The sequence below is a fragment of the Oryctolagus cuniculus genome, chromosome X (genome assembly GCF_964237555.1).
Source record: "Oryctolagus cuniculus chromosome X, mOryCun1.1, whole genome shotgun sequence".
Lineage (NCBI taxonomy): Eukaryota > Metazoa > Chordata > Mammalia > Lagomorpha > Leporidae > Oryctolagus > Oryctolagus cuniculus.
The window spans coordinates 73,155,014-73,287,282 of NC_091453.1; the positions used below are offsets into that span (position 1 = coordinate 73,155,014).

At 44.6% G+C, this 132,269-nt stretch overlaps 5 protein-coding genes, 1 long non-coding RNA gene and 2 other non-coding genes across 9 annotated transcripts; 6 read left to right on the forward strand and 2 right to left on the reverse strand.

Annotated features, from left to right (window-relative positions):
- Positions 1-14,035: 14,035 nt before the first annotated feature.
- On the forward strand, positions 14,036-34,549 carry NKAP (NFKB activating protein). Its single transcript, XM_002720129.5, has 9 exons — positions 14,036-15,039; positions 17,225-17,305; positions 20,157-20,227; positions 20,411-20,551; positions 23,875-23,938; positions 26,957-27,066; positions 27,160-27,235; positions 29,229-29,378; positions 33,146-34,549. The coding sequence occupies exons 1-9, from the start codon at positions 14,660-14,662 to the stop codon at positions 33,318-33,320; spliced, it is 1,248 nt and encodes a 415-aa protein (XP_002720175.2). The 5' UTR covers positions 14,036-14,659; the 3' UTR covers positions 33,321-34,549.
- LOC127485039 (small nucleolar RNA SNORA31) lies at positions 31,918-32,045 on the forward strand. The gene has a single exon (XR_007912241.1). It is a non-coding gene; the product is annotated as a small nucleolar RNA SNORA31 (small nucleolar RNA).
- Positions 34,550-39,008: 4,459 nt separating the features above from the next.
- AKAP14 (A-kinase anchoring protein 14) lies at positions 39,009-57,286 on the reverse strand. The gene is made up of 6 exons (XM_070067093.1): positions 57,182-57,286; positions 49,803-49,969; positions 49,624-49,715; positions 42,341-42,520; positions 40,015-40,067; positions 39,009-39,217 (listed from the first exon to the last, which is right to left on the reverse strand). Exons 2-6 carry the CDS (start codon positions 49,957-49,959, stop codon positions 39,133-39,135), a joined length of 567 nt encoding a protein of 188 aa, XP_069923194.1. The 5' UTR covers positions 49,960-49,969; positions 57,182-57,286; the 3' UTR covers positions 39,009-39,132.
- Positions 57,287-70,825: 13,539 nt separating this feature from the next.
- Positions 70,826-76,630, reverse strand: NDUFA1 (NADH:ubiquinone oxidoreductase subunit A1). Its single transcript, XR_519529.4, has 3 exons — positions 76,322-76,630; positions 75,035-75,124; positions 70,826-70,981 (listed from the first exon to the last, which is right to left on the reverse strand). It is a non-coding gene; the product is annotated as an NADH:ubiquinone oxidoreductase subunit A1 (long non-coding RNA).
- RNF113A (ring finger protein 113A) lies at positions 76,631-77,813 on the forward strand. The gene has a single exon (XM_002720127.5). The coding sequence runs from the start codon at positions 76,720-76,722 to the stop codon at positions 77,752-77,754; it is 1,035 nt and encodes a 344-aa protein (XP_002720173.1). The 5' UTR covers positions 76,631-76,719; the 3' UTR covers positions 77,755-77,813.
- An 11,397-nt stretch (positions 77,814-89,210) lies between these two features.
- Positions 89,211-105,789, forward strand: UPF3B (UPF3B regulator of nonsense mediated mRNA decay). 2 transcript variants are annotated; one of them, XM_002720125.5, is made up of 11 exons: positions 89,211-89,618; positions 90,481-90,587; positions 90,750-90,856; positions 92,763-92,861; positions 97,138-97,248; positions 98,304-98,347; positions 98,780-98,962; positions 99,357-99,395; positions 101,284-101,444; positions 101,721-102,015; positions 104,772-105,789. In XM_002720125.5, exons 1-11 carry the CDS (start codon positions 89,463-89,465, stop codon positions 104,919-104,921), a joined length of 1,452 nt encoding a protein of 483 aa, XP_002720171.1. In that variant the 5' UTR covers positions 89,211-89,462; the 3' UTR covers positions 104,922-105,789. The 2 variants fall into 2 exon arrangements, with proteins under 2 accessions (XP_002720171.1, XP_002720172.1); XM_002720126.5 differs by lacking the exon at positions 99,357-99,395.
- A 15,909-nt stretch (positions 105,790-121,698) lies between these two features.
- RPL39 (ribosomal protein L39) lies at positions 121,699-124,575 on the forward strand. Its single transcript, XM_017349944.3, has 3 exons — positions 121,699-122,051; positions 123,171-123,274; positions 124,362-124,575. Exons 1-3 carry the CDS (start codon positions 122,049-122,051, stop codon positions 124,408-124,410), a joined length of 156 nt encoding a protein of 51 aa, XP_017205433.1. The 5' UTR covers positions 121,699-122,048; the 3' UTR covers positions 124,411-124,575.
- LOC127485036 (small nucleolar RNA SNORA69) lies at positions 123,716-123,847 on the forward strand. Its single transcript, XR_007912237.1, has one exon. It is a non-coding gene; the product is annotated as a small nucleolar RNA SNORA69 (small nucleolar RNA).
- Positions 124,576-132,269: the final 7,694 nt, after the last annotated feature.

Genomic DNA, 132,269 nt, shown 5'->3' on the forward strand with positions numbered 1-132,269 from the left:
AACGACTATACCAGAGTCTAACCAAGTTGGGTTTCACCAAAGCCCAAACAACCAGAGAGAAAGAAAATACCCAACTCCAGTCCCATCTAGTCTTCCCATCTAACCTAGGGGGGTGAGATGAGGGGAATGTGAGGAAGCTGAGAAGCACTTGTCAAAGTCATGGCCCAGGGACTCACTAAAAGACACAGACTCACAGAACTATATAGAACAAGTCTGCTCCCCTTTAACTTACCACCACATCACTGAATAACAGTGCATTACATATGAAATGGCTGTAAGCCTCAGATTCTATTTAAGAAGAGATATCTAGGGACAGGCATTTGACCTCACAGTTGAGACACTTGTTAAGACACCCATGTCTCACATCTGGTTAACTATATTCAATTCCTGGCTCCAGCTCTTGATTCCAGCATTCTGCTAATGTGAGCCCTGGGAGTCAGTAGTTATGGCTCATGTAGTTGTGTTCCTGCCACTCATCTGGAAGTCCTGGGTTGAATTCCCAGATCCCAGTTTCTCATACACATTTGAGGAGTGAATGGCCTATTGCAGGCATTTAGGGGAGTGAATCAAAGGGGGCGGGATCAATTTCTCAGAAAGAAAGAAAGAAAGAAAGAAAGAAAGAAAGAAAGAAAGAAAGAAAGAAAGAAAGAAAGAAAGGAAGGAAGGAAGGAAGGAAGGAAGGAGGAAGGGAAAGAAAGAAAGAAAGAAAGAAAGAGAGAGAGAGAGAGAAGGAGGGAGGGAGGGAGGGAGGGAGGGAGAGAGAGAGAGAGAGAAAGAAAGAAAGAAAGAAAGAAAGAAAGAAAGGAAGAAAGAAAGAAAGAAAGAAAGAAAGGGAAAGAAAACTTAAGTAGAAGGAACCTGTAGAAAAACTTAAACACAACAGAAAACAGAAAAGTAAGGACAGGAGAGAAAATTTTAATTTCTATTACCTAAAGCCACAGCAAACAATCAACTCAGCTTAATTCTTAGCCGGATAATTATAAAGTCTCACAATAACAAACAATCCACCTCCATGATTTTTACCCAGTACATTGTGTTTGGTTTTTGACAAAAAAAAAGTATAAGGAATGTTAAATTCTAAAAACTATATTGTTAAATGCAAATGTCAGAACCAGACACAAGGGGCCGGCGCTGTGGCGTAGTGAGTAAAGCTGCCGCCTGCAGTGCTGGCATCCCACATGGGCACCAGTTCAAGTCTTAGCTGCTCCACTTCCGATCCAGCTCTCTGCTATGGCCTGGAAAAGCAGTAGAAGATGGCCCAAGTTGACTTGGGCCCCTACACCCGTGAGGGAGACCCAGAAGAAGCTCCTGGCTCCTGGCTTTGGATTGGTGCATCTCCAGCAATTGCGGCCAATTGGGGAGTGAACCAGCAAATTGGAAAACTAACTCTTTCTCTCTCTCTCTCTCTCTCTCTCTCTCTCTCTCTCTCTCTCTCTCTCTATTAACTTTGACTGTCAAATAAATAAATAAATCTTTTTAAAAATGCAGACAACATGCAAGAACAGATGATTAATGTATAAACAGATATAAGAAAAAAGGCAATAGGAAATTATAGACATTAAAAACATTGAGAAATGAAGAATACTTTTAATGGGTACGTCAATAGACTGGACAAAGCAAGTAAGAATCCGTAAACTAGAATAAATTAGAGTATATGACAAACTTCCCAATATGGCAATAGGAATTTCACAAACTGAAAAACAAAGAGAAAAAAAAATGATAAAAAAAACTCAGAATATCCAATGTGCATAATTGAAATACCAAATGGAGAAGAAAGGAATGGGAGAAATAGTTGAAGTAATATAGCAGAGAATTTCCCAAAATTAATGACAGACCCTAAACCAAAGGTCCAGGCAGGTCAAAGAACTGGATACTTTAAAAAAAAAAAAAAAACTACATTGAAGCTTATCAAATTCAAATTGTGAAAGATCAAAGAAGAGAAAACCTCAAAAGAAGCCAAATCACACCATCTTACATATTGGGGAACAAGAGGAGAATAAAATATTTAAAGTGTTCAAAGAAAAGTACCATCAACCTAGAATGCTCTATCAGGTGAAATTATCCTTCAAAAGAGAAGGAGACGGGGCTCACATTGTAGCACAGCAAGTTAAACTACTGTGTACACTGCTGGAATCCCACATCAGAGCATTTGTGTGAGTCCAGGCTGCTCCACTTCTATCCAGCTCCTTGATAATGCACCTAGGAAGGCCATGGAAGATGACCCAAGTGCGTGGGTCCCTGCACCCACGTGAGAGACCTGGATGGAGTTCTGGGCTCCTGGCTTCAGCCTGGCCCAGTCCTGGCCATTGTAACCACTTGGGGAATGAATCAGCAGATGAAAGATCTGTGTGTGTGTGTGTGTGTGTGTGTCCTTCTCTCTCTGTAACTCTGCCTTCCAAATAAATAAATAAATCTTTTTTAAAAAAGAATCAATAAAATTTATATATTTTTTAAATTTTTTATTTATCTTTTGGGAGGCAGAGAGACAGTTACCATTTGCTAGGTCACTCCCCAAATGCCTGCAATGGCTGAATTTGGAGAAAATAATAGCATTCTAACCATGAAAAAAAAGAAGACACAAATTTCTAATATCAGAAATGATATTAGATCAGTCATCATTACTGATCCCATGGACATAAAAAGATAGCAAAGGGGTCTGGCACTGTGGCACAGTGGGTTAAAGCCCTGGCAGGAAGCACTGGCATCCCATATGGCCGCCGGTTCTAGTCCCGGCTACTCCTCTTCCGATCCAGCTCTCTGCTATGGCCTGGGAAAGCAGCAGAAGATGGCCCAAGTCCTTGGGCACCTGCACCCACGTGGGAAACCTGGAGGAAGCTCTTGGCCCCTGGCTTCGGATCAGCGCAGCTCCAGCCATTGCGGCCATCTGGGGAGTGAACCAGCAGATGGAAGACCTCTCTCTGTCTCTACCTCTCTCTGTAACTCTGTCTTTCAAATAAATAAAATAAATCTTTTTTTAAAAAAGATAACAAAGGAGTAATATGAATAACTCTATGACCAAAAATTTTATAATCTAGATTCAATGAGCCAATTTCAATTTCATGAAAGATATAATCTTTTCTTTAAACATTTATTTATTTAATTAATTAATTAATTAATTAATTTGAAAGACAGGGTTGCAGACAGAGGGAGACACACACATACACACACGCACACACACACAGAAAGAGAGAGAGAGAGAGAGAGGGATCTTCCATCCACTGGTTCACTCCCCAAATGGCCACAATGATCAGGGCTGGGCCAAGCCAAAGCCTGGAGCCAGGAGTTTCATCTGGGTCTCCCACATGGGTAGCAGGGGCCCAAGTACTTAGGACCATCTTCTACTTCCTTCTCAGGTACATTATCATGGAGCTGGATTTCAAGTGGAGCAGCTGGGACTCAGCCAGTGCCCATAAAGGATGCTGATGTCACAGGTGGCGGCTTAACCCACTACGCCACACCACCAGCCCCAAAAGATATAATCTACTAAAACTCACACAAGAAGAAAATCTACATAGGACTATATGTTTTTTTAAATAAATTAATAATTAATAACCTTTCCAAACAGAAAACACACGGCCCATATCGTTTCACTAGGGAATTCTACCAAACAATTAAAGAAGAAATGATAACAATTCTCTACAATCTGTTCTAAAAATAAAAGCAGAGGGAAATAGATAAATTGACTATTGTCCTTGGAGACTTCAACACCCCTGTATCAGTACAAATCCAGCAGGCAAGAAATCAATAAGGATAGAGTTGAACTAACAGTATCATAAGAACTTAACTCCTTCTATGAGGTCAAATAGCAAAAGCAGACAAATACACTATAAGCAAGGAAAACTACAGATCAATAGCTCTCACGAGCACGCACACAAAATTCCCCAATAAAATATTAGTACGTCAAACCCAACAATGTGTTAAAAATTACTCACCACAACTAAGTGAGGTTTATCCCAGGTATGCAAACTGGTTGACTATTGATTAATAGGAGGAGGTCAGCATTATGGCACAGCCGATTAAGAAGCCACTTGCAACATGGGCATCCCATAACTGAAAGCCAGTTGGAGTCCCAGCTCCCTGCTAATGCACCTGGGAAAGCAGTGGAAGATAGCCCAAGTGCTTCAGAGACATGGATGGAATTCCTGACTCCTGGCTTTGGTCTGGGTCAGCCTGGCTGTGGTGGGCATTTGGGGAATAAACCAGAAGATGGAAGCTATTCTCTCCTCTCCTCTCCTCCCCTCCCCTCCCCTCCCCTCCCTTCTTCTCCCCTCTCTCTCCCACCTTTTCAAATAAATAAAAATAAATAAACTTTAAGGGCCAGCATTATGGAGTAGTGGGTAAAGCTGTGGCACCAGCATACAATATGGGCACCAGTTGGTATTCTAGCTGCTCCATGTCCAATTCAGCTCCCTGTTAATGCCCTGGGAAAAGCAGCGGAAGATGTTCCAGGTGTTTGGGTCCCTGTCACCTATGTGGGAGACCCGAATGGAACCCCTGGCTCCTGACTTCAGCCTGGTCCAACTCATGGCCATTGTGGCCATCTGGGGAGTTAACCAGCAGATGGAAGCTCTCTCTGTGTCTCTTCCTCTCTCTCTAACTCTGACTTTCAAATAAATAAAGCCTTAAAATAAATAAATAAGCCTTAAAATTAAAATAACAAGATGCCACCACATACCTATTAGAATGGCCAAAATCCATAATACTGACAACACTAAATGTCGATAATGATGTGGGGTCACAGAACCCTCTGATGGTGAGAATGCAAAATGGTTCAGCCACATTGGAAGTTTCTTACAAAGCTAAACACAGTCTAGTAGTACTGTATGATCCAGTAGTCACATCCCTAGATATTTCCTCAAGTGAGTTTGAAACTTATATCTGCAAAATGCTGAATATTAATGTTTCTAACAACTTTATTAAATAATTGCCAAAACTTTGGAAGCAACCAAGATGTGGCTGGGTGAATAAATAAATAAGCTGTGTTTCTATCCCCACAATGGATTATTATTCGGTAGCAAAAAGAAATTAGCTACCAAGCCACAAAAAGACATGGACGAATGTTGAATGCATATTGCTAAGTGGAAGAAACTAGTCTGACTGCAACTATCTGATGTTTTATCAAAAGGGTAACTGTAAAGATAGAAAAAAAGATCGCCAGTTGCCAGAAGTTTTGTGGAGGAATGAGAAAGTATAAGACTAAAGATAAATAGACAGAATACAAGGTATTTTTAGGGCAGTGCCAGCATCCCATATTGGCGCTGGTTCTAGTCCCAGCTGCTTCTCTTCCGATCCAGCCCTCTGCTATGGCAATAGAGGGTGGCCCAAATCCTTGGGCCTCTGCACCTGCGTGGGAGACCTGGAAAAGGCTCCTGGCTCCTAGCTTCGGATCAGCGCAGCTCCGGCTGTTGTCATTTGGAGAGTGAACCAGAGGATGGAAGTCCTTTGTCTCTGTCTCTCCCTCTCACTGTCTGTAACTCCACCTCTCAAATAAATAAATAAAATCTCTGTCCTTAATGTGCTGTACATTGTGATTTAATGCTATAACTAGTACTCAAACAGTATTTTTCACTTTGTATTTCTATGTGGGTGCAAACTGTTGAAATCTTTACTTAATATATGCTAAACTGATCTTCTGTATATAAAGAGAATTGAAAATGAATCTTGATGTGAATGGAAGGGGGGAGGGAGAGGGAAAGGGGAGGGTTGCGGGTGGGAGGGAAGTTATGGGGGGGGGAAGCCATTATAATCCATAAGCTGTACTTTGGAAATTTATATTCATTAAATAAAAGTTAAAAAAACTAATCTGTATTATACAGCAATGGTTGATACATGACATTATGCATTTGGCAAAAATCCAAAAACTAAAACACTAGGCAAAGAACGACCCTTAATGCAAACTATAGACTTTAGTTCATTATACCATATCAATATTGGTTCATCAGTTGTAACAAATGTACTACACCAATTCAGGATGTTAATAGGGGAAACTTTGAGGGAGGTCGGAGGGTGAACTATATGAGAACTCTCTGTACTTTCTGCTCAATTTTTCCCTAAATCTAAAACTGCTCTTAAAAATAGTCTATTAATTTTTTTTAAAAGCAAGACAAGATCAAAGCATGAATATGCCTAGCATCTCTGCTCATTGAATCCAATCTTTCCAAGGTGTGCCTATTTTGGGTTTTCGGTTTATTGGTGTGGTTTATCTGATAGTAGATATAAAGGCACTTCATGTAATCTTTAGTTAAATTTTGCAAAACCACATTGTGAGGTAATTTTTTTAAAGTTAAAGAAGGAGAGAGGAGAAAGAAAAGGAAGAGGAGGAGGAGGAGGAGGAAGGAGAGAAAGGCCACAATCTGAGGGAATCAAATGCCACAGTTATTTTTTTAAATATTTATTTATTTACTTACTTACTTATTTGTTTATTTATTTGAAAGTCAGAGTTACACAGAGCGAGAAGAGGCAGAAAGAGAGACTCAGGTCCTCCACCCTCTAGCTCACTCCCCAATTGGCCGCAACATCCAGAGCTGCACCAATCCAAAGCCAGGAGCCAGGAGCTTCCTCTGGGACTTTCCACGCGGGTGCAGGGGCCCAAGGACCTGGGCCATCCTCCACTGCTTTCCCAGGCCACACCTGAGAGCCGGATCAGAAGTGGAGCAGCCGGGACTCAAACCGGCGCCCATATGGGATGCCGGCACTGCAGGCAGTGGCTTTACCTGCTATACCACAGTGCCGGCCCCCGCAAATTTATTTTCTAATATCAGTACAACAAAAGTCTTATATTCCATACACTTAAAATAAGGACTGTCAGTAAATTGGAGTTAAGCGATGAAGAAACAGAGGCTTGCATCATACTTATCTCTGTCTCCAACCCTCTTTCCCTTTTCCACTCTTTCACGCACAGATGCTAATTGATAGTTGCTCAAATTTATTTGGAATCTGTGAGGCAGTAGCCATTGCCTATGCTTCAGAATAAGGGCTGTTGGACAAGTTTTGGAGCTGCCTTATTCTAGACTCCTTCAGATAATATCCTATTCCCTCAGGAGCCTGGTGGGCAGTAAGCATTCAAATTATCCATCCAAGTCAACTGTTGGGGATTACTTTATTTAGCCTTGCTTCTCTGTAGCTCTTGTGCATGTGTACATGCATGCATACAATCTTCAGCTCAGATCTCTCCTGGAATGAAAACATAACAGCGTTTCATCCTCTACTTCTTTGGATCTTTTTAAAAAAAAAAAAATTCTTTCTTTTACTTGAAAGTCAGAGTTACACAGAGAAGGAGAGGCAGAGAGAAGGAAAGGTCTTCCATCTGCTAGCTCACTCCCCAAAGGGCTGCAATGGCTGGAGCTGGGCTGATCTGAAGCCAGGAGCCAGGAGCTTCTTCCGGGTCTCCCAGGTGGGTGCAGGGGCCCAAGGACTTGGGCCATCTTCTACTGCTTTCCCAGGCCATAGCAGAGAGCTGGATCGGAAGTGGACCCACCGGGACTCGAACCGGTGCCTATATGTGATGCTGGAACTGCAGGCGGTGGCTTTACCTGCTGCAGCACTAGCCCCACTTATTTGGATCTTCAGAAGACTCCCATTAGCTCCAGCCACATTTCTACCTGTTGGCAGACACAAGTCTTCACAGTGCAAATTAGGAACAATTGTCCATTTAGGACAGTCGCTACAATGTGAAATTCAAACAGACTGACTTGACCCAAGAGTTTGCAAAATTTTCCATACATCTAAAGGCCTAATATCATCAAACTCCTTCTAATGAAAGTAACATTGATTCATCCTTAGAGAAGAAATCCTGATACGTTAGTTAAAGCCAGCATTCAAGTACAGTTATGAGGGATCATAAGTCTTAACTGACTAATAAATATGCCAGAAGTGTTCTTAAAAAACACATAGGGGCAGGCATTTGGCATAGCAATTAAGACAACAGTTAGGATATCCATGTCCCATGTCAGAGTGCCTGGGTTTGATTCTCAGCTCCGACTCCTGAATCCAGTTTCTTGCTAATGCACACCCTGGGAGATAGTGATGATGTACTAAGTAGTTGGGCTCCTGCCAACCACATGGGATACCTGGATTGGGTTACCATCTGCTGGCTTTGGGCCCAGCCCTGGAGCCATTGTAGGTATTTGGTAAGTAAGGCAGCAGGAGGGGAGTTCTATCTCTTTCTCACACAAATACAATAATTTTTTTTAAAAAAACGAGTGGGTCTGTATAAATGTAAATGATTTCCTTCACTGGACTGGGCTGGATTTTCACATCACCCAAACTTTGCAGGCCCAACCCCACTTGCTGCCTCCACCTGCCTATGTGCTCTTGCTTCCCCTCACTTGCAATTTAAGAAATATTGGCTGTTTCCAGGAAACTGGGCAGGGAGAGCATTACAAGCACAAATCAGAGATAAGAGTTTTTGGGGCCAGCACTGTGGTATAGCAGGTAAAGCTGCTGCCGGCAGTGCCAGCATCCCATATGGGCACCGGTTCGAGTCCCGGCTGCTTCACTTCCGATCCAGCTCTCTGCTATAGCCTGGGAAAGCAGTGGAGGATGACCCAAGTCCTTGGGCCCCTGCACCCACATGGGAGACTCAGAAGAAGCTCCTGGCTCCTGGCTTCGATCAGCTCATCTCTGGCCCTTGTGGCCATGTGGGAAGTGAACCAGCAGATGAAAGCTCTCGCTCTCTCTCTCCCTCTCTCCCTGTCTCCCTCTCTCTGTCCCTCTCTCCCTCTCTCCTTCTCTCCCTCTCTCCCTCTTGCTCTAACTCTGCCCCTAAAATAAATAAATAAACTTTTTATAAAAAATAATTTTTCTTTTGGAAATAAAGAAGGTGCTCACCAATCATAAAGCAGGTAGACTAATCACTGTTCCAAAGTTGACTTTGATAGGTAATTGATAGGAAAGTTTACATCCTGGTATCACAAAAGTTAGGCAATAGTTTTTCCATTGAAACTTTTCTTATTAGAAATTTCCCTAAACCCCCATCCAAAATCATGCAATTTCTCTTACTCAATTCAGTTCTTGGGCCTTTCCCTTGTGCAATTAGTTCTGTATAGAAGACATCAACTACTGTGGTCCACTTTTTTTTATGCATGCTTGAGTCGAGTCCCGGGTGCAAGTCCCACAGCTCAGGAAAGCGTACCATGCTCTGGGACCTGCTCCTAGGGTCCACTTTTTAAATTTAATATCATTCCTTAAATTCCCAAAAAAGGAGGTGTTCCATAATCAGTTGGAATCAGTTCTCATGGTTTGATAAACTACTTCTTAGCAAAATCCCTAGAGGCTATCAAGTTACTGGTAGACTGGATTCAGAATTTCCTCAGCAAATCTACGTTTCTTCTAAACTCTAAATCAGTAAAATTAGTGTTATAATGTTCTTTCACTTAAAAACAACCTCTCTCTCTCTCCCTCTCCCTCTCCCTCTCCCTCTCCCTCTCCCTCTCCCTCTCCCTCTCCCCCTTTCCTGGTTATTCACATAACCCTTCCTCCACATGTATTCTGCCTTTACCATTGTCTGCCCTCACTGAGGCTAAACCAGTGGGGCTTACCCAATCTTGAACTTGAACCTCCAAAACTCTACAACAGAAAGAACACCCAAATTGAAACACTGCTGATAAGAAAGGAAACACATCTTAGGAAAGGGAAAATTAGCTGTTGACCAGGACTGACCTAGTGTTTACTCTGTTGCAGCATCATTTGTTATTTTTTTAAGATTTATTTTATTTATTTGAAAGACAGAGTTACAGAGAGAGGTCGAGCCAGAGAGAGAGAGGTCTTCCATCTGCTGGTTCACTCCCCAAATGGTCACAATGGCCAGAGATGAGCTGGTCTGAAGCCAAGAGCCAGGAGCGTCTTCTGGGTCGCCCATGCAGGGAGGAGGAACAAGAGTGGGAGTGCAGATGAGAGGGCGGGTTCGGGTGGGAAGAATCACTATGTTCCTAAAGTTGTATTTATGAAATGCATGAAGTTTGTATACCTTAAATAAAAGGTTTCTGGGGAAAAAAACAAGAGGGAAAATGAAAAACCCTTTCTCAGTACAAAAATCAGAGAAGAAACTATTAAATTTGACATGAATTATGAAGTTTAAAATCTGCTTGATTGATTAATTTTATTATATATAATTAATATCTCATTGGATATAAAATTGCAAATGTTTAAAAATTACATTAGGGTTAAAATTATTCCATTAACTAATGCACAATGGCAATGAGTATCCTGATGTTTTATTATTTATACACTGGAGCAATTACACTAATAATTAGAAAATCCCTGGTTTCTTCTAGTTATAAAGTGTTCTGATTTTATTTCTACATAACAATTTAATATCAAGGTCTATGTTGCGGCATAGCAGGTTAAGACACCACTTGCGAGGTGGGCATCCATATCAGAATGTAGGTTCAAGTCCCGGCTGCTCCACTTCCAACCCCGCTCCCTGTTAATGTGCCTGGGAAGCCAGAAAATGATGGTTCAAGTACTTGGGCCCTTGCCACCCATGTGAGGGATCCAGATGGAGTTTCTGGCTCCTGGCTTCAGTCTAGCCCAGACTTTGCTGTTGCAGCCATTTGAGGAGCAAACCAGCGGATGGAAGTTTTCTCTCTCTCTCTCTCTCTCTCTCTCTCTCTCTCTCTCTCTCTCTCTCTCTCCCCGTGTCTCTCTCTCCTCTGTCACCCTACTTTTCAAATAAAAAATGAAAAAAACTTTCTAAAATCACTTGGTATTCATATATTTATGTGGTTTTTTTTTTACATTTTTATTTATTTATTTGAAAGTCAGAGTTACAGAGGGAGCCCGAGAAACAGAGAGAGACCTTCCAACCCCTGGTTCACTCTCCAGATGGCTGCAACTGCCAGGGCTGAGCCAAGCCAAAGCCAGGAGCCAGGAGTCTCATCTGGGTCTCCCACGTGGGTGACAGAAGCCCAATTACTTGGATCATTCTCGCTGCTTTTCCCAGGCCATCAGCAGGGAGCTGGATTGGAAGTAGAGCAGCTAGGATACGAACTGGTGCCCATGTGGGATGCCAGCATCCCAGGCAGCAGCTTTACTCCATACACCACAACTGTGGCCCCCTATTTACATATATTTAATTGATATTTTGTAACTTGCCACACTTCTTCCAAATTGGCATTTAGTGGTGACTCTTGAATTATTATTTTGGTTATTTAAGAAGCTAGGCCCAGAGATCTATCCTCTTACTTGTAGTTCAGTACTCTGTTCACATGACTTCCATCAGTTCAGTCTATCATGGTTGTTAATTTCAGTTAGAAACAGATCCTCAGAAATATGTTTTAATCTAAAATTTGTTCCGTTCCTCCCCTTTGCTTTTTAGGTTGAATCAACTCTGTTTGGCAAGATAATTAAGATATTTAGGGGTTCATTTTGCCAACCTTAAGCTTACAGAAAAGTAGAAGTGAAGATTATCTGGCATTATCCCTCAGGATGTCCCAATTATAGCTGCCACAGATATAAGATAAGGTATAAGGACCTTAAATTTAATTGAAGGAAATGACAAAATGAGAACTGCCCTAAAAAAGTTCCACTCAATTCAGCTGTCAGTTCGGCCTATTTAAGTATGAGGGTACTTCAGGAATTTGTTGGGGGAAATAGGATTAAAAGATGGGTTTGCACGTGGGAGACCCAGAGGAAACTCCTGGCCATTGCAGCCATTTGGGGAACCAGTGGATGGGATGGAAGACCTCTCTCTATGCCTCTCTCTCTCTCTCTCTCTCTCTCTGCCTCTACCTCTTTCTAACTTTGCCTTTCAAATACATAAATCTTTAATAAAAAAAAAAAAAGATGGGTTTGTTTCAGTACAGAAAAATTTGGGGACTCATGCATTTTTCCATAATACAATTTTCCATGAACTTTTTAACACCCCTTGTCAGCATGGATTTCAAATTTTTATTGTACCACGGTGAACTTATCTGTTGGTTCCAGTTTTCATGAACTTTTTTAAGTACCCTCATATTGAGCTATGCCTGACCTAAGTCTATTTTGTCTCCGGATGATCTCTAATCACTCCTTTTTTTTTTTTTTTTTTTTTTTGACAGGTAGAGTTAGACAATGAGAGAGAGAGACAGACAGAGAGAAAGGTCTTCCTTTTTCTGTTGGTTCACCCCCCAAGTGGCCGCTACGGCCGGAGCGTTGCAGCCAGCACGCTGCACCAATCCGAAGCCAGGAGCCAGGTGCTTCTCCTGGTCTCCCATGCGGGTGCAGGGCCCAAGCACTCCGGCCATCCTCCACTGCACTCCCTGGCCACAGCAGAGAGCTGGACAGGAAGAGGAGCGACCGGGACTAGAACCCAGTGTGCCAGTACCGCAGGCGGAGGATTAGCCTAGTGAGCCGCAGCGCCGGCCCTAGTCACTCCATTTGTCCTCTATTTTTTCTAACCAGTTACATTAAGTGCTGGGAAAATGCGTCAGTGCCCAGCCCCCCACCCCACAATAAGTGTAACCTTGCTTGTTCTAGCTTCTGTAACAAATACTTGGCTTTGTAATTAACTCCCAACCAGATGTGGTTTTTGTCTTTATAAGCTTACCCTTGAACTCAATCCGGGCTGCATGATTTGGAAAACACATGCCCCTGTGCAGCCACTGGCTTTCAAAATAAAAACTCCATAATTTGGCCATGAGACTTCAGCCTCTTCTGTAAAAGTCTCGCTGTGTTTTAATCGGTGCACCCCACAACAATACATCCGTAAGTAATTTCTTACCACTTCCAAAGTTGTTGAGGAGTAGGCATTTGATTTGGGGCCGGTGTTGTGGCACAGCAGGTTAAACCACCCTCTGTGACGCCAGCATCCCATATTGGAGTGCTGGTTGGAGACCCAGCTGCTCCGTTTCTGATACGTCTCCCTGCTAATGCACCTGAGAAGACAGTGGAAAATGGCCCAAGTACTTAAGCCCCTGTGACCCACTTGGAAGACCCAGATGGAATTCTGGGCTCCTTCAGCCTGGACAGGCCTCAGCCACTGCAGTCATCTGGGAAGTGAACCAGCATATGGAAGATTCTTTCTTTCTTTCTTTCTTTCTTTCTTTCTTTCTTTCTTTCTTTCTTTCTCTCTCTCTCTCTCTCTCTCTCTCTTTCTCTCTTTCTCTCTTTCTCTCTTTCTCTCTTTCTCTCTTTCTCTCTTTTTCTTTCTTTCTTTCTTTCTCTCTCTCTCTCTTTCTCTCTCTCTTTCCCTTCCTTCCCTTCCCTTCCTTTCCTTTCCTTTTCCTGCCTTCTTTCCTTCCTTTCCTTACTTCCTCCCTCCCTTCCTTCTCTCTCTCTCTCTCTCTCTCTCTCTCTCTCTCTCTCTGTCACTCTGCCCTTGAAAAAAAAAATAAATCTTTAAAGCAGAAGAAGAAACAGGAAAAGAAATAAAGAGAGGAAGGGTGGGAGGAAGGAAGGAAGGAGCCCATACCCTGGGCTGCTGGTGTGGTACAGCAAATTATGCTGCCGGTTGCAACAGCAGCATCCCATATCGCAGTGCCTCTTTCAATCCAGCTCCCTGCAAATGTGCCTGGAAAAGCTGCCAAAGGACTGGCTGGGGCCATTTGAGAAGTGAACCAGCAGATAGAAGACCTCCATATCTCTCTCACATTCGCTCTCACTCTTGCTCTACCTTTCAAATAAGTAAATAAATATTTTAAAAGCAGCAGCAGCAGCCAGCATCCCATATCAGAATGCCAGAATTCCTGACTTCAGCTCCTAATTCCAGCTTCCAGCCAATGCAGACCCTTGAGGCAACAGGTGATGTCTCAAGTAATTGGGTCCCTGCCACCCACGTGTGACACCTGTATTGGTTCCTGGTTTCAGCTTGGCCCAATCCTGGCTGTTGCATGCATTTGAGGAGTGAATTGGTGGATAGGAACTCTGTCTCTCTTTCTGTCTCTACCTCCCAAATTTAAAAACAGTAGAAAATGAACAGAAATACTGATCATAAACCACATATTGCTAGGCTAGCAGATGACTAGTTTAAGGGGCTGGATAAAGAGAGGGTTACATATTCCTTTTGCTGAAGCACACGGGTGGAGATAGTTACTGTAAGAAAAGTATGCAATTTTTCTCTGGGCTGCAAACTTATTTGGAGTGTATCAGGCTCAAGACGTTAACACAGACTTTGTGCCTTCTATGCTACCTGGGCAATACGGAGCTTAGATATCATAGCTCACCCCAATCGCGATAAACTTTCCTAATTTTTCTTGGGATTAGGAAAAAAAACCAAATTATATGCAATATATATTCTCAATCATACATAAATGCATAATTATACACAGAAGGCACACGAAACACATACAGAATTGGATGTGTTGTTCATACGACCACTCTGTGAAATGTATCTTATATTCCGCCATCCTTCTCTTCAGGTACCACAAAGTTCGAAGCTGAGAAAGGACTTTATCTCCTCTCCCCGTTAGTTTAGCTTTGAGAAGCCACTCGGAACTAGAGGAGAGCGTAGACCCAGTTGCCCTACCGGCTTGTTTATACCGATACACACGTCCGTTCAAGTCTGCAGAACCGCCTACGTCCGGGGAAGGGGTTTACCGACGTACTCGAAACGATTCCCAAGGTTCCCCTCAGGTTTGGGTGGTTGTAAGGTGGCGGGATCTGAAAGCCAAGGCAACCGGGATCTTCCTAGACTGGTGAGAGCGCCCCCTTCTTCAGCGACTTCTGGGATCCTGCAGCAGCAATGGCTCGGGTATCCGGCTCACGGAGCCCGGAAACTTCGGGCTCCGGGGGAAAACGTCGCAGTTCGTCGAAGAGCCCCAAGCCCAGCAAATCTGCTCGGTCCCCGCGGGGCCGCCGCTCTCGCTCGCACTCTTGCTCTCGATCCGGGGAACGGAATGGCCTCAGTCACCATGTAGGTGGCCTCAGTCACAGCTCAAGAAACCAGTCCTACCGCTCCCGCTCGCGGTCACGTTCTCGAGAGCGGCCCTCTGCGCCTCGGAGCACACCTTTCGCTTCTGTCTCCTCGTCCACCTATTATGGCGGCTACTCGCGCCCCTATGGGAGCGACAAGCCGTGGCCTAGCCTCCTGGACAAGGAGAGGGAGGAAAGCCTGCGGCAGAAGTGAGTGACCCCCCTCCCCCACTTTTCCTTTTACGAACCCACCTCCCTTTGGAGTCCGATTTATCATTCATTCCTCTTGTGGCCGTTTGTGTTCGCTCATACTTGCCTTGTATCCGTTTTCACCCCGTTATCCAGTCCACCCATGGCGACCCTTTTATACGTCCTTTTATTCCCTTACATTTTCATTCATTATACATTGCCATGGTTTCGTGCTACCCTCTTCCCTCTTCGGGGTTGTTAGCAAACGCGGTCAAGAGCCTCACATCTACCAGATTTATAGCATTTACTTGGTTGTGCCATTATCATTTGAGAGCCCTTTTATTGATTATAGAATTCCCAGTGCCTAGCACTTTGCAAACATGCAACCATTGCTTATTGAAGAAATAGGCTTGATTTAACAGAACACGTAAGTGGTAATGTTTTGTGGGGAATTGGGAAGGTTGAAATCAAGGGTTTAAATTGGAGAGAAGGAAAATCTTCCCCTCAGACAAGGCGATGAATGTAGGAAAAGTGACCTGCTAGGCTGTAGATGAGGCTACCTTGAGAAAGGACTTGCAGAGTGGTCTCGATCTTGTTTGATCATGAAAAATGATATTGGGGTGAGATCAAATTTCTAGTAAGAGTGAGTATGGAGTGGAAAAATGCATGGTTTAAGGGGAAAGGAAAAGGTTTATAATTATTGCTGTGGAAGCCTTTGTCTCTAATGTTTATTAAAGGTTAGATTTATGTATCCAGTACTGTGCTGAGGACTAGACATGCTGTATGTGTCAGAAAATGAGAAATGTAAAAGTATTTCAGGCATTGAGGAGCAAGTTAAAGTTTCAGCAGTTGAGAGGTGTCTTTGTGATTCTTTTGCTAACTGCAGTTTCATCCAGGAATCAGACTGTCTGAAATTGATGTGCTTATTTGGTATTTAACAACAGTGTGAACTTGAGCGAGTTGCTTAACCTCTCTGAGTTTTACTTCTTCACTATTAAAAAAAAGATAAAATTAGTATGAAGGATTTTAGGGTTGTAATAATTTAGTGTTTGGAACATAATAAATACTCCACAAGTGTTAGATGTTAGTTCAGCATGCATGGAAGAAGAAACAGTGAAAACAGTCCTGAGTTAGGTTACTTCCAAGTTAAATTTTTCAGAAAAGTACCCAGAGGCTTTATCAATCAAAAAGCAAATGGTTTCTTAGTGGAAAATCTCCACCAAAATATGTCAGAACTACTTGAATGAAATTTGCATTTGTACATTTAAGGAGATAAGTAATTTATCTTAACAGTACAGATGAAGCCAGGTGACAGCAGGTATGAGAACAGGACTCCAAGCACTGTAGAATTTGGCTGATACTCTTCTCCCTATATGTAAATATTCCAAGTATGTCCCCTTTTAGATTGTATGTTTCTTAAAGTGGGAAATGCTGAGTCTGACTCTGCATAATGATGATATAATTTCCCCCTGAAGAAATAATATAATTTATTCAAACAAACCAGCTATATTTATTTTGTAAGGATGTTTAAAAAGAAATCAAATCACAAACAGCCAAACTTTTAGGAAGTGGGCCTTTTTTTTTTAACTTTAAGAGTAATAGCAAAAATTAAAACAAACCACATTATAAAACAAAAGAAGAAAATTTTAATGTCCTCCAAAGAATAGAGAATGTACTACTTTTCCAAAAAGAAACTAAAGGGAAAACAGAGAGAGAACAAACCCTGTGTCTCACTGAGTACAAGTTTTGTCAAATAAGACTTTTTTTCATTTTTAGAACTTTTGTTTTCTGCTTTTATCAATTCCTGGGCTTCTGAAAGCTGAAGATTTGAGCAAATCAAGAGACTCCTCTTTACTTTCATAAACATCTGAACAAATGAAGTTATTTCCAAATGTAAAACTCTGTCACAAATTGCAGACAATAAAATGAATAATGAATAGTTATATCATGAATTAGGCAGAAGGGAAATACCTTCCAGTCTCCCAGGCTGTCGTTTCTGACCCAGCCACCCAAGCTATTTGTAGTTGCTACCGTTTGATAGTACTATCAGAACACCAAAAATCCCAAGTGATGAATTTAAACCAAGTTTTTATCAACATTTAAAAATAAAGAGAAATTAGACTTAACTGGGATCTTGTTGGATTTGATTATATATTTAAGAACAATTCAACCATTGAGTTATAATTTGTATACCTATACCTTCTAGGAGATTAAGTGAGAGAGAGAGGATTGGAGAATTGGGAGCTCCTGAAGTATGGGGACTTTCTCCAAAGAATCCTGAACCAGAGTAAGTGGTTTCAAAATATTGTATTGTATTCTACTGTTTAAATTCTAAGTCTGTTGCCAAAATTTTTAAGTGAAGAACTTTAAGTACATTTCACGTTTTTCTTCTTTCTTGTCATTTATGCGGTTCTACCCTTCAAGTTTTACTTTTAAAGATAGATTGATTGATTGATTGATTGATTTGAAAGGCAGAGTGACAGAAAAAGAGAGAGACAAAGAGAAAGAGAAAGAGATCATCCATCTGCTGGTTCACTCCCCAAACGAATACAACAGCCAAGGCTGGGCCATCACAAAGCCAGGAGTCAGAAACTCCATTCTAGTCTCCCACATCGTTGCAGGAGCCCAAATATTTGGGCCATCTTCTGCTGTCTCCCCAGGCATTTTAGCAGGAAGCTGGATTGGAAGCAGAGCAACTGAAATTCCAATATGGGATCCCGATGTTGTAACCAGCAGCTTAAACCATTATACCACAACAGCAGTCCCTACCCATTAAGTTTTAAAAACATGGAACTGTGGCATAGCAGGTAAAGCATCCCATATGGGTGCTGGTTCAAGTCCTGGCTGCTCCATTTCCAATCCAGCTCTCTGCTGTGGCCTGGGAAAGCAGTGGAAGATGGCCCAAGTCCTTGGGCCCCTGCACCCGCATGAGAGACCCGAAAGAAGCTCCTGGCTCCTGGCTTCGGATCGGCCCAGCTCCAGCCATTGGGACCATCTATGGAGTAAGCTAGCAGATGGAAGACCTCTCTCTCTCTCTCTTTCTCTCTCTCTCTCTCTCTCTGCCTCTGCCTCGTGTAACTCTGCCTTTTAAATAAATAAATAAATCTTAAAAATATAAAAACATGGAACTTATATAAAGATTAAGACATGTTGTTAGTAGATCTTAGTCTGCTAATTGTTCGCTTTCAGTTGTAAGTCATGGGGTGCTACTGTTCTATTCATAGAATGGTTCAGTGTTAAATAATAGTGGTGGGCATTTCAGAGTGCCTGCATTGGAGTCCCAGCTCTGCTTCCAATTGCAGCTTCCTGCTGATGCACACCTTGTGAGGCAGCAGGTGATAGCTCAGTACCTGAGTTCCTACTACCCATATGGGAGACTCAAATGGCGTTCTGGGCTTGACTTCAGCCTGGCCCAGCTCCAGCTGTTGTGGGCATCTGGGGAATGAGCCAGTGAATGGAAGATCTCTGTCTCTCTGCCTTGCGACTAAAAATAAATAAATATTTTAAAAAACAAATAATACTTATATTATTTTGAATTGTTTTTTCTCAACCTAGTAGCAGATTGCGTGTCAGATTAATGCAATTAGCATTACAAAGGTATTTTTAAATGAATATACTAGTATGTTTTGCGTAGTTATTGTTCCTGTATATAGTACTATCTGAAGGCTGCTTTTCCTTTTTTCTCTTTGATGTTATTGGTAAGTCTCTTCTTCCCTCTCGGTATGCTTTAAGGTGAGTTAAGACAGTATGCTTGGCCGGTGCCGCGGCTCACTAGGCTGATCCTCCACCTAGCGGCGCCGGCACACCGGGTTCTAGTCCCGGTTGGGGCGCCGGATTCTGTCCCGGTTGCCCCTCTTCCAGGCCAGCTCTCTGCTGTGGCCAGGGAGTGCAGTGGAGGATGGCCCAGGTGCTTGGGCCCTGCACCCCATGGGAGACCAGGAGAAGCACCTGGCTCCTAGCTCCTGCCATCGGATCAGCGCGGCGCACCGGCCGCGGCGGCCATTGGAGGGTGAACCAACGGCAAAGGAAGACCTTTCTTTCTGTCTCTCTCTCTCTCACTGTCCACTCTGCCTGTCAAAAAATTAAAAAAAAAAAAAAAGTATGCTTGACAGGTAAATCTGTAATTTTGTGAAATCATGGGAAAATATTATTACCTGAAATTTTTCTCATAGATAGCTTTGGAAAATGCTTCATGAACTAATTGATAGAATTAAAGTTGGAAAGAACCCTGAACATTGTTTTCTGGACAATGCCTAAATTATTTCAAGTGTTATCTTCAGGGGAAATGATTATAGAATGTCGGAACTCCCTTTCTGAACTGTTATAGAATTTTAGTAATACTCCCTTTCAGAATTCTCTGCAACAAAATGAAATCTCTTTAGATTATTGTTCGTCAGGTTCTTTTTGCTCTGGGGAGACAGAACAGTTGCTGCTACTCTATGTTTTCTACACACAATTAAATTATGCAACCTTCTTAATCTCCAGCATCTTTTATCTTTCTTTATGGCTCCCATTTCTCTACTTTTTTTAAAGATTTATTTATTTATTTGAAAGAGTTACAGAGAGAGGTAGAGACAGAGAGAGAGGTCTTCCATCCGCTGATTCACTCCCCAGATTGCTGCAATGGCCAGAGCTGAGCCAATCCAAAGTCAGGAACCAGGAGCTTCTTCTGGATCTCTCACATGGGTGCAGGGACCCAAGGACTTGGGCCATCTTTTACTGCTTCCCCAGGCCATAGCAGAGAGCTGGATCAGAAGAGGAACAGCCAGGACTTGAACCAGCTCCCATGTGGGATGCTGGCGCTTCAGGCCAAGGGTTTAACCCACTGTGCCACAGTACTGGCTCCACCCATTTCTCTACTTTTGCCCTGTAGGTTTTTCTGAAAATACTAATCCTCCATGCTGTTTTGTTTGAGTAGCATTTTATAATCTCCAAACAATTTTGCAAATCTAAGTTAGTTTATTATTACATAGGTAGTAGACCCTTGAATTGCACTCTTACAACACTAGTCCAAGACTTGCTTTAAGTGGTTTTTAGACAGTCATTGTAACTGAAAAATTTTAGGTCTATATTTTTATACTCCACGGTCCATGTTTCATCACTTTTCTGATTCTTGCAACCATTTTCTTGAAATTCAGCTCTGATGAACATACACCAGTAGAGGATGAAGAGCCAAAGAAAAGCACCACGTCGGCTTCTTCTTCAGAAGGTATTTTTAAGATACAGGGCTTTCTTGAGAAGTTAAAAACTAAGTTTATAAATAGTTGAACATTATACTTTGCTTTTAATTGAATTGCCCATCATCTGTTCCTTGTCAGTATTTTAAATGCAGCCAATTCGATATTCAGAAATACTCTTTTGGAAATGAGATTTTTGCTTGTATCCTCTATAGATGAAAAAAAGAAGAAGAAGAAGTCCAATCATTCAAAAGAAAGGTCCAAGAAGAGGAGAAAGAAAAAATCATCTAAAAGAAAACACAGGAAGTATTCTGAAGATAGTGACAGTGACTCTGATTCTGAAACAGACTCTAGTGGTAAGAAAACCAACATCATTCTGCAAGCTTTGCTTCAAAACTAGTTTTACTTCTTAAAACTTATTTTAGAAGGAGCTTCTAAAAAGCAATAATAATAGCCAAGAGTTTGTGAATGCTTGCTGACTTTGTGTCAGGCACCCTGCTAAGTGCTTTATGTTTGGTATCGATATTTAATCTAAACAACAACTTTAGGGTACACCTTATAGATTAAGAAATGGAGGGTCCTCCGCCTAGCGGCGCCGGCACACCGGGTTCTAGTCCCGGTTGGGGCGCCGGATTCTGTCCCGGTTGCCCCTCTTCCAGGCCAGCCCTCTGCTGTGGCCAGAGAGTGCAGTGGAGGATGGCCCAGGTGCTTGGGCCCTGCACCCCATGGGAGACCAGGATAAGCACCTGGCTCCTGGCTCCTGCCATCGGATCAGCGCGGTGCGCCGGCCACAGCGGCCATTGGAGGGTGAACCAACGGCAAAAGGAAGACCTTTCTCTCTGTCTCTCTCTCTCACTGTCCACTCTGCCTGTTAAAAAAAAAAAAAAAAAAAAAAAGAAATGGAGGGACTGGCCCTATGACGTAGCCACCTCCTGCAGTGCTGGCATCCCATATGGGCGCTGGTTTGAGTCCCAGCTGCTCCACTTAGATCCAGCTCTGTTATGGCCTGGGAAAGCAGTAGAAGATGGCCCAAGTCCTTGGGCCCCTGCACCTATGTGGGAGACCTGGAGGAAGCTCCTGGCTCCTGGCTTTGAATTGGCTTAGCTCTGGCCATTGGGGAGTCAGCAGGTGGAAGACCTCTCCCTCTCTCTGCCTCTGCCTCTCTCTGGCTCTGCCATTCAAGGAAAAAAAATAAATCTTTAAAAAAAAGAAAGAAAGAAATGGAGGCACAGGGCATGTTATAAGTATCATACCCAAAGTCACACAGATGGGATTCAGACCTAAGAAGATTGACTCCAGATTGGTTGTACAAAGTTGTACAAGGCATGTGGCACAGACCAGGTGAGGAGATTGGGCTACAGTACACGTGGCACCAAAGAGAACCTTAGAAAGCTACATCCATTCAATGGAAGGGTTATTTTATGTAAATAATTCTCACGCACAGTGGACAATTCTGTACATTTTTTTTTCTTTAAGTACATCATAAAGGGGCTGACGTTGTGGTATAGCACCCATATGGGCACCACTGGCTGCTCCACTTCTGATCCAACTCCCTGCTAATAGCCTGGGAAAAGTAGTGGAAGATGGCCCAAGTGCTAGAGCCCCTGCCACCAACGTGGGAGACCTGGATAAAGCTCCTGGCTCCTGGCTTCAGCCTGGCCTAACCCTGGCCATTGCAGCCATTTGGAGGGTGAACCAGCAGAGGGAAGACTTCTTTCTCTCTCTCTGTCTCTATATCTCTCTCTAACTCTGCCATTCAAATAAAAAAAATAAAAATCTCTTCAAAAAAGGTGCGCTGGCTTCAAGCTGGCTGCTGATTGATTCAAAGCACCCCCTTTGGAGTAGTACATCACCAAAAAAACACTTTTTTGTGCCCTTTCCTGGCTAATGATCGAGTAGAAGGCACCTCCTCTGGGACTGACACACTGCAAAAAGGCTCCCTTTCCACTGATGCTCCCTGGCTTGCCTGACCACTGTTGTCTCTTTTCTTCCTCACTGCTGAAAGACCCGACTTTCTTTCTTTTTAAGTTTCTAAATATTTATTTTCATTTTATTTTTTGAAAGGCAGAGAGACAGAGAAAGAGATAGAGAGATAGAGATCTTCTGTCAGCTGGCTCACTCCCAAAATGCCCACAACAAGGCTGGGCCAGCTTAAGTCAAGAGCCCAGAACTCAATCCAGATCTTCCGCGTGCATAGCAGAGACCCAAATACTTGAGCCATCATCTGCTGCCTCACAAGGTGTGCATTAGCAGTAAGTTGAATCAGAAGCAGAGGAGCCAGGACTCAAACCAGGCACTCCAGTAGGGGATGCAGCCATCCCAAGCAGCAATTTAATTGCTGTACCAAACACTCACTCCTGGACTTTGCTAAAATATACACCTTAGCATGTCAGTCCCCTACGTAAAATCCTTTGATGGCTTTCCATAGGCTTCATGGTAAAGTTCAGACCCTATAATTACACATACCCTGCCACTCTCTTACACCATCCTCTATAGCCTGAGAACTACTGTGTATCTGCTAGGCATCCCATGCTGTTTCTCTGTACTCTGTTACTTGGTATGAAGAATTCCTGTACCTGTACAGTCTCCTCCTCCACCCAGCTTGGCTTATTCATTGCAACAATTGGCGTGTGTTGCTTTTGTAATAAACTGGTTTTAAAAAAAACTGGTTTAAGAGTTACCTTTTCCTGGTCAACCATTCTTCAACAACTCTCCCCAAATCAGTATGATTTTGAGATTCCTCTGTGTGCCCACTGCACCACATGCTTCCCCGTGTCACTCAGATTATTGTTATCACTTCACCTGTCTGTCTCCTCTATTAGACTTAACTCCTAGAAAGCATTCTGTCTCCCTCTCAAACACATAGGTTTTATCCCCCTTTTTGTCATGAAAATCTTCAAGTATTTAGAAAAATAAAGAAGACAGTATAATCAGTAGTATAATTAATACCATGAATTTTACCACCCAGATTTAATACTAATGCATATTTTTGACCTACATTTGATTCAAATATGGTTCTTTTGCTAAGACAGTCAAAGTAAATTACATTGTCATACTTCTACCCTAAATATTTCAGTATGCATCTAAAAAATGGGCTGGCGCCGCGGCTCACTAGGCTAATCCTCCGCCTAGCGGCGCCGGCACACCGGGTTCTAGTCCCGGTTGGGGCGCCGGATTCTGTCCCGGTTGCCCCTCTTCCAGGCCAGCCCTCTGCTGTGGCCAGGGAGTGCAGTGGAGGATGGCCCAGGTGCTTGGGCCCTGCACCCCATGGGAGACCAGGAAAAGCACCTGGCTCCTGGCTCCTGCCATCGGATCAGCGCAGCGCGCCGGCCGCAGCAGCCATTGGAGGGTGAACCAACGGCAAAAGGAAGACCTTTCTCTCTGTCTCTCTCTCTCACTGTCCACTCTGCCTTTCAAAAAAAAATGACATTTTTCTACTTACCAACAATACTGTTAACTCGCTAACTAAATTAATAATAATACCCAATATCACCTAATACCTAGTATGACCTTAAGTTCTATATCCCCAGTGCCTAGCACAGTTCCTGACAAGTAGCAATAAATGTTTGAATGAATGAATTTCTCTGTGATAACAATTGAGACAGCAATAGGATGTTTACTCAAGAGACTTGGGGCTTTAGAGAATTTTTTTTTAATTATAATGTGCTTTACTTTGCAGATGAAGATACAAAAAGGAAAGCAAAGAAAGCCAAGAAAAAGGAAAAGAAGAAGAAACACAGATCGTCAGTTTTTTTCTTTAATTTTTATTATGAAAGAGTTCCAGTGAATATAAAATTACATAAAATAGTGTAATGAATCCCCAATTTGCCCATCCCCCAGGGATTTTTTCATTTAAGTATTTAGTAAGTGTTTATGTTTCAAGTACCATTCAAGGTGCTGGGATACAAAACAGAAGTTCCTGCCCTTTTGGAGTAGCAATTTAAGGGAAGATGCACAATGTATAGAAGTGAATTCCATATATTATTTATTGAGTTTGTTAGAAGAGCTATAGAAAAATAATGTAGAATAAGGACAATAAGGTAGTTGGGGATGGGGGCAGACTGTGGTTTCAAATACAGTGATTAGAATAGGTTTCACCTAGAAGGTAACATATTTTAAAACAAGGATAAATTTGGCAAAACTAAAAATTCTCTCAGCATTTGTTCAGTATATGTACAAATTCTCCAACTGCATCCACTACTAGAACATAAATTTCAGAACTCAAAGAACATTTCAAATGACACCAAGCTAGGCCAGTACCAGTATTACAATTTTACCTGGACCTAACATTTTAGCGTACATGGTTAAACTTTGATGCCTAGGTAAAGGAAACTACTTAAAAATGGTAATTAAAATAATAAGTATACAGATACTTGTATAATATAGTACCACTATATCAAAAGTCCATGTTTGTTTAAAAATATTTTATTTGAAAGGCAGAGTTATAGAGAAAGAGAGAGAGAGAGAGTGAGAGAAATACTCTGCTCCACTGGTTCGCTCCCCAAATGGCTGCAATGGCATGAAGCCAGGAGTTTCATGCATGTCTCCCACATGGGTGCAGGGAGTCCTTAGGCCATCTTTCCCAGGTACATATGTTAGCAGGAAGCTGGATCAGAAGAGCAGCTGGGACTCACCAGCCCATATGGGATGCTGGCCTTGCAGGTGGCAGCTTAACCCATTGTGCCACAACACGAGCCCCAAAAAGTACAGTCTTAAGTGCTCAATGTACTTTCACCTCATTTTTAAAAACTTTTTAGGGGCCAGTGCTGTGGTGTTGCAGGTAAAGTTGCTGCCTGCAGTGCCGGCATCCCATAGGGTTGCCGGTTCAAGTCCTAGTTGCTCCACTTCCGATCCAGCTCTCTGCTATAGCCTGGGAAAGCAGTGGAAGATGGCCCAAGTCCTTGAACCTCTGCACCCACTTGGGAGACCCAGAAGAAGCTCCAGGTTCCTGGCTTCTGGTTGGCACAGCTCTGGCCTCTGGCCATTTTGGGAGTGAACCAGCAGATAGAAGACACCTCTCTCCCTCTCTCTCCCTCCCCCTCCCTCTCCCTCCTTCTCCCTCTCTCTCCCTCTCTCTTTCTTTGCCTCTGCCTCTGCAACTCTGCCTTTCAAATAAATAAATCTTTTAAAAAACGTTTTAATAAAAATCTTTATACACAAAATACTGAGAATAGTATGAATCCCAGATACCCTGTTCATGACTGTATACTCTGAGGGAACACAATTTTTTAAACATAATACCATAATATCACTATGATATCCAATACAATGAACAATTCCTTTCTACCATCAAATATCTATTCCACTTTTAGTTTTCCTGTATTAAAAACACCCCAGGTTTTTCCACTTGATTTCGTCTAATCTGGATCAACCGTTAATCAGTTTGAACAGTTATCAACTCATGGACATTTTCTACCACCCATTGATTATTTTGGAACCAATCCTAGATATATTCCATCCATAAATAATTCAGTACCTTTCTGTAAAAGGCAGTCATTCTTTATTAAAAGGAAAAATAATAACCACACTGCTATTATGCTTAAAATATTTAACAGTAATTGCTCGATTATCAACAATTTCTCTGCAGTTTATTCAAATCAACATTCAAATAATATCCATAAATTAAAATTATTGCATTCTTACAGTGTTCCAGAGAACGTTCTCTGTCCTCAATATTTCCTGTAGATAGATAAAGGTTTACCAAGGTTCAGATTGGTGTTTTGGGGAGGATACTTCATAGGTGGGCTGTGTACTTCTGTCAGGAAGCAAACAACGTCTGGTTTTCTATTTTTGTCATAATGATGAACATTGTCTAGATCTGTTACTTCATTAGGGATTGCAAAATGGTGATACTCTAATTATAACTTTCCTTCTTTATTTACTAGATAGGATAATTCAGTAAGAGAAATTTACTCATTGAACATATAGTATAGTTTGTATAGAAAAGGTAGGATAATTGCTTAATTCTTTTTAAGAATTTTCAAAATAATGAGTTGGAATTTTTTATACCATAATGAATCTAAGGATTTAGACATTTAATGTATTTAACCCATTACACTTAAAATTATTAATGCTCAAATTGGCAAGTCATTTTTCTGTTGTCTTTCTACAATATGAGAACTGTGTTTCACTATTCTTTTAGAGATTTTATTTTTTATTATGAGAGAGCGAGCTCCCATCCATTGGTTTGTTTTTGTTTTTTTTGACAGGCAGAGTGGACAGTGAGAGAGACAGAGAGAAAGGTCTTCCTTTTGCCGTTGGTTCACCCTCCAATGGCCGGTGCGCTGCGGCTGGCGCCCCGCGCTGATCCGAAGGCAGGAGCCAGGTGCTTCTGGTCTCCCATGGGGTGCAGGGCCCAAGCACTTGGGCCATCCTCCACTGCCTTCCCGGGCCACAGCAGAGAGCTGGCCTGGAAGAGGGGCAACCGGGACAGAATCCGGCGCCCCGACCAGGACTAGAACCCAGTGTGCCAGCGCCGCAAGGCGGAGGATTAGCCCAGTGAGCCACGGCGCCGGCGGAACTGTGGCTTTTTAAGCAGCATCTTAACTGCTAGGTGAAAATGCCTACCTCCAAGGATCCCTTTTTATAATGAAAAATGATTTAGTTAAATAAGTTATAAGTCTTTTAATTAAAATTATTCTCTAGCAACTTTGATAGGTCTAGATCATTTTAATCAGTCTTACCTTTCATTGCCTTGAAAAACTGATGCCTTTTAACATGGGAATATTAAGTGAATTTGTATCAAATTATAATCCCTACAGGAAGAAATATAAGAAAAAGAAATCCAAAAAGAACAGAAAAGAATCCAGTGATTCAAGCTCTAAAGAGTCCCAAGAAGAGTTTCTGGAGAATCCCTGGAAGGATCGATCAAGTAGGTTGTTCTGATAGACTAACTCAGAACAGATGAAACATCAAAGTAACCAATTAGTCAAAATGTGAATGTGTTTTTGAACATCTTTCATAGAGGCTGAAGAACCTTCAGATTTAATTGGCCCAGAGGCTCCGAAAACACTTGCCTCTCAAGATGATAAACCTTTGAAGTAAGTAGCAGTGTATGTATATTATCTAAAGTACTTCCAAAAACTATAGCCCTAACTTGCCTTGCCAAACTTATCTCCCTCAAATCCTTTATTTATATCTGCTCAGGTTTCAGCTGAGCTGGTTTGCTAAGTTTGCTGAATTTACTGTTTCCTTTCTCACCTTTGTCTCATTTAGCTTCTTTCCTCCCCCTAATATGCCTTCCCTTCTTTTCCTTGCCCTGTATTTTCTTCCCTACCCAGCCCCCCATTTCTCCCTGTTAATATCCTTGCCATCCATCAAAGCTCTGTTTGAAAGGAGGGAGCATATACCAATCCTAATACTTCCCCTCCACAAGTATAGCTATCCCTCTTTAATCCTCACAGCATTTTCTATTTCTTTCATGCCATGTATTAGATATTTTCCTTATATTGTAGTTATAGCCTTATTAATAAGTGAATTCCACAACGGCAGAAATTATTTTTTTAAAGATGTACTTTGTTTATTTAAAAGACAGAGTTACATAGATAGGTAGAGTCAGAGAGAGAGAGAGAGAGAGAGAGAGAGAGAGATCTTCCATCCATTGCTTCACTCCCCATATGGCCACAACGGCTGGAGCTGTGCCGATCCAAAGCCAGGAGCTGGGAGCTTCCTATAGGTCTCCCACACAGGTGCAGGGGCCCAAGGACTTGCTTTTCCAGGCCATAGTAGAGAGCTGGATTGGAAATGGAGCAGCCAGGACTTGAACCAGTGCTCATATAGGATGCTGGTGCCACAGGCCAGGGCTTTAATCCACTGTGCCACAGCGCCAGCCCTGGAATTATTTTTATATTAAAAGCTTTGAGGGGCCAGCACTGTGGCACTGTGGCATAGCAGGTAAAGCCGCCACCTGCAGTGCCGGCATCCCATATGGGCACCGGTTCAAGACCCAGCTGCCCCACTTCTGATCCAGCTCTCTGCTGTGGCCTGGGAAAGCAGTGGAAGATGACCCATATCCTTGGGCCCCTGCACCTGCATGGGAAGACCTGGAGGAAGCTCCTGGCTCCTGGCTTTGGATTGGCGCAGCTCTAACCATTGAGGCCAATTGGGGAGAGAACCAGTGGATGGAAGACCTCTCTCTCTCTCTCTCTCTCTCTGCCTCTCCTCCTCTATGTAACTCTTTCAAATAAATAAATAAATCATTTTAAAAGCTTTGAGTTTAATAAGTATACAAGAAATAGTCACTGAACTGAATAGTAGCATTTGGAATTGCTTTGAATCAAAATTAGTAGATAATTATTACTGTATAGCATTATTAGTGGTTGTAAGTCTTAAACATACATTAATTTGTAATGTATTATTTTGTTATTGTGGAGTTTTTTTAAGGGCAAAGGGAATCAGATTGAGCCAGGGCAGTAATGTCAATACCTATTAGGGATAAATTAATCTATAGCTATAAACATAAATGTATACTAATACATTTTTTTAAAAAAAAGATTTACTTTATTTGACAGGTAGAGTTACAGAGAAAAGGAGAAAGAGAGAGGAAAAAAAAATTGATTGATTTCCTATCTGCTTGTTCACTCCCCAAATAGCCACAAGGGTTGAACCAGGTTGAAGCCAGGACCCTGGAACTCCATCCAAATCTCCCAAGTGGGTGGCTATTGGGCCACCTTCAGCTGCTTTCCCAGGCACGTTAGCAAGTAGCCAGATCGGAAATGGAGCAGCTAGGACTCAAACTGTTGCTCATATGGGATGTCAGCATTGCAGAAGGTGGCTTAATCTTCTGAACCACAATGCTAGCCCCACGTTCTTCATTTCCAATGCATCTCTGCATTTCTTTGTTAGTTATATAGGTCGTAGAGCAATGTTCACTAATTAAAGTAATTCATATTAAGCTTCCCAGTACACTACTGCTTAGTGCTCTTATTTCCCCCTATTATCTAAGAGAAACAAATTTTGTGCTGTCTTTAGAGATGAGCTTTTTGTATTGAGATGGTTTAATAGAGCTTTTCTGAACTCTGAATTACTTTTTAGCTATGGCCATGCTCTGTTACCTGGGGAAGGTGCAGCTATGGCTGAATATGTAAAAGCTGGAAAACGTATTCCACGAAGAGGAGAAATTGGCTTGACAAGTGAAGAAATTGCATCATTTGAATGTTCAGGTTATGTAATGAGTGGTAGCAGGTATGTTGGCATTCAGTTTAATTTCCACGATTACATCTTTCTTTCTTACTACCAGAATTATATCTTGGTAATTAATTTTCATTAAGTGACTATTCCTGATATAAAGTAGAATGTAACTATTGTTTTGATGTTGTTTTATTGTTCTAAACATGGTTGTCTAAAATTTCAGGTATATATATATATATGCAACTCTACTATATCTCCAACTACAAAGAATCAAGCTTTTCCATGTCTTGTCCTAGTTTATGTTTTAGTACAGATATTTTATCTACTGGAGGATATAGTTAAATTCAGCTATTTATCACAGACACATAAGAAGTGTGGCATTTTGAAAGTTAGGAAGACATTTTCCCAAGACAGTGTTTCCTGGTTTCCAAATTGGCCTCCGGTTCTCTATGCACCCAAGTTTCTGAGAATCAATAGCAGAAAAGAATTATGAAAGATGTTACATGCAGCATGGAGAAATGAATGGAAAGAAGGGGGAGAGAAAGCAAAGTACCAGAAAGAAACAGGAGAGTGAGCTGAGAGGACAACTATAATAAATTCAAATTGAATTTTGGATTCTTTAACTTTTAAACTTTTTAAGTAGATAACTACTTTTAAATGTCATGAGAAGCAAACATTTGCAGAACTCCTGCAGTACCTCTATAACCTTGGAATTCTGGGGGCAATATTTATTTTTATTAAAGATTTATTTATTTCACATGAGAGTCAGAGTTACACAGAGAGAGGAGAGGCAGAGAGAGAAAGGTCCTCCTTCTGATGGTTCACTCCCCAATTGGCCGCAACGGCTGGAACTGCGCCAATCCAAAGCCAGGAGCCAGGAGCTTCCTCCAGGTCTCCTACGTGGGTGCAGGGGCCCAGGGACTTGGGCCATCTTCTACTGCTATCCCAGGCCATAGCAGAAAGCTGGATTGGAAGTGGAGCAGCTGGGACTAGAACCGGCACCCACATGGGATGCTGGCGCTTCAGGCCAGGGCGTTAACCTGCTTCACCATAGCACCAGCCCTGGGGACAATATTTGAAACATTGTATTTGAGGACTAACAGTAAGAAAAAGAAATCAGGCCGGCGCCACAGCTCACTGAGCTAATCCTCCGCCTGTGGCACCGGCATCCCAGGTTCTAGTGCCGGTTGGGGCGCCAGATTCTGTCCTGGTTGCTCCTCTTCCAGTCCAGCTCTCTGCTGTGGCCCGGGAGTACAGTGGAGGATGGCCCAAGTGCTTGGGCCCTGCTCCCACATGGGAGACCCGGGGGAAGCGCCTGGCTTCTGGCTTCGGATCAGCACAGTGCGCCAGCCGTAGCGGCCATTTGGGGGGTGAACCAATAGAGGAAAGACCTTTCTCTCTGTCTCTCTCACTAACTGCCTGTCCAAAAAAAGAAAAAAAAAGAAAAGAAAAAGAAATCAAAGGCTTAAGGATTGGAAAGAAGGATGTGACACCATCATTTTTTGTGAATTGTTTACGTAGAAAATTCCAGAACTACTTCAGATGAATTATAAATAATAAGGCTTAACAAATTGTTGTATATAAAGTTAATACACGAAAATCAATTGTGTTTTTATATACCAGCAACAGACAATCCAAAAATGCCATGAAATAAAAAGAAATCAGCAGTTAAAATAGTATTAGAAAAATATATAGGACTTAGGAAAGTCCTTATATCTTATATCATCTTAATGAAAGATGTCCAAGACCTCTGCAGAGAAGCTGTAAAACATTTTTAAGAGACATGAAAGAAGACCTAAAAATAAGTGGAGAGAGAACCATGTTCATGGATAGGAATGTAGTATTGTAAATCATTTCTCCCCAAATTGATCTATAGACTCAACATAGTTTGAATCAAAATCACAAAAGCAGAATTTTTCATGAAATTTAATAAAGTGGTTCCAAAATGTATATATTAGACTGACAGGCCAAGAATAGAGGTTAATTTCTGAAAAAGAAGAGCAGGAGGGTGAAATACCTGCTATGAGGACTTATTTTGAAGCTTATAGCATTTTAGAAAGCATAAAACAACCAAATTGTTCAATGGAGTAAAATACAGAGTCCAAGGACAGAGCTATGCATGCATAGAACTTTTGCTTATGAAAGAGATGGCTTGTCAGATGAGTATGGAAAGAAGGAACAGACACAGAAAATCCATATGGTAAAAGATGAAAGTAGGACCCTATATAGCCACATACAAAAAGCAATGCAGCCAGACTGAGGACATTAAGAGCAGATATCTTTTAGACCTCAGGGTAGAGAAGCAGTTTTTAAAGACAAAAAGAAAGTACTAACAATAAAATAAAATATTAGTAAGTTCACCTAGGTTAAACATAAGGACTTTTGTTCTTTAGAACATACCTTAAAATAAATAAAAAAGACAAGTTCCAAGCTGGGATAAAATCTTGGTATATATTACAACTGATAAAGAGTTGATGTTGATAACATTTAAAGAATATGTGTAAAGAACTCAGTAGAAAAATGGGAAAATGACAACAATGGGTATTTGTCAGAAGAAATACATATGGTCTACACATACATTAAAAGGTGTTCATTGCATCCACTGATAGACCTTGAACAATTTGCTGTTGTTCTTTTGGTTTGCACTAGGATGCCAAAGAAACATCCCTGCGCTTTCTGTCTGTCTTTGTGGCAGCCCAGATTGAATTGGGGAATACATTTGTAGGGAAAAAAAGAGGTGTTCATTATCATTGAAAATGGAAATCAAGAACATAGTGAAATGCCATTGTACACCCATTTGATAGAAGATTAAAGTTCTAACAATACACTTGAGAGGATGCGGATCTACACAGGATTCCTTAAGTACTGCTAGTGGGTATAAACATTTTGCAAAACAGTCTGGCATTACCTTGGCGATTGAGCTTTCATATACTATATGATCCAGCAACTTCATACCTGCATACCCAAGAGAAAATAATTCCCATGTACTAGAAAACATGTACATGGATGTTTTTTACAGCATCATTCATGTAGCACTTCTATTCCAGATAAACTACCATACTCACTGTACCCTGAGCAACCTGCATGTATTGTCATCATCTTCATTCTCCTCTCTTATCTTCATACTAACCTGAAATGTTTCCTCCCTCTTCTCCTTACCAAGTTTTTCTCCATTTTTCTAGATATAGCTCAAGCTTCTTGAACTTATTTTGTAGGATTGGATACACACATATGATAGAGGTGGATTTTCATGAAGTTCTCCCTGTAAATAAACTGACCTTTTGAAGATGATGGCATTGCTTCCCTCCGCCTCTACCCTTATTCTTCACTGGTTTGGCTCTTGTGCTAAATCTTTTCTTTGGGCCACTAATGGAGTCAAAGGAAATTAAATCAAACTCCTCTTCGATTACAGATTTTAACTTGGTTCTTTTGGTTGTATTTCAAATTAGAATATTGAAGTTGCACCTCAGTTATGAAAACTAAAATCTTTTATCTATCCTACTACCAATTGCACTAAGACAAAAAGATATATCACCTAAGAAGTGTAATTATTTGCCCATTTATGGTTGTTTTACTGAAGACAACTAGAATAGACTTATTCCTTTAGTATTTGAAATGAATACTATTCACTGTGTTGACAGAACATCAGCAATCCTTAAATGAGTATGAGAAACAAATCAAAGGACATGTGAGGCAGATAAAATGAATGATCTTTTAAAACTTTAACCCATTTCAAAGTTTCTCTTCTGTATTAACATTAATGAAAATATGCTATAAAAATAATTACTGAGAAATTAAACCAAAAATAAAATTATCTCCAGGCATCGCCGAATGGAGGCTGTGCGACTGCGAAAAGAGAACCAGATCTATAGTGCTGATGAGAAAAGAGCCCTTGCATCCTTTAATCAAGAAGAGAGACGGAAAAGAGAGAACAAGATTCTGGCCAGTTTCCGAGAGATGGTATACCGAAAGACCAAAGGGAAGGATGATAAATAAGGATTTTCTGATTATTCAGCAGACATTTTTAGTGACAAAAACAGAAGTCTGGGTTCCACACATGCACACAAAAAGATGATTATGCCCTGAACAAGCTTTACAGTGTTACTGTGCCTTCCATTTAATTCTTTCTGTCCTTCAATAAAAAGCTGCTTATTGATACAACTTCAGCAAGTACTTTTGGACCATAATTCCTCTCTGATTTAAAAATCCAAATTAGGAATGAGATCCTACTATATTGGGAGAGGTGGCATGAAGAGACAGTGTGTGATGAGAAAAACTTAAATCTCATGCCATTGCACAGTGCTACCTCTAGCTCTACATGATGCCTGCCCTCCCCACCCACCCCCAACTGAACTTATGAGAAATTATCATTCCTCTGTGTTGAATGTGATATGAATGGACTTGGTAGAAACATAGGAGGACACTTTTGTTTTAAAAAAGATGAAGGCATTGCTGAAAAAAAGAAAATCTACTATTTGAAGACTTACACAATATGATATATAATCTACCCTGGAAATAAAGTATTTTGGCTTAAGTCCCTGCCTCCCCTCCAAAACCAAAAGCAAACCAAAAACAAAACTAACCCACAGACTTACTGAATTGAAAAATGTGGACATTAGGTTTTTAAATTTTTTAATAAATTATTTTAAAATTATTCTTTCAAATATATAATATTAGGACATTACTGTTGTGCCAATGTTTTGATCTAAGCTGTACTTTGATGCTAAGATAACAACTAAACAAATGGGACTCAAGTATGGTCAAGAGTTGTGATAGGAAACATAATGAACCAGTATTTTAGTTGTTTCATAGGATAAAATGATATTAAACCTTTGTAATGCTGTCCTTTATGTAATGAGATTTTATTTTTAAACATTGTTAAATCTTTCAGTTTATGTTGTAAGCTGTCATTCATTTTAATTGTTAACCTTGTACAGAAGTTCCTCACTTTATCATTTTTTATGCTATTATTTATTTCTAAGTTTGGGGAAAATGAAACATTGTAGGATTGTGAGACCACTATCCTTCCCTTATTTTGGTCAATTTTGATTAAGTCACAAGAGGGAGGGGACAGTGGAAGTTTTGACTGTTTTTGTTAAAGTGATTTTGATCTTCATTATTATTATATGCCTAAGATAAATTTAAATTACCTGGTGGGAAAGTATGACTATGCTGTTATAAAATGTCCTCTCCTTATAATAAAGTGCTTTTTTAAAGTCTTTAAATAAGGCTATCATATTTCAAAGTACAAGGCAAAAGTTTTACCATTTAACATAGTTCTAGGAAAATGTCTACCTTTTGTTATTAAGAGGCAGATAGAGACAGACAGAGAGCTGCCATCTGTCAGTTAACTCCCCAAATGCAAGCAACAGCACAGGCTGGACCTGGGTAAAGCCAGGAACTCAGAACTCAATCTGGGTCTCCCACAAGGGTGACAGGAACCCAGTTTCTTAAGCCATCATCTGCTACCTCCCGGGGTTTACAATGGCAGAAAGCAGGAATCGGGTCAGAGCTGGAACTCAAACCCACGTACTCTGATATGGGGTGCAGGTATCCTAACCAATGTCTTAATCACTAGGCCAAATGCCTGCCCCTATCTACTTTTTTTTTTAGATTTATTTATTTGAAAGGCAGAGTTAGAGACATCTTTCATCCTCTGGTTTATTCCCCAAATGCCTCCAATGCCCTGGGCTGGGTCAGAGCAGAGCTAGGAGCCTGGTAGTCCATCCAGGTCTCCCACGTGGATGGTAGGAGCAAAAACACTTCAGCTACCTTACGCTGTTTTACAGGCACATTAACAGGGATCTGGATCAGAAGTGGAGCTTCCGGGCCTCATACTGGCATTTATCATGCTGGCATCACAGGCAGCAGTTTAATCTGTCTCACAATGCTGGCCCCTGCCTCTGTCTACTTTTTTACAAAAATATTTTTTATTTATTTATTTTGAAAGTTAGACTTGGGGCCGGCGCTGTGGTGTAGTGGGTAAGGCCACTGCCTGCAGTGCCGACATACCATATGAGTGCCAATTCAAGTCCCAGCTGTTCCACTTCCAATCCAACTCTCTGCTATGGCCTGGGAAAGCAGTAGAAGATGGCCCAAGTCCTTGGGCCCCTGCACCCATATGGGAGACCCAGAAGAAGCTCCAGGCTCCTGGCTTCAGATTGGCCCAGCTCCAGCCACTGTGGCCATCTGGGGAGTGAACCAGCGGATGGAAGACCCCCCCCCCCCCGCCGCCGCCGCCTTTCAAATAAATTAAATCTTTTAAAAAAACTAAGTTAGACTTACAGAGAGGCAGACACAGGAACTTCTTCCATGTCTCCCACATGGGTGGCAGGGGTCCAAACACTTGGGCCACCTTCTGCTGCTAGGGAGCTAAATTGGAAGCAGAGCAACTGGAACGTGAACCGGCACCCACGTGGGATGCCAGCATCACAGGCAGAGGTTTTACCCACTACACCACAACTCTGGCTTCCCTTGTCTACTTTTAACCCACAACTACTGAATTAAACAGCAACCAGCATGTAACAACATTTGTGACCCCTGAACTTGAAGTTACTTCTATTTATCTACACCTCATCATAGTTGCTGTGTAGCCTAATAAATCTATTGTTCCCAAAAGTTAGAAGAAAATTAGGCCCCAAACTTCTAAATATTTAATTATTTATTTATTTGAAAGCGTGAGAGAGAAAGATCCTCCATCTATTGGTTCACTCCCCAGATGGCCACAAAAGCCAGGAATGGGCCAGATCCTAAGCTAGTAACCAGGGAGTCCATCCTGGTCTCCCACATGGGTGGCAGGGTCTCAAATAGTTGGGCCATCTTCTGCTTTACCAGGCACATTAGCTTGGTTGGAAGTAGAGCTACTGGTACTCAAACTGGCATGTGTTGCAAGCAGCAGCCTAATCCTTTGTACCAAACACCACCACCCCCTAAAAAATTTTTCCCTCAAAAAAACTTCTAAATCTTAATCTATCTACTTCCCTGTATAATAAACCTAAATTTCCTCACTTAAAAATTTTATTCTCGCTGTCTTTCTGCAGACATAGAAGAACAAGGTACACCTCTCTCATCTTTCCCCCTCCCAACCAACCCTGTTCCCAAACAATGCCCTTGTGTGTGTGATGTCTTCACCTTTTAAATAAACTTCTTCACTTTATATGTCATATTCTTGCTGCACTTAGAACGTTTCTCTGGGGAAGAGGGGAGAGCCTGGAATACGGATTTTTAGACCCCATCTAGCCCACAAGGTGTCGGCAGAGCCAGCCCAGAGAAAATCCACTCCAGAAACGGCAGTGTGCTTGGTGCTGTGACTGATTCAACTGGAATCTAACTCAGATCAGCTGAGGATCACCCCGCTGGACTGGATTAAATAATTAGTAGCCATCAAACTCCAGGTGGCATTCCAGATGAAGCAAGCCCCCAAGGAAATTTGCATTCTACCAGGGACCCTTAGATCAACCCTCAGAGGAATGCTCTGCTGCCATCCCCCCAACACCCACCCTTCAGCATGAAGCAGCCAGAATGGTCATCGTCCCATACTGCTAACCACACTTAGGTCCCATTATTCTGAGGGGGGAATGAAAGAGGTGGGTGTGTTGGACAGGCTAGTGGGCAGTTAGGTCAGTAAACTGAATCTAGCTTTTATCAGAGCTAGACAGGACCTGCCTTCTAATTAGCTGTTATTCTGCTCTTCCCTGATTAGTTAAATCTAGGTTTGATTTTCAGAAAGGGGCCAGATAGAGTCACTTCATGTATAAAAAGGGTATACACTGGCAAGCTTCTTTGGCCCTCCCTTGGAGGCCCCTCCTGACTGCTATGGCAGGAGGTTTCTTAGTTTCAACAGACCTTGCTTTGTTCACTGTCCAAAAACAATTATTCTCTACAAACATTATTTTGTTACTGGTTCCAAGAGACTGAATAGCCATGTTCTCTTATTTTCAATCGGCAAGGTTGTTTAAAAGCGGTAATTTTGTGACACATGAATATTGTGATTTTTCATTTCTGTCTCCTCCACAGAGTAGAGGTTGAGTAAATGAAAAAAAAAAGATATTAGTTTACTTCATAACTTTACCATTTCTTTCATCAAGGTTTGTTGGGGGAAAGATCTACCAAAGAACAGCTTCAGAAGCATATTCTTTGGGAAAGACAAGGGGAAAATAAAAGGACTGAAAGCATTTTATTTTTAGCTTATGAGAGTTACTGCTTCAAACTGTGTCTGGTCACCTGAGCCATATGTCAATTAATAGAGTTATTATATTTTAAATATATTTTGTGTTCTCCAAGGAGACTTACCTGCTTCTCGATTCCTCGCCTATTGCTCTGATAGGATTTCCTCTTATTTACTGTATGAATACATAAAATTTTTAAAAAGAAAAATTATGCAGTATTATCACATAGTTTTCATTAGTACCACGTTCCTTTCCAGTGCTTGTGTATGTAAATGCATATTCTAACATATTTGTAAGTAATCACTCAGAGTATAATGTAATTGTGTCTTTAGTGTCTTAAAAGTGTGCAGCCACAGAAAACCAGAAATAAGTAACGGTGGTGATAGAAGCCAAACCAACTCACTGCTATTCATTGCGAGTGTGATTGTGTGCTCTGTGCTGTGAAGGCAGCATGCCTCTTTCCGAGTTTCAAATGTATGGTTTTACAGTGATGCTTAACTCAGCAGTAAATGAAGGAGTCTGTGGATATGAAAACTGTTCAGGCCAGTTATGACCTGTAGAACTATTGTCATTTTGTTCACCCAGTTGTGCCCATAAAGAGGTGAGTCTGAGATGGAGACTTGGACTCAGATCAGGGAATAAACAGCTAACAAAATATCAATCTTAGGGGCCAGCGCTGTGGCACAGAGGGTTAAAATGCCAGCATCCTGTATGGGCATGGGTTCGAGTCCTGGCTGCTCCACTTCTGATCTAGCTCTCTGCTGTGGCCTGGGAAAGCTTTAGAAGATGGTCCAAGTCCTTGGGCCCCTGCACCCACATGGGATTCCTGGAAGAAGCTCCTGGCCACTGGTTTCAGCTCAGCTCTGGCCATTACAGTCATTTGGGGAGTGAACCAGCGGCTGGAAGACTCTCTCTCTCTCTCTCTCTCTGGCTCTACCTCTCTCTGTAACTCTTTCAAATAAATAAAATACATCTTTAAATAAATAAATATAAATGTTAGTTTGATCTGACATGGATTTTAGCAACTCTCTAAAGTCACCTCTCTATCTGTAAGAATCTGAAGTGATGAATATAGGGATGGGAAAAATATATTAGAAAATAACCAAGGTGAGTATTTGTTGTAGCAGTTAAGATGCTGCTTGGAATGCTGGCATCCTATATCAGAGTGCCTGGGTTCAAATCCCACCTCTACCTCTGATCCAGTTTCCTCCTGTGTGTGCACCCTGAGAGGCATCAGGTGATAGCCAAAGTACTTGGGTCCTTCCCACCCACATGGGAGACCCAAATGAATTCTAGGCTCCTGGCTTCAACATGGCCCAGCCCTGGCTGTTACGGGCATTTGGGGAGTGAACTAGCAAATGGGAGATGGGTCTATCTCTGTATCTGTCTCTGTCTCTGTCTCTCTGCCACCGATAAATAACATTTTATGAAATAAAATAGAAAACAGCTTACTTGTTATTCTGCTAATATGATGGAAGTTGCAGAATGGAAAATGAATGAATGTCCAAAAAACAGCTGGATTGTATACCACACGTTTATTCAATAAATATTCTGTGGCTTGATACATGGTATTTTATTTTTAATATAGTCTGATTGTGAGACAATCCTCAAACATTCTGTAAGAATCAGACACAATTGAATTAAAAGTGGATCATCTTCAGTAAAACATGTTTGGCCTCAATAATGTCATCCAGCCATTGTTCTCGAAATTGACTCATTCCTGGTCTAGAGGAAAAAAAAACAAAAAGCTTTCAAAATCAAGCAAACCCTTGGGCTATGGCTTCCCCATTTTCTGTGTTATACTCCTGGTGAACAAGAAGTCTCTTGGAGTGATAGCAGGGAGGAGTAGAAGTAAGGAGGATTCACTTTTACTGCTATACAAATTAAAAGGATTATATGGGGGCCCAGCGCTGTGGCGCAGTGGGTTAACGCCCTAGCCTGAAGCGCCGGCTCTCCTCTTCCGATCCATTTCTCTGCTGTGGCTTGGGAAGGCAGTAGGGGATGGCCCAAGTCCTTGGGCCCCTGCACCCGCGTGGGAGACCCGGAGGAAGCTCCTGGCTCCTGGCTTCGGACTGGCGCAGTTCCGGCCATTGCAGCCATTTCGGGAGTGACCCAGTGGATGGAAGGCCTCTCTCTCTCTCTATCTCTCTCTCTCTCTCTCTCTTTCTGCCTCTCCTCTCTCTGTGTAACTATGACTTTCAAATAAATCAATCTTTAAAAAAAGGATTATATGTGAGTTAATTCCATATGATTTTGAAGTTCTCTATAGAGACAAGAGGCATGACCCAGTTTGTCTCCACCATACTGATCCTTAAGTTCGTGATCACTGAAAAACCAGAAGCTAAGAAAAACAAATTTCCAGAACAATGGCACAATCCTACTTTCTGCCCATTTTAATGGGGTAGGTGGTCCAAAAAAGAAAACACTGTTACTCTAATTATCTGTGGTTGTGACCCTACTGGATTCATGGAGTGCGATGACCTTACCCTTAGCCCTAAAAAATGTCTCCAAATATTCATTACCTGTGTATTAATGAACTGCCCTCAAAGAAATACAAGACATCAACAGGCATATCCTAAGAGAGAGAACAGCTGTCAGCAACCATACCAACCCTTAATTCCTCCCATCCCTACCTTTGTCCGTATGTATACTCCTGAATTTCCAGTTTATCTTCCTTATGAATTGGGAATCTGTGGGTGATAGTTCTTCATCATTCAAACCTCTGTTCCTCAAAAGATCCTTTTGGCAGCCAATAAGAATCTCCATAAAACTTAAAACAAGTCACAACAGGCCTGTACTCATTAATATTATGAATAAAGCATTTACCTGCTTTACATGTTCCAGTTTACTCAACTGACGATCTGTATCTCTTAGAAGAGGCATATGGATGAAACAGATAAACAGATAAACAAGCTTTGAAAGTAGTTTAAAGCAGGGTCAGCATTGTGGTGTAGTGGGTAAAGCCACTGCCTGTGACACTGGCATCCAATATGGGTGCTAGTTCGTGTCCCCGCTGCTCCACTTCCCACCCAGCTCCCTGCTAAAAGCCTGGAAAAGCAGCAGAAGATGGCCCAAGTGTTTGGGCCTCTGCCATGCACTTGGGAGACCCAAATGAAGCTCCTGGCTCCTGGTTTCAGCCTGGCCCAGCCTGGCCATTATGGCTATCTGGGGAGTAAACCAGTGGATGGAAGATTTTTCTCTCTGTGTCTCTCCCTCTCTGTAACTCTATCAAATAAATAAATCTTTAAAACATATTTTAAAGCATTATAAAGTGTAAGCTGTAATATTGTCTCAGTGGTCCCCAATCATTCTTTCTTCCAAAATTATGAGCAAGAGCCATTCTCCTAAGTTCTCTATACATCTCTGATATAGTCTTGTTCACCTCCACCAGACTTACTTCCCAGTCTCTGACCTTGCCTGTTAGTTAGACAGCTGACAGAGGGATATATAACCAGAAGTGAGACTATACCTGGCTTATTTAAAGGAGTAGCAAGATTAGTGTCTGGGGGCTGATATTCTGGCACAGTGGGTTAAGCCACTCCCTGAAATGCTGGCATCCCACATGGAGCACTGGTTCAAGTCCCAGCTACTGATCCAGCTCCCTGGCAATGCAACTGGGAAAGCAGCAGAAAGTGCTTGGGCCCAGCCCGCCACACTGGAGACCTGGACGAGGTTCTGGAGTTCTTGGTTCCTGGCTTTGGCTTGACCCAGCCCCAGCTGTTTCAGCCATTTGCAGAGTGATCCCGCAGATGGAAGACTTCTCAATCCCTCTTCCTTCACCCCCAACTCCATAACTGCCTTTCAAGTACATAAGTAAATATTTTTAAAAATTTTTTTTTAAAAGATCAGAGTGTCTGGAGCAGAGTAAGTGAGGGGAAGGATGGCGGGAAAGCAGAAATAGCAAGGGTCATGAGATGATATAAGGTCTTCCTTGTGGTCTGGACTGCAGTGTCAGCATTGCCCGGGAGCTTGTTAGCAGCACAGAATCTCAGGCCCCTGCCAGACTTGCTGAATCAAAATCTTCATTTTAAGAAGATCTCTAAGTAATTTATGTGCACTTTAACGTTTGAGAAGCACTTTTAGAAAGTTTTAAACCAAGGAGTGACAGACATTCATTTTACAAGTCTCACTCTGGCTGGCTGCTATACTGAAAAAAAAAAAAAGTCATGCTGATGGCAAAGGGAGAAGCAGAGAAACCATTTAGGAAGCTATGGAAATAATCTTGGTGAAGAGAGGATGGTGTCTTGGACTAGGGTGGTCGAAGGGGAATGGTAAGAAATTGTTGGATTCTGGTTGTATTTTAGAGCCAACAGGATTTCCTAATGGATTGGATGAAGAATGTGAGCGGAAAACGGAGACAAGAATGACACCAAGAATTTGGCCTTCTGCTAAGATGAGGAAACTGGAAGTAGGTCAAGTTTAGAAAGAACAAATCACAGGCTAATATTTAGATACTAAAAGTGAGATGTTTATTAAGCATGCAAGTGGGAGTGATGTAAATCTGGGGTAAACAGGAAGAGAAGAGGTTCAAAGTCTGAATTTTGGAACATCCCAATGCAGAGAGGCCGGTAGGAGGCAGAAAAATAGTAGAGACTGTATGCAAAGGCATGGTGAGTGATGCAAGAGGAAAACCAAGATAAGATACCGTGTAGTTCTAGAAGCTGAATGTTAAGTTTCCTAGAGGGAGTGATCAGCAATGGCCAGTGCTACAGAAAAACAAAGTAAGATAGGGACAGAAATATAACTACTAAATTTTACAAAGAGGGGGTCATAAATGACCTTGACAACACATCTCCATTCTCATTGAATCTTCACTAAACTGAACAGAACAAAAGAGGACGAGCTTACCGGAGGTTTGCTTTTGTTGAACTTGATGGTGAAGTAGGCCAAAGCACTGACTTTTGCTACGGGTCTCAGAGCAGTTGGGACACTCCAGTATACATGGTAGATGTAGTGGAAGGAGTGGATTAAATCTTTCTTCTCTACAAACTTTGTGTAGTGCACCCAGTAGTTGTTAAACTCCCAAGTCTGTTTTCATAGGAAAAGAAAAAAGAAAAAGCACACAGAGAAAAGAAAAGCAGGCTTATGTTCACATCCTCTAGATAAAAGCAGCATGTAACAGTCAGAGTTACAGCCCTATCTGGAGTCCACTCCTCACATTTTTTTTTTAATCAGAATCTACAGTCAGTTCCCAGTTATCTCCATGGGTGGAGGAGAGAAAAGTGGAGCTGAAATGAAACAAAGGCAGAATTCAAACATCAACTGAGATTGGGCCTTAGTTGCAGGGGCACACCCTCAGATGTGTATATCCACATACACACCACGCACAGACACACCTTGCTCCAGACCCTTACTTGGGAGGCAAATTGGTTAATTAGAAAATAATTAGAATGGGTTTAGAACATCAGTTCTGCTCACCCCACCTCAGGAGACCTAAATACATGACTACAAAGTAATGAGGCTGGTTTCAGCCATTTGTAAAAATCCGAGTCACTTAATTGCAACCATCAGTGATATATAAAATAAGGCCAGAAGAAGAATGAGTCAGGCAATATGATAAAGCACATCCCTCAAAAAGGAATGATTCCTTGTTTGCACGCTTGAAAAATAGATCCCCTTCTTGGAGGCCACATTGTGATATGGAAGGTTAAGCTGCTGCCTGCAATGCTGGCATCCACTGTGGGCACCAGTTCAAGTCCTGGCTGCTGTACTTCCAATTCAGCTCTCTGCTAATGCACCTGGGAAAGCAGTGAAGGATGGCTCAAGTCCTTGGGTCCCTGTACCCATGCGGGAGACCAGGATGGAGTTCCAGGCTCCAGTCTTGAGTCTGGCCCAGCCCTGGTCATTGCAGCCATGTGGAGAGTGACCCAGCAGATGGAAGATCTCTGTCTCTCCCTTTCTCTGTATAACACTGCCTTTCAAATAAATACATCTTTTAAAAAAAAAATCATCCAGGGCCAGCGCTGTGTCGAAGTGGGTTAACGCCCTGGCCTGAAGCGCCGGCATCCCATATTGGCGCCGGTTCGAGACCCGGCTGCTCCACTTCCGATCCAGCTCTCCGCTGTGGCCTGGGAAAACAGTAGAAAATGGCTCAAGTCCTTGGTCCCCTGCACCCGAGTGGAAAACCCAGAAGAAGCTCCTGGCTCCTGGCTTCGGATCAGCACAGTTGCAGCCGTTGCAGCCAATCGGGGAGTGAACCATCAGATGGAAGACCTCTCTCTCTCTCTCTCTCTCTCTCTCTCCCCCCCCTCTGCCTCTCCTCCCTCTGTGTAACTCTGATTTTCAAATAAATAAATAAATCTTTTTAAGAAAAATCCCCCCCCCCACCTTCTCAAATACAATCTTACTAATGAGGAGAATTGAGAAACAGAAAACCTTCCTTGGAATATTCCTTTCGTCTGGGCCTACCCTTGGAGTTGAGATGGGAATTACATAACTCAGGTCAACTGTATTATTCAAAGTGCCAGCATTCAGTCCTTCATACCTTCCTCCCTTAATTAATTCATATGCAGTTTAGTAACTTTCAGTCATGTCTCTGCTATCTCCAAATATGTGTCACATCTACCCATTCTTGTCCAGGCTCAATGCCAGTACTCTAATTCAGCTCTCATTGTTGCTCACTCGGGCTCAAGCAATAGCCTCCCATCAAGTCTCCATTGTCCTCAGCTTTTCCAAACCACTACCCTCACTGATGCCAGAGTTACTTGCCTTAAATACGTCTTCAACCATATCAGGTCAGCTCAAAAACCTACAGTAATTCCCCATTGCCTGCCACGCAAAGTGAAAATGTTTCATTGTGTCATTGAAGACCTCTCACAATCTGGAAGCAGTAATATGACTTTCCACCCTCAAGGCATACTTCCTGACAAAACAGTCTAACTCCCGTCAAACTAGAACTAGTCTCAGCTCCCCATCATTGCACCACGGTTCTGGCCAGGCTGCTGCCATTTCTGGGGAAGCATCTCCCTGCTACCTCTACTTGGTAAAGTCCTTTGTCCTAAAACTACCACACCTCGGTCCCTCCTCGGACCAGATATGCTTTTATACCCTCCCCCCTCTGAACACTCACGGGACTTGTTTTTTGCCTCTCTAATGGCACTTGACGACCTGACACTCCCCCTCGATACTACAGCCATGAAAAACAACCTTCATCATAATCTCCATATTAAAACATTCCTGGGAACCAACGCTGTGCCATAGTTAGTTAAGCCACTGCTTGTGATACCGGCAACCCTTATGGGCACCGGTTCTAGTCCCAGCTGCTCCACTTCCAATACAGCTGCTCCACTTCCCTGCCAATGCACCTGGGAAAGCAGCGGATGACAGCCTACGTGCTTGCGCCCCTGCATCCACATGGGAGACCCAGAAGAAGCTCCATGTTCCCAGCTTCGGATGGGCTCAGCTCCGGCCATTGCGGCCATTTGGGGAGTGAACCAGCTGATGGAAGACGTCTCTCTTTGTCTCTCCCTCTCTCTCTCTCTCTGTAACTATACCTCTCAGATAAATAAAATCTAAAAAAAAATTTTAAATTTGAAAAAACAAAATCAGAAGAAGAAAAAAAATAAGCTTTTAGGACCAATGATTATATTTATCTTTATTCCAATTCTGTCTTAAAAGAAAGCTTTTCATATTTTTAAGGAGGAAGGGACACACAAAGGGAAGATTGCCTGGGGCCCACAGAAGCCATAACGCAGCCCTGATCCTTAGCACAGGGCCTTGAATATAATGGATCGTCAACAAATCCAATTCAGCTGAACCCCCTTGGACTGGCTATTGGGGTGCAGAAACCTTCCGAATCAAACAACAGCCTGAATTAAGATGGAGGTTCACAGAGGCAGGAAATGGAATTGTCTAACCCAGTGACATGGGGAAGGAGCATGGGAGGAGATGGCAAAATGATTTCAAGCCCTTCCTTAAAAAAATACATAGGCCTTCTGCATCGGCTTGCTTCAAATTTATCCCTAGTTGATTCTTTCATTCAGCCAGAGAGGAGCACTGGACTCTAGACTCTTTGAGATAAGATATGGTGCTCTCGTCCATGTATCGTTAGTCCTTTTAATGAAGGAGCCCAGCAGTTACCCCGTTGTGGCCCACGGGAACGTGCCTTTTTTCTTTCAGCCTTTCCATAAATACGATTTTCCAGTCCTGATGGCTTAGTCTGTCACATAATCACAGACTGTAGCATTGGAATGATCCTTAGCGATAACTTAATAAAGCCCCTTAACTTTGCAGATGAGGATATCAAGACCGAGAAATGGGTAGGGAGAGTCTAACATGATGCCTGGGGCTGGTACCAAAGGCTCCTGAGCAGCCAGCCCAGTGCTCTCTCCACCCAGCCAGATGCCTCAGCTCCAAAACGTTCCTCCTTTCAACGTGGCTCACAATGGACTTCTTTTTCCCTTTGTGAACTAAGACAGCCTTAGATACGCCATTAAATTGAACCCTTTAATCAGGGCATTCTCTTCCCACGTTTATCTACAGTAGACTTTTTAAAAATAAGATTTATTTATTTGAAAGGCAGAAATACAGAGAGAATGGGGTTGGGGGGAGAGAATCTTCCATCCACTGGTTCACTCCCCAGATGGTTGCAACAGCCAGGGCTGGGCCAGGCTGAAGCCAGGAACCAGGAGCTTCTTCCAGGTCTCCCATATGGGTGCAAGGGCCCAAGGACTTGGGTCATTTCCACTGCTTTCCCAGGCCATTATCAGGGAGCTGGATCAGGAGGGAGCAGCTGGGATTTGAACAAAGTGCCAATATGGGATGCCGGCACTGCAGGTGGAGGCTTAAACTTCTATGCTCCAGCACCGATCCCCAACAGTAGACTTCTATGTAGCTACTGTGAGTGTATATTATCCTGTGTTTTGTAATTTTTACATAACATTACTTCATATATTCACTTCCAGGAAACAGTATATCACTGTGCTGCTCTACCAAGGATGGCTTAGCCAATTGCATATTATGGACTATTGAAATCATCAGGCACCTGGAAGTATACGCACAAAACTTGTCCATGGTAAGTAACCTGTGGGAAACAGATTGGGTATTGGTGGGTGAAGATGGAACTTTTATTTCCTACTTTGTATCTTTTTGCCTCCTGGTTTTTTTAATAATATGTCTTATTATAAAAATAATTTAAACTGTGTGTTAGGCAGTGAAGATTCTCCAATTTTTCTCTTAAAGAGAATACATTTGTATATTCTTGTTGTCAGAGTGTATTCCCAAGAACAACAGACTAATTATTGTACCCATTGGCAATCAGTGTACCCATTCCCACCACAAAAATGCACAAGCCTTCTAACACCAGGGTTAATCATTCTTCTTCACATTGCAATACTTTTATATCTATTGTATTTGCATTTTTTTCATTGATAATGAAAGTCTACCTTATCATTGTCATCAAAATTATTTTTCCTACTATGGTGAAAATATATTAAACCTTCATTTTGCTGCTCAGAAACTCTGGACAAATTGCCCAACCCCTCTGAGCTTCAAGATTTCTCACATATAAAATGGTTACACTGATGTACCCACACACAGATTCGTTGTGAGGATTAAATGAGCTAAGTATGGTGAAGTGCTTAGCAGTGCATGCCACATAGCAATGCTCAGTAAGTGGGAACCTCTAATTTATGATTACTTGATGTGTGGTGGACTCTGGGAAACTGGCAATAACTTTGAGAAAGCTCTCTGTCAGAAATGCTTGACATACAGAGAGTAGACCCTACTTCTAGGGCTCTCTGCATTAATGGGGCTGAAAACAGGGTCAGTTTATGGCCTGCATTGTCTAGGGCTTTTAGCCATCTACTTTCTAATTGTCTCCATCCTCACAAGTGCCCTGCCAAGTAGATAAAACAAATGCTTTCACCTGGATCTTCATCTGTGATGAAATAATGGTAATGAGATAAATCCATTCATGTATTCACAGATTTATTGAGTACCTACTGTGAACCTGACATTGCTAAGTGGTTAGGACAAAAAAGTGATCAAAAGACTGCCATGGTGCCAGTGTTGTGGCACAGTGGGTTAAGCCACCACCTGCAACGTGGGCATTCCATAAGAGTTCCAGTTCAAGTCCCAGTTGTTCCACTTCTGATCCAGCATCCCAGATGTGCCTGGGAAAGTAGCAGAAAAGGGCCCACGCACTTGGACCCCTGACAGCCATGTAGGGGACCAGGATGCAGTTCCTGGCTCCTGGCTTCAGCCTGGCCCATTCCTAGCCTTTGCAGCCATTTGGGAAATGAACCAGTAGATGGCAGTTCTCCTTCTCTCTCTTTCTCTCTCTCTATACATAACTCTGCCTTTCAAATAAATAAATACATCTTTTTAAAAAAAAATTCTCTGCCCTCATGGGCCAAATTATGTGGTAGTGGATGAAAAGCAATAGTATAAATAAGTGGACTCTAGTATTGGGCAGCAATACTCTAGTACTAGGTAGAGATGAGTGCTAACGGAACAATAAACCCGAGAAAGGAGGGTTGCGATTTTAGATGAGGTGGTCAGGAAGGCCTCGGTGAGCAGGTGATTGAGCCTTGATCTTAACAAAGATCAATGAGCCAGGGGAGAGGGTTGCAGGCAGATGGAACAGCGACTGCAAACGTCCTGAGGTAGCAACATGCCTGATAGTTTAGGAACAGCAAGGAGGCAAGTGTGGGTGGCTGAGTGAGGAAGGTGAAAGGGAACAAGACAGTAAGTGATGGGGTCTGAACCGTAAGCTGGGAGACAGGGAGGGAACTCTCACCACATGGTGACTCCTAGGTCATTGTCAAGACTTGACTTCTGCCTTGTACCCATAATGACCTGTGGGATTTGCAAGGGCAATTTTCCTGCTTTCTTTGTGTCCCATTGCTGCCTGATTCAGGAGCCCTGAATACAGCAGGCAGGTTCCCTTGCACAACGTGTTCCAGAGCAGGAAGGCCCAAGAGTAACTTGCACATTTTCGCTTTGCTCTGGAAACTCTCCTCATGGAATTGCTGAGTGGTGGCTGCTGAAGCATGGGTAGAGGGAGTATAGCCCTCTATAGAAACCCCTGACTGTGCCTCCTTCCTACCCGACCCGGCCTTCCTAGGAAACTGCCCTGAGGGCTGTAGGTTGTGATGGACAGGCCAGAGGAACACAGCGCTCTGGAACTTTTCCCAGAGGTGTGGGAGTTTGCCTCCACTCATTTCAACTGGTTTGTTCCATGGAAGTGTGGAGGATAGCCCCAGCGCATTGGTGGAGTCGCTTAGGGTAAAGGGGATATAGGCTCCCTAGCTCCACCCAAAGATGCAAATCACCTACCTGGGAAAACTTCTTGAACCACAGAAAACTCACTCTAACTGAGGAAATACTGCAGTTACAAGTATGCTTCTTGGATTGCAATCCATATTGCATTGAACAGCCTCTGGCTGTCCTGCCTGCTCCTCCCTTGCAAGCATCTGGCAACAGTCACGTTAGCTAAGAAGGGACTGCAGTGACCACATGCCTCTCATTACAAGGTGTATTGTGCCAGTTCTCAGTTGCTACCTCACCTGCTTGTCTGCTCCTTCCACGTAGTATGTTCAGTGACTCTAACTTCGTTCTCTATGTACCTCGGCCACTTCCCAAGACAGGAAGTACAGTAAAAAGGAATTGCAAGCCATTCTTCTTTATCTACCTGCCAGTTAATAAGCTTCTCCCCAAAGCCTTGGGAATAATCTACACACAGGAGTCAGACCCAGACATTGGTAGGAAAAAAAAGGGGGGGGGACCATCCATATGCATTTCCATCCAGGTAATATGTTCCCAAGTGAAATCAAAGACTCGATCCATCTATATCCCCTCTGTTAATATGAGCATTCTAAAGTTGATGGTGGAGAACACCCATTTTGGAAGTGCATCTCCCTCCTTAGGCACCAGACCTCCACTTAATGCACCAGTACAGACAAATTGCTTAACTGAAAAATACTGGCTTAGGATGCTGTAAGCACAGGGAAATACAATTGTGCTTTTCATCTTCAAAGACTAACCGACCTTGACTGGGGAGATGATGTTTATTTATTCTAATCACTTTTCATATCTCCTAGATTTTCTGGGCTTCAAACTTTTGATCAAACAACAGCCTTTTTGTTGTCCCTCACCCTCGTGTACCACACTGGAGTGGTCAACCAACTTACCGCAACGAACTGGTCAATTTGTTTGTGGCCTTCTTCCACTGTGAATTCACCATGAGTGATCCACTTGATGTTTCTGATGGGGTTTGCAGCCTCTGCAAACAAGGCATGAACTCATTAGCTGTCTGGCAGTAGCAGTATCTCACAAGACCATTCTTTGGTCACCCAGACAGGAGTACTACCTTCCACAGACCGAGCAGCAGCTTTGATGACATTGTCAACTACACGTAGAGCCACTTCAGTCAAATTCTGCTTGGCTTCATTCATTTTATTCTGCCTTTCAGAATCCATATTCACAGCCACTGTCCTTTGACTTTTGTCCCTTTTAATCATATCCATTTTCTCTTGCCTGAAAAAAGAAACTCAAGCAATTACTCTTTGTGCATGTGCAAGTGAATGCACTCACATAAGTACAGACTGTCTCATGAAGAACCGCAAGATACAGGAAACAGTTGCTTCTAGACAGGGGTTTGGGGGCTGGGGGGTGGGTAGGAGTGAGACTTAGTGTATACCCTTTGTACCTGGCTAATGAGGTTTACTTTTCCTGAAAACCAAGGATTTTCAGTTTCAAAACCATAAAGTCTTAAATCAAATAATCAAATGCAGTAGAATGATTCTTAACTTTTTAGGAGTTCTAAAAATATTGATTTTTTTTTTTTGACAGGCAGAGTGGATAGTGAGAGAGAGACAGAGAGAAAGGTCTTCCTTTGCCCTTGGTTCACCCTCCAATGGCCACCACGGCTGGCGTGCTGCGGCCTGCGCACCGCGCTGATCCGAAGGCAGGAGCCAGGTGCTTCTCCTGGTCTCCCATGGGGTGCAGGGCCCAAGCACCTGGGCCATCCTCCACTGCCTTCCCGGGCCACAGCAGAGAGCTGGACTGGAAGAGGGGCAACCGGGACAGAATCCGGCGCCCCGACCGGGACTAGAACCTGGTGTGCCGGCACCGCTAGGTGGAGGATTAGCCTATTGAGCCGCGGCGCCAGCCAAAAATATTGATTTCTAATTGAGCCTTTTTTTAGAGATTTATTTATTCATTTGAAAGAGTTACACAGAGGGAGCAGAGAGAGAGAGAGAGAAAGAGAGAGAGAGAGAGTCTTCCATCAGATGCTTCACTCCCCAATTGGCTGCAACGGCTGGAGCTGCACCAATATGAAGCCAGGAGCCAGGAGCTTCTTCCAGGTCTCCCATGCTGGTGCAGGGGCCAAAGGACTTAGGCCATCTTCTACTGCTTTCTCAGGCCATAGCAGAGAGCTGGATCAGAAGTGAAGCAGCCAGGTCTCGAACCAACGCCCATATGGGATGCCGGCGCTTCAGGCCAGGGCATTAACACAATGCGCCACAACGTCAGCCCCCTAATTGAGTCTTTAATGGAACCCAAGTACCTAAGAAACTAAGGTTGGGTGGCTCTTTTAAAAAAATTTATTTATTTATTTGAGAGGTAAAGTTACAGACAGAGAGAGGGGAAGAGAGAGAGAAATGTCTTCCATCCACTGGTTCACTCCCAAAATGACCACAACAGCCACAGCTGGGCCAATCTGAAGCCAGGAGCTTCTTCCAGGTCTCCAACACGGGTGCAGAGGGCCAAGCACTTGGGCCATCTTCTACAGCTTTCCCAGGCCATTAGCAGGAAGCTGAATTAGAAGTGGAGCAGCTGGGACACAAATCCCATATGGAACGCCAGTGCCATAGGTGGAGGCAGATGGCCTATTACAACACAATGCTGGCCCTGTTTTTTTTTTTTTTAAGATTTATTTATTTATTTGAAAGACAGATATAGAGAGCAAAGGAGACAAACAGAGAGAGAAAAAGAGAGATCTTCCATCCACTGGTTCACTCCCCAAATGGCCACAACAGCCAGGATGGGCCAGGCCAAAACCAGGAGCCAGGAGCTTCTTCCAGGTCTCCCACATGGGTGCAGGGACCCAAGCATTTGGGCCATCCTTTGCGGCCTTCCCTGGCACAATTAGTAGGGAGCTGGATCAGAAGTGGAACAGCTGAGACTTGAACCAGCTCCCATATGGGATGCCTGCACTGCAGGTGGAGACTTAAAAACTACAACACCACAGCACCAGCCCCAGTTGTATGGCTCATAAAAGATAGTGAATTGGGGTGGGGGGGGGCTGTGGCATAGCGGGTGAAGCTGCCACCTGCAGTGCCAGCATCCCATATGGACGAGTTCGAGTCCTGGCTGCTCCACTTCCGATCCAGCTCTCTGCTATGGCCTGGGAAATCACTGGAAGATGGCCTAAGTCCTTGGGCCCCTGCACCTGCGTGGGAGACCTGGAAGAAGCTCATGGCTCCTGGCTTTAGATCAGTGCAGCTCTGGCTGTTGTGGCCAACTGGGGAGTGAAACAGCAGATGCCAAACTCTCTCTCTCTCTCTCTCTCTCTCTCTCTCTCTCTTCCTGCCTCTGCCTCTGCCTCTGCCTCTCTTCTGTAACTCTTCCTTTCAAATAAATAAATAAATCTTTTTAAAAATGCTGAATTGGGCCAGCATCATGGCATAGCTGGTAAAGCCACCGCCTATGACACTGGCATCCTATATGGGCACTGGTTAGTATCCCAGCTACTCCACTTCCATTCCAGCTCTCTGCTAGAGGCAATACAGCAGGGAAGAGGTGATTTCTTAGTTTTTTTCTCTTTTCTTTTCCAGGTATACAAATATATATACATATATATATATATATAAGAAACTATCATTTTTGTCCTCTCTTTTTCTTTTCTTTTTTTTTTTTTTGGAAATTCTTTTAGATTTATTTTATTGGGGCTGGCATTAGTGTCATAGCTGGTTAAGCTGCCACACTGGCATCTCACATGGGCACTAATTCATGTCCCAGCTACTCCACTTGCATTCTAGCCCTCTGCTAATATGCCTGGGAAAGCAGCAGAGGATGGCTCAAGTACTTGGGCCCCTGCCACACATGTGGGAGACCTGGAGGAAGCTCCTGGCTCTTGGCTTCAGCCTAAGCCATCCCTGGTCATTAGTGGCCATTTGAGGAGTAAACTAGCAGATGGAAGGCCTCTCTCTCCCTCTCTCTCTGTGCCAGTGCCACAGGCAGCTGTTTAACCTACTGTGCCACAATGCTGGCCCCTACCCTCTCTTTTTCTGACATACATTCATACATCCTTGTTTTGTGTCTGATTTTTAGCAGGTATGCGATCTGGTGTTACACCATTAAGTGTGGTTTGAGATTTATCACATTAAGAAAATATTTGCTCTTTTTCTAGTAAGATTGTTATCATAAATGATATCTAAAACATTTCCGATGTCTTTAGTAACATATACTGAGAATGAAAACTAGGAGTTGGCATTGCGGTACAGTACATTATGTGACTTCTTGCAACACCTGCATCCCATATTGGAGCACCAGTTCAGCTCCCAGCTATTCTACTTCTGATCCAGCTTCCTGCTAACGCACTTGAGAAGGCAGCAGTTAATGATCCAAGTACTTGGATCCCTGCCACCCACATGAGAGGCCCAGATGGAGTAGTAGGCTCCTGGCTTTGGCCTAGTCCAGCCCTGGCTGTTGCAGCTATTTGGGGAATGAGCCAGTGGATGGAAGATCTCGATCTCTCTCTCTCTCTCTGCCTTTCAAATAAATAAAGAAAGAAAGAATCATTTTAAAAATCAGAGCTATCAGGGCTGTGAACTTGATCCTATCACAGAGCTAGGAGTCTGCACATTTTCCATCTTTTTGAAGTCTTTTCCCTTGGATCTTCGATTATCTTTCTTTTCATGCTTCTGCACAAGTCTCTTTACTTGGGAGAAATCACTGACTTCTAGCACAGTCTTACATTCCTTGCAGGAAATCCTTGCTTATCTCTCCAAAGGGAGCTATTTATTTCTCTACAAATAACAGCTCCCAATTGGAGGGTGTTTAAGGTGCCACATTTCAGTTAACTCTTACCACAACTCTATGAGATCGCACACTGGGTACCTTCCATCTGTCCTTCTAGATCCACTCTCCCCATCGTCCCCTGCCAGCAGCCCTGGAGAACTGACCTGACTGGACCATGTGAACAGTCTGTCTGGTGCTCACTGACTTCTAGGAGGTTCCACAAAATAAGGAGATGAAGCTAAAGGGAGGAGAGTAAGGCTGAAGTATATGCCCCTACTCCCCTCCACCCACCCCACCCCCGTGGTGGTCTCCTACAGGGTTGCCTGTGGCTGGCTGCTTGGAGGAGGCCCCAGATTGTCTCGAAGCTCTCATTGAACTCAGTGTGGTGAGAATAACCATTCTTTCCCCCTCAGTCCTTTAGGCCCCACCGTTACTAGCTCCAGGGAGCTACACTTTCCTTTGTTTCCTTGCACTCTGGCCACATCGTTGTAAATATTCCCTCTCCTCCAAGTATCCTAAATTTAATACACCAACAAGTACCCTGAGTCATAAACAGAAGGACTCTTGTTACTATGTGAAAATGAGGAGACCAGCCTACACACCTAGACTGTCTGACTCCATAGCCCATGCTCTTTTTTTTAAAGATTTATTTATTTTTATTTGAAAGGCACAGTGACAGAGAGATCTTCCACCCACTGGTTCATTCCCCAAATGTCCACAACAATCAGGGATAGGCCAGGCTGAAGCCAGGAGCCAAGGCAGGGGCCCAAGCAGCCAGGACTTGAGTCAGTGCTCTGACGTGGGATGCCTGGTGTGCCAGGCTGCAGCATGACTCTCTGTGCTGTGTATGCCGGCCCCAAACCCCATACTCTCTTTCTTTTCTTTTTTTATATAAATAGAACAGATTTTATATGTATAATTTTAAGCCCAGGATGATACTTCCCAACCACCCTCCCTCTTCCTCCTCCATTCCTTTTTTTTTTTTTTTTAAAGATTTATTTATTTGAAAGAGTTACAGAGAGAGGTAGAGACAGAAAGAGAGAGAGAAAGTGAGAGAGAGAGAGGTCTCCTATCTGCCAGTTCACTCCCTAAATGACCACAATGGCCAGAGCTGTGCCCATCTGAAGCCAGGAGCCAGGAGCTTCTTCCAGGTCTCCCACATGGGTGCAGAGGCCCAAGGACTAGGGCCATCCACAGTGCTTTCCCAGGCCATAGCAGAGAGCTGTATTGGAAGTGGAGCAGCCAGGACTCGAACCAGCTCCCATATGGGATGCCAGTGCTGCAGGCCAGCTCCCATATGGGATGCCAGTGCTGCAGGCCAGGTCTTTAACCCACTACGCCACAGCACCACCCCCTCTTTTTAAAATAATTTTAAATGATTTTATTTATTTATTATTTTAAATATTTATTTATTTATTTGAAAGGCAGAGTTACAGAGAGGCAGAGGCAGAGAGAGAAAGAGGTCTTCCGTCTGCTAGTTCACTCCCCCAGATGACCGCAATGGCCAGAGCTGGGCCAATCTTAAGTCAGGAGCCAGGAGCTTCTTCCAGGTCTCCCACGTGGGTACAAGGGCCCAAGGACTTGGTCCATCTTCCACTGCTTTCCCAGGCTATAAGCAGAGGGCTGGATTGGAAGAGGAGCAGCCGGGACATGAACCAGCACTCATATGGGATGCCAGCACTGCAGACTGAGGCTTAGCCTGCTACACCACAGTGCAGGCCCCTTTTAATTTTTCCAATAACATACTTTAAATGTACTTTGTAGTCATAGGCTTATTCCTCCACTAAATACAGAATTCAACAAGTAGAAAGTAGAAAGACCACTGTTCCACAGGAGCATAGACAAAAGCTATATACAATAATCATATCTCAAGATGTCTGGGGGCTGGCGCTGTGGCATAGCAGATTAAAGCCCCAGCTTGCAGTGCTGGCATCCCACATGGGCGCCGTTTTGAGTCCTGGCTGCTCCACTTCCCATCCAGCTCTCTGCTGTGGCCTGGGAAAGCAGTAGAAGATGGCCCAACTCCTTGGGCCCCTGCACCCACATGGGAGACCTGAAGAAGCTCCTGGCTCCTGGCTTCAGATCATCTCAGCTCTGGCTGTTGTGGTCATTTGGGGAGTGAACTAGCGGAATGGAAGACCGATCTCTCTCTCTCTCTCTCTCTCTCTAACTCTGTCTTTCAAATACTAAAATAAATCTTAAAAAAAAAAATCTCCTGCACCCGCATGGGAGACCAGGAGGAAGCACCTGGCTCCTGGCTTCGGATCAGCGCAGCGCCAGCCATAGCGGCCATTTGTGGGGTGAACCAACGGAAGGAAGAGCTTTCTCTTTGTCTCTCTCTCTCACTGTCTAATTCTATCTGTAAAAAAAAAAAAAATCTCAAGATGTCAATTTCAGGACCCATAGAACACCGGCTCATGTCCCTGCTGCTCCACTTCCAATCCAGCTCCCTGCCAATGTGCTGGGAAAGCTGCGGAAGATGGCCCAAGCACTTAGGCCCCTGCACCCACTTGGGAGATCCAGATGAAGCTCCTGGCTCCTGGCCTTGGCTTGTCCTAGCCCTGGTCGTTGAGGTCATTTCGGGAATGAACCAGCTGATGGAAGCTTGCTCTCCTCTCTCTCTGTCTCTCCCTCTCTCTCTGTCTCTCTCTCTAACTCTTTCAGTAAATGAATAAATCTTTAAAAAAAAGATGTTAATTTCACTCATATACATTACTTTTTTGTGCCCTATATATTAGATACCTCAGCCCACACTCTTGATTATGCTGCTCTTCTCCCTCCAAGATTCAGAAAGGGCAGTGAGTGCCATTTTCACGTCTACATGTGGAGTCCTAAATGTGTCCACTCTGTCTGTGAGCCTCTTTCATGAATGGCAACGCTTTGTTTCCTTCCTCGGGTCCCAGGGGCTTGCAGATACTGCAGAAAGCAATCTTGTTCTCATGGCCATTATCTGAACATTCCTGCGATAATATTCACTGGGTTCATTTAGGCCTTGATGCTAGCATTTTAAGTTCCCTGTTTCTACAGCCAAGAGGCAGACAGAATCATCTGTGTGCGGCAGGAAAGGGAGTCTTTCCAGGCTGACCATTCCAAAGCAGGAAGAGGCCAAAGGGTTGAGGATGGTGTGGCCTGATGGCCTTTAACACTAAAGGACTCTCCTTAGCCCTTAGGCCATGCCAATTTAGCCAAAGCAATTTCCTGTAAACTCCGTAGTTAAAGACAACCACCCGAAAGTTATTTTTTCAGTTGGTCAGTTAAATAGGACTTATAAGTTACCCATACAGCAACTTCATCCTTCAGAGAACTGCCCATTTGGTGACCTGGTCACTCAGTGACCTGGCTTTTAGCAAACTGCCTATTGATGCATTGACTAGAATCCAAGTCTGTGGCCTCTAACAGCAAGCAAATGAAGTGGGGGCTTTATGTACGGAAGAACTCCTTAAGACCTTCCCTGGGGAGCCCTTTACCCCACCAAGAGAGGGGAGGTGAGGAGCAGTGCCCAGGATGAAGCTCACTTTTTATCCTCACACATCATTCTGAAGCCTCCCTCCATCTGGCCTCTCTTGGTTCTTTTTCTTCTCTTCCCTTCCTAATAAGAAGCCAGGTGGCAGAATGGATGGTAAGAGATGGGGGCATGGTCAAGGTTAGAATGTGGGTGATAACAGGGAGAACCACTGCAGGTCCTTTTTGTGAACTCCCCCACCCCCTAACAACCCCTGATACCTGATACCCTGATATCTGGGCGAGCAGGTCCTTTTGGAAGCAGTATCTGGGAAGCCTCAGCAGGAGCCTCTCCACAGCTTCGCCCAGGATTTTCTGTTGGAATATTTACAAGTGCTGCCAGGGCAACACCAGTTTCAACCAATGAGAAGCAAAGCCCATGGAGGGGGGGGCAGTCACAACCAATGAGAAGCAAAGCCCACGGTGTGGGGGGGGGGGGGTGGGCAGTCACAGCAACTGTTTGACCCTCAATACCAGGGCCAGTCTGTGTGTAGCCATACCTAGCTTCTGCCCAGCAGGAGATGAGCATGCGGGACTGCGCCAGGAGGAACAACTGTGCCCAGTTCCCCAGCTGGTACCTACGGAGCCCCTTTGCATGTGCCAGTCACTGTGCTTAGTACATGCTCAGTCATCTACAGGCTACAGTAGCCCAGGAGGGAAACATTAGTGTGTTCATACCACACTTGAACAAACTCAAGTGCAGGCAGTGCTCAGTAATCTGCCCAAAACTCAGAGCCAGGGCTGTTAGACTTCACTGCATCACAATGCCAGCTCCCCCTAGTACGATTATTAATAGTACTGTTATTATAAATGGTGTTCTTTTTGTAAAAAAAGATTTATTTTATACATGTTCTTTTAAATGGTCTTAACTGGTAAAATGAAAAGTTAATGACCCTATGTTGAAACCCAGCTTTATTTTATTAGTCCATAAAATTCCCAAGTTTCATGGGAATTCCTTAACCATGGAGTAGCCATGTAGTAGGATTCGTGACAGAGATGAGACACCAAGGCCAAGAAGCAGTGTTTTATTTTTATTATTATTATTATTATTATTATTATGTCAGCAAAAGGCCCAGTTGGATTTTTATACAAAAGCCTGAGCCCTGAACAGAGGGGTATTTCCATATGTATGGCTTTAGCTTCTTTGTCTCCCTTCTATGGTTACATGCATACATTTCATCGGATATTCTAATGTCAACATGGTGGCTAGAGGAATTGATACACTACTGTACATGGGCACATATTCATCCATAATGTTTCTTTTGCACACATACTGAGCTGTGTGCTGTCTAGCAAGTGTTAAGATCATCGCTTGGAACTAACAAGCAGGAACCCAAGCAAATAATAACTTCACAGGCAAGCAGGTAATAACTGCATTTCATTCCCAGGACAGGTTCATCTCCCCCAGCTTTTTGTTGTTGTTGTTGTTGTTGTTCTGACTTTGGGAGGCTTCTTCCCATGTTAGTTAGAAACAAGTTTAATCAAAAGACAGGTGCTCACAGTGATGACAGTCGATCTCAATCCCCACAAAGGAAGGAGGGTACTCTGCTAAGTGTCCTCTTCATCCGGGAGCAATGCTGAGCTCACTGCCTGGAAGATGTCACACGCTTGAGATCCCATGCACAGAGATCCTGCAGCTGAGATGGAGCTGCGAGGCAGGCAAATGGGGGTAGGGATGGAGAGGGTGGGAGACAATGTGGCTTAACAGGAAGATCATGCACTCTGAACACAGAAGGAATTCCCATCCCAGTTCTTTTATTTATTTTTATGTTTCTTAGAGACTTATTTATTTGAAAGGCAGAGTAAGAGAGAGGGGGAGAGAGAGAGAGAGAGAGAGAAAGAAAGAGATCTATCCACTGATTCATTCCCCGCATGCCCACAACAACCAGGGCTGGGCCAGGCTGAAGCCAGGAGCTAGGAGCTAGGCACTCCATTTGGATCTCCCACAGGGGTGGCAGGGGCCCAAGTACTTGGGCCATCCTCTGCTGCTTTCCCAAGCAGCCAGAACTCAAACCGGTACTCTGATATGGGATGCCAGCATCACAGGCCACAGCTTAAATTGGTATGCCACAACGCTGACCTTCCCCTATCCCAGTTCTGCCACAAACTGGCAGTGTGGCTTTAGTTAGGATGTTTCACCTCTCTGAGTCTCATGTATACAAGGGGGGATCTTCACAGTCACTTCATAAGGCTGATGAGAAGCTAAAATAAGGCTATTCATACAGAGCACCCAGAAAAGGACAGGCATACTGTGAGTGCTCAAAAAACTTCAGTTATCTCACTCACGGTGAGCAAGAGACTAACCACAACAGACAGAATCAAAAAGCACAGGGACCCAGAGAGGGCCTGCCACTTTCCTGAAGCTGGGAGAAAAAATTTCCCAGGGCCAGGTGAGTCCTGAGCTTTCACTGATTAGGGTCATGTCCAGCATCTCAGCCAGGAAGAGGAGAGGATTTGTGGGGTTACTGTCATTGTCGGAACACAAGTTCCACAGCATTCTAAAGGCACAGGTCTCCGTGCTTTCCTTTGTTGTCAAGCTTTGATGGGCAAGTGCAGCAAGACCGCTCCTAGGAAGCCCTGGGGCCACGATGAGAGGCACTCGGTGAGGACCTGGTGTGGGAGGTGGGATTCTTAATTGCCCGGAAAAGAGAGACATGCATGCAAGCAATGAGAAACTCCTTGCAGGCAAAATGCTTTCCTGGAGAAGCCAGGAGAGATTGCCCAGCAGATTAGAAAGGCTCCTTCTTTGAAGCCAGAGTTTAAACTTTACCCCCAGCCAAGATGTAGATAAATTCTGGCCTCCAGGGCTCTCCAAATTGAGAGGCCTTTTGAACTCAGAGGACAGGTTCTTCCAAACACCACCCTCCTCGGATGCTAGTACAGGTAAATGTGAAGTGCCATAGACACCCAAGATGGAGGGCAGAGACCAGAGGAGTGGGTGGGCCAGATGCAACGGCTAGAGGCCCCCTCCTTCCTCAGCCCCTCCTTCCTCAGCTGGTTGGGAAGCCCCAAGCCCAAGCCCCCATCCTACCACCCCTGCCATGTGCCTCTTGCAGCACCAGGGTGCCCAGCGTCCCCAGAGCCACAGGCCTCCTCCCTGAGGCCGGCCTGGATGATGCCAGGGGAAGGCAGCATGCTAGTGTGTGTGGTTCAGAGATGCACCTGTGTTCACTTGGGAGCGCTTTAGCCTGTGCACAGATGTGCCACCCCTGAATTCTACCAGGCCCTGAGAGTCCCTTCTGAGGACAACCATCTTCGCTAATGGCAGGTGAGTGATCCTGCACAACCCTGGGAGACAGAAAGCACATTGTCCTGCCCTGCTCACCTGCAGCTGGGCAGACTGCCAGGGGAGAGAGAGGGCCAGCACCTCACTTGTCCGCATGTGGAAGGTGGGAGCAATCTGTATCAAATATATTGTACTCACTCCAAGGAACTGCGTTGGAGACCTTGGCAACTCCCCATACTCTTAACTTCTTGCTAAATTGAGGGGAATCTGGGGAGAGGTCCCTAGGCAGGATGGTGTCCATCAGAGCACAGGAAGAGGGGTCCTCTCTTCAGGACTCCACCCTCTGGCCTTGAATTATATTCATTTCCATGTGTGTCCCTTCATCACTCTCATTCCTTCCCAGGTTCTTCCATCCCCAACTCTTCTACTCCAGGCTCACCCTAACACTCCCTTCCCCGATTTATCTTCTTTTATTTTATTTATGTTTTATTTTTTTTGACAGGCAGAGTGGACAGTGAGAGGGAGAGACAGAGAGAAAGGTCTTCCTTTGCCGTTGGTTCACCCTCCAATGGCCGCCGCGGCCGGCGCACCGCACTGATCCGATGGCAGGAGCCAGGTACTTCTCCTGGTCTCCCATGGGGTGCAGGGCCCAAGCACTTGGGCCATCCTCCACTGCACTCCCTGGCCACAGCAGAGAGCTGGCCTGGAAGAGGGGCAACCGGGACAGAATCTGGCGCCCCGACCGGGACTAGAACCCGGTGTGCGGGCGCCGCAAGGCGGAGGGTTAGCCTAGTGAGCCACGGTGCTGGCCTGATTTATCTTCTTAAGCTTTGCCCTTCCCCCTGCTCTTTCCTCCTCTCCCACACACGCCTAGCACAGCTAAAGCTCAGGTTGGAAGCTGACATTCTCTTCTTGTCAAGTTGTCCCAGTCAGCTGGTACACATCTTTTAAGTGCCTGGAAACTACACAGGTGGCAGGAATTGTGGAGACAGCAAGCTAAGACAAGGGAAGATAAAGTGTGCCCACATGCACAAATACTTTAGTAAGTCAAAGCAGGGGACGGTGAAATGCTTGAGTCAAAACAGAAGGGAGGCCGGCGCCGCGGCTCACTAGGCTAAACCTCCACCTAGCGGCGCCGGCACACCGGGTTCTAGTCCCGGTTGGGGCGCCGGATTCTGTCCCGGTTGCCCCTCTTCCAGGCCAGCTCTCTGCTGTGGCCAGGGAGTGCAGTGGAGGATGGCCCAAGTGCTTGGGCCCTGCACCCCATGGGAGACCAGGAGAAGTACCTGGCTCCTGCCATCGGATCAGTGCGGTGCGCCGGCCGCGGCGGCCATTGGAGGGTGAACCAACGGCAAAGGAAGACCTTTCTCTCTGTCTCTCCCTCTCACTGTCCACTCTGCCTGCCAAAAAAAAAAACAAACAAACAAACAAACAAAAAACACAGAAGGGAAGTTGGATGTGGGCAAATGTGGCTGAGTGACATTGTTTCAAGTCTAAAAGACCATCAGAGCACCCTACAAAGGTGGGGAGGTGATATTGTTAGGTAGGAAGTTAGAAAGTAGCCCCTGCGCATGAGAGGGGCCCGAGGAAAACAAAGCATCTGCAGAAGCTCACCTTGGCAGCAGCCCAGGATTTTATACAACAAAGTCCTGCCCAGACCCTGGTAACTTTACAGGTGGTCTCAGCCTTCCCCCCTAGGAAAGCTCCCCAGGAGAATCCCCTCTCCTCAGCACTAAATGGGTTACCTGGCCTGATAACATTGATAAAACATTTTTTTAATTTATTAATTTATTTAAAAGGCAGAGTTACAGAGAGGCAGAGGCAGAGACAGAGAGAGAGGTCTTCCATCTGCTGGTTCACTCCCCAGATGGCTGCAACTGCTGGAGCTGAGCCAATCCAAAGCCAGGAGCTTCTTCCAGTCTCCCACACAGGTGCAGGGGCCCAAGTGCTTGGGCCATCTTCCACTGCGTTCCCAGACCATAGCAGAGAGCTGGATAGAAGTGGAGCAGCCAGGTCTCAAGCTGGTGCACATATGGGATGCCTGCACTGAAGGCAGCAGCTGTACCCGCTACGCCACAGCACTAGCCCCTAGAGATTAAAACTTTACATCCTTCCTCCAAGGCAGGCACCCTAGGGGAAGCTCCTCTGCCAGAGCCAGGTGGGCTCCCTGGTCTGACAGCACTGAGTAGTGAACCCTTGGGAGGAATTTCACCTAATGCACATTCAGCAAACCCTTTGTCCTGGTGGATTGGAAGGAGAAACGGGGGGAAGAACTGGACCCCTTTCCCTTGTAAGCCCCAGTCTGAATACAGACTGCACGCTCCACCTCTCAGCTCTCTCCTGTGCCATCTGCCTGGCTTGTAGGGTGTATTCTCTCCATTAGACCTTGCTTTCCCTAGTCTGAGTGACTGGGTACTCTCAGATTCTGTCTGGAGAGATGCCCATCTGTTCTGACGGATGCCCTACCCCATTCAACCTTGCTACCTTGCTTACCACTATTCTCTGACTCATGTCTGAATTCTTTCTTGTGTGAAGACAAGAACCTATCCCACCCATCTCTGCTAACAATATGAGCCGAGGGTCTTTTTCAAGATGAGTCTCATCTTCTCCAACAGTAAAGGCCACAGACCCAAATACTGTGCTGCTAAGCTCCAGGCAGATGGATCCCTGAGAGTCATGGTCATCACAAAGACCTCTCAGAACACTGCAGCCATCCTTGAGCCTGAGTGCCTCATTCAATAGTGCCTGGCCCAGAACTAAAATACAATGGCAAAGCTCTTCCTGGATGGTTGCATTTCTGATGATGATGAGTTGATATTCAGTCCATAATCATAACTACAATGGGCTCTTTTTATAGGCATTGGATGCAAAATCCAAGGTCATCTTAGAGGCCTAACTGAACCCCAAATACTAAGTTCTTAGAGGTAAGAGAGAACAGCAAGTTTCGGGGTAGGAGAGGGGCTGGGCTGTTCTCAGGCCTCTAGAAAAAAAGAGTATAGTGTGTGGTGGAATGAGAAGGCCATGCCAAGATGGCTGCTGGCAACAGAAACTGCCTGGCAACAGGGTGTGATTGGTTACCTTGACCAGATTGGCTGCCAGATAAGCTGCTGTAGCAACTGAAATAAACGAGTCTGCAGCTTGCTTACCTCAGGCCTGCTTTCACCCGACTCCGCGACTCCTGCCCCCACCATGTTCTTCCTCTCAGAAACGAATCCACAATAGTGGGCTTAGAAGGAAATCTATCTGCTGAGTGACACTCTCCAGCCATATGGCAGGTGCTTACAGAAGGACAGGCATGGTTTACCAAAGAAACTCATAAGTGCATGGAAAATACTTTTGCTTTCTTAGTGCAGTAATGCCCAGTGTTACCAGTGTCTTCCCTACCTTCTTTCTATTGCCTTTGAGATTATAGCTGTTTGGGTCATAATCAAAATTGCATACTTATTTGTAGATTTGATTAACTGTCCACTGGGTAGCTCAAATATAATTAGTCTCCATGTTTTCTGGAACTGAGGAAGGTACCTACCAAGAACTAAATCAACAGCTGATACAAAATGTGTTCAAAATAATAAGGCAACAGTCACATGGGTTTACACAAGATCTACTGAGCCATCTTTCCAGTGATTCTCCAAAAATAACAATTATGTCTCTAATCCTGAACCAAGATTTGTAGAAATCCCAAAAGCAGCTATTTGGATCTTCATTGCAGAAAAGTCTTTGGGGAGGGGGACAGATGTTTTACAGATAACAGCATAGAACTCAGAGGGTACACAAATATGCCAAAGAAATCCTTTAAAATTAAAGATTATATAAACATAGCACAGGATTTATTCCTCATGGAATTTCCTTCTTTTATCAAAAGTGCATCAAAAAGTGAAGTTCATAAGAACATTCTCAACTCCAGGTCCAGGGTTCTGTAGGCCACAAAAACCTGCTCCATTTTCCTGTGGAAAGCAAAGAAAGAACACATCCCCCCAAAGAATACTCCAGAGCATGCAAACCTCCAACACCAATATTTGGTCAGGAGTATGCGGAGGTTTCATTGTACAAACACAGAGAGACTCAAACCAATAAGCTGAGTGCTAGTCTCTTTAGATACCTAAAATCTGCATATACATTAACATGGAGTACAAAAAACCCATAATTGTTCATGTGTCTTGTTTCTCACAAAAGTACTGCAGAATAATTTGAGTCCTAGGTCACAGAAGTATCCAATATGGGGGCCAGCGCTGTGGCCCAGTAAGGTTAAACATCAGCCCAAGGCGCCGGCATCCCATATGGGTGCCGATTTGTGTCCCGGCTGTTCCTCTTCCGATCCAGCTCTCTGCTAATGGCCTGGGAAATCAGTGGAAGATGCCCCAAGTCCTTGGGCCCCTGCACCAGCATGGGAGACCAGGAAGAGTCTCCTGGCTCCTGGCTTCAGATCAGCCCAGCTCTGGCCATTGCAGCCAGCTGGGGAGTGAACCAGCGGATGGAAGATCTTTTTCTCTGTCTCCACTGTCTGTAACTCTGCCTTTCAAATAAATAATAAATCTTTAAAAAAATTGAAAAAAGTATCCAATATAGAATCTTGAAAACAAAGGATGTTTAACTCTCATTCCCCGCCCCTTATCTTCATCTAGAAGAAAAGCAGCAGCAAGAGTTGAGGGGGTAACCAGACACTGGAGTCTCACAATGGCATGAATCTGCATTTTTATTTCTGCTTTCAGAAAAACTGATCTCTTCATTGAAGTTCATGCTGTCTGTTATGTTCATTTGCAGAGCTGAGACTCCCTCACTATGACCACTGTAACAGGGAATCAAAAACTAAGGTCAAGGGTCATTCCAGGACCAGTACTGTGGCGTAGTGGGCTAAGCCTCCACCTATGGTGCTGAAATCCTATATGGGCACCAGTTCAAGTCCAGGCTGCTCCTCTTCTAATCCAGCTCTCTGCTATGGCCTGGGGAAGCAGAAGAAGATGGCCCAAGTCCTTGGGGCCCTGCACCCACATGGGAGACCCAGAGGAAGTTCCTGGCTCCTGGCTTCAGATTGGCTCAGCTCCAGCCGTTGCGGCCATCTGGGAAGTGAACCAGCAGATGGAAGACCTCTCTCTCTTTCTTTCTGTAAGTCTACTTCTCAAATAAATAAATAAAATCATTTTTAAAAAGGGGGAAGGAGTGCCTTTGGGAGATCCAGGAGTGGGCTGCAGAGCTGAGAAAAGGGTGCTCACAATGCAGCAGTGGCCCCTTCCATGTGTGCAGGGCTGGTCACTTATAAACTACTGAAGTACTTTATCTATGATTTCATGATACCCAAGGATGCAAGTATAGCATATACTACCTTCACTTGCAACATGGAAGAAGTGAGGCTCAAATCCGTGTTGTGATACACTGAAGGTCCCACAGTCCACAGGTAATGGAGCCTCCTGACATGAAGTTGCTCCTAACATTATGTGTCTCCACAACTCACTTGATCTGTTTGGGACAAAAACAGTTTGTTCCGTGCCTTCTCAACCTGAAGCACATCACTCTCCTGGAGAGCTCTCCAGTGCATGACGTTTAGAAGCATTGCCAGCTTCTGTCCACTAGATGGCAGCAACACCTCCCTCTCCAGTGACAGGAGAATGTCTTCAGACATTCCAATGTGTCCTGGGGTGGGGGTAAGGAGTGGCAAACTGGTCCATTGAGAAAACCTCTGCTTTAAACCCACCAGTGCAGAGCAGCCTGGCAGATGTATGCAAGCTACATCATTTGTCTGCTTCCCGCCCTGCACAGGCTCCCAATTGCCTTCAGGAGAAATTCCAACACTTGGTGAAACCATACAGTGCCCTTCAATGTTCAGGGTCCTGGTCGCTCCCTTTACTCCCTGCCTTTGCACTCTTCGCTCTGGTTCTGCTCCTTTGTATCCCCACCCTCGTGCTCCCTACTTGCAACATTCTCCCCCAAGTTGTCTTATAAACTACCCAAACTTCAAGACTTGGCTTAGCGAAGACTTCATCCAGAAACTTACCTAAGCCTTTCCTTCCTGCCCACCCCCAACTCAGTGCTGAGTCAAGGCCCACCTCTGTGCTCCTTCTGCAGACTCATTGCTCCCTCTGACTGTGACATCCTGCAGGGTAGGGCCTGGTATGTAGCATTTACTCAAACAAAAACTGCTCTTCCAAACAAGTGGCATAAAGGTGGACGCTATGTGTCAGATGCTACTGTTGCATACAAAAGGAAGACAGAAAACATGTTTGTACATGTATGTGCATAAGATGGTGGCGCAGGTGCAGGGCTGGGGATTGGAGCAAGTCTTTTTACCACATCCCTTACATTGTTGGATTTCTGAGCTATGTGACGATGGCATTCATTTTTAAACCTTAAAAATAATAAAACCAAACGAGGGGATGGAATTGTGATGCAGCAAGTTAAACAGCTGCTTGCAAAACCGGCATCCCACACTGGGGCACCAGTTCAAGTCTCAACAGCTCTGCTTCCGATCCAACTCTCTGCTAATGTGCCTGAGAAGACTGCAGAAGATGGCCCAAGTACTTGGGTCTCTGCCACCCATGTGGGAGACCCCGATGGAGTTTCAGGCTCCTAGCTTAGCCTGGCCTAGCCCTAACCACTAGCCTGGCTCAGCCCTAGCCACTGGGCACTTGGGGAGTAAATCAGCAGATGGAAGAGTTCGCTCTGCCTCTCCCTAACTCTACCTTTAAAATAAAAATAAATCTTTTTAAAAAAGCAATCAGTACCATTTGCAACAGCTAGAGAAAAAAAAATTAAATACCTTGGAATAAATTTAACCAAGGATGTGAAAGATCTCTACAATGAAAATTATAAAACCTTAAAGTAATAGAAGATACAAAAAATGGAAAAATCTTCCATGTTCATAGAATTGAAGAATTAGTATCATCAAATGTCCATATTTGCCAAAGCAATTTGCAATGCAATCCCAATAAAAATACCAAGGACATTCTTCTCAGATCTAGAAAAACCAATGCTAAAATTTATATGGAAACATAAGAAACCCTGAATAGCTAATTTTTTTCTTTTTAAATTTCTATTAATATAAAGAGAACAGATTTCATGCATTTCATAGGTACAGCTCTAAGATAACCATACTTCCCTCCCAACCCCTTGCTCTTCCTATCCACCTCCTTCCTTCCCTTTTCATTAATTTTTGCAAAGGTATAATTTAATTGTGGTTCTTAGCCCTTGTTTATACTCCTGTAGAACTGTGGTATTTCTATTTTATACTTGTTGAATATTATGGTTAGTGATGCATTAATCCTGTGATTATAGAGTGGATTGAAACTATGTTTTTGCAAAAATTGAAGAAAAAAAGAAAGGAAAGGGGGGATTGAGGGAAGGAAAGAGTGAGGGAGCGAAGTATAGTTACCTTCTTAGAATAGTACCTATGGAGGCTGGTGCTGTGGCGCAACAGGTTAATGCCCTGGCCTGAAGTGCCGGTATCCCATGTGGGCGCCTGTTCGCGACCTGGCTGCTCCTGTTCTGATCCAGCTCTCTGCTATGGCCTGGGAAAGCAGTAGAAGATGGTCCAACTCCTCGGGCCCCTGCACCCACATGGGAGACCTGGAAGAAGCTCCTGGCTCCTGGCTTCAGATCGGCGCAGCTCTGGCTGTTGCGGCCAATTGGGGAGTGAACCATTAGATGGAAGACCTCTCTCTCTGCCTCACCTCCCTGTGTAACTCTTTCAAATAAATAAATCTTTAAAGAAAAAGTACCTATGAATACATGAGATTGGTTCTTTATATTAATTAAAAATTTTTAAAAAGTGGCATTGTTTTCCTTAACAGGTGATAGAAGGATGTGAGGTCAGTGGCTTAACCACATCTATTAGAATTGCCGTAAGAAAACACTTGTAGAGGCAGGTGTTTGGACTAGCAGCTAAGCTACCACTTGGGCCACCACCGTATCAGAGTGCCTGGGTTCAAGTCCTGGCCACACTCTCAATTCCAACTCCCTGATAATGCTCACCCTAGGAGGCAGCAGGTGATGCTTCTAGTGGGGGCGCTGCCACTCACCTAGGAGACCCAGCCCCAGCCACTGCAGGCATTTGGTGAGTGAACCAGCAGACAGAAGCATTCTCTCTGCCTCAAAAAAAAAAACAAAAAAAAAAAACTCATAATTGTTTTCACAATCAAGAGAAACCCAGGCCACATACCACACAATCATCATCTTGCATCTGAATGTTTTAATCTGGTCACTCCATGGCAGTAAAGTACAAAAACAAAGCTCAATTTCACAGCATTCTCATATAAAAAGGAGAGGTGAAAAAATTTGAATCCTGTCACATTATAGCCCCCAGCTATACAGACCTGACATTTGTCTAAGAAGTTCAACTCATTGGATAATCCCCACCTACAGGCAAAGTGAACAAGTGACAGAAACTAAAACAATAGATTCAGTAATAGATTTATTAATATTGTCAGTCTATATCCAAAACTCCCTACCTGTACTACTCACCCTCTTTTGTCCTTTCCAGGAATAATTCTCCTAACTATTAATTAAATAAATGAGGGCTGTAAAGCAATGACTACAGGCTGTAATCCTAGTGATAGCTTTGGCATACTCTCATAGGGTGGCACAACACAGACTATTACTCTAAGTGGGAATACCACCAACTTCCTTCTGTGAGCCCTATTCTGCAAAATGAGATCAGTGGAAATCACACACAGTATAGTTAAAATCATCATTAGATCAGATATTAAACTGGATACAAGATTGAGATGAAAAAGTTTAGTGTTCTCATCTGGAGGCCCCGATGCCATCTATGATGCGACTGTACACACACGGCATATCACTGCCTAGACAGTAGTTACACCTTTCAGATCTTCCTATTATTTGGTTACCATTTAAAAAAAAAAAAGATTTATTTGAAAGGTAGACTCAGGACAAACAGACAGAATGAGACCTTCCATCCACTGGTTCACTCCCCATATGCCCACAACAGGCAGGTCTGGTCAAGGCTGCAGACAGGAGCAAGGAACTCCATCTGGGTATTAAACAAGGGAGGCAGGCACCCAAACACTTGCACCATCCTCCACTGCTTTCCTAGGCACATTAGCAGGAAGCTGGATCACAAGTGGAGCAGCTGGGACTTGAACCAGTGCTCATATGTGATGCCTTCATCACAGGCGGCAGCCTAACCTGCTGCACTAGCCCCAATTTGGTAATTTTTTTTTTTCAGTATATCTGCTGACAAAGCAAGCACTATTTAGTTACCTTTAATACTAAATGTGCAGCTCTAAGCGGTCAACGCATATTCACTCATTTTAATAAAGCACTTGATTGCTGATGTGCTCTATATTGAGACAAAAATCAATGCTTAGGTGCATATTATGTTAGATACCACACAGAATGCATAAAATTTGAAGATGCAGTGTCAGTTGTAAAAGTGTCCTAACTAGAATTTTAAATACTATAGGATCCATTCCAGAAAGGAAATAGGAAAAAATACTACTTTTCCTGTATTTTCTTAGTTATCTCTAAAGAAACAATGTTTTTGTGATATATTAATATCTATTACAATGGTAGCAACTACCATCTTTGAAGTATTACATGTCAGGCACAGAGATAGATGCTTGGTGTACATTATGTCTAATTTTGCAAACCTCAGCTGCCTTTTCTTTTTTAAAGATTTATTCATTTACTTCAGAGGTAGAGCTACAGACAGGGTCTTCCATCCGCTAGTTCACTCCCCAAACAGTTGCAATAGCTGGAGCTGGACCTATCCAAAGCCAGGAGCCAGGAGCTTCTTCCGGGTCTCCCACTTAGGTTCAGGGGCCCAAGCACTTGTGCGATGTTCCATTGCTTTCCCAGGCCGCAACAGAGAGCTGGATCAGAAGGGGAGCAGCCAGGATACGAACCAGTGCCCATATGGGATGCTGGTGCTGTAGGTGGAGGCTTTAGCCCACTATGCCACAGCGCTGGCCCCAGTTGCCTCCCTTTTTAAGTGACAAAACTAGATTGGGTAAACCACTTCATCTTCTGAAGCACACTTTTGTTTTGTTTTGAAGTACACTTTTTTTAAGATTTATTTATTTGAAAGGCAGAGTTATAGAGAAAGAGGGAGAAATCTTCCATCTGCTTGTTCAAACCTCAAATGGCCCCAACAGCCAGGGCTGGGCCAGGCCGAAGCCAGGAGCTTCATGCAGGTCTCCCACACTGGTGCAGGGGCCCAATACTTGGGCCATCTTCCACTGCTTTCCCAAGTGCAGCAGCAGGAAGCTGAACTGGAAGTGGAACAGCCAGAACATCACAGGCAGTGGCTTAACCAGCTGTACCATGATGCTGGACCTTGTAGTAAACTTCAAAAAAGAAATGCTTTAAGACTAGCATTGTGGTATAGTGGGTAAAGCCAACACCTGCAATGCCAGCATCCCATATGGGCAGCAGCTCAAGTCTCGGTTGCTCCACTTCCCATCCAGCTCTCTGCTAATGTACCTGGGAAAGCAAAGGAAGATGGCCCAAATACCTGGGCCCCTGCTACCCACATGGGAGATCCTGATGAAGCTCCTGGCTCCAGGCTTTGGCCTGGTTCATCCCTGGTCATTGCAGCCACCTAGGAGTGAACCAGTGGATGGAAGATCTCTCTGTCTCTCCTCTCTAACTTTCAAATAAATAAATAAATACTCTAAAAAAATAAAGAAATGTTTTTGATTTTTTTCAATTAACTTTTATTAAGTACTATATAACACATTGCATGTTACATAATACATTACACAACCTTCTAACAGGGGTAGATGACCATAAATGAGTTATTTTTCATCAATCAGGAAAATGCTTCTTTAATCAATGTTCTCCAAACCCTGAAAAAAAGTTTAAAAAAAGAACATGAGAATTTGCCATTCAAGATGTTTTCATTTCCAAATAGCACTCTGTTACTAAAGGAAGTGTGTTTATATCCCACATTTCTTTCAAATATATAACTGTTTATAAAAAGGCCCTTCCCCCACCCAGTCAGAACAACTATTTTCCACCAGAATCCTCCTTATATATAGCACCTTCAATGAGAGAATAAAGCGGAATCTATTCTATAAGATAACAGCCCACATGTGGTAGATACTATTATCCCCATCCCATATTTTGTAAGATTGAGGACATGGGCTCAGAGAGGTCACTTGCTTAAGTCAGCAAGGAAGTAACAGAATTCTAGTCTAGGGTTCCAAACTCCAGAACACTTGCCCTATAAACAGTACACTATTTATTTAAAAGACTCAGTTCACAACCAAATACTGTCAACTAAAATATTAATCAGTGATGACATTTCCTCTAGGTATTAAAATAACAGTTTAGCTATTTCATTTACTACTGCAAGATAATCATCTTGAGAGAAGTTACAATTACATATTCCTAGGAGTTACCTCTTAAAAACCCTCATTTTATTTCACATGTCTGGTAATTCTCATAGCTATCCTTGAACCATACTTGGACAAACACAACTCTAGGTAACCAGATAAAAGAGTCCCCCTCTCATTCAGGAAGGATCTGTTCTAAGACCCTCAGTGAATACCTGAAACCACAGACAGCACCATGCTGTATATACAGTATTTTTCCCTATACATAACATACCTATGATGAAGCTTAATTCATAAATTAGGCACAGTAAGAGATTAACAGTAATAATAAAATAGAGCAACCTATAATGTACTGTAAAAGAAAACGCCTAAGTTTTAAATAACTTATTTCTGGAACTTTCCATTAATATTTTCAGATTGCAGCTGATAGCGGGCAACTGAAACTGTGCAAAGTGAAACCACAGACAAGGGAGGACTACTGTCTACCACCACAGCCATTAGGTTAGATTCACAAACAGCACTGAGAGGGAGATAACTTAGGATGAATCCTTATAATGTTATTTAATCACTCGGAACCTCTGCTTTCTCATCTATAAAATGGAGACAATATTTACCTATTTGCAGTGAAGAATAAATGAGCAATAAGATATGAAAACATAACTGGGATGGGCATTTGGCACATCAATTAAGACTAAACTCAGAATGCCCACATCTTCTATCAGAGTGTCTGGGTGGAGTCTCAGCTCTGCTCCTGATTCCAGCTTCCTGCTAACATGGACCATGGGCTGCAAGAGGCAACAGCTCAAGTACTTGGGTCCCTGCCATCCATGCAGAACTGGATCGAGTTCTTGCCTCCCAGGCTTTTGGGGAACAAACCAGTGGCTGGGGGGTTTCCATCTCTCTTTCTGCTTCTCAAAATAAATTTTTTAATAAGATTTTTTTATTGTTCTAGTTTTTTTTTTTTTTTTTTGAAAGGCAGTTACAGAGAGGCTGAGGCAGACGTGAGTGCAGGGGCCCAAGGACTTGGGCCATCTTCTACTGCTTTCCCAGGCCATAGCAGAGAGCAGGATCAGAAGTGGAGCAGCCAAGACTTGAACCAGCACCTGCCCATATGGGACGCTAGCACTGCAGGCAGAGGCTTTACCTACTACGCCACAGTGTTGGCCCCAAAAGATTTTTTTTAAAGTAAACATTTTTTGAGGGGCAAATGTTTTGTCTACTAAGATTCTAGTTGAGTGGGGCCAGCATTGTGGCAAAGCAGGTTAAACTGCCACCTATGAAGCTGGCATCCCATACGGGTGCCAGTTCAAGCCCTGGCTGCTCCACTTCTGATCCAGCTCCCTGCTAATGCACCTGGGAAAGCAGAAGATTGCCCAAGTACTTGAGCCTCTGCACCCACTTGGGAAATCAATATGAAGCTCCTGAATTCTGACTCCTGGCTTCAGTTCAGCATAGCTCTGGCCACTGTGGCCATTTGGGGAGTGAGGAACCAGATAGAAGATCTCTCTCTGTGTCTCCCTCTCTCTCTGTAACCCGACCTTTCAAATAAATAAACAAACCTTATTTTAAAAAAAATGCCAATGAAGACCTTAGGAGGGAGCAGTGATGGCTCAAGTGACTGGGTTCCTGTCAGCCACATGGGAGACCAGGATTCAGTTCCCATTTCCCGGCCTCAGCCCAGCACAGTCCAGCCAAACCATTGCAAGCATTGTAAGGGTGAACCAGCAGATGGAAGCACTGTCTCTCTGTCTCTCAAATAATTTTTTTTCAAAAAATTATGAAAATGAATTACAAGATATAAAAATGTACCATTAGATTGAGCCATATGAAAATGCTACTACTAGGGCTGCCACTGTGGCATAATGGACTAAGTAGCCACCTGTGATGCTGGCATCCCGTATGGCAACTGGTTCAAGTCCTGGCTGCTCCACTTCCGATCCAGCTCCCTGCTAATACCCTTGGGAAAGCAGCACAAGATGACCCAAATGCTTGAGTCCCTACACCCACGTGGCAGACCTGAATGAAGCTCCTGGCTCCTGGCTTGGGCTTGGCCCAGCCCCAGCCACTACAGTCATTTGGGGAGTGAACCAGTGGATGGAAGATCTCTCTCTCTACCTCTCTCTAGGTAACTCTTTAAAGTAAATAAAATAAATCTTTAAAAAAAATGCTACTTGGCCATATTTGATCTACATAAACTATAATTTCATATGAACCAATTACATGTAAAATTATAATTCTTGGGGCTGGCGCTGTGACAAAGCAGTAAAGCCAATACCTGCAGTGCCAGCATCCCGTACAGGCACCAGTTCGAGTCCCGGCTGCTTCACTTCCAATCTAGCTTTCTGCTATGGCCTGGGAAAGCCACAGAAGATGGCCCAAGTCCTTGGGCCCCTATACCCGAATGGGAGACCCAGAAGAAGCTCCTGGCTTCAGATCAGTGCAGCTCTGGCCGTTGCTGCCAATCAGGGAGTGAACCAGCAGATGGAAGACCTCTCTCTGTCTCTCCTTCTCTCTCTGTGTAACTCTGCCTTTCAAATAAATAAATCTTTAAAAAAAGTTATAATTCTCTAAATGTGGTACTGGTGCAGACTAACGGAGTACAGAAGAGTACATCTGTGACACACACCATGAATATATGGAAATTTAGTTGACTAGTGTTTCAAAAAAAAAAAAAAACGATTGTTCTATAATTAGGTAATTGTGACAACTGGCTACCACTTGGAAAATATTAAAGTTAAATCTTTGCCCCACATTATATCCCAAACTGACTTGTGGATAGACCAAAGAACTAAATGCTAAAAAAAAAAAAAAAAAAAAAAAAAAAAAAAAAAAAACAAACAAACAAACAAAAAAAACAGTGTTTGGAGAAATTGAACAATATATTTATAGTCTTGAGCAGGAATGGACTTTGTAAAGAAAACATAAAACCCAGAATCTAGAAAGATAAAACATGATAAACTAAACATCAAAATGAAAAACAATTTTCTGATGAAAAACAGCATAAAGTAAAGGCAAACAGCAGACTAGGAAAAATATTTACCACATTAAATAGCTAAAATCCAAAACACATGAAGAACTACAAATCAAAAGGGCAAGAGAGGGACCAGCATATATGTTGTGCAGCAAGTTAACTTGCCATATGAGTATGGGTTTGACTCCCTGCTGCTCTTCTTCCCACCTAACACAGCTGGAAAAGAAGCAGAGGGTGGCTCAAGTGGTTGGGCTCCTGTCACCTGTGGGAGAACCGGATGGAGTGCTGGGCTCCTGGCTTCAGCCTGCCAGGCCACTGTGGCCATTTGGGGAGAGAACCAGCTGACAAAAGATCTGTCTTTCCTTCTAACTCAGACTTTCAAATAAATCTTTAAATAAAAAGGGAGGGGGTGGTGCAAGAGAATAAAGGAGATAAACAGACTATAGAACAGGAAATACAAACGATCACTAAATACAAAAAGTTATTCAACCTCATTAGAAGAAAACACAAATTAAATTAGCACTCTATGACCTTAACAAGGAATTACCAGAACCCACAACATTAGCAAAAGGCTAGCATCAAAGTCATCTTACCTTAGCGACATAGTGACGATTAACTCCAGAGATGCGCTTATCTCTTTGCATCAAACTCCACTGATACTGAAAATGAGCAATCCTTTTTTCCTTCAAATAAAAGACAGACAATTATTATTGCAGTTGAAGATAAGTGATCCAAAAGATGGATATTAGGACTTTTAAAAAGTGACATTCTAGAAAAATGCAATAATCACTTAAATAAAAGCCATGCTAACAATACAAAACCAGGGGTCAGCGCTGTGGCGCAGTGGGTTAACACCCTGGCCTGAAGCACTGGCATCCCATATGGGTGCCAGTTCTAGTCCTGGCTGCTCCTGTTCTGATCCAGCTCTCTGCTATGGCCTGGGAAAGCAGAAGACGGCCCAAGTCCTTGGGCCCCTGCACCAGCGTGGGAGACTCGGAAGAAGCTCCTGGCTTCCGATCGGCCAAGCTCCGGCCGTTGCGGCCAATCAGGGAGTGAACCATTGGATGGAAGACCTCTCTCTCTCTCTGCCTCTCCTCTCTCTTTGTAACTCTGACTTTCAAAATAAAAATAAATATTTTTTAAAAAATACAAAACCAGAATGTCCTAAATAAAATCAGACCAATAAATTTAGGTTGGTAATCCTGACTTCTTACCCTTTCTATTTTAAACAACACCACTGAGGTTTCTCTTCTTACCCGCCCCCCCCTTTTTTTTAAAGAAACGCTTAACTTGCCTTTTGGAACTCTAAGAAATAACGGTAGATTATACGCAAAGGGCACTCACAAAGCCAAAAGGCAATCAAGTCTAACTGTTCTCTAGAGATGTTGTGAAGGACTACGAAAAGAGTAAAATTTAAATCTTGATGTGAGAAACAGGATCTCCCAGTAAATTCCTAAAGGCTTGCGAGAGAAAGTGAAGAATAAAAAAGCCCAAGGGGGGATTATTGGTAGGAAAGAACCAGAAGCTATAGCGATGTTCATGTGAGAAATTAAAACCAAAATCGAGCAGCAAAGATCAGAAATCTGGGTCACAACAACACCAGCCCGAGTCCCTCTGCCTACGAGTTTGCTGCAGACCTCTTGTAATCCACATTTCAAGTTCCCGAACTGCTACTCTCTCCCACACCGCACCCTTCACCCGCGACAGCAGGATGTGCTTTCTGTGCGACTTTGTTCCGCAAGTCTCCGCTTTTCAACAACACGAAGCGGAGGGCCGATTTTCGTATTCCCAACCTCGGGAACAGGCTCCGCATCTTAACTGCTGGTGCCCCACCCCCGTCTAGGGAAGGCCTGTTCCCGGGGCGGGGGAAGCCGCCTTACCTTGCGCCCGTTAGTGAACTTGTTAATGTACGCGGTGGCCACTCCGGGGATACTCAAACACACGGCCATAATGGCGACTCCAGGCAGAATCTCGAACCACATCTCGGTACCGCTACCTAAGCCAAAACCCTACTTTCAGGTCTCTAAAGGTGACCGGGACTTCGTTTTCTTCCCGGTAAGCCCCGCGCAGCCCACAAAGGGGCGGAGCCACGCACCCCGAAGGAAGCCACGGAGTCCGGCAGGGCTCAAGAGTGGCTGGCGCCGGCGCTCTCGCCTTCGCGACTGTATTTCACCAGCCTCTTTTGCTCCGATTGGCTACGGAGCGCGCGACGTGCAGACGTAAAGAGTTCTCGTGAGACCTGGGACGCCGCGGCCGTTTCGGAACTCAAGACTCCAAAATGGCGGAGCAACTTTCTCCCGGGAAGAGTACGGACCAGGTGTGCACCTTCCTATTCAAAAAGCGTGGGCGGAAAGGAGCTGCAGGCCGCAGAAAGCGCCCGATCTGCAACCCGGAGTCCGGGGAAAGCGGTAGCAGTAGCGACGAAGGCAGCACTGTGGTGCGACCGGAGAAGAAGCGGGCGGCCCACAATCCGATGATACAGAAGACCCGTGGCAGTGGTAAACAAAAAGTATCCTATGGCCACCTGAGTAGTGAGGAGGAGGAACAGGGAAATGAGCCCGAGACTCTCGGAGTGGTCTACAAATCCACCCGCTCAGCGAAACCGGTGGGGCCGGAGGATATGGGAGCGACGGCTGTCTACGAGCTCGACACAGAGAAGGAGCGTGACGCGCAAGCCATCTTCGAGCGCAGCCAGAAGATACAGGAAGAGCTGAGGGGCAAGGAGGATGACAAGATCTACCGGGGAATCAATAACTACCAGAAGTACATGAAGCCCAAGGATACATCTATGGGCAATGCCTCCTCCGGGATGGTGAGGAAGGGCCCCATCCGAGCGCCCGAGCACCTGCGAGCCACCGTGCGCTGGGATTACCAGCCTGACATCTGTAAGGACTACAAGGAGACTGGTTTCTGCGGCTTCGGAGACAGCTGCAAATTCCTCCATGACCGTTCCGATTACAAGCATGGGTGGCAGATTGAACGTGAGCTTGATGAGGGTCGCTATGGTGTCTATGAGGACGAAAATTATGAAGTAGGAAGCGATGATGAGGAAATACCATTCAAGTGTTTCATCTGCCGCCAGACCTTCCAAAACCCGGTTGTCACCAAGTGCAGGCATTATTTCTGCGAGAAGTGTGCGCTGCAGCATTTCCGCACCACCCCGCGCTGCTATATCTGCGACCAGCAGACCAATGGCGTCTTCAATCCCGCGAAAGAATTGATTGCTAAGTTGGAAAAGCTCCGAGGTTCAGCAGGGGATGGAGCTTCCGATTTCCCAGAAGACTCTGATGAGGGTCCAATCCCCATTACTTAGGTTTCCCATCATTCTCAAATCTCAAAATAAATATTTTGTCGTTCTTTTGGGAATCTTAATTTGTGTCCTTTCTTTTTAGGGAAAGTGACAGAGAAAGCAGATGATGAAGTAGGGTCCTGGATTAAAAGCTCCAAGGTAGGTATAATGTGGATTTTTAGCCCTAGGAGAAGCGCTTTGCCTGTGTGTCTTTTCAGAACTTTTGGCATATATTATGGGGATAGGAGAAGTTTGAGGAAAGAGCTAGAGTCTGAGCGCAGTAACCAGAGGGGTGATGAAAGCAAGAACTGAACCTGTTATATTTATGTGTAACTTAATAGTTTCCAAAGCACTCACCCCCCCACCCCCACCCCCTTGTTTCTCTTGGGAGGCTGTATTGTTTCAAAATGCACCCACGCCAAGGTGTACTAATGGAAGAAAAATTGACTTGGGTAACTGGTAGCCAGCACCACAGAGTACGTGTATGGGAAATGGCCCTTGCTGTCTTTGAAGCATTTGTAGGTAACCCTCACTTCTGTGGATGATAGAAAAGCTCTATGCTGTGCTATTCAGTATGATAGACACTGGCTTCATGTCACTGATGAGCACGTGAAATGTGGCTAGGGGCCACATATTGCTCTAGAATTTGTTCTGAATTTGTGAACTTGCAGAGGGTGAAAACTTAATATTTTATGATCCAGTCTGAAAGTGGCTGTGTTCTCACAGACTATAATAGAGCTGAGCACGTCCTAGTAAAGTTAGTTAATATACCTGTCTTCTCAGTTTTTGAACCCCTCAGTGACTAGCCTACTGCTTGGCAAATAATAAGCATGGATTAAATAAGCCTGGAGAGGTTTTAAAAGGGAGATTGGGGCCAGAGCCTTAAATCCAAGTGGAGGAATTTTGATTCTATTCTGTAGGTAATGGGGAGGTAGCAGAGGTTTGGGGATTGCAGGCAGTTGAGTTAGGTCAACTATGATTAGAATCTGGGCTGATCTCAGGAAACAGGTGCAGAAATAAGTTGTGAGACTGTGTTTTATTCACATTCATTCATCCATTTAAAGCTATTCTTTGAGTAGCTACTCTCAGACTCGGGTTGGCATAGGGGAAACTAGCAGCAAACAAAATAGACATAGCCCTTGCTCCCATGGAACATTAAACAATGATAAGTGTGATGAATACAAGAGGGCACTGGTTTGATCTCAGGATTAATCCAATCTGAGCCTTGGAGGAGGGGTGGGCATTTGCAGTAGTTAAGACACCCACATCCCATATCGGGTTCCTGACCTATCTCCAGCCTCTGCAGCCTCATGCTAATGTAGACCATAGAAGGCAGCAGTGATGGCTCCAGCAATTGGGTTCCTACTACCCATGTGGGAGACCTGGATTGAGTTCCTGGCTCCTAACATTGCTGGCATTTGAGGAGTAAACTAGGAGATGGGAACTCTTCTGTCTCTTTCTGCCTATCAAATGTTTTAAAAATGAAGTATAGGGGTTGGCGCTGTGGCAGAGCAGGTTAAACTACTGCCTGTAGTGCTGGCATCCCATATGGGTGCTGGTTCAAGTCCCGGCTGCTCCACTTCCAATCCAGCTCCCTGCTAATGTGCCTGGAAAAGCAATGGAAGATGGCCCCTGCACCCACATGGGAGACATGGAGGAGGCTCCTGGCTCCTGGCTCCTGGCTTGGGTCTGGCCCAACCCTGGCAGTTACAGTCATTTGAGGGGAGAACCAGCAGGTGGAAGATCGCTCACTCTCTCTGACTCTCCCTATAACTATGCTTTTCAAATAAATAATATTTTAACAAATAAAAATTATGGGGGCAGCACTGTGGTGAAGCGGGTTAAGCTGCCGCCTGTGGTCCCAGCATCCCATATGAGTGCTGGTTCAAGTCCCGGCTGTTCCACTTCAATCCAGCTTTCTGCTGTTGCTTAGGAAAGCAGTACAAGATGGCCCAAGTCCTTGGGCCCCTGCCCCCATGTGGGAGAACCTGAAGAAGCTCCTGGGTCCTGGCTTCAGATTGGCCCTGCTCTGTCTGTTGCAGCCATTTGGGGAGTGAACCAGTGGATGGAAGATTCTCTACTTCTACCTCTGCCTCTCTAACTCTGCCTTTCAAATAAATAATTAAATCTTTTTTAAAATAATTAAGTATAGGGGCTGATGTGGCACAGGAAGCTAAGCTGCTGCCTGTAAAACCAGCACCCAGTATCAGTTCCAGTTTGAATCCTGGCTGCTCCACTTTTTTTTTAAGATTGATTTATTTGAAAGGCAGAGTTACAGAGAGGGAGAGACAGACAGGTTTTTCCATCTGCTGGTCCACTTCCCAGCTCTGACTGTTGCAGATGAAGACCGACCTCTCTGCCTCTCCTCTCTCTGTGTAACTCTTTCAAATAAATAAATAATCTTTAAAAAAAAAAAAGAGTTAGTGGAGGGGCCAGTGCTTTGGCATAACGGGTAAAGCCACTGCCTGCAGTGCCGGATCCCATATGGGCACCAGTTCAAGTCCCGGCTGCACCACTTCTGATCCAGCTCTCTGCTATGGCCTGGGAAAGCAGTGGAAATGATCCAAGTACTTGGGCCCCTGCACCTGCGTGGGAGACCCAGAAAAAACTCCAGGCTGCTGGCTTCAGATCAGCTCAGTACCAGCTGTTGAGGCCACTTGGGGAGTGAACCAGAGGATGGAAGACTTTTCTCTCTGCCTCTCTAACTCTACCTTTCAAATAAATAAAAAAAAAGTAGAGCAAAGCTTTATAGAAAAAGATAAACTTTGAATTATTCTCTTTTTAACTGGGTTCCTGCTACCATGTGGGAAGCCTAGATTGAATTCCTGGTTCCTGATGTTGCAAGCATTTGAGGTACAAAACTAAGAATGGAATCAATCCCCTCTCTGTCTCCTTTTGTATCTCTCAGCCTCTCAAGTAAGTTAAATTACATAAGCTGAGAGAAAAGCTTCTAAGAGAAAACAGGAGGAAAGGGAAGGAATGCATTAACTAATAATTTCTAGAAAGTAGGATTGAGAAGGAATGGAATTAAGAACATCAATTAGCCCTTTTTATTTGAGAGAGTGACAGGGGAGTTGAGATACAGATCTTCCATCTGCTGGATCCCTCCCCAAATGGGCACACCAGAACTCCATCCAGGTCTCACACATTGAGCCATCTTCTGCTTTCTCAAGCACATGAGCAGGGAGCTGGAGCCAAAGCAGAGCAGCCGGGACTCAAAGCATTGTTCTGATGTAGGATGCTGGCTTTGCAAGTGGCAGCTTAACCTGTTGTGTCATACTGATAGCCCCATCAGATAGTTTTTGTTTTTGTTTTTGTTTTTTTGTTTTTTGACAGGCAGAGTGGACAGTGAGAGAGAGAGAGAAAGGTCTTCCTTTTGCTGTTGGTTAACCCTCCAATGGCTGCCGCAGCCGGCGCACCGCACTGATCCGAAGGCAGGAGCCAGGTGCTTCTCCTGGTCTCCCATGGAATGCAGGGCCCAAGCACTTGGGCCATCCTCCACTGCACTCCCGGGCCATAGCAGAGAGCTGGACTGGAAGGGGGATAACCCAGACGGAATCCAGCGCCCCGACCGGGACTAGAACGCGGTGTGCTGGTGCCGCTAGGTGGAGGATTAGCCTATTGAGCTGCGGCGCCGGCCTCCATCAGATAGTCTTAAAAGAGCTGAGAAAAAAAAAGATATTTGTCAGCTATTCCATGTAAGGTTTACTTATTTAAGAGAAACAAAGTACTTCATGTCACTCTACAAATGTTGCAATGGGCAAACAAGGGGAGGCTGAAGCCAGGAGCTGAAGATTCAGTCCAATTCTCCCATGTGGGTGGCAGGAACCCAACTACTTGAGCCATCACACTGCTTCCCAAGATTTGCATTATCAGGAAGCTGTAGTTGAGAGTGAAGCCAAGGCTTGAACCCAGGCATGCCAATATAGGTACAGGCATTCTAACTGGTATCTTAAATGCTAGGCCAGAGGCCTACCCCCCTATTGAAAAGCAGAGTGGGGGCTGGCGCTGTGGCGTAGCGAGTAAAGCCACCGCCTGCAGTTGCCAGCATCCCATATGAACACCGGTTTGAGTCCCAGCTGCCTCACTTCCAATCCAGCTCTCTGCTGTGGCCTGGGAAAGCAGTGGAGGATGGCCCAAGTCCTTGGGCCCCTGCACCCACGTGGGAGACCCGGAAGAAGCTCCTGGCTCCTAGCTTTGGATTGGCACAGCTCCTGCCATTGCGGCCATCCGGGGAGTGACCCAGCGAGTGGAAGACCTCTCTCTCTCTCTGTGTGTAACTCTTTCAAATAAATAAATGAATATTTTTTTTAAAAGGCAGAGTGTTATGCTGGTTCATTTCCCAAATGCTTGCAACAGCCAAGGCTGAACCAGGCTGAAGCCAGAAGCCAGCATTGTGATATGGAATGTGCTTAACTCTTTGCACCACAACACTCGCCCCTCATTTTCTTCTTTTTTTTTTAAAGATTTATTTATTCATTTGAAAGGCAGAGTTATAGAGAGGCAGAGGCGGAGAGAGTGAGAGAAGTCTTCCATTTGCTGGCTCATTCCCCAAATGGACACAATGGTCAGAGCTGGGCCAGTCAGGAGCCAGGAGCTTCTTCCAGGTCTCCCATGTGGGTGCAAGGGCCCAAGGACTTGGGCCATCTTCTTCTGCTTTCCCAGACCATAGCAGAGAGCTGGATTGGAAGCGGAGCAGCCAGGACACCAACCAGCATCCATATGGGATGCCAGCACTGCGGGTGGTGGCTTTACGAGCTATGCCACAGCGCCGGCCCCTTTCCTTTTCCTTAATTTTTATCTACTTCTGTGAGAGGGAGCATAACAGAGAGAAAGTTCGTCCATGTGCTAGTTCACTCAACAAATAGCCACAACAGCCAGGTCTATGCCAAGCTGAATTCGTGAACTACATCCAGGCCTCCCACATGGGTGGCAGGGGCCCAAGCACTTGGGCCATACTCTGCTGCCTTCCCAGGAGCACTAGCAAGAAACTGGATTGGAAGTAGAGCAACCACACCTAGAACCAGCACTGGGATATGGGATGCCAGTGTTGCCAGCAACAGCTTAACCCGTAGTTCCCTAATCCATCAGCAGTCCTTCAGATGGATCATAGCTTCACAAAAGCACAGAAATACTCAAAATATTTTTCATGTTTACAAATTTTTAATTTGTAAATCTGTAAGTCGGAAATAATATTATCACCTTTAATTAAATGGTGCATCTTCGTAGGTGGCAACTATTCTTACAATGACAAAAAAATTAAATGTGGGAGTGGGGAGCAAGCACTCTAGCAGAGATGAGATTGCAGCTGCTCTCTGAAGGAACCGCCCTAGTCTGAGAAGTCATGGGAGGCTTCCCTAGTAAGTGAACCTTAAACTGTAGCCTGACATGGGAGTGGGAAAGTTTCGCAGGCAGAGGGACAAGTATATAGTGAAACTGGCTTCAGCTAAGAAATCAGCAGTCTGAGATGGTTGGGGGAAAGAAGCAAGGTGGCCAGGTAGTCATGGGCCAAAGCTGAGACCCCTTCCATGTCATGTTAAGGACTTTGGACTTTATCTGATGGGCAAAGAATTTTAAGAAGGAAAGTAAAATGATCAGCTTTGAATTTCACAATATAATTCTGGGGGCCAGTGTTATAGCATTACACGTTAAGCTGCCACCTGCAACGTGGGCATTCTATTTGGGCACTAGTTCAAGTTCCAACTGCTCTGTTTCTGACCCAGCTCCCTGCTAATGCACCTGGGAAAACAGTGGAAGATGACTGACTGAATTGCTTGGGCCCCTGCACCCACATGGGAGACCCAGATGAAGCTCTTGGCTCCTGGTTTCGACCTGGCCCAGCCTTGTCTGTTGTGGCCATCTAGGGAGTGAACCAGTAGATCGAAGATCTGTCTGTCTTTCCCTCTCTCACTGTAACTCTGCCTTTCAAATAAATAAATCTTTAAAAAAAAAAAAAAAACTAAAAAAAAGGCCGGCGCTGCGGCTCACTAGGCTAATCCTCTGCCTTGCGGCGCCAGCACACCAGGTTCTAGTCCCGGTCAGGGCGCCGGATTCTGTCCCGGTTGCCTCTCTTCCAGGCCAGCTCTCTGCTGTGGCCCGGGAGTGCAGTGGAGGATGGCCCATGTCCTTGGGCCCTGCACCCCATGGGAGACCAGGAGAAGCACCTGGCTCCTGCCATCGGATCAGCGCAGTTCGCCGGCCGCAGCGCACCGGCCGCGGCAGCCATTGGAGGGTGAACCAACGGAAAGGAAGACCTTTCTGTCTCTCTGTCTCTCTCTGTCCACTCTGCCTGTCAAAAAAAATAAAATAAATAAATAAATAAAACCTGACAAGATAAAAAATACGTGTATAATTCCGCAGTGTGGGAAAAGGGTTGAAGGGAACCAGATACAAGGAAGGAAGGAGATCAGTTCCAAGGGTAGTGCAGTAGTCCAGTGAGATGGTGGTAGACTTGGACTGCACTGGTGGCTATGGACATTCATCTGACGCTTTTGAGCATCCACTATATGATGCATTAGTCTAAGTGATGGTGATACATCCATGACTAAAGCATACAAGTTCCTATACTCATAGAACTTACATGAGAAACAGTATCTGATTTACACATACACACAAACACATATGAGAGTAAAGTTTATTGTGGTGGAAAAAAATTTTAAATCCATGCATAGTTTTTTTCATAACACGCATATTCCAAGAATTTTTTTGAAGTACCCATATATATGTAAAATACTGTGAAGAACAATATAAAGCTGTCTCTTTACCCTTTTCTCTGTTGCATGCTATCATGCCTACAGTTTATCTCTGTTGAATGTGCCAGTATTTTCCTGTCTTTTACCAAAACCCCCAACTATTTCTGCGAATATCTTTAAAGTTGAACTTCTTTACCCTGTGTAGCAAATGAAGTCAGTTCCTTCAGGAAGAGATAAGGAGCTATCTGTTTTACAGCTTGCTTCTCTCTAGACAAAACCTCCTTCCCAGCTAAGATTCAAGTTGGGGGTGGGGTGGCAGCATGCTTCTCTCTAAGTGACACCCCCCCTTTAGAGCCTGGGCCTTCTCATCTTACCTCTCCCAGTGTGGAGCCACCCCCTTACTACCCAGAGAAAGGAAAATTGGGACTGTCAATCTAAATAAAACAACCATCAGAGAGAGCAACTCTTTAAAGAATAATACTATTATCTATCTCTCTCTAACTGCCTTTCACATAAGTAAAAATCTTTTTTTCTTTTTTTTTTTTTCTTTTTTGACAGGCAGAGTGGACAGTGAGAGACAGAGAGAAAGGTCTCCTTTTCCGTTGATTCACCACCCAATGGCTGCTGCTGCCGGCGCATCACGCTGATCCGAAGGCAGGAGCCAGGTGCTTCTCCTGGTCTCCCATGCGGGTGCGCAGCCCAAGGACTTGGGCCATCCTCCACTGCACTCCTGGGCCACAGCAGAGAGCTGGACTGGAAGAGGAGTAACCGAGACAGAATCTGGCGCCCTCACTGGGACTAGAACCTGGTGTGCCAGTGCCGCAGGCAGAGGATTAGCCTATTGAGCCGCGTCGCCCGCCACAAAGATCTATTTTCAATGTACTTAATGATCATATAGTTAACTCTACACTAAGTAAAAGTGTTCAACAACAACACCAAAAAAGAATCTTTAAAAAAACAATAGGCATAACGTTATTAATTATTGTTGTGGCATAACGGTTTAAGCCAACACCTGCAAAGCCAGCATCCCATATGGGCGCCAGGTGGAGCCCTGGCTGCTCCACTTCCAAACTCCCTGCTAATGCACCTGGGGAAGCAGCAGAAGATGGCCCAAGTACTTGGGCCCATGAATCCAAGTGGGAGACCCAGAAGAATCTTGAGGCTCCTGGCTTCCGCCTGGCACAGCCCCAGCCATTGCAGCCATTTGGGAATTGAACCAGTGGATGGAAAGGTTTTCTCTCTCTCTCTCTCTCTCTGCCTTTCAAATAAATAAATCTTTTTTTAAAAAAAGAATAATGTGGCTGTTCTCTTGTGCATGGGGAGGCAGCCTGTTGGGTTTCCCCCACTTGACAATAAAACTTTTCCATTAAAAAAAAAAAAAGAAAGAAGAATGCTATGTATTTGGGAATAGCAGAGCAGTGCAATGGGAATACACATGCCATAGTAAACTATAAGTGTATTCAAAGAGTTTGAAGCAAGAGAAAATGATTAAAGACAAAAATAGGGAAGACTAAATCCAGCATTTTAAAACAAGAATCTTTGGCCACAATGATTAATAACCAGGGTGACAGTCCGAGGTTGAACAGGCAGTTACTGGGCACTTGTCTTTCTGAAAGTACTTTGTGTATAAGGTTTTGGTGGGGGTTGGCATTGTGGCAGAGCAGGTTAAACTACCTCCTGTGACACAACCATGATGAAGAACATTTTTATCACTCTAAAGTTTTCTGGAATCTCTCTTCAGTAAATCCCTACCCCAACCTTGTCACTTTTCAGCCATTAATCTGTTTTCTTTTAAAAAAATATTTATTTTAGGGGCCGGTGCCGTGGCTCACTAGGTTAATCCTCAGCCTGCGGCGCCAGCATCTCATATGAACAAACACTGGATTCTGTCCCGGTTGCTCTTCTTCCAGTCCAACTCTCTGCTGTGGCCCGGGAAGGCAGTGGAGGATGGCCCAAGTGCTTGGGCCCCTGCACCCGCATGGGAGACCAGGAGAAGCACCTGGCTCCTGGCTTTGGATTGTTGCAGCGCCGGCCGTAGCGCACATTTGGGAGGTGAACCAACAGAGGGAAGACCTTTCTCTCTGTCTCTCTCTCTCAGAGTCTATAACTCTACCTGTCAAAAAAAAAATATTTATTTGAAAGTCAGAGTTAGAGAGAAGGAGAGGCAGAGAATGATAGATATTTCATCTGCTGGATAATTCCCCAAATTGCTGCAACAGCCAGAGCTGGACTGGTCCAAAGCCAGGAGCTTTTTCTGGGTCTCCTACGTGGGTGCAGGGGCCCAAGGACTTGGGCCATCCTCCACTGCTTTCCCAGGCCACAGCAGAGAGCTGGATCGGAAGTGCAGCAGCCAGGACTCAAACCAGCACCCATATGGGATGCCAGCACCGCAGGCAGTGGCTTTACCCACTACACCAATGGCGCCAGCCCCATGAGTCTGTTTTCTACCAATATAGTTATCTAGAATTTCAATTAAATGGACTCTTACAGCATATAGTCTCTGTGTCTAAATTCCTTCTTTCAACATAAATCATTTTGAGATTCACTCTATTGATGTTTACATCAGCAATTCATTACTACTTCATTAGATGGATGTACCACATTTTGTTTATCCATTCACCTTCTGATGTACATTTGGATTGTTTCCAGTTTGGAGTTATAAACAATGCATAACTGGCCGTTTTTTAAAGTGGGAAGTAACAAGGAGGGTGATCCCCACTAAATCAAAATTGAGTTTATTTTCCCCTTCCCTGTGGGGACATCAGCACCGGGAGCTAATCCTTTAAATATATATATATATATGTATATATATATATATATACACATTTTTTTTTACTTGAGAGACAGAGATCTGTCTATTCACTGGTTCATGCCCCAAATGACCACAATGGCCCTGGACAGAGCCAGGCAAAAGCCAGGAGCCAAGAACTCCATCATGGTCTCCCATGTGGCAAGCAGGGAATCTAAGTACCCAAAGTGAGAGATGTTGCCTCCCAGGGTGTGCATTAGCACAGAGCTGCAATCTGGAGCCGAGCTGGGACTCGGAACCCAGGGACTCTGATACGAGCTTATGGCACCAAGAGAGAATCCTTTTACCAAAAAAAGGGTGTTGCTGTGGCAAAAAATGACCTACATCAAAGATCTCTGTGAGTGAGATCCCAGTGGAAAGAAGGGGCCATCAAAGAAGGAGGTACCTTTCTGTGAAGGGAGGAGAGAACTTCCACTTTGATTATGGCCCTGTCTAAATAATATCGGAGTTGTGGACTCAAAAGGCTTCGTAGCCTTGGCAGCTCAAGACAAGAGCATCGGGTGATCACTGACATCATCAATAAGAGCGTCAATTGTTAAATCAACAACAGGAGTCACTGTGCACTTGCTCCCCATGTAGGACCTCTGTCCTTAATGTGTTGTACTATGAGAATTAACGGTAAAATGTCTTTAAACAGTACTTTATACTTTGTGTGTCTGTGTGGGTGCACACTGTTGAAATCTTAGTATAGAGCTGCTCTTCTGTATATAAAGATAACTAAAAATGAATCTTAATGAAGAATGGGATGGGAGAGGGAGTAGGAGGTAAGGCGGTTTGGGGATGGGAGGGTGGGTATGGGGGGAAGAACCGCTATAATCCAAAAGCTATACCTATGAAATTTATATTTATTAAATAAAAGCTTTCTAAAAAAAGGAAATCCATGTATAATATTTTCATAAAACACATTTTTTCCATGAACTTTTTGAAAACCTACACGCATGGATCTCAAAGATATCTCTTTTTTTGCACTAAAATAAATGCATCTTTTAATTTTAAAAAAGGGTGTTGATAAAACTCATACATAATGGTTTTATTGCTCCTTTTAATATCAGTATCTTGTGAGTACTTATATCTTTGCAAATCCCAATCAATATATAGAACAGAAATTCTCAGGGCCGGCGCTGTGGCTTAGTGCTGCAGTGCCAGCATCCCATATGGGTGCTGGTTCAATTCCCGGCTGCTCCACTTCTGATCCAGCTCTCTGCTATGGTCTGGGAAAGCAGTAGAAGATCTCCCAAGTCCTTGGGCCCCTGCACCCACGTGGGAGACCCGGGAGAAGCTCCTGGCTCGTGGCTTCGGATCGTCACAACTCCAGCCTTTGCTGCCAATTGGGGAGTGAACCAGCGGATGGAAGACCTCTCTCTCTCTCTGCCTCTCCTTCTCTCTCTGTGTAATTAATTAATAAATAAATCTTTAAAAAAATTCTAAAGCCTCAAAGTACAGGTTTTTTTTTTTTTTTTTTTAGAGATTTGCCTACTTATTTGAAAATTACAGAGAGGGAAGACGACTGAGATCCGTCATTTGTAGGTTTACCCCCGAAATGGGCTCAACGGCCTGGGAGGGGCGGGGTGGGGCGGGGCCAGGGCAAAGCCAGGAGCCTAGAGTTTCTTCTGGGTCCCACAACGGTGCTGGGGCCCAAGTACCTGGGCCATCCTCCACTGCTTTCCCAGACCACTAGCAGGGGGCTTGATCGGAAGTGGAGCAGCCGGACTGCAGGCGGTGGCTCTAACCCGCTAAGCCACAACACCCGCCCCAAGAAGCACACTTTAAATTCAGTGATAGAAAATATCAGTCGTTCTCTTAGATAACATTGAGTTTGCCTAATGAAAACTAAAGAGAAATATAGCGCTCATCTTTCGACCTGAAAAACACTGGTAGCTACTTTGGATGCCGGGATTTGTAGTCCCCGAAAGAATAGTCAAGATGGCGAAGAGCCAATGACGCGCACTGGGCCAGTCCCCAGGGAATCTGAGTCACGAGGGGATTGGACGACGCTGCGGTTCGGAAGCCAGGAAGTAAAGACCAGGTGTTAAAACCTTTCCACTGAGGGAAGCCGCGCTCCCTGAAGTCTCGCGATATCCTGGCGAGACCCAATTGGAACGCGGGGCCTGGCTTTATCACTAGGGGCGTTTGTTGGGGGCGGAGCTATGATGGGAGCCGCCTGCGAGTCGTAGGTAGCCGGCGTAGCGGCGTTGAAACCCGACTGCACTTCTGAAGAGCAAGTCGTGACCATGAAGGAAGAGAAGGACCACAGGCCTAAGGAGAAGCGAGTAACCCTGTTAACGCCCCAGGGAGCCACAGGCAGCGTCGGTGGGACTTCGGGGGACTGCGGCAAAGGGGACGATAAGCAGGATCGCAATAAAGAGAAGAAAGAGGCGCTGAGCAAGGTGTCGATCGGCTGTTGGCCCGGGAGAGGGCGGGACGGGTCCGCCGCTTGTGGAGTATGGCTGGGAATGGGACTGCTCTCTTCCTCTCTCTGGTTCCCCTTCTGTCTCTTCACCTGAATGAAAATCGCATCACTCTGCCTCATCTGCTCGCCCGAGGTGGGGGGGAGCCCCTCCTAGCCAAACACTGGGGTGGGGGTGACGGAAAGGGAGGACCCCGCCAAGACGTGACGGGTTTAGATCTGCGCTGCGAAGTGAAAATGAGACTGGGGAGGCATCGTAAAGAGTGAGGAATTAAAAGATGAGTTGGGGACGATTAGTAAATAGTGAAGGGGACCTCAGGGGTTTGCGGCTGGAGTATTAATGGAGGTGAGTTGGGGTGAGTGTAAGGGGTGGGTAGTGGTCTTCGGGGCAGATCGAGAGCATCCTGTTTTAAGAGCACTGCGTGATTTTGATATTCGTTAGCGTTTTTAATTCTAAATTTAAGCTGAATAGGCAAGGGTTTTGTTTTAGGATGTATTTGTCAAGAGATAAATATTACTAGATCAAGATTTCGTGCACCCCCAAAAGACCACGGTTGCTCTAACTTTTTGCCACTAAAACTGTTGAAAAGAAGGTGATAGAAAATGATGAAAGCATAACCTGGAATTTTCTTTGCTCCAAGTGGTTCTTATTTCCAAGAGTTTTAAAAAACCCCGGTGCTACCATAACTCTGAGCCCTGAGCTGCAGAAGAGTATTTTTCTAATGAGTTTTATGAGTTTTAATATGTACTCTAATAGGACCAGCTTTCTTCAGGAACGTTGATTCTTTCAGGTATGACAAAAATTGACATACTTAATTTATTTTCCTTATTCATTTCCTAAGGTGGTAATTCGAAGATTACCTCCCACTCTGACCAAGGAGCAGCTTCAGGAACATCTTCAACCCATGCCTGAGCATGATTATTTTGAGTTTTTTTCTAATGATACTAGGTAAAACAAAAGAGGGAGGGGGTAAATGAAAAATATTTTTTCCATTCTTTTTATTCTAATGTTTTCCATTTGATTTTTGAGTCTGTCTCTTTAATATGTACATGCTTGTAATTCAGCTTGACACCTGCAAGTTTATTTACATAATTGCTTTTCTCTCTGCAGTCTGTATCCTCATATGTATGCCAGAGCATACATCAACTTTAAAAACCAAGAGGACATTATCTTGTTCAGGGATCGGTTTGATGGCTATGTATTCCTTGACAATAAAGGTGAGTGTTCATAAATGAAATAGAGCATGGATTTCATTTTTATGTTTGAGATGATATGCCCATCACCATATTTTCTTAATGTCTTCCTGGGTAGCTTTTCTAAAATCCTAAGTGATAAAGTGTGCAATATTTAAAGAGTTTTACAAATCTGATAAGGTCATTGTAGTCTTAAAAATAGACATATGACTTTTCACAGCCTTTAGATATTTTTATTAAACTGTTATTTGGCTTGATCAACCGAATGAAGTTGCCACTATTTTCTCCTAGTCTAACAAGTGTTTTTGTCCTGGATTAGATCTTGTTGTTTTAACTATTTCATTTCAGCAGCAATACTGATAAGTGACTCTTTAAACTTGTGTGACAAGTTTTAAGTATTTACTTCTCATCTTGCTTCAAGGACCAGCATTTATTTAGTTATTTAATTTGGATTATGTAAGTCAACAGTTCCAGTTGGAATACTATTTAATATTCGCACAAAGTTGTATGTGATAGAATTAAAACATCAGACTTTGTACCCAGGAGCATCATGGGGGCGTTCTGCCTTAACTCTTTCTACTTACATTCTGCTGCTTGCAAGGTTTAGCCAGAGAATGTCCAAGCTGCTTCCATTTGCTACTTTTTTTGGCTTTTAATCATAAGTGAATGATATAATTGTTTAGTTTTGTGTTTTCAGTATTACATTAATTTGATAAAAATTAAATCTTTTTCAAAGATTAGGTCAGTAAAAGTTGAAAACATAGCTGTTTTTCCACTCCCACTTTTATTCCAGTGGATAGCAATGATTTCCTACTTACTTACCCTGGTAATTTGAATCATATTTAATTTTTGCATTTCTTTTTTATCCTTCACCTTTAAAACAAGTGAAATTGACTCTTGTCAGTTCTGTCTCTTGTTCAGTTGAACTTACTAATACTTTCACATTTTACATCTTCATCACCAAGTGCTTGGACAACCACTTTTTCTAAACTTACAGGGTTTTTCATTACTGAATAATTCTGTCAATTGTCATGAAATTAATCTTTTTGAAAATAGTGATTTTTAATTGTTTAACAATTGGGATTTTAAAAAAAAGTTTGAATTCCTTAAATAAGTGGTCAGGGTCCTCCACAGTCTGCCTTTATTTCTAGTCTTGTCAAGTCTGTCTTCTACAATTCCCCTCTGCTTTATCTATTCTATTCTTTCTCAGAATGTCTCACAGTTACTAAGCTAGTCTAATTTTGGATTCACTAGGATTTCCAAAATCAGAACTGCTTTGTGATACCTTCTGGTCAGTTTGAGTTCTTTTAATCTGGCTTACATCTGCATAGTTTAAACAGGAAAATTGGGGTTTCATTTCACATATCAAAAATTCACATTTTGGGGCCAGTGCCGTGGCTCACTTGGCTAATCCTCCACCTGTGGCGCCGGCATCCCATATGGGCGCCGGGTTCTAGTCCCAGTTGTTCCTCTTCCAGTCCAGCTTTCTGCTGTGGCCTGAGAAGGCAGTGGAGGATGGCCCAAGTACTTGGGCGCCTGTACCCACATGGGAGACCAGGAGGAAGCACCTGGCTCCTGGCTTCGGATTGGCGCAGCACTGGCCATAGTGGCCATTTGGGGAGTGAACCAAAGGAAGGAAGACCTTTCTCTCTCTCTCTAACTCTATCTGTCAAATAAAAAAAATCACATTTTAAAAGTTGAATTTAAATGAATATTTTACTTCTCTACCATATCTTCATTGTGTTGTTAGTGTGAATTTTGAGCTTCTTTGGTAGCATGTTGATTATAATTGTGCCAGTGTAATTTATGCCATTTGGGAGACCCTCTTCAGATGATTGCCATAAAAGGAGGCCTAGAAAGCAATGAATAGATTCTCTTGTATCCACATTGGACCCTTTTTATAGCAAGTGTGGTATTTTTTTTTAAACAGGTCAGGAATATCCTGCTATAGTAGAATTTGCACCTTTTCAAAAAGCTGCAAAAAAGAAGACTAAGAAAAGAGATACCAAAGTTGGAACTATTGATGATGGTATGGTATAATTCTAGTTAGATGATGCTATTGCTATGAGCTTTTTAAAAATACCTTGGGGTGGGTGTGGTAGCACAGTGGGTTAAGCCACTGCTTGTGGTGCCTTCATCCAGCTTCCTGCTAATGCACACTGGGAGGCAGCAGATGACGTTTCAGGTACTTGGACCCCTGCCACCCACACTGGGAGACCAGGATGGAGTTCCTGGCTCCTGACTTCAGCCTGGCCCAGCTGTGGCTCTTGTAGACTTGTGGGAAATGAATCAGTGGATAGAAGATCTCTCTTTCTCTTTCTCTCTCTCACTTTCACTCTGACTCTCTTTCAAGTAGATGAAAATAAAAAATTGGGGCTGGCGCCTACAGTGCCAATATCCCATATGGGTCCCAGCTGCCCCACTTCTGATCCAGCTCTCTGCAATGGCCTGGGAAAGCAGTAGAGGATGGCCCAAGTGCTTGAGCCCCAGCACCCACGTGGGAGACCCAGCTCCTGGCTCCTGGCTTTGGATCAGCCCAGCTCTGGCCTTTGCGGACATTTGGAGAGTAAACTAGCAGATGGAAGACCTCTCTCTCTCTCTTTTTTTTTAAAGACCTTTAATTTTATTTATTTATTTATTTATTTTTTTTTTGACAGGCAGAGTGGACAGAGAGACAGAGAGAAAGGTCTTCCTTTTGCCATTGGTTCACCCTCCAATGGCCGCCGCGGTCAGCGCATCGTGCTGATCTGAAGCCAGGAGCCAGGTGCTTCTCCTGGTCTCCCATGGGGTGCAGGGCCCAAGGACTTGGGCCATCCTCCACTGCACTCCCTGGCCACAGCAGAGAGCTGGCCTGGAAGAGGGGCAACCGGGACAGAATCTGGCGCCCCGACCAGGACTAGAACCCGGTGTGCCGGCACCGCAAGGCGGAGGATTAGCCTAGTGAGCCACGGTGCCGGTGGAAGACCTCTCTCTCTACCTCTGCCTTTCAAGTAAATAAATATTTTTTAAAAAAAAGAACAATAAATTTAAATAAACAAAAATTATACCTTTATAATGTTAATTAGGTCCCAATATTTTTATTTTTTAAAGATTTTTTATTTGAAAGGCTGAGTTAGAATTATCTTCCATCTGCTGGTTCACTCCCTAAATAACTGCAATGGCTGGAGCTAGGCCAGGACAAAGTCAGGAGCTTCATCTGGATCTCCCGAGTCCGTGGGCCATCTTCCGCTGCTTTCTCATCTTCCGCTGCTTTCTCAGATGTATTAGCAGGGAGCTGGATCGAAAGTGGAACATCCAGGACACGAATCAGTGGCTATATGGGATGCCAGCATCAGAGGTGGCAGTTTAACCCGCTGTGCCACAATGCCAGCCCCAGGTCCCAATATTTTAATTAGAAAACATATAGAATAAAGATATGGAGATATGTTATTGGTCAGTGGATGCTTTGCTTAATCCTCAGGATGGAAGTTGGTTTCCTGCAGAGTTTCTGCTTTCTCTGATTACTGGCATTTTATTTCTCCACCCTTGATCAATACAGTGTTGACTGTTGAGTAACAAATAATCACAGGTTTATTGTAGAGGACAATGGGAAAAAATCAGATGTTACAAAGTATGAAAACTGCTCCTTGAGATCTCTTAAGTGTTTTTACAATTATATGACTTTGTTTGTATTATCTTTCTGAAGGTTTGAGCTATTTGGGGAAATAAATACTAAGTAACTTCCATACCCAAGTAACTTCATACAAAATAAAGCAGCCAGTCCTATTTTCTAGGCTTTGGATATAAAGTTAATTAGACACATAGTGATTCAGCTGAACAGAAATATAGGAAGTAAAAATCTGAAATGATTGCCATTGAAAGTAAACTGGCTTCAGATTTTGAGATCTCTGTAACATTATGTTGTCAGGTTGAACAATTATTTAACTCTTGTTATCTTGTATAAGGATTTAGCCCCAATATTTTATATCAGATTGATATATTTTAAGCTTTTTATTTATTTAAAAGGCAGAGAAACAGAGAGAGACTGAAAGACATCTTCCACATCTGTCTATAAGAGCGGGGACTGAGCCAGGAGCCAGGTACTCCATTTGGGTCTCCCATGTGAGTAGCAGGGTCCTAACTATTTGAACCATCACCTGCTGCCTCCCAGGGTGAGCATTAGCAGGAAGCTGGAATCAGCAGAGATGAAAGTGGAACTCAGGCACTCTGATGGGATGCAGGTGTCCCCAAGTGGCATCCTAACCACCACCCAGATGCTCACTCATCAGATTACTACTTTAGAATCATCTAGCTGCATTTCCACCATTTGTTTCTAGTAACATATATTTTATAAAGAAAACACAATAAAGACTCAACACACAGTTGTTTATGGAACATATCATAGATTTTGATCTGGAAGACCAAATCAAGAGATATGTTCGACAGTGCATAGAAACTAGCAATATGAGGGCCAGTGTTGTGGTGCAGGTGGTTAAACCACCACCTGCAAAGCCAACATCCCACAGGACTGGTGCTGTAGTGAGAGGGTTAAACTGCCACCTGCAGTGCAGGCATCCCATATGGGCGCCAGAGTCTGGCTGCGCTGCTTCCAATCCAGCTCCCTGCTAATGGACTGGGAAAGCAGTGGAAGATGATCCAAGTACTTGGGCCCTGTACCCACGTGGGAGACCGGTAAGAAGCTCCTGGCTTCAGCCTTCCCCAGCCCCAGTCACTGCTGCCTTTTGGGGAGTAAACCAGTAGGTGTCTGTGTCTCTATCTCTCTGTCTCAGGTCCTCTCTCTCTCACTGTAACTCTGACTTTCAAATACATAAGTAAATATTTTAAAAAAAAAAGGGCAGGCCGGCGCCGCAGCTCACTAGGCTAATCCTCCGCCTTGCGGCGCCGGCACACCGGGTTCTAGTCCCGGTCGGGGCGCCGGATTCTGTCCCGGTTGCCCCTCTTCCAGGCCAGCTCTCTGCTGTGGCCAGGGAGTGCAGTGGAGGATGGCCCAAGTCCTTGGGCCCAGCACCCCATGGGAGACCAGGAGAAGTACGTGGTTCCTGCTATCGGATCAGCGCGGTGCACCAGCAGCAGCGTGCCGCGCCGGCAGCAGCGCACCGGCCGCGGCGGCCATTGGAGGGTGAACCAACGGCAAAGGAAGACCTTTGTCTCTCTCTCTCTCTCACTAGCCACTCTGTCCAAAAAAAAAAAAAAAAAAAGGCAACATACCATATGAGCGCCAGTTCATTTCCTGACTGTTCTGCTTCAATCCAGTTCCCTGCAAATGCACCTGGGAAACCAATGGAGAATGGTCCAAGTACTTAGGCCCCTGCCACCCAGATAAGAGACCTTAGTGGAGTTCCTGGCTTTGTAGCCATTTGGGAAGTGAACCAGAAGATGGAATATCTCTGTATCTGTCTCTCCTCCTCTCTCTGTTATTCTGCCTTTCAAATAAATTTTTTAGAAAGAGCAATGTAATGATTCTGATATGTCACCTTTCTGAAGCCAAAAGTATCTAGGAGAAAACTTCAGGATTTACCATCCCTTCCAGTGCCACATCTAGGGTTTCTGCCCAACTTATCTTTTTGGAACATCTGATTTTTTATGTTGAGTTTACCCAAAGTAAGGTATAGCCATACAGGAATTGTTTATATACTATACCTAATACTCTCAGAAGGTTCCATAGCTGTAACTTTCAGTTGTCCCCTGAGTGTGACTCTGGATTGGTAGAAGCAGTGGTAGAGGCTGACATTGTGGCCTAGCAGTTAAGCCACTGTATCTACCATGGGCATCCCTATGAGCACCAGTTCGAGTCCAGGCTGCTCTGCTTCCTATCCAGCTCCCTGCTAATGTGCCTGAGAAAGCAGCAAAAGATGGCCCAAATGCTTGGGCTCCTGCTACTCACATGGGAGACCCAGATGAAGTGCCTAGCTCCTGGCTGTTACAGCCATTTGGGGAGTGAACCAGCAGATGGAAGATCTCTCTGTCCTTCTGTGTAACTCTGCCTTTTGAATAATTAAATAGATCTTTTTAAAAAATATCCCATATAATATCCCCCGTGGTTCTGTTATGATGTGTGGTATCTCATTTTTCCTGACTCCCGTGTTATACAAGACTTCTATAATGGGTACTGGCAGTAGCATTTCTATTTGTGACCACGTAAGCCCTAAATAGTCTATCTTGTGGGTATGCTTTTTTTTTTTTAATCTTCCATGAAGTAGGATATTACCCTCTTTGATACTTAAGTATCCTATATAATTCTATATAATATTTGGTCTTTCATTTAAAGTCTACTATACTTTCTGGTTCCTTGAACAATTATTTAGATCCAGAATATAGAAAATTTTTGGAAAGTTATGCTACAGACAATGAGAAAATGACATCTACTCCAGAGACACTGCTAGAGGAAATAGAAGCAAAAAATAGAGAATTAATAGGTAAGTGGGCAAGAGGAATTAGGGGAAGGGCTTTTTCTTTTTCTTTTTTTTTTTTTTTTTTTTTTTTTTTTTTTTTGCTTAAGTCTGTCTCCCACTTCCATCACTTCCTAGCTCAGTGACCTTGGAGAAGTCACTTACTTCTCTGAGACTGTTTCTTCTGCTGAGAAATGCACATGATAATACTTGCCTTGTAATATAAGTGTGAAAAGACTGATAAGGGGAATTTAGATAATGGTAAGCTTTTGAAGATCAATTGATATTTCCTAGCAACAAAAAGTTAATGTTCATAAAAACTTTGACCTACAAATAAATATAAGTAAAGATATACGTAAAGAAATTGATTATATATCTTGTATTTAAATATATATATATGTATATACACATATAAAGGAATTGGTTACTACAAAAGTGAAAACCTCTTGAGAAATTCTAGCTTGGATGTTGGTTCTAAGTAATAGGCTGTCACTACTGTATCAGTAACTAAACACCAGTTGAGTCTCACCCCAGATTTCCACTCCTAGGAATTTATCTTAAGAAAGTATGTATTTAAAAAGTAGTTATAGAGCTAATAGCACTGTTCAGAATGTAGAAAAATGAAGCTGAATATTCTTCTTGAAAACTTGATTTTTTATTAATCAGATTAAGCTCATTTCTGGTAACTTTCTTAGAATAAACTCCCAGAAGCAGAATTATGAGATCAAAAGCATTAGATCTTTTTAATTCCTTTCCTCAATTTCTTTCCAATTGAAAAAATTCATATTCTTATTAGTAAAACAAGAGAATGTCCTTTGTACTTAATTCTTACTAACTAGAAATTACTCTGTTAAAAATTGTTTGATTGCCTTAATTTTAATTTCTTCAGTTTTTAAGATGTACTTTAAACCTCTGTTGCTAAAATGGGATACAGTAAAACTACTTCCCAGTAATATAGTTGTTAACTTTCTGTTTAAGGGGTATAGTTTTCCCACCTTGGGTGGATGGCAGGGAATGTCAGGAAATGGAATCCTTGCTAGAGAGTGATGAGTATTATTAATAATCTGTTTACATTTATGTAGCTAAAAAGACAACCCCACTTTTGAGCTTCCTGAAAAACAAGCAGGTAAACCTTTTGTTTTTATAGTTCTCTGAATACTTTCATTGGTTCACATTCTGTAAATATTTTAAGAGCATTGGGGTCCTGTAGTTCAAGAAAGAGCTGCTTTTTCCACCACTGTTCTTTATAAAGATTGGACTTGCGAGTCTCATTCTCTGGTCCTCTCTCTCACTCTGTAAACCTGGAGAGTCCTTAGCTTCTCCCAGAGACCCTGTCTTGATATTCTGAAGGCCTCTGGACAGAACAGCAAGGCAGCAGGGGGAGACTGACACTAGCAGGTCCTGGTCTTCATTCTCTATCCCTTTCTGGGCGGGGTGGAGGTTACGGAGGCTGTAGAAAGATGATCCAGTGTAGTGGGAGCCCATCATGCCTTTGGGATTGATTAGGTTTTTGATGATGATTATCTTACTTGAAGGTTTGTGTTGATGTTTCTTCTAGAGAATGAGAGAAGAAAAGAGAGAAGAAAGAAGGCGACGAGAAATAGAAAGAAAACGGCAGAGGGAAGAAGAGAGAAGAAAGTGGAAAGAAGAAGAGAAACGAAAAAGGAAAGATATAGAAAAGCTGAAGAAGATAGACAGAGTTCCAGAAAGGGACAAATTAAGGGATGAACCAAAGATAAAGGTATGAAGATAATTTAAATTGACTGCATGCTGTTGAAAATTGCATGTATCTACATCTTTAAATATGCATGCATGTTGTATTGGTGTAAATCAGTTTTTTGTTTTGTTTTTATCCTTTTGGGGGGGAATGAACCAATAGAAATCTTTCCTGTAATGTTATTTTTTTTAATTTAAGATCATTTAAAATGAGAAGTAGTTTACATGATGTTATCATTTCTTTAGTGCAGATCTATGTTCTTTTTATCATTGAAAATATTCAATTTTTAGATTATTCTCTCAATTCATAATAAATGAGGGCTTAGGGCTGGCTGGCATGAATTACGGGTTTTATTCAGCTTTTCCTTCATAATTGATACATGAAGTTGCCTCATCTGTTTGTTTTCCACTGTCTTCAGGTACACAGGTTTCTGTTACAAGCTGTGAATCAGAAAAATGTAAGGACCAAGTACATGATACAGATCACCTAGTATCATGTCACACATGCAGGTCTTAGCTAATAAGTCCTTTCGGTGGTGGTGGTAGTGTTACCTGTTGAAATCTCCTTCAGATTGACTTCTTAAAAGCTGAGCTACTTTGAATTCCTACTTGAAAAGGAAGCCCCGGTGACTTCCTGATGCTCTGCTGTGTACCCAGAAGCTTCTATGACATTCAACCAGAAGATAACCACGCCTATACAGCTCTTTCTCTTCTTCATATATGCCTCTCATATCTGGCTGCCTTGTGGGAGGACTAAGGATAGATATATCCTGCATTATGTGCTTTTCCTTGTTATCTTCATGCATCTAGCTGTAAATCCGAGCAGCAGATTCTGATTAATGCATTGCATGTAGGTAGAGGAAACTTGTAGAACAATTTCAACCTTGCTGCTTCCTTCTGAGGGCATGGCTTGAGCAGCCCTTGCTCCCAATAGACTTCTCATCACCTGGGGGATCTGAGGGATCTTCAAAAAGGTTCATGGAAGGTGCATATTATGAAAAAACTATGCATGGATTTCAAAATTTTCTTCCCCCAAAAAATCTTTTAATTCTACTTTTCCACTAACTTTTTGAAGTACCCTTATACTTTAGGGAAAATCAGAGAAAATCTCACAGAGGTGATGGTGGAGTCCTTTATCCCTGAAAACTCAGCAGTTTATGTAGCTAGGGTTCCCTGGGTCTCCACAGGGCTCATATTGGTGATAAGGGGCTCGGCGGGGCAGGGAGGATTCCCACCTTAATTCCTTCCGGCAGTCTCTCTGCCATGCCACAAGTGACTTGACTTTCTGTTCCTCAATCAGCAAGGCAGAAGGTAGAGCCAGCCATGCTAGAGACTCTCATTCATGTTCTTATTACAGTAATGAACATCTTCATTTCCAATCTAGATGTTCATTAGAAAAATAAGAACACTTCCAATGAAACCTGCACATGGTATCCTCACTTTACACTGATGCCTTCTTAGTGTCCAGTTTGGACTTGCCATTTGCAGTGGCTGTCTGTGTGCTAAAATACTTCATGCTTAAATCTTGTGCTTTGCCTTTTGCTTTGTAACTTGTATGATGCCTTCACCCTGAGATGAACTTTATATGAGATTTCAAATTCTTCTACTTTGCCCAAGAATCTCTCTGACTACTCAACACTTGGAAGTATTCTAGAGAGATGTGTAGCTCTGATTTGAGAAAGAATGACATTTTTTTAACACGGATATATATGGCATTGAGTTCAGAGTTCCTATTCAGTAGAGCGGGAACTTCACCATTCTGGTGTCTTAAAGCATTTGGACTTTTCAATCAAATGACAAATAATTTTTGCTATTCATCTAATTGTAATGTAATTGTACCATCATAAGTATGTTATTCTCAGGCTCAAGGCAAAATTACTCCTGCAATGGATCTCTCCTTTGGTGACCACAGGTATTTGTCATTCCAAATCCATGTTTCATAAAAAAACAGTCCAACAGTAATAATCTGCATAGCTTTTTAAATTTGTGGTATATTTTCTGCATCAAGCCATATTGACATGCTGGTTTGTTACAGAAGCAAACTTGGAAATGTGCATTGGTTCACTTAAAGGTTGCTCCATTTAAAGCCAAAGGAGTCTTGATCCTATTGCCACAAAGTGATTAAACCACTTCACTTGAGTGGATAACACTTTCACATTAATAGCATCCTTTTAGTAAATTACTACTCTCACGTACTAGTTGTTCGCCTGTAAGTTTGAGTGCCTACAGAGATAGGGGACCTTCTATAATCTAAATTTTTAAGTATTTAGGATGTGTTTGCTTTAGTGGAATCAGAAAATAATGCCTTACCCTTCAAAAATAAAAATAAGCATATTTTCTTTAAAGTTGCTCAAGAAACCAGAAAAGGGAGATGAAAAAGAATTGGACAAAAGAGACAAAGCCAAGAAACTGGATAAAGAGAATCTGAATGATGAGCGAACCAGTGGGCAAAGCTGTACGTTGCCCAAGCGTTCTGATGTTGAATATAAAGATGAAAAGCCAAAGAGGTCAGTAGCTGAGGGCTCTTTGTTGTTTGATTTCTGAATACTACGCTTGCTGCTATGTCCTGGAATTGTACTGAAGAGGATAAACCTTTAGCAGAGGATGAGGAGGAAGGATATCAAATATTCTACTGTCTTAATCTGGGAGAATGATTATTTTGATTTCTTTTTTTTTTTTCTACTCTGCTCTAAAAGTGCAACATCATTTTAGTGGTCAAGTCCCATTGCCAGTGTTCCTGCAAGATCTCTGAGGGTTCATTCTCAGATTTGTTTTTCATGCAGACCTGAAGATGACAGTGGCAGAGACTACAGGGAGAGGGATCGCGACTACGAACGAGATCAGGAGCGCATACTGAGAGAGAGAGAGAGACTGAAGCGGCAAGAAGAAGAGCGCCGTAGGCAGAAGGAGCGTTATGAGAAAGAGAAGGCTTTTAAGAGAAAAGAAGAAGAAATGAAGAAAGAAAAAGAAGCACTTCGGGATAAAGGAAAGAAGAATGAAAGCACAGAATCATTAGGCAGCTCAGAAAAAACTGAAAAGAAAGAGGAAGTGGTTAAGAGAGATCGCATAAGAAACAAGGTGCTGCTTTTCATTAAACTTGTTTGTTTTCATGAAGACTCTTTCCCTTTGCTGGCAAATGTAAAGGAAAGAGCTAGCTCATCATTCATTGTAGACTATTTAAATAGGAAAGGTTTTTTTTTTTTTAAAGATTTATTTACTTATTTGAAAGGCAGAGTTACAGAGAGGCAGAGGCAGAGACAGAGAGACAGAAGTCTTCCATCCGCTGGTTCACTCCCCAAATGGCCACAACAGCTGGAGCTGGGGCAGTCCGAAGCCAGGAGCCAGGAGCTTCTTCTGGATCTCCCATACGGGTGCAGGAGCCCAAGAACCTGGGCATTTTCCACTGCTTTCCCAGGCCATAGCAGGGAGCTGGATGGGAAGTGGAGCAGCTGGGACTCAAACCAGGGCCCATATGGGATGCCGGAGATTCAGGCAGCGGCTTTACCCAGTACGCCACAGCACCAGCCCCGGAACGGGAAAGTTTAACTATCTGTAACTCATACTCAGTCTTGGAAGAGTTTTATTATTATTATTATTAACTTATGGAAATAACAGAGATACGTAAAAGTGGAGGGAATAAAAAATAGTATGATGAGGTCCCAAGTCCTCATCACCCAGCTTCAACAATTATCAACTCTGCCTCATTCCTTACCCTACTGGATTATTTTCAAGCAAATCCTAGACATATAGTTTCTTTAAATATTTAACTATTACAGATAGAGTCTTTTTAAGGATAATATAACCTTAGGAGCACTTTCACATTAAAATAACAAAAAAAATCTGGGGGCAGTCATTGTGGTGCAACAGGTTAAGCCTCTGCTACAATCTGCATCCCATCTCAGAGCACCTGTTTGTGTCCCAGCTACTCTGCACTTCCTATCCAGCTTCCTGCTAACATGCCTGGGAGGCAGCAGATGAAGTCTCAACTGCTTGGGCCTTTGCTACCCATGTTCGAGAACCAAATGGAGCTCCTTGCTTTGGCCTGGCCCAGCCCCAGCTGTTGCAGGCATTTGGGGAGTGACCCAGCAGACAGAAGATCTCGATCTCTGTGTGTGTGTGTGTGTGTGTGTGTGTGTGTGTCACTCCCTCTCTGTCACTCTTTCAAGTTAAAAAAAAAAAAATTAAGCCTAACAAATAGGGCCAGTGTTGTGGCGTAGCAGGTAAAGCCACCACCTGCAGTGCCAGCATCCCATATGGGTGCTGGTTCAAATCCCAGCTGCTCCACTTCCAATCCAGCTCCCTGCTAATGTACCTGGGAAAGCAATGGAACATAGCCCAAGTGCTTGGGCCCCTGCACCAATGTAAGAGACTCAGAAGAAACTCCTGGCTCCTGGCTTCAGTCCGGCCCAGCCCTGGTTGTTGCAGCTATTTGGGGAGTGAACTAGCAGATGGACGGTCTCTGTCCCTCCCTCTCTGTCTCTACAACTCTGCTTTTCAGATAAATAAAATAAATCTTTTTTTAAAAAGCCTAACAATTTTTAACACCCTGTCCACTTAGTGTTCAGATTTTTCCAATTATTTTATCAATATCTTTTTTAATAGGATCTACACTGGGCCCCCAAACTGTATTTGCCTGAAATGTCTCCTTTAAAAAAAGATTTATTTATTTAATTTGAAAGGCAGAGTTACAGAAAGAGAAGGAGAGAGAGGGAGAGAGAGGGAGAGAGAGATTGATTGATCTTCCATCCATTGGTTTACTCCCCAAACGACCACAACTGCTGGAGCTTGGCTGATCCGAATCTGGGAGCCAGGAGCTTCTTCCAGTTCTCCCACATAGGCACCAGAGGCCCAAGTACTTGGGCCATCTTCTGCTGCTTTCCCAGACATATATGCAGGGAGCTGGACTGGAAGTAGAGCAGCTGGGACTCTAGCTCTGATATGGGATGCTGGCACTCTAGGCAGTGGCTGTAGCTGCTGTGCCACAATGGCAGCCCTGCCCTCTCTTTCAAGATTTTATTTGAAAGGCAGTGACAGAGAAAAAGAAAGATCTTCCACCCACTGATTGACTCGCTCAGACGCCCACAAGCCGGGAGCCAGGAACGCCATGCAGGTCTCCCAGATGTGTGGCAAGAATCCGAGTACCTAACTTTCCTAAATCAGGGAGGAAGGGAGAGGAAGGCACATGGAATTTTTGGTTGAATTCTTAAAAAGGACTGTAAGTTTTCCAGTATTATACTGTGGAACCAAACATATTACTTGAACTGAGAGAATACATGAGGACTTTCTTGAGGCTTATTTGGGAATCTCAGATCTAAAGTGCCACCTGCTGAGGTGTTATACCTGAATCAGAAACAGATGTCTGGGCAAGCTACATAGCATCTGAGCTCCTAATTCCAGGGATGCATCCACTTAAGAGGTTTCACCTTTACTACTGTTATTCCTAAACATTTTCTCTTTTTTTTTCCTAAATATTTTCTGGTGTGGTGGTGCATTTTATAGTCAGTTTACTTATGGGAAGAAGAGATAGGCAATAGCTAAGGTTTCTAAGTTTTTAAAAAAATAAGCTAATTAGTTCATGTTGAGATGGTTAAGAAAATCAGGTAGTACAGGTCTCAAAAATTTACCCTAGGCATATGAAATACCACTTATGAAATGGTTGCTTTACTCTGGAGACAAGAGAAAGGAAATGGACAGCTGTTATGCACCATGCCCTCATTTTGGGTTTTCAGTGCCCTGTTTTGGGTATATATTAATACATGCCTTATGGCTCTGCAAATCCCACGTAAAAGTTTAGTAGCAATGTTGTAATATTAACATATTTCATTTTACTTCAGGATCGCCCAGCAATGCAGCTTTACCAACCAGGAGCTCGAAGCCGAAATCGACTCTGTCCCCCTGACGACAGCACCAAGTCTGGAGATTCAGCAATAGACAAAAAGCAGGAAAGTGGTATTAGCCATAGAAAAGAAGGGGGAGAGGAGTGATAAGTCCAAATGGTCCTAGATATCCTGACTGTCCAGGCCGCCAAAGAGCACGTATTGAGCAATCCAGAAGCGCCCTCAGGGCAAAGGAATAGAGAGAAAGAAAGGATGTCGCTGTGCTGGTGAGGTGCACTGCAGAGGAGTATGTTTAGCGGTAAAGCAGGAATCTGATTGCAGGCTCAGAATTGGAAAGTACAATTTCATTGTTTTTGTGTTTTCTACAAATTAACTTTAAAGTGCCAGAAAAAGACGATGGTGAGGACATGTGTTGCAATTTGCAGGCGGGAAATGTCAAGTGAGGACTTAACTATGTGTGACACAAGCAAAAAAAAAAAAAAAAAAAAAAAAAAAAAAAGGAGAGCTGGCTCTAAAAAGATGTTGTTAATCCTGGCTTGAATTTTCTTAGTTTGAGTGGAGCAGAGTCACTTTGAACTCTTGTTCAGATCGTTATCTTGCATTGTTGTTGATAACTGTTGACTTTGTATAGTGTAGAAGCAACAAGCATGTAATTGTAATACAAGTACAGTGAAGGATTTAACAAATTTTCACTGCAAAAATCGAACTAGTCATCTTATAGCTATACCCTATGTCCTAAAAGTTAAGGATTAGTTTTGTTTGCTTATGTGAGCTTGGCATGAGGAATATTTTTAAACATCTCATTCTGCCTTTAGCAGTTTTTCTACTAGTAGGTAAAATGTAGTCCTTGTTTGGTTCTTGACAATCCAGTCTTTGTTTTACCTTAGGTCTCATAATCTGAGAGCATACCCTCTCCAGGAAGGAAACTGCACACAAATATCTGTTCCTGTTAAGTAACAGCTTCAAGTCTTAACTTGTTTTGTGCTGATGTCAATAAATATCAACAGCACTCAAATGTGACACTGTGTGTTTATTAACTTAACTAAATAGCTATTAGTTTTAAGAAAATAAGCTTTTGACTTGAGAATTTTAAAAGGGGATGAATGCTCATAGTTTCTGCCTTCACTAGCATTCTGTCTTTGTTTTGTTCACTAGGGAGTGGATTAAATCCTGGTTCACTGGTGTTGTTCCATAAGAAGCAAGATGTCTGACAACATCCTTAAGCTGCTGCTTGATTTCCACCCTGCCAGGCCCTCCTAACAGGGCTCATTTTGCCTTTATTTGGTAACACTGCTTTATGTTCCCTCAGCTTTTTTTTTAATACTGCTTTCTAGAAGACATGATTAGGTTTTCTTTAGATTTATTTATTTATTTGAAAGAATTACAGAGGCAGAGCGAGAACAAAAGAGAGAGAGTCTTCCATCCACTGGTTCACTCCCCAGATGACCACAACAGCCAGAGCTGCACCAATCCAAAGCCAGGAGCCAGGAGCTTCTTCTGGGTCTCCCACGTGGGTGCAGGGGCCCGAGGACATGGCCCATCTCCCACTGCTTTCCCAGGCCATAGCACAGAGCTGCATCGGAAGTGGAGCAGCTGGAACTTGAACTGGTGCCTACATGGGATGCCGGCACTGCAGGCGGTGGCTTTACCAGATACGCCATAGCACCAGCCCCTCCCTCAGCTTTTGGAAACCAGTATCCCGAGGCAGATAGAAGAAGAGCCACCAAAGATGACTGAAAGAAATTAGGGAAGGGAAAATTTTGAGGAGGAGAATGGCTGACAGTGTCCCATGCCACAAAGAAATAGAGAAAACAAGGAATGTGAAGTGGGCATTGGATTTCATAGTATTTGCAGTCATCAGTGAACTGGCGAAATAGAAACCATGTTAGTAAGTGAGTGGCAGGTGGGAATTAAGAGATGGGGCAATTGTATAAATGGGTCTTGGAGGTCAGAAAAGAGATTTGGGAGGCCGCACTGTGGCATAGAGGTAAAGTCGCCACCTATGACACCAGCATCCCATATGGGCACAGGTTCCAGTCCCGGCTGCCCCACTTCTAATCCAGCTCCCTGCTAATGTGTCTGAGAAAGCAGCAGAAGAGGCCCCAATGCTTGGGCCCCTGCCTCACGTAGGAGACCAGAAAGAAGCTTCTGGCTCCTGGCTTCAGTCTGGCCCAGCCCTGGCTGTTGTGGCATTTGGGGAGTGAAGCAGCGGATGGAAGGTGTGTGTGTGTGTGTGTGTGTGTGTGTGTGTCCCTCTCTCTGTAATTCTGACTTTCAAATAAGTAAATTAAATCTTAAAAGAGAGAGATTTGGGCTAGAGATACATCTGGGAATTTATCCATTTTTAGATGACCATTGAAGCCAAGGGCAAGATTCCATCACTTTAGCAGGAGAGAATGAAGTTGGAACAGATGCATACCTAGGGTACAGCCTTGAAAAACGCTAACATTACTATACAGATACGGAAATGTATCCACAGGAACAGAAGGAGTAGGCAGAGAATAGGAGAAAAACAAGACCCTGATGTTACTTAAAGAGTTTCTTAAAAGAGAACTTCAGGAAGAAGAGGGAATGGCTAACAGGGTTGGATGCTGCTGAAAGGTGGAGTGTGGTATCTGAAAGGGCTATGGGACTCAATGACTGACGGTCTGAAGTGATGGGGAATGGAAGGCACTGGACTGAGAATAGAAACAGCAAATACAACATTTTAGAGAAGTTTGTGGGAAAAAAATGGAGACAGGTAAATGGTGTTGAGGTAAGATTATTGTAAGTATGAGAAATACTATATTATTTTTAGAAGTCAAAAGGAAAGCTCTAAGTGAGTGACTCCCCAACAGTGTAGGTTTCCTGCAAAGGCAGATAAAAATGGAAGCCAAGCTAAGGTCAGAGGAGTTGACATTAGCAGCAGCAGTGCTCCTCAGCCATCAGTCATGACTTGGCACTGTTTGCATACCAACTCACCCGGCCTGTTGTAGGCCATCTCAAGGCTGTTTTCATGTTGGCAGCTCCCTCTTTTCTACTTGCCTGGCCAATCCAGCTCTGGGTAAACCAAACTTCCCCACCCCACCCCCTTAAATTTCTTACAGGTATTTATTAATTTAGCAAACATTTACTAATCACTGACTGTGTGCCAGGCCTTGGGGGTCAAGGACTCAAACAAATCCTTGTCCTTGAGGAACTCATGGTCCAGTGGTGGTAAAAGATATAAAAATAATCAGCACAATGCACAATGTGAGAAGGGTTGTATGGCTCAGGGTGGTGTGGGAAGCTGCCAAGTGTTGCTAGACAAAGTCTAAACCAGATCAACTGGTGAAACCACAGGAAGGCCCTCCCTCTTGCTAACAACTTAAAAATTTTATTTGTATGGGGCCAGCGCTGTGGCTTAGCGGGTAAAGCCACTGCCTGCAGTGCTGGCATCCCATATGGGTGCCAGTTTGAGTCCTGGCTATTCCACTTCTGATCCTGCTCTCTGCTATGGCCTGGGAAAGCAGTAGAATATGTCTCAAGTCTTTGGGACCCTGTACCCACGTGGGAGACCTGGAAGAAGCTCCTGGCTCCTGGCTTCTGAACAGCCCAGCTCCAGCCATTATAGCCATTTGGGGAGTGAACCAGCAGATGGAGGACCTCTCTGTCTCTCTACCTCTGCCTCTACCTCTCTGTAACTCTGCCTTTCAAATAAATACATAAATCTTTTTTTAAAATGTATTTGTTATATTTGACAGCCAGAGAGACAGAGCCCCCATCAGTTGGTTTACTTTCCAAATCCCAAAGCTAGGAGCCTGGAACTCAATCCAGGTTTTCCACATGGGTGAGTTACACCTGGTGCTTCTCACCATGCATATTAGTAGGAAGTGGCAGTTGCAAGCAGAGCCAGGACATGAACCCAGGTACTCAGTGTAGCCCTTGCTGTATGGGATGTGGCATCCCAACAAGGTGTCTTAACTGCTAGGCCACATCTGCCCCTAAGCTACTTTTTTTTTTTAAAGATTTATTTTATTTATTTGAAAGAGTTACAGAGAAAAGTAGAGCCAGAGAGAGACAGCTTCCATCTGCTGGTCCACTGCCCAAATGGCCACAACAGCAAGAACTGAGCTGATCCGAAGCCAGGAGTTTCCAGGTCTCCCACACAGGTGCAGGCTATAGCAGAGAGCTAGATCGAAAATGGAGCAGCCGGGACTCAAACGGATGCCCACATGGGATACTGGCATCGCATTTGGCGGCTCCACCCACTACACCACAGCGCCGACCCCCTAAGAGGGGCAGATTCATAAGAAGGGAGAGTTGGGCTTTTGCGGTGATCCAAGTGAGAGCAGCAGTGAGAAGCACTGGATTCTAGGCATATAAGATTTATTTATTTATATTTATATAGAAGATTTATTTCAAAGTCAGCGTTACACAGAGAGAAAAGGAGAGGCAGAGAGAGAGAGAGAAGTCTTCCATCCAATGATTCACTCCCCAACTGGCCACAATGGCCAGAGCTGCGCTGATCCAAAGCCATGAGCCATAGCAGAGAGCTGGATCAGAAGTGGAGCAGCCAGGACTCGAACCAGCATCCATATGGGATGCCAGCACTGCACACGGCACCTTTACCCACTGTGCCACAGCCCTCTAAATACATTTTGAAGAGCACTAATAAGATTTGCTAGCAGATTGGATTAAGGGTGGACAAGAAAGAGAAGAGTCAAGGGTGGGTTTCTATATAAAATGGTTTTTTTGTTTTTTGTTTGTTGGTGGTGGTGGTTTTTTTTTTTTTTTTTTTTTGACAGGCAGAGTGGACAGTGAGAGAGAGACAGAGAGAAAGGTCTTCCTTTGCCCTTGGTTCACCCTCCAATGGCCGCTGCGGCTGGCATGCTGCAGCCGGCGCACCACGCTGATCCAAAGCCAGGAGCCAGGTACTTCTCCTGGTCTCCCATGGGGTGCAGGGCCCAAGCACTTGGGCCATCCTCCACTGCCTTCCCGGGCCACAACAGAGAGCTGGCCTGGAAGAGGGGCAACCGGGACTAGAACCCAGTGTGCCGGCGCCACAGGCAGAGGATTAGCCTATTGAGCCACGGCGCCGGCCATAAAATGGTTTTTAAAACAAAAAATTATTCTGCTAAAGAAGCTTTCGAGGGACCGACATTGTGGTGCAGTGTGTAAAGCCCTGGCCTGAAGCACTGGTAATCCATGTGAGCACCGGTTCTAGTCCTGGCTGCTCCACTTCCGATCCAGCTCTCTGCTATGGCCTGGGAAAGCAGTAGAAGATGGCCCAAGTGCTTGGGCCCCTGCACCCACGTGGGAGACCCAGAAGAAGCTCCTGGCTCCTGGCTTCGGATTGGCGCAGCTCTGGCCGTTGCAGCCAGTTGGGGAGTGAACCAGCAGATGGAGGACCTCTCTTTTCTCTCTGTCTCTACCTCTCTCTGTAACTGTCTTTCAAATAAATAAAAATAAAACTTAAAAAAAAAAAGGAGGAAGCCTTCAAAGCGTTGCCTCTCAGGGTAAAGCTCAGACCCCAGAATCAGCTCTGGGAAGTCCTAGATATGGGTTCCTAGCCTCTGTGCCTTGCAAATATGAGTGTAGTTCCCTCCGTCTGGAAGCCAGCCCCACTTCCCTTCTCTGCTGTCTATTCCTCCCTTCAGATTTCTCCCAAGCATCTTGAATGTTGTGACTGGAAGCCCCTGACCTCTGTGTCATGTTGTTCCTTCTAGCTTGGATTATCCTTCTCTCCATCTCCCCATGTAATGACCTCACCAGTATTAACTTGCTCCAGTTGCTGGACCAAGATACAGTCCTCCCTTCTCCCCAGTTGCACTGTCTCACAGTTACTGGCGGTTAATCATGATCCAAAAATATTAAATGGAAAATTCCAGAAATGAACAATTCATAATTTTTAAATGTGGGCTATTCTAAGTAGCATGGTGGATTCTTGCATCAGTCTCCATCCTGCCTGGGATGTGAAGCCTCCTTTTGTTCAGCAGATCCACACTGTGCACACTGCCTGTGGGGAGCACCCGGACTAGACTGAGTTACTGGAATTAAGACTTATTCTATGCATCTGCTCTCCCACAATATGGCGCTGGGAGAGAAGTAAACAGCTTCCGCACAGCTGCCTCCAGTTCAACCAATTAACTGTAGGACTTGCTCCTGATTGGAGAGCAGCGTACTCGGCGTGTGGGCAGCCGAGTTGGGATTGGCGGAGGAGGACTATAAAGGAGGAGAGAGACGGCATGCACGAGGGAACATCTATGGGGAACATCTAAGGGAACCCGTGCAGCCCCCGAGAAGAGCCGGCCGGCGGTGTGCTGCTCCCCTGCGGAAGTGGGGAATGTGGCCAGGGGGAACTGCCCTTCCACGGAGGTGGAAGGGATGGTAGCCAACCCGGGAGGAACCAGCAGCAAACCCGGGGAGGGCCGAGCAGACAAAAGAACAGCGCAGGGTCCTGTGTCGTTCCTCCACGAAGAGGGGGAGCGACATAATGGTGCCGTGACTCGGATATGAAGCCTAGGCAGGGCTTAGTGTCGTTCCTCCATGAAGAGGGGGAGCGACATAATGGTGCCGTGACTCGGATAGGAAACTTAGGACGGATAGGAAACTTAGGAGGGAAGAAACGGGAAAAACTGGGAAATTACCGGAGAGAGAGACTAGCAAACAGCCTAGGGAAAAGCCGGACGAAAAGGGTGCCGGAAGAAGCTATTGAAAGCCTAGGCATAGATTCGGATACGGACTACGGGGGGAAGCTGGGAGAAATCTCTAAGGTCGAAGGCGAAAGTGAAAGCTAGAACAAACAGACTCGGATGCGGACTGTGGGGAGAGGCCAGGAGAAATGAGGGAGGAGTATTGTTGGAGGAAAGCTTGGGGAAACATACCGGGTAGAGAAAAATGTTAGGGAAATTGAAGCCGCGGGGGGCAGGCCAAGGCGGAAACGAAAGCCACTTTGGGGTTCTCAAGTTAGCCCGGGAATGGGGGGCGAAAAGTTGAAACCAGAAGCTGAAACGTAAGCCAGATTGGGATCCGTCTGATTAGCCCGGGGAGCAAAGGACGGGAAGCCAAACCGTGGGGCGGAGACGTATGCTGGGTTGAATTCACCAGGCTAGCCCGGGGAACTTAGATTGAATGCTAGTGGCGGACACGTAAGCTACGCTGTGTTACTCGCGGAAGCCGCCGCGTGCAGAGAGAGCACGGGGCGTGAATAGATAGGGAACGGGGCTGGCGCGAGGCCGTGGTGCAGACGCGAAGGGCGTGGAGACCGCAGAGCGCGCGAAGCCAAGCCGCGCAAAGCCGGGAAGCTGCGCAGATGAAAGAGGCGCGGGCTGAAGCGGCTCAGCCGGGAAGCAGCCGAGAAGTAGCCTCGGGGCGGGCAGCGGGAAGCTGCGGGGATAAGAGAAATAGAAGTTTAGAAGCAAAGTGAGAGAAATAGGAATGCTGGAAGATAGAAGTAAAATGGGAGAAATAGGAATGCCCGGAGATAGAGAAATAGAGAAATAGAAAGGCCTCCCTACAACACTGCAATGTGAGAGCTTGGATTCGGTCTGCCTGATTAAGTGAGGCGATGAGCACGATGAGCACCTGCGGCAGCTAGCAGCTTATGCGCCGCAGGTCACCGAAGACAGGCACGAATTAACATCAGTAAGGCCTCCCCACAAAAAGGCAATGAGAAGGCTTGGATTCGGTTTGCCTGATAGGGCTTGTAAGCCCCTGCAGGCTCGACCAGAGCATGCGCTGCAGGGCACCGAACACAGGCATGCATCGGCGCCTAAAAACCTCCTCACAATATGGCGAAGAGAGGACCCGGATTCGGTTTGCCTGATTTGATAGGACTTGTAAGAACCTGTGGCAACTCTAGCAAGCAGAGCAGAGTGTGTGCCGCGGGACACCGAAGACAGGCGCGTATCAACGCCAAAAATAAAAAGAAAGGGGGATCTGTGGGGAGCACCCGGACTAGACTGAGTTACTGGAATTAAGACTTATTCTATGCATCTGCTCTCCCACAATATGGCGCTGGGAGAGAAGTAAACAGCTTCCGCACAGCTGCCTCCAGTTCAACCAATTAACTGTAGGACTTGCTCCTGATTGGAGAGCAGCGTACTCGGCGTGTGGGCAGCCGAGTTGGGATTGGCGGAGGAGGACTATAAAGGAGGAGAGAGACGGCATGCACGAGGGAACATCTATGGGGAACATCTAAGGGAACCCGTGCAGCCCCCGAGAAGAGCCGGCCGGCGGTGTGCCGCTCCCCTGCGGAAGTGGGGAATGTGGCCAGGGGGAACTGCCCTTCCACGGAGGTGGAAGGGATAGTAGCCAACCCGGGAGGAACCAGCAGCAAACCCGGGGAGGGCCGAGCAGACAAAAGAACAGCGCAGGGTCCTGTGTCGTTCCTCCACGAAGAGGGGGAGCGACATAATGGTGCCGTGACTCGGATATGAAGCCTAGGCAGGGCTTAGTGTCGTTCCTCCATGAAGAGGGGGAGCGACAACTGCCCACCTGTTAGCCACACGGTAGCCAGCTTGGCTATGGGACTGATTGTAGCAGCGTCCTAATACCTGTTGTCAAGTCTCCCTTATTTTCCTTAAGAGTGGCCCCCACAGCACAAGACAACTGATGCTGGTGATTTGGATGAGAAGCTATAGAGAGCTTCCTTTAGGTGAAAGGATGAAAGTTTTCAACTTGGAAAGGAAAGAACAAAAGATCTTACACCAAGGCTGCTAAGACCCATGGTAATAAAGCCTCTCACATCTGTGAAATTGTGAAAAGAGAAAAAAAACACCTGGGCCAGCTTTGCGATCGTACTTCAAACCACAAAAAAGCTATGGCCAAGGCGTGTGATAAGGTATGTACGTTTAGGAAAAAACAATAGTATGTGCAAGGTCTGGTACTAGCCTTGGTTTCAGGTATCCATGAGAGGGTGTGAAACGCATCCCCCAAGGCTGCACCACAGACTGTGTGGCTTAATACAGAGAAACTGATTCATTGCATTTCTGCAGGCTGCAAGTCTGAGATCAGTGCTAGCTGGGTTGGTTTCCCTCGCAGCCTCCCTCTTTGCCTTGAAGGCATCACTTTTTTCTTTTTAGATTTATTTTATTTACTTATAAGTCACAATTACAGAGAAAGAGAGAGAGAGAGAGCGTGCTTCCATCTACTGGTTCACTCCCCAGATGGTCACAATGGCCGGAGCTGCACTAACCCGAAGCCAGGAGCTTCTTCCTGGTGTCCCAAGTGGATGCCCAGGCCCAAGCTCTTGGGTCATCCTCCACTGCTTTTCCAGGTACATTAGCAGAGAGCTGGACTGGAAGTTGGGCAGCCAGGATTCCACACGGCGCCCATATAGGGATGCTGGCACTGCAGGCGGCAGTATTTACCCACTGTGCCACAGCGCTGGCCCCACAGTTTACTTTCAACAAGGGTGTCAAGATAATTTAGTGTAGAAAGAATACTGTTTTCAACAAATGTAACTGGGACAACTGGACATCCACATGCAAAAGAATGAAGTCAACCCCCCAGCCTCAAATCATATACCAAAATTAACTCAAAATGGAACAAAGAACTAAATGTAAGTTTTTAGCTATATACCTTTTACAGTTTATAAAAACCCTTGAGTTTATAACTAAGTTATAAATTTTATAAATGCTCATAAAACTTCCAGCTATGAAACTCTTAGATGAAAACATAAGCATAAATCTTCATGCCCTTACATTGGGAAATTGTTTCTTAGATATGGCGCCCCAAGCACAGGAAACAAAAGAAACAAATAAATCAGGCATTATCAGCACCATCAATAAAGTAAAAAGACAACTCACACAATGGAAGAGAATTTTGGCAAGTCATAAAGAGCTTGTACTTAACATACATAAAGAACTCTTAGGGCTGGTGTGGCGTAGTGGGTAAAGCCACTGCCTGCGATGCTGGCAGATCCAGCTCCCTGTTAACAGCTTGGGAAAGCAGTGGAACTTGGCCCAAATACTTGGGCCCCTGCCATCCACATGGGAGACCTGGAATAAGCTCCTGACTCCTGGCTTCGGCTTGGCCAAACCCCAGCCATTGCTGCCATTTGGGGAGTGAACCAGTAGATGCAAGATTTCTCTCTCTCTCTCTCTTTCTCCCTCTTTCTCTTTCAAATAAATCTTTTTAAAATGATTGACTTATTTGAAACGCAGAGTTACAGAGAGGCAGAGGCAGAGAGAAAGAGAGAGGTCTTCCATCTGCTGGTTCACTCCTCAGATGACCACAATGGCCGGAGCTGTGCTGATCCGAAACCAGGAGCCAAGAGCTTCTTCCAGGTCTCTCACATGGGTACAGGGGCCCAAGGACTTGGGCCATCTTTCACTTCCTTCCCAGGCCATAACAGAGAGCTGAATTGGAAGTGGAGCAGCCAGGACTTGAACTGGCACCCATATGGGATGCCCGCACTGCAGGCAGCAGCTTCACCTGCTACAGCACAGCGCCTCCACCATGGCTCTCTTAGTTGGGGGATGGTTGGGCTAGTTGCCTGGGGGCAGGGATGTGGAGTCTAAAAAGTGAGCTAGGGCACGAGGAAATTCAGGAGGCATCCTATGGGGCTGGGCTTCTGGGAGTCCAAGCTTCTTTGACAACTCCTCCCTTGGAGTCCGCCTGACTGCTGCAGCAGGAGGTTTCTTGCTTTCAATGAATCTCGCTTTGCTCACTGTCCCTCTCCACATGGAAATTCTTCTTAGGCGTGAGCCAGGACCCCAGATTGCCTCCTAGTCCCATAACACCACTACATTCTGTTGTCTCTTCAATGCAACAGACACTGAGGCCCTGCATTGTGTCTGGTTCTGTTCTTGGTGTAGGGGTACAGGAGCAAACAAATTCCACAAACAATCTGTGTCCTCCTGGAGCCTGGTGATGATAGCATGGTCCTATATTTTGGCTGTGGTGGGAGTTACACAGAACTACACGTGATAAAATTCAATAGAACACACACACACACACACAGATGAGGGTGTAGCTAACTGAGGAAATCCGAATAAGCTCTGTGGGTTGTACCAATATGAATTTCCTGGTTTTGATAATTATTCAAGATGCTAACAGGGAAGGCTCAGGGAAGGGTGCACAGAATCTCTGTCCATTTCTTTGCAACTTCTTATGAATCTATAAATTCTTTCAAATCAAAAAAATTTTACAAACCTGTGCCCTCATTTAGTTTCATTACAGTGGGGAGTTAGATAATAAATAAATAAACTCCATGGCATGTTAGAAGGTGATTAAGTGTCATCAAGAAAAACAAAGCAGCCTGGTTTGAATCCTAGCTGCTCTGCTTTCTATCTACCTTCCTGCTAATGCACATCCTAGGAGGCAGTGGTGATGACTCAAGAACTTGGGCCCCTGCCACCCATAGGGGAGACCTGGATGGCGTTCCTAGCTCCTGACTTTGGCCTGGCCCAGCCCTGGCTGTTGCATACACTTGGGGAATGAACCAGTGTATGGAAGAGCTGTATCTTTTCTCTCTCCATGCCTTTCAAATAAATAAATAAACAAATCCTTAAAAAAATAATCCCTCAATTGGGCCTGGCACTGTGGTATAGTGGATTAATGCCATTGTCTACAGCACCAGCATCCTATATGGGTGCCAGTTCAATTCCCAGCTGCTCCACTTCCGATTCAGCTCCCTGCTAATGTGCCTGGGAAAGCAGCAGAAAATGGCTCAAGTTTTTGGGCCCCTGCACCCTCGTGGGAGACCTGGAAGAAGCTCCTGGCTCCCGGCTTTGAATCAGCTCAGCTGTGGCCATTGCGGCCAATTGGGGAGTGAACCAGTGGAATGGAAGACCTCTCTCTCTCTCTGGCTCTGCCTCTCTCTGTAACTCTGTCTTTCAAATAGACAAAATAATTCTTTTAAAAAATAATTTCATCAACTAAGGGCTTATTCACTGCTCCTTTGGGTCACCAAAAAGAATATGCTGGGTCTGAAGTAAACAAATAAAATCCAAGTTAAGAAGCCTGATGTCTCATGTCAATTAAATCTGAAATTATCTGGGTGAGGGTCTGAATTTTAAAACTGGATGGGATTAATGTAATAAAACTCTAGCTGTTAAGAATAGTAATTAATAAATTGGGCCCCAAGCTTCCCACATCTTCTGTATACTCTCTCGAGACCTACATTCAGCACTGAGTAACCAATGCAGAAACTTGGGACCAACTCCTGTTAATTTTTTATTTGAAAAACAGAGACAGAGAACTTCCATCCACTTGTTCACTCTCCAAATGCATGTAACAGCCAGGTCTGGACCAGGCCAAAGCCAGGAGCCAGGAACTCCAACAGGGTATCCAACATGGGTGGCCGGAACCCAAGTACCAGGTACATCATTTGCTGCCTCTGACTCAGATACGATTTATGGACATCCCAAGTGCCATCTTAACTGCTGCACCAAATGTCTGCTGCACCATTAATTCTATTTTTTAAAGATTTATTTATTTCAAAGGTAGAGTGACAGAGAGAGAGATCTTCCATCTGCTGATTCACTACCCAAATGCCAGCAACAAACCCAGGAGCCAGGAACTTCATCCTGGTCTCCCATGTAACTGGCCAGGAACTCAAGTACTTGGGGCACTGTGTGCTGCTTTCCAAGCACATTAGCAGGAAGCTGGATTACAAGTATAGAGTAGGTGGGAACTGAACGATGTACTCTGATAAGGGATGTGGGCCTCCCACTCGGCAGTTTAACAAGCTGTGCCACAATGCCCACCCCAAGGCTTGTCAATCTCATTATATCATCCCTTCATTTTACTCCTTCTTGTTCCATCTTACGGAGACAATTTACTTTCAGCCATGATCATTTTTTGTCTAGACTATTTCCACAGCCACATACCTACTTTGCTTTTCAACCATCTGTCACTGTAATTCAGTGCAGGGATTTGAAACAACTTTTGTGCTATGGAACTCTTCGGTAGTCTGAGGATGCCTAGGGATTTATTTCCCAAATGTTTTAGGTGCATAAAATAAAGTACGTAAGATTACAAAGAAAACCAGTTATACTGCAATATAGTTATCAAAATATTTTTAAAATAAATGTGGGCTATAGTAACACACGGGCTTAAGACAGTTGTATGTGTGGGCCTTATAACTTGAAAGAAGAGATGAGTATGTAAACAGTATTTTGAGACATTTATATTAACTATATATAATATTCCAGTAGCTCTTTGACTTTCTTTGATGACTAAGTCAACCTAACTGCTAATATCGCTGTGGCCTATATTCGTAAATAAAGGAAGCATTACGTTTCAGTCGGTTTGGTGAAAGAGTACTTCAGGGACTGGCATCATGACGTAGCAGGTAAAGCCGCTGCCTGTGATGCTGGTATCCCATATGGGTGCCAGTTCAAGTTAAGGCTACTCTGCTTCTTATCCAGCTCCCTAAGAAAAGCAGAAGATGGCCCAAGTGGTTGAGCCCCTGCTACCCATGTGAGAGACTCGGAAGAAGTTCCTAACTCCTGGCTTCAGCCTGGCCCCACCTGGGCTGTTGCAGCCATTTGGGGAGTAAACCACAGGATGGAAGATCTCTCCTCTTTCTCTCTGTCTCTCCTTCTCTCTCTAACTTTGCCTTTGAATAAAGAAGGTTTTAAAAATAAATAAATCTTTAAAAAAGAGAGTGCTTCAAAAATTTGTGGGAAAAGAGGCATTAAAGGTAAGTTTATTTTGGTGCCAAATTTTTTGAACTCCAAGTTTTTTCATAATACAGCTTTTTCATAAACATTTTGAAGACCCTTCATATGCATAGATTTCAATTTTTTCAACATTGTCAACTGTATTTGAAAGACAGACTCAGAGAAATCTTCTATCCACTGGTTCACTCCCTCAATACCTACCATAGCCAGGGAAGGGCCAAGCAGAAGCCAGGAGCCTGCAATCCAATTCAGGTCCCCCATGTGGATAACAGGGACTCTACTACTTAAGCCATCACCTGCTGCCTCCTATGGTGCACACCAGCAGGAATTTGGAAAAGAAAATGAGTCAGGACTCAAAACCAGGCACTCTGCGGCACCGCGGCTCAATAGGCTAATCCTCCGCCTGCGGCGGACCAGGAGAAGCACCTGGCTCCTGGCTTCGGATCAGCGCAGGTGTAGCGGCCATTGGGAGGTGAACCAACGGCAAAGGAAGGCCTTTCTCTCTGTCTCTCTCTCTCACTGTCCACTCTGCCTGTCAAAAAAAAAAACAAAAACTAAAACAAAAACAAAACAGGCACTCTGATGAGATGTGGATGTCCCAGCAGCTCTTCATCTTCTTTTTTTTTTTTAAGACTGTACTTATTTATTTGAAAGGCCAACTGTTTCTCTTCCCAAATGGCTGGGGCTGGCCAGGTAGAAGCCAGGAGTCAGGAGCTTCTTTCAGGTCTCCCACGTGGGCAGTAGGGACCCAAGCACCCAGGGCCACACTCCCTTGGTCTCCCAGGTTCACCAGCAGGGAGCTGGATTGGAAGTGGGGCAGCAGGAACTCAAACAGATCTCCATATGGGAATTCAGCACTGCAGGCAGCAGCTTAACCCACTAAGCCATAGCACTGGCCTCTCTCAAGCAGCTCTTAATGGCTGTGCCAAATGCCCAATCCTGAATGTCACAGTTTAGTACACCAAAATATACATTTTAAATTTCATTTTCCACTTTTTGAAATACCCTCTATAGTCCTATCCCCCCCATGCAAGTTCATGCACTCTAAATTTTTTTATTATTATTTTTTTATTTTTTTTTATTTTTGATAGGCAGAGTGGACAGTGAGAGAGAGAGAAAGGTCTTCCTTTGCCGTTGGTTCACCCTCCAATGGCCGCTGCTGCAGCCGGCGCACCGCGCTGATCCGATGGCAGGAGCCAGGATCCAGGTGCTTTTCCTGGTCTCCCATGGGGTGCAGGGCCCAAGCACCTGGGCCATCCTCCACTGCACTCCCTGGCCACAGCAGAGAGTTGGCCTGGAAGAGGGGCAACTGGGACAGAATCCGGTGCCCCGACTGGGACTAGAACCCGGTGTGCCGGCGCCGCAAGGTGGAGGATTAGCCTATTGAGCCACGGCGCCGGCTTTTTTTTTTTATTATTTTTATTTGACAGGTAGAGAGAGAGAGAGAAAGGTCTTCCTTCTGTTGGTTCACCTCCCAAATGGCTGCTACGGCCGGTGCGCTACGCCGATCCAAAGCCAGGAGCCAGGCGCTTCCTCCTGGTTTCCCATGCGGATGCAGGGGACCAAGCACTTGGACCATCCTCCATTGCACTCCCGGGCCACAGCAGAGAGCTGGACTGGAAGAGGAGCAACCAGGACTGGAACCCGGCATCCATATGGGATGCCAGTGCCGCAGGCAGAGGATTAACCAAGTGAGCCACAGCGCCAGCCCCCATGCACTCTAAATTCTACAAATGTGAATCCCAGGTTAAAAACCACTGCCTGTAACACCCGTGTCCCATATGGGTTCTAGTTCCAGTTCTGGCTGCTCTACTTCCAATCCAGCTCCCTGCTAATGCACCTGGGACAGCAGAGGAAGATGGCCCAAGTCCATGGGTCTCTGCACTTACATGGGACACCCAAATGAAGCTCCGGGCTTCATCCTGTCCCAGCACTAGCCATTGTGGCCATTTAGGGAGTGAACAGTGGATAGATCTCTATCTCTTCCCCTCTCTCTGTAATCCTGCTTTCAAATAAATAAATAAATCTTAAAAAAAAAAAAAAAACTTCCTTAATCCACTGGTACAAAAATGCCTGAAGTGGCTACAAAGCTACACATTTTTGTTACTTTTTTTAAAAAAAGATCTATGTTTTTATTTGAAAGGCAGAGTTAAAGAGAGGGAAAGACAGGTATTCCCCATCTGCTGGTTCACTTCCCAAATGCCTGCAGCAGCCAGGTCTGGGCCACGCTGAGGTCAGGGGCCAGAAACTTCTTCCGGGTCTCACACCTGGCTGCAGGGGCCCAAGGACTTGATCAGCTTCTACTGCCTTCCCCGGCACACCAGCAGGGAGCTGCATTGGAAGTGCAGCAGCTGGAACTCAAAACTGCCCATACGGGATGCCGGCGCTGTAGGCAGCGGTTAACCCACTACGCCACTATTTTGTCCCCACGTTTTTATTTTTGTACCAGGAAGAAGAGGGGCCGGCGTTGTGGCGTTGTAGTGGGTTAAGCCACTGCCTGCGACCCTGGTATCCCATTTAGGCACAGGTTCCAGTCCCAGCTGCTCCACTTCCAACCCAGCTCTTTGCTAATGCGCCTGAGAAAGCAAGGGAGAATGGCCCAAATCCTTGGGCCCCTGCAACCACATGAGAGACCCAGAATTAGTTCCTGGCTCCTGGCTTCAGTCTGGCCCAGCCCCGGCTGTTGTGGCCATTTGGGAATGGAAGGCCTCTTTCCCTAACTCTTCCTCTCTCTCTCTAACTCTGACTTTCAAATAAATAAATGGCTGGCGCTGTGGAGTAGCGGGAAAGCCGCCACCTGCAGTGCCACCATCACATATGGGCGCGGATTCTAGTCCCCGCTGCTCCTCTTCCGATCCAGCTCTCTGCTGTAGCCTGGGAAAGCAGTAGACGATGGCCCAAGTGCTTGGGCCCCTGCACCCGTGTGGGAGACCCAGAAGAAGCTCCTGGCTCCTGGCTTCGGATCGGCGCAGCTCCGGCCGTTGGGGCCAATTGGGGAGTGAACCATTAGATGGAAGACTCTCTCTTCCTCTCCTTCTCTGTGTAACTCTGACTTCCAAATAAATAAATAAATCTTAAAACAATAGAAATAAAAATAAAATAAATGAGGAAGAGGAAAAAGATGACCAGGTCGATATTACTTCCTGCACGCGAGGCTGGGGAGGCGGGTGGTGGGTGGAGGATAGGCCGCGGGGGAAGGCTAGGTTGCTCCGGGCGGGGCGTTGCCCGGCCCCTCTAGGCGCGCTTCCTCACAAATCCTGGGCCAAGTCCCTGGCGCTCAGAGGTGACGGATGCCTTCTCCGCCCTTCTTGGGGGGTAGTCCCGCCCACTCTGCGCCCTCTGCTTTCGGAAGGGCTTCTACCTTGGCACTTATCGCAGGCAGTCTTGCCTCACCCAAGAAACGGGGACCCTGGCACCCTGAAGGACTCATGGGGGAACTCACTTACGGAACTGAAGCAAAGCCAATTCCATTTCTTAGGAACGAGTACTCATTCCCAGGGCCCCCAGAGAGCGCACGCAGTAGGGGCGGAGAGGGAAAGGCATTAGTGGGCGGTCACCGACGTATTGCGTCACCTCCTAAGCCCTGCCCCGCCGTGGCGCCTTCTAAACGCGTTCTTCCGCCGTCTCCTTCCTTTCTCCTTTCCTCCGCCATCGTGGTGGGTGTCCCTGATTCTTCCTCGCCATGGTAAGTCTATCGGCCGCCATCGGCCCGAAGATGGTTTTCTGAGAAGCGAGGACGCCGCGGACATGTCGGGCCTGCATGGAGCGTCACGGGGCAGAAGCTCTTTAAAGGCTTTCTTAAGAGAAGGTCGAGTTTGTCAGCTGCTCTAGTCTGCGGCCTTGCCGGGGAAACCAATGAGAAAACGATTGCTTAGGGATCGCGGGGTTGCGCTGACGCCTTGCTTTCCAGGTGCCTGCCGTATCGCCGCCGAGGCAGCGTCCCTTTGTCGGGACGGAATTGTGATTCTGCGGCAGGAATAGAGGTCGGGTCGGGGGGCTTCCCAGAAACCCTGGCCCGGTTGCGCACTGCCCGAGGCATGCACGACGTTCCTGGCATTAGGTGTGGAGTCTGGAGTCTTGGGTTTTCAGAGAGCTGGGTACCCAGGCGCATAGCACACCGTTAGGTTACAGGACTTTTTAGCTGATTGTTCGGAAACTTGAAACGTCACCCCGTGGAAGCGCCTGAACAAAGAGTGTTGTGTTCTGAGCCCATGTTCTTGTTCGTCGTTTGTACATTGTTAGTGAATGTCAACAGCTGACCGGTTACTGTCCTGTGGCACAGCTTCCTGGGAAGTGACATTTTAATTGCCTTCTAGGTTTGAGTTTACTGCTTGATACTGTGGGCTAGATGACATGAAAGACACGTAAATAGGATTAATATGAAAACAGTAGGTGAGTTAGAATATCCCTGCTCTCCTCACAATCACCCTTGAGGAGGTAGGTACCTCTGTCTTAGAAATCGGGGAACTGAGAGTGACTGGCAGGTGATAGGTGGTCACAGTGTTATTTCAGGAAGCCTCTTTGCTCACCCTAGCAGTTCAAATTATAATGGTCTGAGTGGGTGACAGCAGGCTGTCCTGGCTATGGAGCAACGAAGTTCTGGACTTAAATGGCAGCTCTGCGCATTAATACTGGTTTTTGAACAGTGCTACCTGCCTCCAGAGAAGTTGTGAGGTTCAGAGGGCTTGGTGGAGATGGTTTCAGGTATAAAGCACTTAGGTGTTTGTTGGAGAAAGAGTTTCTAACTTGGAATCATGTGTGCAGGTGTAGTTTCACTGTCTAAAATACTTGCATTTCCTTGCAGTCTTCTCACAAGACCTTCAGAATCAAGAGGTTCCTGGCCAAAAAACAAAAACAAAACCGCCCCATTCCGCAATGGATTCGGATGAAAACTGGTAATAAAATCAGGTAAGACCTCCTGTTGTGCTGCTTGGTTTTAATTCAACATAAGGGTACAGTTTTTAACACTGACATGCAATTGAATGTTACTTGAACCCAATACATCCTGTACCACCATTCTGAATTTTTTTTGCACGACCTCCAGCCCACAGCTGCACAGTTAAGATGGGTAGTTTTAAAGATTTATTTATTTAAAAGTCAGAGTTACACAGAGCTGCGGGGGGTGTGTGTGTGTGTCTTCCATCCGCTGGTTCACTCCCCAGTTGGCCGCAAAGGCCGCAGGTGCACCAATCTGAAGCCAGGAGCTTCTTCCAGGTCTTCCCACGCAGGTGCAGGGGCCCAAGCACTTAGGCCATCTTCTGCTTTCCCAGGCCATAGCAGAGAGCTGGATCAGAAGAGGAGCAGCTGGGACTAGAACCGGCGCCCATATGGGATGAAAGAAATGTATTGAAAGCAGGTTGCAATTACAGTGCTTTATTTTGTGAAAGTACTGTCATTATCCTGCTGAAAGAAAAGCTGTGTTGGTCCTTTTTGATTTTGCCACTGTGCTGGTAAAATCATGACAGACTGACATCGACAATTCTGAATTGTTTTAGCTTTGCAAATCACTGTTGCTGCAGTAGACATGAATGGGGTGTTACTGTTAAAGTAGGTAAGGGGTACATGGAGTAGGGGAGTTTTCTCACTATTTCAGTGCTGATTAGGATCCTAGTCTTCAATCATTTTCAGAAAATAAAAGTTTGGCAGGTCATCTTTAAAAAAAAAATTGAAAGTTAGATCTTCCAGCCTCTGGCTCACTCCCCAGATGGCTGCAATGACTGGAGCACAACTGATCTGAAGCAGAGCTTCTTCCAGGTCTCCCATGTGGGTGTAGGGACCCAGGGACTTGGGCCATCTTCTACTGATTGCCTAGGCCACAGCAGAGAGCCGGATCGGATTGCAGTGCTGGCACTGCAGGCAGTGGCTTTACCCACTACACCACAGTGCTGGCCCCCTAGATCATCATCTTACTCTCCAGAAAAACCACCAAATATGTTAAATAGGAACACCTAAACTGGTCATGCTGTTTGTAACTTGAAAATTTTTTTCTGTGTAGGTATAACTCCAAGAGGAGACATTGGAGAAGAACCAAGCTGGGTCTATAAGGAATTGCACTTGAATGGCGTGCTCATTTCTTCTGTCTCAATGTCACAACGTCACTATCACCACATGAAGCTGAAGATGTCACCATCATCTGGACAGCTGGACATGTTTGATTAGGGCTGTGACCAGTGGGCTGGTTCAGTAATAAATATGTGATCCCTTTTGAACTGCTGTTGTATTCTGGTTTGTGAAGTGCCTAGCTGCCTCTTAACGGTCCTGTAGAACATTCTGCAATGATAGAAATGTTCTCTGGCTCCAAGTACCTGACGTGTTTAGTGTGAAGGATTGGGGGCGGGTATTGAATTGCAGTTAGATTTTTGTAGGCAGGAATTTTCTAAGCTAGAAGTTGGCAGAGCAATCTGTTGCCTGTTTGTATATGACCTGGTCACCTATTTATTTACATCCTATTATCTATGACTGTTTTTAACCCTGATGCACAGATGCTGTGTGGCCTGCAATACCTCAAATATTTGTTACTTGGCTCATTTCAGAAAAAGCCAACCCCTGATCCTGAATTCAGTATAGTTCACTTTTGCCTTAAAGATTGAGGTGGTCTGTGGCGTTGTGGCTGTGTGGCTGTGGGATGCCTGTGTTGCACAGCAGGAGCACCTAGGTTTAAATCCCAGTTCTGCTTCCAGCTTCCTAGTGCACACCATGGCACGCAGTAGGTGGTGACTAAAGTGCTTAGGTCCCTACCAGCCAAATGGGAGACCTGGATTGAGTTCTTGGCTCTTGCCATTTGGGGGACTAAACCGTTGGATGGGAAATGGCTATCTTTTTTAAGAACAGATGGAGATTAATTGTTGGCATTGTAGCAATTGGTTAATGGCAACACTGACTACCAAACACCTGCATCTGGGTTAATGAGCATGTTAGAAAAAAATGCATTAGAGTAATTTTTTTTTTTTTTTTACTTTAAAGAGTTAGGTCTTACATCCACTGGTTCACTCCCCAATTGGCCACAATGGTTGGAGCTGCGGAGATAAGGAGAGAGAAGTTTATTCCAGGTCTCTGGATCAGAAGTGGAGCAGCAGGGACTTGAATCTGCATCCGTATGGAATGCCAGTACCGCAGGCGGCAGCTAAGATTTATTTTGAGACACATAGGGAGGGAGAGAGAGCTTCCATCTGCTGGTTGTGTCCCCAAATGGCTTGCAACAGCCAGAACTGGGCTAGTCAGGAATCAAGAGCTTCTTACAGATCTCCCACGTGAGTGCAGGGGCCCAAGTATGTGGGCCATCTTCCACTGCTTTCCCAGGTGTGTTAGCAGGGAGTTGGATAGGAAGTGGAATAGTCAGGACTCAAACTGGCATATATAGGCATTGCAGGTGGTAGCTTTACCCACTACAGCACAGCAGCAGTACCCAGAGTATATATATTTTTTTAATTCGTTTTTTTAGGGTTCATAAAGTTTGTCAATAAAATTTTAAAAATATAGTGATGTTTCCTCCCTCTTGCTAGAAATCTTAATGGCAGATTTGAACTTGCACCAGGTTAGTATACTGCTCTGTTAGTCCTTGCAATTTCCTTGGCTAATAAATCAGCAGGGAATGATTTATTTATACCTAACACTCCACAAAGAACCGCTCAGTATTTGGGAGATGCATTCGGGAAATTCTTGGGCACCTTTGTGTCAGGCACTGTCCAATGTGTTGGGGATTAATTGGGCGATAGATGTGGTAAATTAGGAGATGGTGAACTAATAAGCCAATTTGCAAGCTGTCAGCAAACCTTTTCTGTGGAGTAGATTGGAGGGAGCAGTTAATTAATCGCCTGGGGAATTGGGATTGAAACTTGAAGCAAGAGAAAGCAGAATTGGGTTTAGTGGTAACTCCCTACCTATCCAGTTCACAGGGGGCTTATGCTGGTTGGAGGGACATAGCTAAGAAGGGTCTACTTGAAACCCCACAGAGGTTCCAGTGACTGCAACCCTTAAGAACTGCTTATCGAAAGGAAGTTAAAAACTGCAGTATGAGGCAAGCCAGGAACTTGGGAGCCTCAAAGGGATCTTTGGAAGCTGTCTCCCTTTGGAGCCCTAGACTTTAAAATATTTTTCTCTTGTTGCTTCAGTGTTGCCTTCATTATTGGACATACAGAGCTGTCAACAGTGAGCGACAGTTCATAAATGGTGTTTCAAAAGCAGAGGGACTTGATAGATTTGAACAACAATCATGTGACAAGGAAATTAACCAGGAAGTAATTCAGCTTCTTCAGTGGGTTGAGACTCAGGGTGGTAGATTGAGAAGGCCAGGGTCACTAGTGGCACAGCCAGCTTGCTTTACTGACTTCAAACAGGATAGGAATTGAGTGGGGAAATGATGGGCAACAGGGCTGGCCATGTGAGCCTGGGAGTTGAGCACACATTCTGGTCCCACTGGCCCTTTGCTAGCTGGTGCAACTTCCAGGACCGCGCTCTTCACCTGTGAAGTGAGTTGGACTGGATGGGATGGGAGCTTGTGATAGTGTGTAAAATTTCAAAGTGACCGAAGTACCTGTAAAATGTCAACTTTCAAAAGACACAAAGTGAACTCTGCACTAACAGTGCTCATCCCTGATGATCCACTGAGATAGGCAGCAGCCAAGTGCTGTTTGCTCCCCAGCTATAAGTTCAATGTCATCTGCAAAATGGGCCCCCTCCCCCTGCAGTTCTAGGGGTGACATGGAATCACTAAAGCACTTAGGAGAGGAAGGAGAGTGAGCAGGTTGCAAGTTTCCTCAGCACAGGTGCTCTGTGCTGGATAAAGGCCCTGAGAGACAGGGACCAGAGATGGGGGAGGGAGGTGGTGATGGGAGGCCACTTAGAAGAATCAAGCAGAGCTGGCATGGAGCTGGTGCTCATGTAAGCTAGATGCCAGTTCCCTTGCAGTTCTAGGATTCTAACCTAGACAGGTAGAATAAGCCCTCAAGACCTTGCCAAAGGAGGCAGAAAATCCTGGGCCTTGCAGTCAGGCCTAATGCTGAGTCCCAGCTCTAACGCTGAAATTGCTGAGGGGATTTACTCTTTATTTTTTATTTTTATTTTTTTTTATTTTTTTATTTTTATATTTTTTGACAGGCAGAGTTAGAGACAGAGAGAAAGGTCTTCCTTCTGTTGGTTCACCCCCCAAGTGGCTGCTATGGCTGGTGCGCTGTGGCCAGTTCGCTGTGGTGATCCAAAGCCAGGAGCCAGGTACCTCCTCCTGGTCTCCCATGTGGGTGCAGGGCCCAAGCACTTGGGCCATCCTCCACTGCCTTCCCGGGCCACAGCAGAGAGCTGGACTGGAAGAGGAGGAACCGGGACTAGAACCCAGGGTGCCAGCGCCTCTGGCAGAGGATTAGCCAAGTGAGCCACGGCACTGGTCTGGGGAGGGGATTTACTCTTTAGAAATAAATCCAGCACTGTGGCACCGTGGACTGATCCTCCCCCTGCACCACTGGCATCCCATATGGGCGCCGGTTCCAGTCCTGGCTGCTCCAGCTCTTTGCTATGGCCTGGGAAAGCAGTAGAAGATGACACAAGTGCTTGGGCCCCTGCACCCATGTGGGAGAGACCCAGAAGAAGCTCCTGGCTCCTGGCTTCAGATCAGCACAGCTCCGGCCGTTGCAGCCAATAGGGGAATGAACCAGGATGGAAGACCTCTCTCTGCCTCTCCTCTCTCTGTGTAACTCTTTCAAATAAATAAATCTTTAAAAAAAATTTTTTTAAATAAACAAATCTTTAAAAAAGGAGGAAGAAGAAAGAAATCTAGGGGCCCAGTGATGGGTTGGCATCCCATTTAGGCCCCATTTTGGGTCCTGGCTACATTACTTTCTGATCCAGCTCCTTGCTAATGTGCCTGAGAAAGAAGCAGAAGATGGCACGAGTATTTGGGCCTCTGCTACCCACTTGGGAAATCCTGATGGAATTTTGGGCTCTTGTCTTCGGCCTGGCCATTGCAACCAATTGGGGAGTGAACCAGCAGATGGAAGATCTCTGTAGGTCTGACTTTCAAATAAATCTAAGGAAGAGAGGAAGGAAGGAAGGGAGGAAGGAAGGAAGAGAGGAAGGAAGGAAGGGAGGAAGGAAGGGGAGGGAAGAAGGAAGGAAGCCATTCTTTTTTTTTTTTTAATACGGGATGCAGGCGGCGGCTTTACCAGCTATGGCATAGTGCCGGCCCTATCCCTTCACTTTCTTCTTTTTTTTTTTTAATTAATTTATTTGAAAGTCAGAGTTACACGGGGGAGGGGTAGGTCTTCCATCCGCTGGTTCACTCCCCAGATGACTGCAACGGCCAGAGCTGCACTGATCTGAAGCCAGGAGCCAGGAGCTTCTTCCAGGTCTCCCACATGGGTGCAGGGGCCCAAGCAGTTGGTCCATCTTCCACTGCTTTCCCAGGCCATAGCAGAGAGCTGGATCAGAAGTGGAGCAGCCAGGACAGGAACCGGCACCCATATGGGATGCCAACACGGCAGGCAGTGGCTTTACCTGCTACACTACAGCGCTGGCCCCACCATTCATTTAGAAGCTAGTCTCCTCAGTTTTCTTCTACATGTCTGCTTCATACTAGCTCCTCTTGAGTGGTTGGGGGGTGGGGGTCCTCCTTTTGTTTCCAGGAACACAAGGCAAAACATGGCTTTGTCTCTGTCCTCAGGTGAGTGACAGTGGAAATGGTTGGGAATCCCTGAATCCCAATAGCAAGAATGAGAGAACGGCTCAACCTGGGCCGTGTGTCCTGTCAAAGGTCAGTCTAGCATGGCTGAGGGCAGGGCCATGTATATTAATTTGGACTGCCCTGTGGGCGGGCTGGTGCCAGAGAAGGCAGTAGAGGCTGAGCACACATCCCCAAGAGCATCCACCGCGAGGGGACTCTGAACAAGAGACCTGTGTGTTAATCCTGGCCTTGCCTCAAACAATTCCTTACCTCTCTGGGCTCTTGTCCTTTTGTGCTTTCTACAGTCCTTTATGATGATTTCGGTCTAAGTTTGCTTTTCTGTTGGTATTTTCTGAGGCTTCTATGGAGACTGAGATGTGGGAAAGATGGCATATCGAATAATTAAGGCATAATCCTGAAACAAATTTATGAGCTGTGGAATTTGAAACAGATGTAAGCTTTTGATGTAACACCAAATTTTTGGGTTTGGGCTGCAAGCCCAAGCTGGAGTCCAAGCTGAAATCAAATGTGACCTCTGTCTGGGGACCCAGGATGACTCCCCATTCTTATCTGGAGTCCCTACTTCCAGAGGAAACCTTTGTAACTGCTTATGCATTATGGCCTGGCGCCTGTCTTGGTGTGCTTTGAGGCACGTTTTGATGGGTTCCAAACAGCACAGAGTAGAGGTAACTGTAGAGATGGTGCATAAGTGCCTCTCAGGGGGCCACACACCCCTGAATTTCTGCTCATGCCAAAACGGGCCCCGGGGATGGGCACACCTGCCCCCCAAGGAATGAGGCAGCAGGAGCAGCAGGGGGCTAATAGACATGAATTGGTACCTGGAATATTTTTGGGAATTTGTAAATTTGCACAAGCATCTAAATGGGCCTGTCTCTGAAGGTTTACAACACAGCTCTAATCCCTATCTTAGACCAGCAGACGGAATTCCTTTTCCCAAATCCTTAAGTTGGATATACCTTAAGGTATAACCTTGCCTACATGCCTGCTGGCTTGTAGACTTGCTGGTACCCTCTAAATAAAAGTGGGAGTGCATAGCTATCCAGAAGTGTGCTCTTAGAATGGATGCTCCCATGTCCTGTCTCCTCATTTGAAAAACCCCACAGGTAACTATTGTTATTAATTCATTATCATGGTTATGATTCAAAACATAAAAAATTTAACCACAGAAGAAACTAGGTAGGAGATACACTGGAACTCTCTGTAATAGTCTCACAACTTTTCTAGAAATCTAAAACTATTCTAAAAGAAAATGTTTATTTAAAAATAAAAGCAAAATGATTAAACTGCAAAAAAATCTAAAAATAAACCAAAGTAACCAAATTAACACCTAAGTCTTGGGGGCTGGTGTGGCACAGCAGGTAGGGCTGCTGGCATCCTATATCAGAGTGCTGGAGTCCCGGCTGCTCCTCTTCCAATCCAATTCCCTGCTAATGGCCTGGGAAAGCAGCAGAAGATGGCCCAAGTGCTTGGGCCCCTGATACCTGTGTGGGAGACCCAGATGGAGTTTTAGGCTCCTGGCTTTGGCCTAGCCCAGTGCTAGCACCTGGGGCAATTTGGGGAGTGAACCAGCAGATAAAAGACCCTCCCCCCCATAACTCTGCCTTTCAAATAATAAATAAAATAAATCTTAAAAAAAAAATAGAAACATAGGCCGGCACTGCGGCTCACTAGGCTAATCCTCTGCCTTGCGGCACTGGCACACCAGGTTCTAGTCCTGGTCGGGGCGTCAGATTCTGTCCCGGTTGCCCCTCTTCCAGGCCAGCTCTCTGCTGTGGCCTGGGAGTGCAGTGGAGGATGGCCCAAGTCCTTGAGCCCTGCACCTACATGGGAGACCAAGAGAGGCACCTGGCTCCTGGCTTCGGATCAGCGTGGTTTGGCGGCCGCAGTGCACTGGCCACGGCGGCCATTGGAGGGTGAACCAACGGCAAAGGAAGACCTTTCTCTCTGTCTCTCTCTCACTGTCCACTCTCCCTGTCAAAAAAAAAAATAAAAAAAAATAGAAACTAAGCCTGGGATAAAATTGATTCAGTATGCATTATTGAGTGTGGTGCTCAAGAAGGCCTGCGATGGGAGAGTGAGTCTCTGGTATGTCTCCAGATTGCCACAAGTTGTTGATTCCACTAGTGACGACTCCATTATAAGCATGTACTTTAGGTGGTGTCTGCATTACTCAGTTCCCCATAGATCGATAGAGAAAATATCCTGTGTGTGTAGGATGTCTGGTCTTAGCAAAACCCTTCATTGCAGCATTGCAGGTGCTTTGGTTAATTGCAAGGGGGCAGCAGAGTGATGTGGAGCATTCACAATGCTTTGGAGCTGGGCCGGTCTGGGTTTACATCACACACCTTTTGCTTACTAGCTGGGTGACTAGAAGGGCGTTGTTTAACCTCCCTGAGTATGAGTAAAACTGGGACTGATAAAACTATGCTGTAGACTTGCTGGGACAATTAAATGAGACTGTCAGAAGTTCCTGGGTTTGAGTCCCAGCTCTGCTTCTGATTCCAGCTTCTTATTAATGTGCACCCTTGGAGGCAGCAGGTGATGGCTCAAGTACTTGGTCCCTGCCACTCAGGGAGATCTGGATAGAGGTCTGAGCTCCTGGCTTTAGCATGGTTCAGCCTCAGCTGTTGCAGGCATTTGGGGAGTGAACCTATGGATGGGAAAACTCTCTCTCTCTCTCGGTATCTCTCTCTGCCTTTCGAATAAAATGAAAATAAATAAATAAAATTTTAAAAGACAAAAGAATTTTTTAAAATATTTTATTTTATTTCTTTGAGAGGTGGAGTTTCAGAGGGAGAGGCAGAGAGAGGTCTTCCATCCTCTGGTTCACTCCTCAAATGGCCACAACGGCCAGAGCTGGGCTGATCCAAAGCTAGGAGCCAGGAGCTTCTTCCAGGTCTCCCAGGCAGGTGCAGGGGCCCAAGGACTTGGGCCATCTTCCACTGCTTTCCCAGGCCACAGCAGAGAGCTGGATTGGAACAGGAGCAACCAGCACTCGGACCTGCATCTATATGGGATGCTGGCGCTGCAGGTGGAGGCTTAACCCACTACACCACAGCGCAGGCCCCAAAACAAAAGAATTTCTAATGTTTTCACCATAAAGAAATGATAAATATTTGAGGCTGTATATATTTACCTTGATTTGAACATTACATAATATGTACATATATCAAAAAAAATCATGTGCTACCATATACATATGTACAACTTTTATGTATCAGTTAAAAACCA

Coding starts and splice junctions, on each gene's coding strand:
- UPF3B (XM_002720125.5), top strand. CDS start 89,463: ATGAAGGAAGAGAAGGACCACAGGCCTAAGGAGAAGCGAGTAACCCTG. Junction 90,857..92,762: donor TGTATTCCTTGACAATAAAG/GTGAGTGTTCAT, acceptor TTTTTTAAACAG/GTCAGGAATATCCTGCTATA. Junction 99,396..101,283: donor AAGCTGTGAATCAGAAAAAT/GTAAGGACCAAG, acceptor TTTTCTTTAAAG/TTGCTCAAGAAACCAGAAAA.
- RPL39 (XM_017349944.3), top strand. Junction 123,275..124,361: donor AAAACTGGTAATAAAATCAG/GTAAGACCTCCT, acceptor TTTTCTGTGTAG/GTATAACTCCAAGAGGAGAC.
- RNF113A (XM_002720127.5), top strand. CDS start 76,720: ATGGCGGAGCAACTTTCTCCCGGGAAGAGTACGGACCAGGTGTGCACC.
- AKAP14 (XM_070067093.1), bottom strand. CDS start 49,959: ATGGATATGATTAAAAGGGACAAAAGTCAAAGGACAGTGGCTGTGAAT. Junction 49,716..49,802: donor TGCTGCTCGGTCTGTGGAAG/GTAGTACTCCTG, acceptor CCTTGTTTGCAG/AGGCTGCAAACCCCATCAGA. Junction 42,521..49,623: donor AAATTGACCAGTTCGTTGCG/GTAAGTTGGTTG, acceptor CTATGAAAACAG/ACTTGGGAGTTTAACAACTA.
- NKAP (XM_002720129.5), top strand. CDS start 14,660: ATGGCTCGGGTATCCGGCTCACGGAGCCCGGAAACTTCGGGCTCCGGG. Junction 20,228..20,410: donor GTCGGCTTCTTCTTCAGAAG/GTATTTTTAAGA, acceptor TATCCTCTATAG/ATGAAAAAAAGAAGAAGAAG. Junction 27,067..27,159: donor TCCCTGGAAGGATCGATCAA/GTAGGTTGTTCT, acceptor CATCTTTCATAG/AGGCTGAAGAACCTTCAGAT.